At 38.2% G+C, this 144,179-nt stretch overlaps 2 protein-coding genes and 1 long non-coding RNA gene across 4 annotated transcripts in view; 2 read left to right on the top strand and 1 right to left on the bottom strand.

Moving 5' to 3' along the window:
• The window catches only part of LOC134754170 (alpha-mannosidase 2), a 56,739-nt gene extending 14,906 nt beyond the window's left edge, over positions 1 to 41,833 (top strand). Inside the window, exons 3-8 of the mRNA XM_063690297.1 lie at positions 25,416 to 25,495; positions 27,978 to 28,061; positions 34,227 to 34,319; positions 36,409 to 36,603; positions 38,516 to 38,627; positions 38,814 to 41,833. Of these exons, the coding sequence (XP_063546367.1) occupies positions 25,416 to 25,495; positions 27,978 to 28,061; positions 34,227 to 34,319; positions 36,409 to 36,603; positions 38,516 to 38,627; positions 38,814 to 41,545 (3,296 nt within the window). The 3' untranslated portion in view covers positions 41,546 to 41,833. The remainder of the gene's footprint in view (positions 1 to 25,415; positions 25,496 to 27,977; positions 28,062 to 34,226; positions 34,320 to 36,408; positions 36,604 to 38,515; positions 38,628 to 38,813) is intronic.
• Positions 41,834 to 64,142: 22,309 nt separating this feature from the next.
• On the bottom strand, positions 64,143 to 128,495 carry LOC134754438 (ADP-ribosylation factor-like protein 5B). Of its 2 annotated transcripts, XM_063690766.1 has the most exons (6): positions 128,185 to 128,495; positions 126,468 to 126,676; positions 120,067 to 120,192; positions 85,465 to 85,574; positions 84,734 to 84,814; positions 64,143 to 64,441 (listed from the first exon to the last, which is right to left on the bottom strand). In XM_063690766.1, exons 1-5 carry the CDS (start codon positions 128,228 to 128,230, stop codon positions 84,766 to 84,768), a joined length of 540 nt encoding a protein of 179 aa, XP_063546836.1. In that variant the 5' UTR covers positions 128,231 to 128,495; the 3' UTR covers positions 64,143 to 64,441; positions 84,734 to 84,765. The 2 variants fall into 2 exon arrangements, with proteins under 2 accessions (XP_063546836.1, XP_063546835.1); XM_063690765.1 differs by lacking the exon at positions 64,143 to 64,441 and having other exon boundaries at positions 83,425 to 84,814.
• Positions 128,496 to 128,948: 453 nt separating this feature from the next.
• LOC134754068 (uncharacterized) lies at positions 128,949 to 139,925 on the top strand. The gene is made up of 3 exons (XR_010128868.1): positions 128,949 to 129,094; positions 129,809 to 129,964; positions 139,205 to 139,925. It is a non-coding gene; the product is annotated as an uncharacterized LOC134754068 (long non-coding RNA).
• Positions 139,926 to 144,179: the final 4,254 nt, after the last annotated feature.

Below are 144,179 nucleotides of genomic sequence, written 5' to 3'. Positions count from 1 at the left end.
ATTTGGTCGGGTAATACGGCGCTGTTGGCTGTGCGCAGTGATCTTCTCTCTCGTGCGCGCTGCCGTAGTTCGCTTCGGGCGCACGGGGGGCTGCGTGAGAGCGGGACGGCTAGTGGTGGGAGTTGATGCGCAGCTTGACACAGCCGGTGTTGTGGTTACACTGTTGTTGTATAACCCGGCTAAATTTTTTGCGTTGCTTGTTTTGTTAGTGGAAATAACGGATTTTAATTCCCGTATTTCACTCGATATTTCGTCGAACTTTTTAACTAAATGTTGGATTTCACTTTTTAACGGTTCTATAGCTTCCATGATAGCATTTTTCACAATTTCACTGTCCACTTTAGACATGTTGTATTATTAATTTCACAATTTAGCTTGAGCACGATAGTGACGCGTTCAGTGTGCGAGCGAGCGTCAAAACGTATTACATTTACACTAACGTGCCGACAAGCATGGTACGAACTGCGCTGCCGCTGTACATAAAGTTCGTTTATTGTCGTCGTGTAACGCTGCGTCTTACATAGGCGAACACTCGCGAACGCGCAGCGAAGCGACGCGGCACGCGGCACGGCGCGGCCGGCCCAAGGCGTTCGCGTTCGCAACGAGATCGCCCACGTAGGACACTTCTATATAGGTATCAAAGGATTAATTAAGGCGCCGTGCCGCGCCGCTTCGCATTCGCGTGTTGTTCGCCTACGTAGTACGCTGCGTTAGGTAATCCAACGTACATACTTATATAGCCGCATCTTTATCGAATTGCACCAAAATCCCTATGATTATATGGTTTAAAATTTGGCTTGGCACCGACTTCAAACATATCAGTTGGTAACGCATATACTTAAACACGGAACCCTAAAAAGGATAATATTTTATTTCATCCTTTTTGAAGTCGGTTTATCTTTTTTTTATAAAAGTTTTTATATTTCTAGAATACGAATAATAGTAGTTAATGTCCATGCCACACAATGAACTTCATGTAGTTTCCCATTCATTACAGTAATTATTTCTAATATATCATTCGTAACTTTTTTAAACCAAAGCATAACGGTGATAATGCTCTGTTGTGACAAACTACGTTTTACAAATTTGTTCGTAATATCTCTCACGATTCAATCGTGTCAATTTATAGTGAAATCATTTTTTGCGTTTTATACTAAAGTGAAAAATAAGGCAAGTACCTTTAGCGATATTTTGTTGTTCATACACGGAGATAAGCTCTGTGAAGGAATTATTGCATATTTTTTTATGTGTTAAACAACAACATGGAAAAGATATATCTAAAAGAAAATCGCAATCGTACGATAGGTATGCGATAATGTTCACTGCAAAGAAAAAGGTCCAGATTGATAATGCAAACAAGAAGATGATTTTAGACACATGAAACATTTTATATAAAAAAACTGTTAAGTTATTGGACATAGTAATTGAAGGAACATGTAGATAATAGTTCTTAAAAACATATAAAAAAGTTGCAACTCGCACAACCTACTAGTTCTTTTTTATAAAGACCGAACCATAACTTTTCACCGGATTTTGAAATCCACCCTGTTTTATCACAGAGTTCCTATGGCTACCTCCTGTCTCCAGCATCAGATCAGCTCCTTGTCATCATAATATTGCATTGTCATCCGATTTACGTATGTGTGCAAAATTTCAGCTTCATCGGTATACGGGAAGGGGGTCAAATTTAACTTGCAAGATTTGAACCGTACATACATAGGTACATTGCAAGTTAAATAAAAGCTTGTAAAATAAGTTTTTGGCAAAAAAATCATTTTTGGTACAAGGTTTTTATCGCTGACTGTACTTTTCTTTCCACAGGCAACTAATACTCATTGAGACAATTCTAAAAACCCGAAACACAATTAGGTTGCGTTATTTTATTACAGAGTTCTTATGGCCACCTCCTGTCTCCAGCATCAGATCAGCTCGATGGTACCATAATATTGCATTGTCACCCGACTTACATATGAGTGGAAATTTTCAGCTTCATCGGAAACCGGAAAGTGGGTCAATTTTAACTCGCAAACTTTGACCCGTACAATACAAACATAGTTACATAACTATACATACATATTTACTTACATAAATACATTGAAAATTAAATAAAATAAAAGCTTGTAAAAACATACCCATCCCTCTGAAAAACAACAAAAGTATTTGAATCCGGTTCTGAGGCTGACATTTAGAATTACAGACCAATTGCCGTGCCAATCTGTATTCGGTAAGATATTTGAAAGAATTCTATACTCTCGCATGTATCAGCAGCTCAATAGCTGGTTTCGTGACGAGCAGCACGGTTTCTAACCAAAACTATCGACCTCATCTAACCTCATAAATGCAACGACTGTTATTGCCAATGCCAATAACCTAGATGAAAAGAAACAAGTAGATGTGGCCTATTTCGACTACCGAAAAACATTTGAATAACGAATAACGACACACTTAGTCAAATTGGCACATGCTGGTTTCACACAGTCTCTATTGGAATTGTTAGCGAACTACTTTACAGGGTAGACAGCAGTGTGTCCAGTACGGTCAATCTAGGTCAAATCCTTACTCAGTTTTATCTGGAATAGGTCAAGGTTCCCTTGGTTCTCTCATATTTCTCATTCTTATTAACGACCCAGCATCTGTGAAACACTCCACGTTCTTACTGTTTGCTGATGATTTAAAATTAATTAAACAGATTAGTGCCCATGCTCACCAAGACTGTATTAAATTGCAAGAGGACATCAGCAATGTCTTTGCGTGGAGTATTCAAAATAAATTGGCCTTCAATGAAGATACATGCTCAGTCATGACGTACACCCGTGCTTACCATCGCCTACATTACCATTTTCAATTACACGATTGACAACCAGCCTCTCCAACAAGTCTCCTCTGCTACCTAGGCACATGGTTCGACCCGCATCTAACTTTTAATGATCATATTGTTGCTACTTGTAATGTCGCAAGAAAATCGTTGGGCTTTGTAATCCGCCAATGTAAATAAATTTCTTGACTCGCAAAATGCCCTTAGTATATTATAACAACATATATGTTCGAAGCCGACTTGAATTAAACGCGACAATATGGAGCCCCCATGAACTTCAATACACTCTTATAGGGTGCAAAAATTATTCGTACGCTTTCTTTTCCGTTAACTCTATGGGTACTATCCACATCTTTATCCTACTCTTTATGTACTAGGAATGGTAAACTATACTTCACTAGAGTGCAAAAGGAATATGTCCCTCATAAAGTTCTTCTTTCGTTTAATACGCGGCCAAATTACTAACCCTTGTTGTCTCTCACTTCACTGAAAGTGCGTCCTACTCGTATCACTGGCATAGAACTCCGTCCCCGTCGACAATCTCTATTTGCTGTCCCAGCGGCACGGACTCGTGCTCACTCCACCACCATGCCTTATACTACACTCTTCTCAATGATATACTGGACAGCGACAGCAAACTGTATAATATATGTTATTCTCAAACATTCGATGCAATATTGATATTACGTTCTTTATATTAGGCTGGGAAGTATCACGTCTCAGGCACGGCTAGACGAGAGGTCTGTAATGAAATTTCATACAAAGTTGCAGGCCTAGGCCGGGAAGTAGCATTTTTTTAAATTTCCATTTCACATATATTTGTGACACAGTATCATGGCATTCAGCCATTAAAAAAAAACTATAACCAATATTTGCTTTTTGGTTCGGAATGACATTCTGCCAATACGAATAAAAAAAAAACAATAAACGATATTTGATATATTTTGCAGTTTTATTTGTATAGAATTTCCAAAAAAATCATAAATAAAACATTATTAACAAATTCCAATAATATTGAATTGCAAATTTATAGTTGGTCAAACCAAATTGGCAAATTGGCAGTAAATAAGAACACTAAAAACTATACTCATCCTTTTCTTTTAGTCATACTTGTTATGGCCATTTTTTGCCCGGATGCTGCAATTCATGATAAAAGCAAGCCGCTTTAGTACTAGCGGTTACGGCGATATTTGCATCGAAAGCTGCACTTGATGCAGAAAGCAAGCCGCTTTGCCCAATCTGAATGATTTCATCCGAGGAAACACAAATTTCATCCACTAGAATTCAAGATGGCGGACCTTTTCCAAAATGGCGGCAGCAAAATTTAAAAAAATTGTAGACACAAAACGGGTGCACCGATTTTAGTGATTGATATATCAATCAATTCGTATTGACACCTGTAATCGGAAAAAGAAAATACCATTTAAGAAATTAAAGATGGCGGCCGAATATTAAGAAAATTATGTTTTTTTTTCCTCTTTTTTTTCCTTCTACTGAAAATAACAACTAAATGTTCTATGTTATGGTCACATATTCTTTCATTTAAATGAAACCTGATAATATTAGCTACAAAATAAAATAAAAAACTTGACAATCCGTTAAGTAGTTTTTTAGCTATACGCATTACAAAAAGCGCGTAACACCCGTCCGAAACGGCCCCCTCGCGTCAAAACTGACTTTGATGATATTTCTTTATATTTAAAGGTAAAAAAAGAAAATAATACATATTTACTTTATTGAGCTATAAATAAATATATTGCCGCTCATTATTTGTGACGTTCCACGGAAAAAGGAACCTTATGGAGGCTGGCGCTTACGTCGCATAGCACCGCGATAGTATTGGAGCGGCGTTAATAATAGCTTAAGCGCCAACCGCCATAAGGTACCTTTACCCGTGGGACGTCACATTTACTCCTCTTTATCATCTTGGTCCGATGTTAAAAAAAAAACATATGAACTCAGAACAAAATATACCTACCTAATCTAATTAAATTTAATATATAGAAATGAACTACGCCAAACTGTCCCGCCCCTCCATTACTATTTCAATGTGTGTAGTATTGAAATAGTAATGGAGGGGCGGGACAGTTTGGCGTAGTTAATCATTCTGCATTGCACTGTGCAGGGTAGACCCACCCTCCGACACGTGCAGCGCATTGTTTCGCAACCTTTTTTACAGCCGCAATGGTCCAGGTATGATAATTCACGCCATATCTCCCTGGCTTCAGACCATTGCGGTTCCCAACTGCCATTACATGACTTCCAACCCCAAGAGGATGGCAATGGCACAGAGGCATCATCAAGAATAAGGGCATTGCCCCATAAGTGGCCAGCTTGATATGTGACACGGAGCGCGTGTTTATGTATCGCTGCCGAGTGCCGATGTTGGTGGGATGCTGGTTACCTACCAATTTATTTTTAGTAGCAAATAGTTCCTTGCGTACCAAGTTCACCGACGAGTGCGCTGTTTGAGGGTCATATAGGTAGCAGGTGAACTTATGGGGCAATGCCCTTATTCAAGATGATGCTTCTGTGCCATTGCCATCCTCTTGGGGTTCGAAGTCATCTAATGACAGTTGGGAACCGCAATGGTCTGAATCCAGGGAGATATGGCGTGAATTATCATACCAGAACCATTGCGGCTGTAAAAAAGGTTGCGAAACAATGTGCTGCACGTGTCGGAGGGTGGGTCTACCCCGCACAGTGCAATGCAGAATGCAGCATATGGCATATGGCAAAAACGAAAGATACTTACAGATAAACTACGCCAAACCGTCCCGCCCCTCCATTACTATTTCAATACTACACACATTCTTCTTCTTTTTCTTCTACCTAAGCCTTTTCCCATTATCTGGAGTCGGCTCTCCTTGTCCTCTTTCTCCACACAGGACGATTATGTGCTGTTCCGGCGTCAATATTTGTGTTTTTCAGGTCATTTTGGACCGTTGTCAGCCAAGTAGCAGGGTGTCTTCCACGGCCCCGTTTCGTCGTTGGTAGATCCAATGCCACCCGTACCATGTGATCTGAAGACCGCCTGATTACTTGACCGTACCAGCGTAGTCGCTTTTCCTTCAGCTTTTCTTCAATAGGAGCGATTTTCCTATCCCTCCGGGTGACTCCAGCTGACCAGCGAAGTATGCGCATCTCTGTTATATGCAGTTTTTGAACGTGTTGTTTTGTTGATGCCCAGCATTCGGTTCCATAAAGTATGGGGGGTCGCACAGCGGTTTTATATAATTTACCCTTTATTTTTAAAGGCATTCTGTTATCTCACAACACCGATCAACTGCCTCCACTTCATCCAGCCTACTGTGGTTCTATGAGTTAAGCGAGGTTTAGACTAGCAAGAACTTGCATGAAATTTTCGTTACATTGCTGACTACTAAGGTAAACTGCATTCAACATGTTTACCAGATACCGCAATGTAATGAAAATTGCATGCAAGTTCTTGCTAGTCTAAACCTCGCTTTACGTCTATATCAATTTTACCATCGTTGCTGATTATCGACCCTAAGTATTTAAATTCTTTCACTGTAGGCAGTGGGACATCATTTATGTAGAGCTTGATTGAGTTGGGATCTGTTGTACCGTCAAACAAACATGACATGTGTTCTGTTTTCTTACGGCTTACTCTCAAACCATTTTCCTCTAATGATTTAGTCCAAATGGTTAGTTGATTTTGGAGGTCTTCGACATTATCTGATATTAGGGCGACGTCATCAGCATATAATATGTTCCATGGCACTGGTTTTTGGTCAGCCCTTGTTAGGTAATCTATGGTGACGTTAAATAATAACGGGCTTAATATTGACCCTTGATGCACTCCGTTGCTTATTTCAAACTTTTCACAGGTTCCAGCTGGATTACTATCTGGGTGGTGACATTGGTATACATATCCTGAATTAATGCTATATACTATTCAGGTACTTCATGAAACCTCAATACTACACACATTGAAATAGTAATGGAGGGACATTTTGGCGTAGTTCATTTCTATGTATTCAATTTAATTATATTAGGTAGCTATATTTTGTTATGATTTCATATGAATTGCCTTTTTTAACAGTTCAACCACATCGGACGAAGATGATAAAGAGGAGTAAATGTGACGTCCCACGGGTAAAGGTACCTTATGGCGGTTGGCGCTTAAGCTATTAATACGCCGCTCCAATACTTATTTTTTATTTAATCGTATGGCGTATATACATAAACATTCTTTATAAAATTGGATAATAGTCTGAATAAGATAATTATAAGTCCACATTCAGGGTCCCGAGCCACGAGATTACGTCAGGTGTTAATTTAAACAGATCTTCCGGGGGGCCTGCAAATGAGTGCAGAGGGCAGCGCTGTATAATGTGCTCAACGGTTTGAACCTCTTCACCACAGTCGCAGAGAGCAGAGTCCCGCCAACCCCATTTATGACGAAAGTAGTTACAGCGTCCGTGACCTGTCCTCAGTCTGTTTACACGACACCAGAGTTTTCGAGGCAGGCCAAACCCGTCTGGTTTCGCTGTGGGATCTATGGCTTGTAGGGTAGTTCCAGCAGTAGCTTTGCTCCACTCGCTCTTCCAGCTCTGGTTGACGTCAAAACCACTCAGTTTTTGGGCTGTAACGCATGCTGGGTGGCGGGACTTAAGACGCTGGGGTGGGGGGTGGCAGAAGGGCTGGTGGCAAGGTAGAGACTGTTGCGCTTGTATTTTTGCCGCTTCTCTTTTTAGCGCTTGCAGTCTACGCAGATGCGGCGGAGCAATATGGCTGAGCACCGGGAGCCAATGAAGTGGCGTTGATTTAATTGTGCCTGATACGCATCGCATTGCTTCATTCAGCTTGGTGTCCACTTTCTGAACATGTGCGCTCTCTAGCCATACTGGAGCACAATATTCGGCCGCTGAGAAGACCAGTGCTGTAGCCGACGTACGTAGGCAATCAGCGGATGCGCCCCAAGTAGTGCCGCAGAGTTTGTGGAGGATGTTGTTCCGCGAGGCAACCTTTAGAGCCACTTTATGGAGATGTTCTTTGTAGGTCAACGCTCTATCCAGTGTCACTCCAAGGTACTTCGGATACGGGTTGTGCTTCAACAGATTTTCATTGAGAAATACAGCCAGTTGGTAGTTGGCAAACCGGTTGTTAAGGTGAAAACATGCCACTTCCGTCTTGCTTGCACTGGGTATTAAGCGCCATGCACTGAAGTACTTACTGAGTTTCACTAAATCTGACGACAACACTTCCTCACCTGACCTGAAATCTTTACTCTGGTAAACAAGTGCTATATCATCCGCGTAAATGAATTTAGTGGACTCAGTAGATGGCAAGTCGTGAATATAAAGATTGAAAAGACTTGGAGCGAGGACAGAGCCCTGAGGTAGGCCGTTGTTCAGTCTTCTCTTGCGGCTTTTGGCATCACCAAGGTAGACCTCAAATTCTCTATCGCTAAGCATACTCATGATTATGTCTGCCATTTCTCTGCTTGGGATAGCCTTGAGAATCTTACAAATCAAGCCTTGCTTCCAGACAGTATCATATGCCGCAGTCAGATCCACAAAGACTGCAGTAGACTTTAGCTGTTTCTGAAAACCCGCTTCAATATGTGTAGTCAGTGCCAAAACTTGGTCCGTGCAGCTCCTTCCTCTTCTAAAACCCGCTTGCTCTGGTGGGATAATAGCGTCTATGTGCGGTGTGATTCTAGAGAGAATGAGGCGTTCCAGTAGCTTAAAGGTGCAACTGAGAAGGGATATGGGTCTAAAGTTTTCGGGTTTGTCGTCCGTTTTGCCAGGCTTCAGGATTGCGATGACTTTGGCCAGCTTGAATTCCCTTGGAAGGCAGTTGTTCCGTACAATGTAGCCGAAGAGGGCAGTAAGCCAGCTTACGCTTGCTGGACCCATGGCTCGAATAAATTCGTTATACATGTTATCCGGTCCTGCTGCTTTACTATATTTTAGGAGCTTTATGCCTTCCACGACTTCACCTATGCTAAAGGGTCTTGAAAGGTACTGGCCCGTTGGGGCATTTCTCCTAGCAGTCCTCAGCTCTTGTTTTATTTGTTTTGTGAACATCTTATCCCGCTTAGCTCTGGTTACTTCTACCATCCGATTTGCTATAGCGTCAGGCTTTACGTTTTGACCAGATCTTTGTGGGTGTTGTTTTCCTGACAGACGGTGCAAGACCTTCCAAGCCTTTCGACTTGATCTTTTAAAATCCAAACTATTGACTGTGGATTCCCACTTCTCCTTCCTAAAATGATCCAAAGATTGGAGTAATGTGGCTCCAGTCCCATGGTCCTCTGTCTCCAAATACTCTTGATATAATTTCTCGCTGTCGGCGTTCCAGCCTGGCACATATTCTTTTCTATAGCCTCTTGGGATATTTTTCTTGGCTGCTTTGATGACTAGCTCAACAAATATTCTGTAGTTTGCCGGGACAGGGTCCAAGTTTGCAGCTGCAAGCCCCGCATCCAGCGTCTCTCTAAAGCCATGCCAATCCGCACGGTTAAAATTCCATCTAGGGGCTGGTATTGAGTTAGTCAGTGGTATCTTGAGACCTACCTCTGAGACGACCGCTCTATGCTGACTATTCGGGAAATTGCCTAGGACCAAGCGTGTTGTAGGCAGGGGCTGATCAAGGTGGTCTTTTGAGACAAAGGTCAAATCGGGGTTGTAGTCTTTGCCCCATCTTGCAGAGTGGAAGGTGCCCCTATCCTTAGCATCAAACAGCAGGTGTAGGTCACAAAGATCCGCCCAATGTGCAAGTGCCGCTCCGTTATCGTCTACGCTATGATACCGCCAAGTTGTATGGTGGCTGTTAAAATCTCCAGTGTACATGGAAGGGTGTGGGAAACTGGGTAAGACCCTTATTGACCACTTCACTTTTGGTGGTTTGTACACATTAGTCACTGTGAGATTTTTGACTCGGATTGTGATGGTGAAAATTTGGTCAAAATTACTGGTATCTATCAGCTGAACATCATCTAGGCTTGCTCTTGCATAGGTAGCTATTCCATACTTTGGGTGGTGTACAGCTTTAACCAATGTGTACCCCAGTAAATGGGCTCTTCGTTCCAGATCTGAGTCATCTTTCGTGTGAGTTTCCTGAATGTTGACCACGTCGATGTGTTTCTCGTGCAAAAGCCTTTGCAAGTAGTCGCTTTTGGCTGAACTTATGCCTTCAATATTAATTTGCATGATGCGGACTGAAGGTCCGACATCTCTAGTCGAAAGGCCCTGGGAAGGGCCTTTGGGAACAGCACTTCTTGCCATGTGAATTTCGCTTCCAGAACAATTATTTTAGTAGAAAGTTTATTTCGCCTCGTAGTTTGTCACTCTTTAGCACCACCCAGGGGACACGTGCAGGGCTGTGGTAGGTAAATCCTGCGGACGCGAGTAACAGTTGCCCCCCAAGTAACAGTTGCCCTCCAATACTATCGCGGTGCTATGCGACGTAACGTAAGCGCCAGCCTCCATAAGGTTCCTTTTTCCGTGGAACGTCACAAATAATAAGCGGCAATACATTTATTTATAGCTCAATAAATAAAGTAAATAAGTATTATTTTCTTTTTTACCTTTAAATATAAATAAATATCATCAAAGTTGTCAGTTTTGACGCGAGGGGGCCGTTTCGGACGGGAGTTACGCGCCTTTTGTAATGCGTATAGTTAAAAAACTACTCATCGGATTGTCAAGTTTTTTATTTTATTTTGTAGCTAATATTATCAGGTTTCATTTAAATGAAAGAATATGTGACTATACTATAGAACATTTAGTTGTTATTTTCAGTAGAAGGAAAAAATGAAGAAAAAAAAACATAATTTTCTTAATATTCGGCCGCCATCTTTAATTTCTTAAATGGTATATTTTTTTTCCGATTACAGGTGTTAATACGAATTGATTGATATATGAATCACTAAAATCGGTGCACCCGTTTTGTGTCTACAATTTTTTTAAATTTTGCAGCCGCCATTTTGGAAAAGGTCCGCCATCTTGAATTCTAGTGGATGAATTTTGTGTTTCCTCGGATGAAATCATTCAGATTGGTCCCTAGTATCACTGGGCAAAGCGGCTTGCTTTCTGCATCAAGTGCAGTTTCATTTTGCTAACCGCTATAGCTACTTTGCACAGTGCTAGAAGGGACCAAACTGAGTGATTTGACCCGCAGCAGCGCAAGTTTAGGAACAGAGATGGCGCCACTTCTTTAAAAAATATTTCGAAAAATTCTACAAGCTAAACCAATGAACCGATTTCAATGTTTAATATCCCAAATAAAAACTCAAAAAACATATACTGAAGACTTTTGGCAAAAACGGCATCTTAAGTTTTTATTCTTACTCGATTGATAGTTTTTACTTGATTTCTTAAAAAAAAAATATGGAACATGAATAGTTTAATAAATGTATATTTAAGGTCAATTATGCACATTCTTACAAATAAATTTATTTAAAAGAAATCTTCAACTGCAGTAAGTGCACTGATTTTAATATAAAATGTGTCATATGAAAAAAAATCACCCAATTTATTTTAATAAATAAAAAATAAATAAATAAAAACTGAATAAAGTTTTTTCCTGGTGCTGAATTACACAAAAAAATATAACAAAATAGAAATTATTCTTATTTAAAGTGACTACATTTGTAAACAAAAAACTTAAATGTCCTCTTCGGGCTCACCGGTAGATGTAGAACTGAAAAAGAAAAGTCGTTTTAAAGTACTTGTACCATTTCAATATTACAAAATCACCGATCATACATGAACTGGTTGCTGTAGATTACTGTTGAATTATTTTTGTGCCTAGCTGATTACCATTACCCCTATAATTTTGTGCCAGACCTATAATCAGTGGTCAGCATGCAAAATAACCCTGAATTGAGGATTACATTAACTTACTTTTGATTTGTACAGCCACCTTTGCATGATTTACACTGGGCTGCGCATGGTAAGCTGATGCGACGACAGTCGACACCCACAACGCATAGTTTCGCAGACAGATTTGGAGCCACAATGGTCCAAGAGGCTTAATTGCGACCAAATCCCTGTAGCTGCCGGCAATTCTGCATCGCAACTCTCTTTTTCCTTAGTCCATCCCTAAGAAGATGTACATGGTATGGAAACTTCTGGTTTCAGAGGAGCGTCACCAGGAAAAAAACTTTACTCAGGTTTTATTTATTTATTTTTTATTTATTAAAATAAATTGGGTGATTTCTTTTCATATGACACATTTCATATCAAAATCAGTGCACTTACTGCGGTTGAAGATTTCTTTTAAATAAATTTATTTGTAAGAGCGTGCATAATTGAACTTAAATATTTCGTGAAGAATGAAAGGTATCGGTGTCGGGTTTTTTTTATAATACTTGTTATTTATTCAGTAATATATACATGCATTAAACTATTCGTGTTCCATATTTTTTATTTAAGAAATCAAGTAAAAACTATCAATCGAGTAAGAAAAAAAAACTTAAGATCCCGTTTTTTGCCAAAAGTACTTAGTATATGTTTTTTGAGTATTTTTTATAGGTAATGTATATAATGAGCTTTCATTTGAGATATTAAATATTTAAATGGGTTCATTGGTTTAGTTTGTAGAATTTTTTTAAAATATTTTTTAAAGAAGTGGCGCCATCTCTGTTCCTAAGAGGTGAAACTGCCGCTGCTGCGGGTCAAATCGCTCAGTTTGGTCCCTACTATCACTGTGCAAAGCGGCTTGCTTTTATCATGAAGTGCAGCATTTTGTTCATAACAAGTATGACTATTTCGGGTGCTAGTACTAGTGTAAGATAAAGATAGTATGATTCTCTCTGTCTATGTTTGAAATAAGACAGTCCTTTGACAAACTATAATTACAAATACAGATTTAAAATATTTCATTTAAATTTTAGCGGTAAAAATGTCTACTCAAATCAAACACGCGTAGGTATTTTTTTAATCGTGTTGGAGGTAAAGTTGAACATTTTTCGTTCTGTAATTCTATTTTATCGGATTTATTGTGCGTTGTTGATTGTGTTATTTAATATGAGTTGCGACGAAAATATTAAATGAATACCTGTTAATTATATTTCATGTTTAAGGCAACGATGTATGTGAAGCATAATATCAACATAAAAAACTATGTAATCTTAGTTATGTGGCTAAAACTACAGTCAGACGGATGCAAGGCGAAAAAATCAAAGATACATAAATATATCTTGAATATTTGTGTAATAAATTGATAAACTACATGTGTAAAATATACGACACGTGTGATAAAGAAACGTATAGGTGGTAGTTATATTTTGTGCCTCGTTTACTTTTAGTTTCTTTAGAAATAAAACTTTAATTTCGTGATTTTTTTAATTTCATTGCGTATATGTTTGAGAAAACTACGTTTGGCCGTATATATGCATTCGGCCGGCAACCCCTTACTTCCCAGCCTCTGTAGTAATGTACTGTTACAGCACTAAATCGCAATTTATTTCCATTAGCAGCCGGTACTTGGAGTCTATCACGACTTCAAGTTCCATTCACTCGTGATATTTATCACTGCTCTAGATAAGTACCTTATGTTTATACCCTCCTGTACAAGTAACAGGTATAGCCTATCTGTTAGTGTTAGTTTAAGGAATAAATACAAAAATAAAATAAATACCTTCACAATTTTTCCTATTAGGCCATAAAATCGAATAAGCACTTACAGATTAAACTTAATTGGCAATCAACCAAACTTTATAGCTATTATTCGACGCTAACAGCAAAACGCAATAAATTTATTGACTCCAAAACATCGGCAGCCTTATGTTTAGGTACTATGTATAGCCAGCGGATTAAAGTTCTAGGTATATTCCTTTTTTTCTCGCCGTTACATAAATTATGACCATGAGAGCATTGATACACGTACTTACCACTCATTAACAGGATAAACAGGGTTTAGGTATAGACGGTTCAAGAAGTTGCATGCCATTTTCGTTACATTGCGTTATTTGGTCGATCGACTGAATTCACTGTAAGTACTATGTAGCTACCAATGTATTTACCTATTGAATATTGCATGCAAGCTCTTGAACCGTCTAAATAGGGCTTAAGTCGCGAAGCTACTCCCTCTGAAGTATACCTTACAGCTGAACAGGGTTAATAAACAGGATTACAAAAAAATATATAACTTCATGATTCTTGTTAATACTTAATACGGCGCGACCATGTTATCATCGTCCTCACTGATGACAATTCGTAAAACTTAATCAAAGAGGATATAATAGCATAGAGCGGTACTGTCATAGTAAATTTTGTAACCACAGTAAATTCACTGCCATCTATCGACACACGATTAAAACTAAAAATGAAGATGTATAAAAATACCATAAAATGTAATAAAATGTATTTATATATGGATAAATTATTCTTTTTATTTGCATTAATTATTTAATATGATTTTGACCCATGTTCATTCACTGATATGCGTTAAAATTGTTAAATAACAAACAAAACCGTCAACGCCATCTATCCGAGAGTACGCCAAAGGTAGTGGCGCCATCTGATCGAGAAACAAATTTTCTTGATTTTCGAGGCACGTTTTTTCCTTAGACTGTATCCATCTATTACGGAGTTATATCTATCTTTGGCTTAATTCAAAAACAAAAGATCCACGAGTGAGCAGTTAAAGAGTTTTACTGCTAGTACGCCAGCTGATAATGACCATGACCAGTATTTGACCCAGGCCCAGGACCCGTGATAGGGTGCATGTCCATTTACAAGTAACTGACGTTTGTACTATGTTATCGATATCGGCTTGGCTTGTTTACGAGTTTAATAAAAAAAGAAATACCCCGATGCTACCCGAGTCTACTCAAAATATTACAAGACGAATTATTCAGGCATTGTCGTATTGTTGCATTATTTATTGTCGTGTATAAAAAGTGTATGATTACGATATCAATTACCTAAACTAACTGATAAAGAAAAACTGGATTTAAAGCGGTCCTACTAGCGATTCCGGATCAATGAATGTCATAATTTTCCAAATCAACACCCCGCTAAACATAGAAAACGAAATCATAATGAAATTTTACGAAACACTTTCACGAAAAAGTACCTCCATGATTTTTCCAATTACAAGCTATTCTGCTAATCGGGGCAGAGGCGAATCCAACAAACCCAAAATCATTAAAATCGGTCGAGCCGTCCTTGAGTTATAAATGGTGTAGCTAACGTGACTTTATTTTATAGACTAGCCTTTGCCCGCAACTTCGCCACCTAGAAGTAGTTTAAATTCGCATTTTCAAGCCATCATGAGATTGAATTTCCAAAATATTTATACTATTCTAAACTAAATGAGCTTGTCAGTTAGAACAAAAATTTGACAGTTCCGAACAACTGACAGGTCGATATCGTCCGGCGGACTGGTAATCAGTGGGCCCCTTAACAACCTCAAATATTAGGTTGCGTTGTTTCATCACAGAGTTCCTGTGGCCACCTCCTGTCTCCATCATCAGGTCAGCTCGATGGTACCATAATATTGCATTGTCACCCGACTTACATGCAAATGTAGGAATGCAAATTTTCAGCTTAATCGGAAATCGAGAAGGAAAGTGGGTCAAAAGTACAGACCTGAAATTTTTATTCTGAGTCAAAAGCTTCCAAGATATAGAGGTAATTCGATTAGTCTTGCGCCAAACATTATATAATATACTAAAGGTGCCTGACGACAAGAGACAAGCAACACAGACATAGAGAAATTATTGAATTAAGGTTAAGGCAATTAGCAAGATCACAATGTAGCGCTAGTGGCTTGTCACGAATGGCACCGCGCGCTCATGCAGCTTACATACAAGCAAGAGCAATTACCTGATCTCTGTGTCTGTTATTGAACTCCTTAATATTTGGTTTTACTGTGCTGCAATGTCAAATCAAATATCTATCTATCTATCTTCTATATATATATATAAATGCACGTGTCCTGACTGACTGACTCATCAACGCAGAGGCGAAACTACAAAAGCTAGAAAGTTGAAATTTGCACACCAGGTTACATTTATAATGTGTACAAGAGATAAGAAGCGATTTTGAGATATTCAACCCCTAAGGGGGTTAAAAAGGGGATGAAAGTTTGTATGGGGTTCAAGTTTTACAAGTGAAAAAGACACAACTCTTTAATGACGCATAGTTCACGTTTGGCGATTTGTCTTTTTTTTATGTTTGTTAAGCAAGTTAAGTTTTCAAGGCACATTTTTGTCAAGCTCGAGTTCTGATGATGGGATCCATAAGGAACCGAGGGAACTCCTCAAATGTGAAAGGCATACATATAGTTATTTTTGTATTTTCATCAACAAATCCAGCATTTACATAAAAAAGTGACATTTAATGAAGTGGAACTGCTGAGGATGATCAGAGTGGAACTCTTCAACAACATATAGTTCACGTTTAGCGATTTATTCTCTTCGTTATGGACCCAGACCCAAACTTGGACCTGGACTTTTTTTTGAACTGCGATCCTCACAGAACCGAACTGCTATCAGAAAAGTGGGTTAGGTTAGAACTGTAGCGGCGCCGGCGTGGTCACGGTTGCGTACTTAAGAGAACCCGTGTCCACGCCCCATTGGCGGCGCGCAGGCATACCGTTGGAGTCCCACATAACCCGCACTTTCTACCCCGAGGGTGTGGGTATGCATAAAGCATTTTTCCAACGAAAAAAAAAAAAAAAAAGGTTACAACTGTGATCCTTACAGAAACGAAATGCTCTCAGAACATTGGGTTAGGTTAGGTTAGAACTGTGACCCTTACAGAAACGAAATGCTACTAGAAAAGTGGGTGGTTTTACCTCCTTTTAGTTAGGCAAAAGATGCTGTCTTTTTCATTTCATTGTCTGGAGTGCACCATCAACAATAAGTAACCTTTCAACGGCATCCCCCATTGAAGTCGGTTTTTTTTCTTAAAAATTATACTTATACATATACATTACGCCTCTTCTAAAATCAAAAACTGAGATAACCAGCAAACTAGAGTAAAAAATATAGATTGTAACATAACTATTTAAACATATGAGTCATGGAGACATATGAGTTCTACCGCAAAGTTATCCTACTTAGCCTTCTATTTATTCAGAAGTAAAAAAATAAACAACAAATATAGGTACTTATTTACAAAAGCATGATGTTTGAATTAAGTAAATTTTGATGGGCATGGTTGCGATATGTTTAGGTACTTATAGGTTCTATAACAACTGTGGTATAATACTGCGGCAGTTGCGATATTTCACGTCTTGTAATCGGAGACAATAGCATGAAGAAAAACTGTTGCTATTGTGTAAATTTTCCCTGCTCTACGTTCTTTATTACAAACAGGTACATGTTTAATTACTCACACTACCACTACAAAACAAATATTACACCTAAACTGTCGTGTTATACACTGTCCACTGACCTGGAAATTATAACTGTATAGGTACATATGTTCTTCAAAATAAATCATTTAGTTTAGAATAGTATAAACATTTAGGAAATTCAATCTCATGATGGCTTGAAAATGCGAATTTAAACTACTTCTAGGTGGCGAAGTTGCGGGCAAAGGCTAGTCTATAAAATAAAGTCAGGTTAGCTACACCATTTACATAGAGTAACTTATACGGAGTTATATCTGTCTTTGCCATTTATAACTCAAGGACGGAGCGTTTTTTAAAATTCGTCCCCCAGGGTGGTGAAAAGGGGGTTGAAAGTTTGTATTGAGATCAAACATTTTACTAAGTGTGGGACTTGAATTTTTGTATTAATTCAACATCAGATTTAGTCATGAAAATGACATGCGAAGTTGGGAACGGGTGGAGAAGTCAGATTATTTTACAATTTTTGTTTTTTTTTACTTTACATCTTATTTTACGCAGCTCTATTCATTAATTGTGAATCCAATGGATATATTTTGCCATTGTGAATCCAATTGGTAAAAATATTAATTTAATATTTTACTTGAACGAAGTTGGGCACCCGTTGGTGAATTTTTGTATAAAGGCATATTATTAGAATAGAAGAAAAATAATTTCAGCGATTTTAAAAATTTACCTCTTAAAGGGGTTAAAAAGGGGTTGAAACTTTGTATAGGGTTCCAATTTTATTTTAAGCTAGGAATTAGAAACTTTGTAAAAAGGTATTTCATTAAAAGAGTAGAAAACCGACTTCAGCGTTTTTGAAAATTCATCCCCCAAGGTGGTGAAAATTTGGTTGAAAATTTGTATGGAGATCAAACATTTCATTGCGTGCGGGACTTGAATCTTTGTATAAAGGCATATTATTAGAATACAAGAAAAGTAATAACAGCGTTTTTAAAAATTCATCCCGTAAAGTGGTTAAAAAGGGGTTGAAAATTTGTAGGGGCCCTAAATTAGAAAATTTGAAACTTCGTAGAAAAATATTTAATTAAAAGGGAAGAAAACTCATTTCAGCATTTTTCAAAATTCATCCCCCAAGGTGGTAAAAAAGAGGTTGAAACTTTGTATGGAGATCAAACCTTTTTTTGAGTACAGGACTTCAGTCTTTGTATAAACTGTATAAAGGCATATTATTAGAATACAAGAAAAGTAATTTAATCGTTTTTAAATATTCATCCCCTAAAGGGGTTAAAAAGGGGTTGAAAGTTTGAATCCATTACAAATGCTTTGAAACTTCTTAGAAAGGCATTGTATAATATTACAAAAAAAATTATTTCAACGTTCTTAATAATTCAACCCAAATTCAAAGAGGTTTAAGAAGGGGATGTGTATGTATATGTGATTCAAGTTTTCTTTTAAGCTAGGAACATAAAACTTGGTAAAAGGGCATTATATTAAAATAGACGAAAACTGATTGATAAAGTTTGCATCGGGCGCGAACATTTTTTTTAAATAGTGGACTTGAAAATCTAAGTGTTGAGACTTTGAGAGGGATTATATCGAGAACCATTATTTTCAGGTAGGGGCTTGAAACTTCGTAGTTTGTGAAAGACAAATTTCATGCGTTGTATAATTATTAACAAATGATTAACCGTCCCTACTGATATCTTTTGTTATGCAGCAAAAGATATCAGTAGGGTCTATGCTCATGTAAAATATATAACCACCAACATACAAATCCACGCGTAAGAAGTCGGAGGCAACAGCTAGTTACATATATATGTATAATGTTACAAAGTTGTGTCTCTCATGGGAGAGAAAACTGGACACAGACGTTTCCTAGAATAATGTGCATCACGCAATGTGATGGCACCCGAAATTAACAAGTGTGATGCGCTAAACATAAACATCGGCACGCAAAAGATTTATGCGATAAATCCGTTGACATGTGCAAGTACCTCATTCATACGTACTCATGCTTTTTTCAGCTTTTTAATTCTGACCGTAATTGATACGTCCACACCAAAGAGTGTATGTTCAAAAACTTTATGTATTTTTCTTTTGCCATTAGACATTTATTACGTACAAAAAGTATTGTTACACGATATAAAGTAAATATTTATTTGTTATTATATAAATTAAACGTAAATACGATATTTCACTAAAAACTTTTTATTTTTTGACTGAATGGAATTATCATTGCCACGTTGGCTGTCGTTAACAGAATAAATTAAAAATTAAAAAGTAAAACCGGCGCCCGCTATTTTCACTTAAAATAAGTGTTTTTGTATGAAATGAGTAAATAATATGAATAATATATAGGAGTAAATACAATATCATTCAAGTTCAAGGGAAAATTCGTAACTTTAAGTGCAATGCTCATGTAACAAATATTTGTTTTATTGTGATTTTTTCGTAAATGTATTAAAAAACGCCGTTCATTGTACGTGTGAAAGTGTCATTATTTACTTGTCCCGTGTTTTTTCGCCTACGGCTCATAATAGACATCGGGTCTCGTAAATAATAACACACTTTCCACGCTTGCATTGAAATCTTATACCTTTAAGGCCCTAGTCGCTATTGTTGGCCGTAAACTCGTACTTTCTAGAGTATATATCTGCTTAACGGTTCAACAAAAAAATATGAAAAAAATATATATTAATCTACATTTTATGTATAACATTCCTAACGTTTGACTTTTTCCCTGTGACTTATAGTTTCTCCATAAAGGGAACATTACGACAGGCCGTTTTGCGACTAACTAACGGTTTATTCGATTAATGTTATTTTTAAACTAAAATAAATGTTTTAATAATAAAATAAAATAAATAAATAAAGTTTTATTTCAGGCAACACGTACAGTTGTACACCCATATCAACATACAATTTAAAAGTTACAAGCACTACAAATGCAACGTTTCATAATGTTAAAAGATAGTATTTTTTTAAAGAAATCTAATATTATTCAACATTTTGTGCGTATGTGGCTCGAAAAAAGCGTGGCCGGCAGTCGTGTGCTAGCTTTGAGATGAGAAGGCTGTGTCGCTCGTCGCTCCGTGCCTTCCTTGTACTCTGTATGCTTGCGCCGAGGCCAAGTTTAATAAAATTGGAGTTATTGTGGCCAAAGACTAAATAACTGCAGAAAGTTGATTTGGTTTTGACGCCCTTTAGCGCACTTAACACGGTGTTTCGCAGCCTATTATTACGAAAATAATGACAATATTTCCACTTATGTTTGAGAAAACTTCATTTGAAATATAAAAATAAAAGTTTTCTAACATGCAATATTGCCATTTTTACGTTTTTAATAAAGTTCGATTCCTAACAAAACAATATTTAATTGATTAATATAGGCTATCAATTGACGTTGTATATAGATATTTATTTATTTATTTTTAAGTTTAATTTTTTTTAATTGTGTTGGGAGATTGGGTAATTTCCCATTGATTGGTGGTGATTGATGATGAAAACGAACAGTGACAAGTAAGAGTCAATTGATATTATTTTATAGGCTAATCATAAATGAGAGTAGGCATAACCCAAATATAAACTATTTATAAATAATGACCCTTACAATTGATTAAGCCGTTTAGTAAAAAGACCAAAACGGCCTGTCGTATTTTTTTTGGCGAAACTATAAATTAAGGCGAAAGGAAAACAATCAAACGTACTACTTACCACCGCAACGATAATACGAGTACCTATGCTAATAACGCAATAGTTAGTTCGTATTTTACAAATGTTTTCTTGTTCAGATACGAATAGACCTTGCATTTCGTGGAGGTGGTAAATTATTATAATGGTAAATAATACCTCTTTAATTCAGAAACTATATACTTACTTACTGTTACGGTCTAGAGCGTATTTCTTCTAAATGGGTAAACAAAAAAATTATGAAAAAAATATATATGAATCTTTATTTATTGTTCCACAATTATAACATTTAATTTTTTTCTTGAAATTTATAATTTCACCGTAATAAAAATAATACAACGGGCCATTTTGCGGCTAACTGCTTATTTCTACTTAACGGCTAAATCAATTAATATTATTTTTAAACTAACAATAATGTTTTAACAGCTGACGGTCTTTCCACCGCGATACAACCGGGCGACGGCGACGATTTGTTTTATTAACAATATCATCTAAATTCTAAACTACCATGTGACAAAGTATCATGAAATGGAATGCGATGACTGAAAATATTTTTTTTACATGTTCATGTGACCAGCTAACGGTCCACCGAGATACAACCGGCTGATCATTTTTTTTTATTCACATTAGCATCTAAACTATCATCTGACAAAGTATCAAGCGGGAGGCGATGACAATATTTTTTTGCGTGTTTCGCTGGCCGCCATTCCTCAATCCACCAACGGAGCGGCAGCTGACGTCCACGGGGGTTCATCATACAAAGCCGTCAACCACTATATCGGAATTATTGTGGCCAAAAAATAAAAAAAACTGTAGAGCGCTGATTTGGCTGTGGCGCGCTTGTATAAAATGATGATATTCCCACGTAATGTTTGAGAAAACTTCGAATTTCGAAAAATAATACGTGTAATTTTATATGTAGGTAGACTAGGTAGTAGGTACTTTAATTTTATAAGTTAACTATTAAATGGCATTATTTATATTTATTTATTACGGATAAAAAAATGACTATAACATAAACACAATGTACGCCTCAATTTAGTACATACACTACATTACTTATTTTATTATTACATTATTATTAGAGCTTGATAAGCTCTAGCTATAAATCTTAATCTGTCGAATTGACTTAGGTATTTATTTGGTAAGAAACAGATAAAATACAAATTAACTAATTGAGGCTTGTAAAGTATAATGCATGAGGGAATATATTTTTATTATAATTTACGACCTCCACTAAACGCATGATCTACTCATACTCAAACGACAAAATATCTGCAAAAGATACACAAATACGAGTATAGCTCCAACCGCGTGCCTCTGGGCTGTAGCTTATTCTTTGAACCTCGTTGTGGTAAATTCACGTACTCGTACGATCGCAGTGAGCGGGGACAGCGGGGTGCGGGTACAGAGACGCTGAGACGCTCAAGGACACATCAGCGACTATCGTCTTAAACGAGCAATTCTTGTATATATACGAGTATATTTCGGTGATCTCGGAAACGGCCTTAACGATTTCGATGAAATTTGCTATATGGGGGTTTTCGGGGGAGAAAAATCGATCTAGCTAGGTCTTATCTCTGGGAAAACGCGCATTTTTTAGTTTTTATATGTTTTCCGAGCAAAGCTCGGTCTCCCAGATATGATATATCACTATTAAATGTCTATTTAATGTTACCGCTGACAGAGTCTCCAAGTGACATTATAAATTAAGAAAGATACATATATAAGAAGTAGCGATGTAACGATACCGATATAGCGGCCGATATAATCGGCAGACCGATATATCGGCATCACCGATTTAAATTCAGTATTCACCCGATCGACCATTGGCTCGAAAAATGGAGAATCAAGGCTAGTACATCAAAGTCACTCCAAATAACATTTACCTTACGAAAAGGAGACTGCCCGCCTGCAACTCTACGAGGAGAGACACTACCCAGTGAATGCTGTGTTAAATACCTAGGTCTCCACCTAGATAGGAGGCTCACATGGGCCAATCACATTAAAGCAAAGAAAAATGAAGCCAACATACAATTTAAGCGCTTACTATGGCTAATAGGAAGACAGTCCCCTCTGATACTAAGCAACAAACTTTTGGTATACAAATACATTATAAAACCTATATGGACGTATGGTATACAACTCTGGGGATCAGCCAGCAATTCTAACCTTGAGATCCTTCAAAGATTCCATAATATTGTTCTCAGAACAATATCCTGCGCACCCTGGTTTGCCCGAAATACGGAAATACATGACTACCTACATATACCAACAATCAAAGAGGAAGTAAATAGCTTCTCAAAGAAATACAAAGAAAGACTAGCAAATCATGAGAATGAACTCGCCAGAGACCTACTAAACAACACCAATAACATCACAAGACTCAAAAGGTGGCAGATCTTGGAACTGGACCAGAGAGAATAACCCACATAAAAGGAATGGTGATTAATGGACCACCACCTGGAAAAAAATATAGCACATACAATCTGATTATGGCTAAGAAAGCCGATGGCAGATGAAAGTAAAAAATAAAAAATAAAGTATTCACCCGATATGATAGTTTGAAAAGCGCGCAAAAAAAACGACGCTGCAAATTATAATTTGGATAAACTTTGTTTCCTTATCAAAAATCTACCTAAAGTGAACTTTTTATACTGATTTTGATTTACGTTTGCTTTGATTGCCTCAACGATTACCTAAATAAATGTTTTCTTTAATTTTGATTTGGCATTTTCTTTATTTTTATTTTTCAGTTTTTCACACTTCACGAAATCGAGTGTCTATTAGATAAGATAAGATAAAATTTATTTCATTGAATAATATAGTACAAAAATACAAACAATCGTAATACGCTTAAATAGTTACTTAAATACTATAAATGTACAATCATGGTTTAGAAAAGTAAACAAAATTTAAAATCTTGTAAGCAAAAATTGTAACTGGCTCTTAACATATTTTACATCAATACCTAAACTAAGTAACATAATACTTGTATCTTAGGTATTTCGTGTTAGTAGGTCAAAGTAGTGTAAGTTAGTTGCTTATTGAGCAAAAACAATAAAGATTATATTAGTACAAGAACGTAGGTAAATAACAGTGAATTAAGGTATGGACATAAGGTATTAAACATAAGTACTTTATGCATATTAAGTACCTATGTACATATTTTTTTATTTAATTGATTTAATTAGGCGGTTCCCTGAGCCAGAAGGCGAAAAATCTCCTTATATTATCATGTTTTTCTAAGAGGCGTTGATATTCGTAGACGTGGAAAAAATATATGTAGTTCTTGACTATATTATCTTTAACAACATAGCTTCCGATACACGAATTATGACACTTCGCTCGATACAATTAATTCCCAAAGTAACCTCTAACTCGGCCTTTTAATCCTACTTTACTCGGTTATTTATTATGTGATACTATAAACAACATAAATAGTAATTTCATAGCTTTAGAATTTCGATATTGTAAGGTAACGTTTTTAAAATAAATAAAAACCGACAAAATTCGATCAAAATTGACACTTGGCGCGTATGTTCTTTCCCGTTCTTTCTTGCGAAATGTGACAAAGACAGCGGCAAACCGATGGAACGGCCTTAACTAAGTAATTACTAAGCCATACATCGTTACATTCCTTATAACTTATAACGCTGCGTCTTACGTAAGCGAACACTCGCGAACGCGAAGCGAAGAGGCGCGGCGCGGCGCGGCGGGCCCAAGGCGTTTGCGTTCGCAACGAGATCGCCCTCGTAGGACACTTCTATAGCTGTATCAAAGGATTGATTCACCCCGTTCCGCGCCGCGCCGCGCCGCTTCGCGTTCGCGTCAAGTTCGCGTGTTGTTTGCCTACGTAGTACGCTGCGTAAGAAGGAAGCCACATGGGTCTGTCAAGCTTCGGTATAGCCCAGTCAGCTAGAGCAATCGGACCGGTGTTTCGGGGATCCCAAGTCATACCTTTTCCTCTCTAACTTCTGAACCGTGGGACAAAAGAAAAACGAGAAAAGATTAATATTTTAAATAAATGTATTTTAATGAAAACTATTTTGAATACGATGAGTTAAGCTGTTTTTGAGTTTTCGCAGTCTTCCCTTCTTAGTAAAAAGACGTACAAGTGCTGCGAAGATACTCCATTTTGTCTAACTAGCTATGCGTATGCGTGATAAGAAACCCACACTTTTCACATGCACTCTACATTACGCTCATGTCATGTCATTTCACTATATCACTCTATAGGTACATTTTACTGTATTCTTTGTGTCACTTGTCACTCTATTATTAGCTCGTTATGTCTCTGACCGAGCCGAGCTCCAAAGAACTCACACCGAAAACGCATAATATAATAAAATTAATTATTTTGTCAGGGATACAACAAACGTCTGCACTTGTTGGCTCATTCGTAATTGCTTAAGAAACCAGTATCACATTACTATATGTGTTTTCAGGTTTCATCAGGGTTTTGTGTGCTCCGTTTAAGTATTATAGGTATACTGTGTGCATTTTGCTCAATAACGTCCTTCATCATTCGACTGACTCCGTTTCGTTCGCGGCTATAATTTATCTGCGTCTATTTTTACTTAGGTATACTTATATAGGTATTTTATCTTAGTTCTGATTGTTCCAGAAGCACACTTTGCTGCGGAAGATATCCTCGTCAAACTCCCGTCGCTCTCTGGCCATGTACCACCAATACGCTACGAAAAGGTAAATATAACGTTTGCTTGAATCGAAGCATTCTCAGGGACCTGTGATTTATAGTAGACCGAGACGGATATGATCACAGGGCAAATCGGGGCTAAAAATCTGTTGATATTTAAAAGGATTACTTATTATGACTGACGTCACGGGTGCGTTCATATCAATGCAGTATTTCAAATATGTATCAACGGATTTTTTATCTTGCTCCAATAGCCCTTTGATCCGTTTCGCCTCGGTTTGCCCTACATATATACTATTATTTGATATAATGATTTTGTGCAACACTCATCGAGTTGGTTACGGAAATAGTTATTTGTGTAACAAGAGGGTTTTTTTTTGCCGTGTTGATTTTGATTCCCGAGTAAGCGAAAGATTATATAGGTAATTGAATCTTGAGCGTAGCGAGGGACCCAAAATTTGCTCTCACACACATACAACTTTTCACCTCAGTAGTGAGAACATATTCGAAAAAATTCAACATCAAGTAAAGTCAACCATTATGACGAAAGCTTCTAAAAATATCAATTCACTCCAAGGGAACTGTTTTTTCGCAGGGAAGTAGGCTTGTTCGAGCTGTTGAGGTGAAAAATTAATTGACCCAGCAGCGGCTAAGCCGGATTGGGGAATGCATATTTTTATTACTATGTATGTAGTATGTACTATCGTACATTCATTGACGTTGAACCACCTTTAAAGCGAAAATCGTTTAAACGTCTTGCAGGCGGTCAGGCGATAACACGGAAGTCATAACCATAACCAATAGCATGGCACTTAAAGATGTGGGTGTTAAAAAAAAGGTTTTTGTCAGGTAAAGTTTATGGCTTTCATTGTCTTTGTAGTGGCAAACTAAGATATGGAATCCTAAATGCATCCTAATTGTTCGAGGCAAATTTCTTCCCAAGTGGTTCACCGTCAATGCTACCGATATATATATAGGTACAATCGCGGATATTCCCGGTGATCCACCTTAAGGGCAAACATCGTTTAAAGTGATGATCAATAGCATGGCACTTAAAAAAGTGGGTGTTGAAAAAAAAGGTTAGCTCAGGTAAAGTTTATTGTCGTGCATTGTCTTTTTGACGGGCGGCATTGCAAATTATGGGGAGGCAAGCTTAGCCTAAACAACAACAACTAATAAACTGTCCTTACTGCCTATTGTTTGTCTCATTACCTGTTTTTACCTTTTCCATTATTAAGATAAAGAATCGTAAATGCGTCGTAAATGTGTTTCTCTATAGGAGGCGGAGTTTAGCTCGCTCGTAAGGATCGAGGTAAAAAAAATCTGAAGTGGTTCACCGGCAATGTCCCTGATTGTACCTACAATCACGCGGGTTAAATGTAAGTATGTGTACTTGATAACTTTGTCACGCGTCCTTCTCTTTATTATAAACCAATTACATATCGAAATAAAATTTGTTATACAGGGTGGAAAGACACGACGATCCTTCTCGCAAAGGGGAAACTAAGTGATGGAGAATCGATTCGTAATGTTTAGATTTTTGTTATGAACAATTAGTAAAAATATTAAAATTAATTAATCTTCTTCTTAGTGACAACCCTACTATTACTACGTACTATCAACCTACATGTAAGTGTAATGTGACACTTATGTTTACAAAAATATTTGACATAAAATTGACATACGGCTAGTTGGGTGTGGTGGAGGATATCTTTGTCTGTAGCGTCGTAACGTCTCGGCGGCATTATAATTACACTCCCCGTGTAACATAAGCAAATTTAGGTAATCGCGGGCTCCCAAGGGCATTTTGAAAATAGGTTTTTTCGCGTAATTTGCAATTTACTTGCGTCACGGTTTTATCACGGGTAAAAGTTTTATCAAGGTGACAGTCCATTTCCAACCGCAGCTGCATTACTGCTCCGACACTACTGCAGCGGCCTGAACGCGTCGGTGTTATTGTCAATTTCCATAGTAAAATTAATGACAAGGCCGACTGCACGTAGCATGGCCATTTTTGCGTATTTAGTGTATTATTGCAACTGCGGCTGCAGACCGCACGTCAAATCTGTCACCTGCACTGAAATGTCTTTAGGTCACAGATATTAGCAGTTCTAAGCAAAGAGGATATAACCATATATGTTACTGAACCTAATGAGGGTTGTCACTTGCAGTATTTTGCATTAAAAGTTAACTGCCTATAACTTTAAAACGGTTACGAATATGAGCCTAGTTTCTTTAGAGGAAATACAGTACTAAATCCAAACAATCTCCCTTTTGCGGAAAGGATGTTCGTGCCTTTCCACCCTGTAGATTGTAACATGTAGCAACCACCCTTTTACCTACATATATTTGAAACAAACCTTCAACGTTCAACTTAATTGAATTAAAACGTTCTGAAGACATTACAACCTTATCTTATCTTTTATGTTACGTCGTCAACATTGACCAATAATATTTTGTAAGGCACGTTCAAACTAATAATTATATTCGAAGGTATTCTATAAGTATGTGTTCCGGGACGTTCCACAGGAGCCATCGGAGGCATGCCCTGTCCTGCGCGAAAGCGCGGTCGACATCGACACCGTGGCCGTCTACCCGTCCTTCGAATTCCAGGTATGTGCCCTGCCTGCCGCCCCTGCCCACCGCCCGATAGTCTATCGAGCAATGCCATTCATTCCTTTCTGTATACGCTTCAATGCCTCCTATTATCCGTATTACAATGGAATTGCTCAGAGAGAGGGTATTTAAAAATTGATCTTTATTTTCTTCGTAGTCCTAATACGGGCTATCACGTTACTTTTAAGAAATTACATTATCAAGTGACAGTGTAGTGTTTGTAATTATGGAATGACGAATGACAGAAATAATGACGGAAGATAATGAAGTTCTTAAAATAGTTTGATAGAGTCTGTTCGGAAAGAGAAGAGTCGTGAAATCTATTGGGCCCAATACATTCCACGACTCTTCTCTTTCCGCACAGACTCTATCAATGATTATAAAGATAGTGAGTGGAGCGCATCATTTCAATCCCTCTTTCCGTCATTTAAAGTATGTGTTTATTATTTGGGTTAAAACAACTTTGTCTTGTAACTCATTACCATGGTTACGCCAAATTATTACACACTGGGACTGACTGCCCTAAAGGGGCCCACAGACTATCAGTCCGCCGGACGATATCGGCCTGTCAGTTGTTCGGAACTGTCAAATTTTTGTTCTAACTGACAGGCCGATATCGTCCGGCGAACTGATAGTCAGTGGGCCCCTTAGCAACTTACACATACATTGTCAGCATAGGTATAAAAACATGTCGTGATGTCGCTGTTGTGCGCTCTTGACTCTAACATGATTTTCATACTAAATATAACATGTTCTCCCTGTGATATAAATCAACGAATTTTTATCCACTTGCGTAATAGTTAGTCCAATTAAGACGAGTCCATCCTGACGTCAGAATGGCGGGTGGATCTTTTTTGTTAAATATCTCGTTTTAGAGAGAGGTACACTGGTTTTTATTAAAGGTACACTGAAGGTACAATATGTTTATAAATATTTCGTTGAAATGGCCGAGGTCCACCCGCCATCCTATGAAATCTTGCATTATAGCGCACTTTCATTAAAAATCAGTATATCTATCCCTAAAACGAGCTAGGCACAAAACAAGGTCCAAGGTGACGTCAGGTTGGCGGGTGCACCTATGAAATTTTGCATTATTTCACGCGAAATGTATGTATTTGTAGTGTACCATCAGTCACAGATTATACAATGTGTGGCCTGTAATAGGAGCAAAAAATTAATCTGTAGGCTATACTCCTCAAACTGGCCAACATTTGTTCAGCGACTTTTAAAAATAATGAAGACTTTTTTAGACTTCGTATTTTTCATACAAAATAAATATTACCTTCAATGTACGCCAGTATCATTGTGATTGACGTCGCCTGTCACCCCTTAAACATAACAAAATTCGCAATACATTGCGTCTTGGAAAAAACTTTAAAGTGCATTAAAAATCAAAACACGTTATTTTTAAAAGTCGCTGAACAAATGTTGGTCGGTATGAGGAGTACAGCCTACAGTTTAATTTTTTGCTCCTATTACAGGACACACATTGTATAATAGTTCTTACGAACAGATACTTATCTCTCAAAGAAAACGCAAATACCTACCGTTTTGGTACCTACACAAAAATACAATGGAGTGACCTTGAATGCGCCGCTCCCCGCACCGCGCGCGCCTGCACAACGCTAGGGTTGTATAATAGTTCTTACGAACAGATACTTATCTCAAAGAAAACGCAAATACCTACCGTTTTGATACTGTGATGACGCGCCACAGCACGCACACATACAAGGCGGCACCACACACAGCCACGCAGAACCGGCCGCCTGTCCGAGCGCCGCGCCCTACCGCCGACCGTGCCCCGCACCCCGCGCGCCGAACCGTATATAACCCCGCGCACTCGCAGCGATCGGCCAGTGTTCTTCGCAGTCGCGGATCGGCTGCTAGGGGCACTGCACTCTAGCTGAGCGGTGTGTGGTTCACGCGTCAGCTCCCTAGAGACTCCCTCCCCCTCTTCCTCGGTACGTTGAGCGGTGTGTGGTTCACGCGTCAGCCCGGGTACCTTGCTAGAGGATTCTATACCTTACCCTTGAGGACAGTAGTGCCGGGAGCGTGGTAGACGCCCAGCACACTGTCCTTGCCCCGAGATCCCGTCACTCCGCCCGAAGGAATAGCAGCGCAGTGTGTGGTTACGCGTTAGCACTCTATCCCTTCGGTACAACCCCGATCCCGTTCCGTACACCGTAAGCCTGGCCCTGCCGACCGTCCCGAGGGTCAGCACAGCCCCGTATGGTTGTCGCGGATAGATTAGGGATTCGCGCCCGTCATTAACATCCCGAATAAGGGATCCCGTCCCGTGCGCATTAGCGTAGGCTCTAGCATACCCGTTTGATAAATAAACCGGCATAAAAGCCCGTAGATTGTAGAGATATAAATCAGTGTTTCTTTACTCACCCCTCTGTCCTCTCATCCCTGAGCTGTCGAGACACAACCCGAGGTCCCGTCTGGACCGAGGGAGATCGTACATGCTGCCACACTCGTCCCGACGCGTGTGACAACATTACAATACCTACACAAAAATACAATGGAGTGACCTTGAACGCGCCGCTCCCCGCACGGCGCGCGCCGGCACAACGCTAGGGTTGCCGACGCTTCTTTCAAATACTTAGTAGTCTTAGGTAGATATATAGCTATAAATGTGTCGTAAAAAACATTACCTACATTTTTAAAACAATTTAATAGTACCTACGTAGCTTGTAACTATCGTAAAAACAATAACAGTAGGTGTAAGTACCGATATTGAGAATGTCTACTTACTTTTCCTCATCCGTCGAAAGAGGAAAAAACTATATTTTTTATTTGTTTTGTTGTTTCTGCATCCATCCACACTACAAGCTGTGTTATTTGTTCGTGACGAAAACATTTCTTTGGAATAGCGCGCGGTGACGTGCGTGCGTGAGCGCGTGTGGCAACCAACTGGCTAGCTTGAGTCCCGCCGGCGGGAAGCGAGTCGTAGGTATAAATCCGAGCTCGCGCGGAGAGTTCCATAGGCCTGCTTTTAATTAAAGTTTACGGAGGTACACTGAAGGTACACTATAAACACATACATTTCGCGTGAAATAATGCAAGATTTCATAGGTCCACCCGCCAACCTGACGTCAGGCTGGCGGGTGGACCTTGTTTTGTGCCTAGCTCGTTTTAGGGATATACATATAGTATACTGATTTCTAATGAAAGTTTACACAGGTACACTGAAGGTACAATATAACTGCATACTTTTAGTGCGGTATAATGCAAGATTTCATAGGTCCACCCGCCATATTGACGTCAGAATGGCGGGTGGACCTTTTTTGTTAAATATCTCGTTTTAGAGAGAGGTACACTGGTTTTTATTAAAGGTACACTGAGGGACACTGAAGGTACAATAAGTGTATAAATATTTTGTTGAAATCGCAGAGGTCCACCCGCCATCCTGACTAATCCTGACGCTCACTGATTAGTAATAACATTCCAAGTGATATTAGTGTCTGCTCTAACTTAAATATAAACGAGTTCAGAAATGTTTCAGAATTATAACACTTTAAAGTCTCGCGTTTTGAACACATATTTAATTACACGTTTAGTCTGCCGTGACCATAGCTAGTGCAACCTAACAGAAACGTCGGAATTAAAGCTAAAAACAATGAAATTAAATTGCAGTAGACCCGATCGTGTAATAAAATATACTTCAGAAATTTACAATCAATTATTAACTACAAACCCTTTAAATACTTTCAAGCTTGGACATGGCAGAATATGGTTTTTTTACCCGACTACTTTGACTTTCATCTGTATAGTTTAAATAAGCCTTTTGAAAACGCTTCAATTACATTAGCAACCGAAGATAAACCGCTTCCTTGGCATTCCCAAGAAATAAACAGGCAAAGTTCATTAAACAAGGCAAGAGACTAGGGACACTTTAACACATGTATCATGGTCGTTTAGTACTTAATTCAACATAAGATGTAGTCAAGAAAATGACATGCGAAGTTGGGAACGGGTGGAGAAGTCAGATTATTTTACAATATTTGTTTTTTTTTTACTTTACATCTTATTTTACGCAGCTCTATTCATTAATTGTGAATCCATTAGTATAGTATTTTTTCTTGGTAAAAATATTAATTTAATATTTTACTTGAACGAAGTTGGGCACCCGTTGTTGAAGTTAGTGTTCCCTACGGCATCTATCAAAACTATCTAGTTATGCCAACCTCATAGTTAATTTTCACAAAATTTGCATTTTTGTAAACTGTACACAACTACATGCAAGAGGGGCTTCAGCTAACTTTTTTACCTATAGGTAGCCTTACTCTGCTCAAACATCTGTGACTTTTGGGAGTTGCAAGAAATTCGTATTTATGCCATTGCTACAATTGATTTCCATTTGTACCACCCTGTAAATAACCTTCATTCGCCTATACTACTTACGGTAGGAGTAATCTACAGAATCTACTTTATTTTAATCTAGGGATCTTATTTGTAGTAGCGAAGCCTTACCTGAGGTGCTAGATGTCAGTTTCCATATGACCTTACTATACACTTCATGCCTGAGAAGTGTAGATATTCCACATAAATTTACCTATAAATAATAACTGAAAAAGCACAGATTATATAGATCTCTTACGTATCTCTTATTGAAAAACCGAATACCTACCAGTTCTACGCAATGATGCAATGAAGCGATATTCAACGCTCGGGCGAAGTATATAGGTATAGGTACGCTTGGGTTGAGTATGCTTAGAAATTTATTTTACAAATAAGTAAACAGAGTAAACTAAATAACAATTACTATTTTTAAATTATTATATTAAATCGTTACTGCGGTGGTATTAAATTAATTACTTAATTACATTTACATAGAACGAATTTCTTCATTTATCGAATTGTTTTCTCGTGTTATTTTCCTCCAAATCATCTGATAGTAGAATAAATATGCGAGTAGTAGGTCGTTAAACTTTGAAAAAAGTAGCTCACTATCCGTATATAACTTAAAGTCACTTTTCTAGGCACGCCGCGCTTAACGATATTCTCCGCCGATCTCTTGCCAGCGTCAACGTGCCAGCTCTTGGTATTGTAAGAGACGATGGTAAGAGACCGGACGGAATGTCACTAATTCCGTGGAAGATGGGACGGGTGCTGGTGTGGGACGCAACATGTGTAGACACCCTAGCCCCGTCCCATCTCCACGGCACTACTGCAAAAGCCGGCGCGGCGGTAGAGGCGGCTGAGAAATTAAAAAAAGACAAAATATAGGGGTCTCGGCCCCGAATACGATTTCGTACCTTATGGCGTCGAGACCCTTGGCCCGTGGGGTCCGAACGCGTCTTCATTATTTAAGGAATTGGCTAAAAGAATAATAGATGTCACCGGTGATCGTAGAGCTGGCAGCTTCCTCACACAAAGAGTAAGCATTGCGATACAGCGAAGAAATGCTGCCAGCGTCTACGGCACCATGCCGCAGGGGAATAGTTTTTAGTTATTTATTTTAAGATTAGTTTTATTTATTTTTAGTTTTAGTTTTTAAGTTTTATAAGTTAGTTGTTTATTAATTAATTTTAACTATATTTGTTTAGTAATATTAACTACTTCATTTTCTGAATAAACTATGTATATATCATATTAATATATATATATATATATATATAAAAAGAAAACTTAAAGTTGATATTATTCGTTAATGGTTATAATCTCAACTAGCATATTCTAAAAGGTCATATTATGTCCTTGCAGCAGCCATGGTGTTTACGCTCTTTTAATAAACTACAAAATGCACTTCGCAATACTTTGTTGTAAATCTTTGCGAACTATCTACATCGATAGGAATTTATGATACATTGCAAAGATAAATTAAACACACATAACATAGTAGATAGTTTTAAGAGGCGAAGTCATTTTTGTCGTAAAAATAAAACGAGCGTGTACTGTGACGGCCTACCTACTGGCTTTTTGCACCTTGGTGATTGGTGAAATCCGAGATCGCACAGAGTTCCATAGTCTTGATAAGAGACAGCATGACACTTTTTGCGCGGGATAAGTACGATCCTTACTTGTTCTAACTAATAGTATACTTAGAAAGGGTATATCGTCCCGTTTTTCACGAGCGTTACATCTGCCATTGTTACTATACTTATAGCGTGGCACTGCTGGATACTTTATGCTAACCTTTTGTTGCGTTTGTTGCAGCCGAGCTGGATGCGCACGAAAGAGTTCTGGGATAGAACCTTTGAAGAACGCTACGACAAGATACGGAACGATAGTCGGCGGCCCAAGCTAAAGGTAGGTACTACTACTAGTAACTTAGTTTACTTTTATATTTCAAATATATTCATCGCAACGGTCGGTATCATGGTCGCATTTTCGCACTTACATATTTGTTAGAACTTTGAAATTGAATGATATGAATGATATGATAAAGAGCCGACCATCATAGCCCTACAGATGATTTTGGTAAAAGGGCGTTTTCTAAAATAAATACCAATTGAAAACCTGATTCTCATAGATCCTGGTGTTTTTGGATTCTTTCAACTCAAGAATCACACTAGCATATTCAATCCTGATGATAAAAAAATGTCTCAAAAATTTGTATGAAAATTTTACATTCTACTACGTCACGCACATACAAGTGAAAAAAAAAAATTCACACTAAAACATGACGTAACGGAATGGACATTTTGGGACATCTTTTTTTAATGGCAGGATGGAGAATGCTGTCGATTCTGAGTAGAATGAGCCCAAGAATGTTCAGATTTGAAAGAATCAGGTTTTCAATATTTATAGGTATTTTAGAAAACGCCCAAAAGCTATGGCCTTACGTATACGATGTACACGATACGATAAATTAAAACCTTTTAAAAGCGCTACGACAAGATCCGAAACGATAGACGGCGGCGGTCCAAGCTGAAGGTTAAAATCTATGTTAACTTATATATAGGTACATATACAATATCTAAACTAGTATTCGTTAGATGAGTTCTTTTGGTAAACGTGGCGCCCTTACGGATAATGATAAATTCCAACGATGATAAATTCAGATTATTTTTTTTATAGGCTGGTCATTTTTGCAGTAAGTATAATATTAAAGTGTGCCTTATAAACGGTTAAGGCGGTTCCCTGAGCCAGAAGGCGAAAAATCTCCTTATATGATCATATTTTTCTAAGAGACATTAATATTCGTAGACGTGAAAAAAAATGTATGTAGTTCTCGATGATATTATTTTTATAAGCTTTATAAGCTTCCGATACACGAATTATGACACTTCGCTCGATACAATTAATTCCCAAAGTAACCTCTAACTAGGACTTTTAATCCAATTTTACTCGGTTATTTATTATGTGACACTATAAACAAAAAAAGAAGAAAAAACAATCTTAACTTAAATAGTAATTTTACTGCTTTCGAATTTCGATATTGTAACGTTTTTTAAATAAATAATAATCGACAAAATTCGATCAAAAATGACACTTGGCGCGCATGGTATTTCCCGTTCTTTCTTGCTAAATGTGACAGTGATAGCGGCAAACTGATGGAACGGCCTTAAGGGTTTTTTTATTATTTTTCCGTTCCGTTTTGGAACACAAACAATAGTAGATTGTGTTACAAGGGAGCAAAAGGACATATTTACGGCGAGGGCGTACATTGAATCCTAAACGAAGCAAAGGATTCTATAATAGAATCCCGAGAGTAACGAGGGATTCTATTATAGAATCGTGAGCGTAGTGAGGGATTCAAGTGTGTTACGCCCAAGATGGAAATAATTTTGCTACCATATGACACATACTGCTTTTCACATCATCTATGAGGTGATTGTGATGTTATAAATATTATTTAAGCTTAAAAATATATATATATATATTTTTTTTACTAGCCTATTATGGTGTCCCACTGCTGGGCAAAGGCCTCTCCCCTTGTCTTCCACGACTCCCGATATAGTGCCTCCTCCGGCCAGTTGTTGAGAAAGGTGTCTAGGTCGTCCCGCCATCTCCGTCTGGGCCTACCGGATCCGCGCCCCTCTTCTGGCATAAAAAAATAATGTGCAAACTTTTTTTTAAATAGTGTCCTAGAACAGAAAAGTGTTACTTTGATCTCTCCTAGCGGGGAAGAAAAACCCCTTTTTCGAATTGGTGATGTGAAAAAATGTTTACATGTTAAGCTTATAACACCAAAGGGGTCGTACGTCGGGATTTTATTTCGCAAGATTTTTTTAAGAAGCTTAATACTACGTCGGCCTTCGACGTACCATCGTTCACACTGGTAATGTCAGATATAATATAATCTTATGGCATAGACATAAGGTCCACCGATGGCCAGATAAGAGTATTGCTGTTAATAAGTACATAGGTACATATTTTTTTCTTCATATTTTAGGTTATTGTGGTCCCACATTCGCACAATGATCCCGGGTGGCTTAAGACCTTCGAACAGTACTTCGAGTGGAAGACCAAGAATATCATTAACAACATCATCAAGAAACTCAACCAGTACTCTAACATGACTTTCGTGTGGTCTGAGATTACATTTCTGAACGCCTGGTGGGAGAGATCGCATCCTGTTAAACAAAAAGTAAGGCATTATTAACTATTTTTATACAGTATAGTAGTACTTAGTGAATAATTTATTACTTTATTAGTTAGCTCATTTGGGTCACAAAGACGGATTGAGGTATTGGAAATAGTAAATTAGTAATACGTCACGTCCTCCACACGTCCCTTTTTAGGGTTCCGTACCAAAAAGGTACAAAAGGAACCCTTATGGTGCGACTCTGTCCGTCTGTCTGTCTGTCTGTCACATTGCTAAATATCTCGAGAACTACTGATTACTGAAGCTATCGATTTGAAATTTGGAGTAGTTATGAACAGCGCTAACCTTAACACATTTAAAGTGTTTTTTTATTATTATGAAAAATGCTCAATATAAAGAGGGGGCAAAAAGTCAATGTCTAGTTACTAGGTCGAGTGGGATATCATTTGAAAGAGCTCGAATTGAACATTACAAAACAATTTTTTATTTATTTTTTCATTGTGTAAAACAATACCATTTCTCTCCCCCCCTTATCTCCGAAGTTTACCAACGAAAAATTATAAATTTTTTACATAATAATAACATTATCATAAATATTACAGGAAAAATATAATCACACCTCTATCTTAAATTTTTTTTTTAATTATCAAAAAACATTTTCTAATTTCTTTGTTATACTTGAAATGTCTATGAGATTACACTAAATATTAGTACCTTCTTTCAAATAAAACAAAAATTGTTGAAATCGGTTTACATGATAAAAAAATTAAGTATCCTTGAAAAACCAACATCTGTACACAATTGCGCTTAGTATACTTCTGGTCAAGTCTTTCGTGATTATATTAACATGAGAAAATTGAAAGTTCTATGCGCGAGTTAAACGAACTCGCACTTGACCGGTTTTTTTTTAAGTTGGACGTGAATGGTGGTTAGGTCTATAGCGGCAAAAAGATGGCGTGATTTCGCACAACTAGCCTTTCACCATTTCTCTCAAAACCCAAACAATTTCAATAATTTCATAAGATACTAGCGACCCGCCCCGGCTTCGCACGGGTTACGCAAAACCTTAACAAATTATGTAACTAAACCTTCCTCAAAGATCACTCTATTGATAGGTAAAAACCGCATGAAAATCTTTTTAGTGGTTTTTGAGTTTATCGCGAACATACATACACACAGACAGACGCGGCGGGGGACTTTGTTTTGTAAGGTGTAATGATGTTGATATTGGCGTAAACAATAATAATAATTATGAAGTCTAAACCGAAATACATTTTTCACCTCAGCAGCTCGAATAAGCCTACTTTCCTCACTCCAGGGAGTGAAACAATGTAGCTTTTTAATTTAGTGAACGCCATGAATTGCCACTTCATACTTCTATTACAATTTTTTTTTGTCTGTATTATTCTGTGTAATTCAAAATACATTTTAACCTTTAATATGTTCTCACTACTGAGGTGAAAAATTATATATGCAACACGAGAGCAAAGTTATTTTACATCTCGTGTTTTTGAGTCCCGAGAAAGCGAAAGAATCCATAATTGAATCACGAGCGAAGCGAGTGATTCTAAGTTAGAATCTTGAGCGTAGCGAGTGAACATAAATTTTACATAATGTTATACTATATTGATGATTATAATTAACCAGATGATGATAATTTGTACAAATAGACTTATTTTTTATGAGCTGTTTTTATGCATGTTGCACTTTCCTCGCTATAGTGAGGTGAAAAGTTTTGTGTTACTCACGGGTGCAAATGTATTTTACTTCTTCTTCTTAGGATTCTATTTTAGAACTACTCGCTTCGCTCGTGGTATTGTATTGTATTGTATTGTGGCACAATAACGTACCTACCTAAAGTCACTCACAAGTATTTTTTAGTATACTACGAAATCGTGAGGGATCTGTTTGAAGCGAACTACTAGTTTCTAACAGTTTGTTGTTATTTTGACAGGCTCTGAAGAAGCTGATAAGAGAGGGTCGTCTGGAGATAACTACCGGGGGCTGGGTGATGCCTGACGAAGCCTGCACACATCTGTACGCACTGGTTGACCAGCTCATCGAAGGTATACCACTTTATACTATTTTATTATTGATAAATGTTAAATATGCCTTTTCGAACCATTTTTTTCGCTCTCAAGTTTTATTCTAGAACTTTGTCGTAGCTTGTATTAAGACTTGTCAGATAAGTACATTGTATAAATAAAGTGAAGCGTGTAGCATTTATGGCAATAATAATGAAATATTTTCAGGACATCAGTGGGTGAAGAACAACCTGGGCGTGGTTCCTAAAACCGGATGGTCGATCGATCCTTTCGGCCACGGCCCCACCGTGCCCTACCTGCTGGACCAGAGCGGACTCGAGGGCGCCGTCATCCAGCGGATCCATTACGCCTGGAAGCAATGGCTGGCGGAGAGGCAAATAGAGGAGTTCTACTGGATGTCAGGATGGTCCGGTAAAAAACCGTCTCTCATAGTTCACAACCAACCCTTCGACATTTATTCTATCAAAAGTACTTGTGGGCCTCATCCGTCCGTTTGTCTGAGCTTTGACTTTAGGAAGATACCCGGGGAATACTCGGAATATACCGCGAAACAGGAGGAAATCACGGACGTGAATGTTCACAGCAAGTCGAAGACCCTATTCGAGGAATACGAGCGGATTGGGTCGCTGACGCCACACAACGTGGTGCTCGTGCCGCTCGGGGACGACTTCCGCTACGAGTACGCCGTGGAGTTCGACGCGCAGTACACCAACTACATGAAAATGTTCAACTACATCAATAGCCGCAAAGACATGTTCAACGGTGATGTGCAATTTGGGACACCCTTAGACTATTTCAGAGCGGTAAAGAAACGACACAAGGCTATACCGACGTTAAAAGGTGACTTCTTTGTCTACTCGGATATATTTAGCGAGGGCAAACCCGCCTACTGGTCCGGTTATTACACCACGAGGCCGTACCTGAAGATCCTCGGCAGGCAATTGGAACATCAACTGAGATCATCAGAAATCCTTTTCACTCTTGTCTCCAACTATATCAAGCAATCTAAAAATGGGAAATTAGTTTCATCTGAGAAGAGATTAGAAAAATCTTACGAACAACTGATAAATGCGAGAAGAAATTTAGGACTTTTCCAGCACCACGACGCTATAACGGGTACTTCAAAAGCTAACGTTATGTACAACTACGGAACGAAGTTGTTTACAAGTTTGTATCACTGTATACGCCTGCAGGAAGCGGCCTTGACGGCCATTATGATCCCTGATGAGAGCTTGCACTCCCAGAGCGTACTTCAAAGCGAAATCGAATGGGAGACGTACGGAAAACCTCTGAAGAAACTTGAGGTTTCACTTTTTGATAAAAAGAAAATTATTTTGTTTAATCCACTCGCGGAATCGAGAACTGAGATTATCACTATCAGATCGAATACGACAAATATTAGAGTGTATGATACACGGCAAAACGAGTATGTTCTTTACCAGATCTCACCAAATATAGAAGTCGGCGCTGACGGCCGCCGCTCCATCAGTGAAACCACTTTCGACGTTCTGTTCGTAGCCACACTGCCCGCGCTCACTGCTGTCACATACAATCTGGAAGAGCACACGAATAGATCCCATCATTGCACCGTTTTTTGCAATGATTGCGATACCAACCAAAAGGCAGATTCTGATAAAATGGACAACTTTGTAACAAAACGAATGATGCAAGGTGATATACAACTGGAAAACGGTGTTATGAAACTGCTGGTTGCCAGAAATACGGGATTCTTGCGACAAATTTACAGAAAGGATATGAACAGAAAAAATGTGGTAGAAATCCAATTCGGCGCTTATCACAGCGCACAGAGACATTCCGGGGCTTACCTGTTCATGCCGGATAATGACAACCCAGAAAAGGATGTGCTAGGGCAGTACTCAAACGGGAACAGCGAGCAGGACGACAACATATTTATCGTGTCGGGCCCAGTGTCGACTGAAATAACTACCATGTACTTGCCGTTCCTAGTCCACACCCTCAGGATTTACAACGTTGACGATCCTGCGCTCTCGCATGGCCTGTATGTGGAAAACGTGGTCGACTTCGAGAACCCTCCGAAAAACAGAGAAACCGAACTTTTTATGAGAATTCAAACTAACATACAAAACGGAGACCCACAAGAGTTTTATACGGATCAAAATGGATTCCAGTATCAGAAACGTGTTAAAGTTGATAAGCTGGGAATCGAAGCTCACTACTATCCGATGACTACGATGGCGTGGTTGCAGGACGAAGAGACCAGGCTGACGCTGGTGACGAATCACGCCCAGGGCGCGTCGGCCTTCGAGCCCGGCCGCCTGGAGGTCATGCTCGACAAGAGAACACTCTACGACGACTACCGAGGTCTGGGTGAAGGAGTCGTGGATAATAAAGTTACACTCTTCCAGAATTGGCTGCTACTTGAACCGATGCCTGGGTCACAGGGGACGGTAAGAGAGGCCGGAGCGCAAGATTTCCGCCATTCCAATGAGCGTTATTTCAGCCCGAACCAAAAACCTTATACCAAAGAATCTACATATCAGTTGCCGTCACCAACGGCCGAATATTTAAGCAGGACACTCAATTATCCAGTGAATACTTTCCTGCTGGACACAAGTGAAGTGGGAGAGGTAGAAGTAAAAACTCATCAGACATTCGTGGAGAACTTCCCGCCCGGGGTGCACCTGGTCACCCTCAGAACCATCACGGACGACATTTTGGACCAGTTCCCGAGTTCTTCCTGCTTTATGGTATTGCAGAGGCCCGGATATAGCTGCTATGTAGGTTCGCAACAAGACAAATCCACCAAATTCACATCTAAAACTTCATTCACGGGCTTGCGTATAGAAAATATTACTTCGGTAAGTTTGACTGGCTTAAAAACTTACAAATTCCTGGCTGGAATGAAAGATGTCAAGATAGATCCTATGGAAGTATTAACTTACAAAATCCGGTTTTGAAGACTGTTAGGTAAATAAAAAATAATGTTATTAATATTATGTATTGACGTGACGTGAGATAGCTTTAACAAACAAGGTTACCTAGCAGGTAGCAGGTACCCTTGTTTCAAGTGTAGGGGAATTTCGACTGGTCAAAAATTTTACGAAATTTAGAATAAACCTTTATTTAATAAAATAAAAAATGTTTTTGACCACAGGCTACATGATTGTGACTGCTTCATGTAAACCTACATACTTGTAGGTATCGACAATCGTCTTTAGCCATATTAGGCAACACCGACATTATTGTATTTCGGTATAAGCCACAGTTGATGAATTTTTTCGAGAGCGAGCATTAAAACACAATCATTTAATGCAAAATATTATTATTTTGTGGCCCAATTTTGAGGGACTGCTATGGTAAGTTGTTCACAGTACATGTTTAGCTGCTAGACATGCCGTGACGTCTTATAACATTTATTATAAACATAGATTCATTTGAAACAACATAACAACCGTATTTTGTGCAATGTTATAAAGTAATAAATTACATACCCACATACAAGCATGAACTCTGAAAACAATACACTCTTTTTATTTTTGGGCAGTCGTGTAAAAAGAATGTGAATGGTTAAGTAGGTGTATAAAAAAATTTGATCCCGATCTCTAATACATTCCGTTTATTTAGTAAAATAAGAAAACTTGTAAAAAGTGGGACTAGTGATTAGTTGTTGAAGTATAAGTAAGTACACATTGTTAATCGTGATAAGAGAAGAGGTATCGAAGAACGCCTAAATAATGCCCAACGTCTTGAGGATCATCTTATGAAATGGAATGATTTCAGGACCAAATAAACTTCGTCTACGGAGTTGCGCAATTACACGAATACCTTCGGTTCAAATGTTAATTTTTACAAAATGCAGTATTTTTTAGTTGCAATATTTTATTTAGTGCCGCAAGAAACTCAAAATCTTTGCAGTATTGTATCTTTAATTCTGGTGAATTAAAGGAAGATAATAGTACTTTAGTATTCAAGCTGAGCCAGTATGAGATTGTAGGTATGTATGAATTATCTCAAATTATTTTTTCGCCCAAACCCTAAGCTGTTGAACAAAAGGCATTGTTTCTTTAGTGCGCAGCGGTGGCTACCTCATTTCTCATCAGTGAAAAGGAACACGCCCGTTGAAATAGTAGATTGTACCAATATAGCCGAGGATAAAAATAGGCGTTTGTGCCTGAGTTATACACACCGCTTTTCACTTCGATTGTGAGTAAAATAAAACAATGGCTAACAAATAAAATAAATTTTGAATTTCGATAGGCAAAGTATGAGATGTTGAATAAACGGAAATTAATATTATTGCTTTTGTAGCCAAATATTGAGCATCGGGAGCGGTGTTTAAGAATGTTTCCACATGGTTTGCCGTGAGAACCTTTGATTTTTTGGTTTTGTGCCCATTAGATAGTCTTTTCAAAAAACATGTAAGTTTTATATAGGGTTTTATATTCACGTCGTTTTTCACCTGCAACGTTCTCTTAAGCATAGAGTACACACTCCATAATGTAGGCGGCTTCAATTTCTTGGACAATTCGTCGAAATATGTTAAGAAAACACCTTCCGAGAAAGTATCGACTAGTTTTTCGGCTTTCCAACTCATGATATTTTGAAAGAAGAAAGAAAGAAAATACATTTATTTGACGCCACAACATAGTACATAAAAAAAAGAAAAGCATGCAGACAAAAAAACATTTGGACGCCAAAAAGGATCCCCACTCAGCATAGTGCCGCGGCAAACCGTGGCGCTGGTTTTCTGTGGGGACCTGGCTTAATCTAAAAATAATGGCGACACGTACGCCAACGACACACAAATAAAATTTACATTGACATAAAAATACAAACATTATTAAACAGAAAATTAAGACAAACAAAATATTAATAACCGCCTTTTTTAAATATATTTATAACGAAAGTTACAGAAAAAACCAACACCAGAACGAACTAAACTTAAGACTAAAACTAAAACAAAGACTAAAACTAAATTGGATTTTCGTATACTGAGATATTTTTGTTTGGATTTCTGCGGCAATAACTGCTCAATAACATTTTTCGCTTTCCTTTCCATTAAAGTATTAGGCGAAACTGTAATTTCCTCCTCACTCGACGACATTATTAAAAATAACAATCGTAAAACAGCAACAAATTGCAAAGCCGCAACAAGAGCTTCCCGCCAATATTATTATTTTTCTTTTTTTTTTTAATTTTTAACACGTGATATTTACCTTAGCCCACTGCACACTCGTGCGCGAATCGCGGCGCAAAGCCGCGAACGCGAGTGTGGTGTCGATTTCGCTGATTAGCGAACTGTCCACACTCGCGTTCGTGGCTTCGCGCCGCAATTCGTGTGGAGGGCTTTAAGTCTTTATTCATACTGCCAAATTATAACTACATTTTGTAGTTTATTTCTATAATAACTATGCTGTATTGTAAGATTTTAATGATTTAGTAATATATAAAACACGGATTATTAAAAAAAACGGGCCAAATTAAGTGGAATAACAATATTATCCGATTATGTTTTATTGTGTACTATGGCAGTGATTTGATTGTCTTAGTCTTTAAAAAAATATTACTTTGTGCACTAGAGCATAAAAGTAGCATTTTGTGCAGCCTACATCTAGCACAAAGGAGAACATTACGAGCATGAGAAGTGAAAAGGCAATTTTAGCGTTCTACTTTTATGGTTCAAATTCAGATAATAGCATTCGGAGTTCACGTTTGGGTAATAATAATAAATAATAATAATAACCCCGCGGGGGCAGCTTCTGGCGAGCTGGCGGTGAGTGGCGACACCACGGACCCCTATTCCAGAGGGCCCTTTTATCTGGCCCTCGCCTCTGTGCTTGCCTTGACTGGCCGGCCAGAGTGGAGTCGCAAGAGCGGGACCTATGCTCCAGGTTGGAAGTGTAAAATGTCATAACGCCGGCGGCCTGCTGAACGGATTACCGGGATACCGCAGACTCGCCTCTCGACAAACTCACAGCCGCTCTGAAGTGTTGCTCTATTATCGCACTGTGCGTGCGGCCGTTGTAGGGCCCACTAAATGAGTTGGCGAGTCACCACCTGTCTTTAACAATTTTGAGACTGATTGTCACGGCAGGTGTCCGCTAGTCGTTCCCATAGCCCATTATCCAGTCCATCCAACATTCAAATCTATAGCCCATGACCTTCGTTCCCATCGCAGCACAAAAGTGCTGCACTACAATAGTCTTTGCACCTCGCGGGGACCATCTCCGGATGTATCACATTGTGCGTTCGGGAATGATATCCGCCACGTGTATCCCTTGCTTTTAGAATAAATTGTCTTAAAGGGTCTCTGCGCTGTTGGCTTCGGCCCCACGCATGCCTCCCAAAGGCCCGGGACCCCATGGTCCCGTGATATGGAAAGACAGACAAATAATAATAATAAATATCAGTGGACATCTTGCACAGATCAACCTAGCCCAAACTAAGCAAAGCTTGTACTATGGGTGCTAGGTGACGATATACATAATTACCTATATATAGATAAATACATACTTATATACATAGAAAACACCCATGACTCAGGAACAAATATTTGTGTTCATCACACAAATAAATGCCCTTACCGGGATTTGAACCCAGGACCATCGGCTTCACAGGCAGGGTCGCTTCCCACTAGGCCAGACCGGTCGTAATGTAGGACGACAGGTAAGAATATTCGGAGATACCAAAAAGCTGTTATAGTACATTACTACAGAGGCCGGGAAGTAAGGGGTTGCCGGCCGAATGCATATATACGGCCGAACGTAGTGAGGCCGGATAGTTATGAGGCCGACAACCCCTTTTCACGCCGATGTATGTATAGTGCTTTTCTCAAACATGCAATGAAATAAATAAAGAAATCTCCACGAAATCAAAGTTTTAATTCTAAAGAAACTAAAAGTAAACTAGGCACAAAATATAACTACCACTTGTACCTATCTTTATCACACGTGTCGTATATTTTACACATGTAGTTAATCAATTTATTACACAAATGTTCAAAGGTATATTTATGTATCTTTGATTTTTCGCCTTGTATCCTCTGACTGTAGTTTTAGCCACATAACTAAGATTATATCGTTTTTTATGTTGATATTATGCTTCACAGACATCGTTGCCTTAAACATGGAGTATAATTAACAGGTATTCATTTAATATTTTCGTCGGAACTCATATTAAATAACACAATAAACAACGCACAAAAAATCCAATAAAATATAATTACAGATACACAATGAAAAATGTTCAACTTTACCTCCAAAACGATTAAAAAACCACCAACGCGTGTTTGAGTAGACATTTTTACCGCTAATATTTAAATGAAATATGTTTGTCAAAGGACTGTCTCATTTCAAACATAGACAGAGATAATCATACTATCTTTGTCTTACACTGGTACTAGCACCCAAAAGAAAAGGATGAGTATAGTTTTTTTGTTCTTATTTACTGACAAACTGGTTTGACCAACTATATTTTAAATCTGTATTTGTAGGTAAATTTTTAATTAAATATTATTGGAATTTGTTAATAATGTTTTATTTATATATTTTTTGTAAATTCGATAAAAATAAAACTGCAAAATATATTAATAATCGTTTATTGTTTTTTTTAAGGGGTATTGGCAGAATCTCATTCCGAACCATAAGCAAATATTGGTTATATTTTTTTTTTAGCTGAATGCCATGATGCTGTGTCTCAAATATATGTGAAATGGAAATTAAAAAAGAGCCACTTCCCGGCCTAGGCCTGCAACTTTGTATGAAATTTCATTACAGGCCCCTCGTCTAGCCGCGCCGGAGTCGTGATACTTCCCAGCCAAATATAAAGAACGTAATATCAATATTACATAGCATGTTTGAGAAAAATAAATTTGAGCCCTATGTGTAGCACGCTAAAATTGCCTTTAAAACGGGCGTGATCTTTTTCACTAATGAGAAATGAGGTAGCCACCGCGGTGCACAAAAGAAACAATACCTTTTGTTTAAGGGCGTAGAGTTTGGGCGAAAAAATAATTTGAGATAATTCGTACTATATATATATCTAGTCTATCTCCGGCTCATTTCTCAAACGGTATTCGTCTAATATTATTAGTGGTGCCATGGTAACTTGACAGTTCGTGGACTAATAATATATGTCTAATACCGTTCGAGAAATGGGCCCCAGATCTATTGTACTAGAAATCATAAACCGGAGGCGCCATAAGAAAAGGCGTACTGAACATCTTTTTTTATGACGCCTCCAGTTTGTGGTTTCTACTACGATAGACTAATACAATCTCAAACGGGTTATTCCCACTAGTTACCACCTAGTTGTCATCAGTGGTAACAACTGGGGAAAAAATCCCACTAAAATCCCACCAAATAGAGTTGGTGGTAACTACTGGGAATTATTTTTCCCAGTTGTTACATTGGGGACAACTGTCAATTTTTTTCCCAGTGGTTAGTTACCACCAAAATTGTGTTAGTTCAATATTAGTATGAATAGTATAAAATTATTATAGTGCTGTAATAAATAATATTAAAACAAATTTACCGGTACAAGTGCAAAACTAAAATATGTAGTTAAGTAGAAATTAATGTTTATATGAAAATTTATGTTATTGATTGTATTCATATTATTATTGGTTTTTTGAACGCTAAAACGCGATTGTGTAAAAAAAATGGATAGCATTCTTGCTGATCGTGGCAATACATAATTATATTCAAACCGATATACGAATTATTTTTATTACTTGATTTGTTTGTTCGTTCGTGTAAATAATTCAATTTACAATAAATAACATATTTTTTAATAAACGTTAATTTCTCCATAACTAATTGTTTTAATATTATTGATTCGTTTTAAAAGCAGTTTACTGAAACACTAATCGACATATAATAAATAAATAAATGAAAATTTTGGTGGTAACTACTGGGAAAAAAATCTAACTAGTGGGATTTTTCCCTCAGTTGTTACCACTGGGGACAGGTGCGAAAAAATAATTCCTAGTTGTTATTACTGGTGACAATTTAATGGTAATTAGTGGGAATAACTTATCTCAAACTGGCTCAGCTTGAAAATTAATGATAGAAGCTAATAAGAGTAATTTAGCTATTTTAGTATATAAGCTGTCCAGTTTTTGGAAGGTGGTAATAGACGATGTACCCTAATATATTTGAGTAATCCAATGTGTAGAGAAGTAAAGAATGCTTCGTTTGTTTTAGCTTGTCTTTCTATTATTCCAAAGAGAGTCACAGTCCGGCGATATTTTGACGAATCTCTACTCCGTATAGTATAGCAGTAGAACAAATCATATTAGAATAGAAGTACACCCCAGTAATTCTATTTTGCTAAAATACCAAATTATAAATTAGTTCACGTGCAATAAAAATTATGATTTTTAGCTTAGGTTAGTTAATTAAAAATAGGTACATATAATTATTAATTGTGGTATTTTTTTATAAAAAGGGACCTTATAGTCGATGGCGCTTACGCCATTATTAACGATGCTCCGATATAAATACAATGCCGCGCGACGCTGTTCGTCGTAAGTCGTAAGCGCCATCGACAATAAGGTCCCATTTCATAGAAAATGCCCCAATTAGGCATATCAAATTATATGGGATTTAACAAATTCAATGCCGAAAACCCGACTATCGGGTATTTTAAGGTTTCGTTCCCAGGCCGGACGACCCGATAGTCGGGATCGTTGTGTTAAGCTTTATTTGACTAAATTGTTGTCGTCTGGCGCGGATGTCTTGTGTGGCTGGGTGGCAATGAATGTGTTAACCTTGGATGTATTTTAGAAACTTTCTTAGTAATGAGTAGGTGTAGAACTTTCGTTATATTGTATAATAATTGCTGTGATAGCGCTCATAATAATTATTGCAACTAGTAAATAAGTTTTGTTTGTGAATGTATGTCGTTACACCTGGAGGCTTATTGGACTCAAGAAAGTAACAGATAGTGACAAGACTTTGCTGTAGCCACTTGTCACTTGTGGCAAGTAGTGATGTCCAATACTTATTGGACTCAAGAAAGTAACAGATACTACAGATAGTGACAAGACTTTGCTGTGGCCACTTGTCACTTGTGGCAAGTAGTGATGTCCAATACTTATTGGACTCAAGAAAGTAACAGATAGTGACAAGACTTTGCTGTGGCCACTTGTCACTTGTGGCAAGTAGTGATGTCCAATACGATATGATTTATGGTCTGTCGGTTTTCTCATTTTGATAGTTCAGTCGAGACTTTCGCTATTCAGAGATAGCGAGTCACGAGTGACAACAGCGACGCCACAAACAAGGGACATAATTGATAAAAGTTGCATAAATAAAATGATTGACCCGGCAGTCACTGTGATGACCACGATTGATAAACAAAAGCGGCAAAGTGTGAGTCGGACTCGCGCACGAAGGGTTTCGAACCATTACGCAAAAAACGACAAAAAATCACGTTTGTTGTATGGGAGCCCCACTTCAATATTCATTTTATTCTGTTTTTAGTATTTGTTGTTATAGCGGCCACAGAAATACATCATCTGTGAAAATTTCAACTGTCTAGCTATCACGGTTCATGAGATACAGCCTGGTGAAGACGGACAGACAGACAGACAGCGAAGTCTTACTAATAGGGTCCCGTTTTTACCCTTTGGGTACGGAACCCTAAAAGCGTCCAAAATTGCAGGGGTAAAATCGCTTTATTTTTATGTGAGACTGAAAAGCCAAAGATAAAATTAGATTATTAGTTTCATTGTAGATTTTTGTACCTTACGTCTACGTCGCTGTTAAATATAGGCTTTAAATATTTCAACTAGCCGAGTGTGTACTACCTACGTAGTGGCCATAAAACAGTGACATCGATAACGGCCGCCATTTGGCCTGACCCGCGATACTCGATTGTTTCTGGACACAATGTACAAGGTGAGCACATCAAACGGAAAGAGAAATCAGCAACGAGGTACCTATTTATAAAGGAGCGTCCAGCTCTACTTTAGCTAACGCGCCGCGAGTGAGCCTGTTTGCAAGAGGCTCGCCTCGCCTCGCTCAGCTCTAGTTCAAATTAAAGCCCCATTTACACTGTTTAACAACGCATTCAATATTCGATGATACATACTAAGTAAGCAAATACTTACCACAATGTTACAAAAATCGCATGCAAGTTCTTGAACCGTCTAAATGGGGCTTTTGGCTTTTTTTTTATTTGGAACCGTGTTTCATTTAAATTAAAGTTCAAATTCGTGTCTTTATTTGTCCCTTGTAAAAGCCTCTGGGGGGCCTTCATATAATGGGCCAGTCATTTTAAGCCTAAAAAGGGGTCAACCTCGGAATGAGAGATAATAAGCTGGAAACTCGTATACACCTTCGTTATGACGTATTAAAGGTTCTCTTAAAAATCAACGCATAGATCGTGTGCGCGTCAGAAGTTATTCAAGGTCAAATGTCATACAAATCGGTTTTTCGCGGATATCAAAATTTCTATAGCTCCGATGTTATTTACATGTATGAAAGAGTTGTAGAGCATAAAATTTACGACAAGTTAGGTATCAAATATTTTTTCATGAGATGAGACGTTTTCAATGTATAGGGCACAGAAAGCGTAGTGATCAGACATACGTACTATGAGGCTAGGTCAATCGTGAATATCGGCGAATAATACCTAATAATACCTTCTATAAAGTTATTTAATAATCTTTCATTGATCATATACGGCTTTCAAAAGTTGTCTGTCCTGTAGATAATAAGTAACCGCTTGTGTCCAGGTAAGTATACGTACGGCGTTCTTACAGGTTATTATTGAAATCGCTCGTACAGTGAGTTCCTATGGCCATCTAAGGTTCCCATCAACAGATCAGCTCGATGTTATTACATTGTCATCGGTCTTTAATAATGTATGCCAAATTTTAGCTCAATCTGAAACCATTAAGTAGCCGAGAAATGGTGAGCAAATTTTGTAGCCAACTTTCATAGTTAGATACCAACATCGGGACTATCGGGAGTTAAATAAAAGCTTGTGAAAACATTTGTTTGTAGAAATACCTAAAGTTATAGGCTATAAAGCTAAATTTCCTGATTAAACCTGTGTAAAGGGGCACCCTTCTTATATTAAACTTTGTCATAAAATCATTACATATATACACACAAGCTGTTAACTAATGTCCACAGGAGGGGCAACTTTTGGTTTAAAATCTATGTATGACCCACAAGTGTCATTTTAACTTTATAGAATGTAGTATGCACAGAGATTACCAGCTAACCTTGCGTCATAGTGCGTTTGGCTGGCCGCTGCGCCTTCTATGCCGTATATTTTGAAAACGACTAATCATAGAAGCATTTTTGGTAGGTACCTAATTGTCGCAAATTTTATGCTCTACAACTCTTCCCTACATGTAAATAACATCGGAGCTATAGAAATTTTGATATCCGCGAAAAACCGAAATGTATGACATTTGACCTTGAATAACTTCTGACGCGCACACGATCTATGCGTAGATTATTAAGAGAACCTTTAATACGTCATAACGAAGGTGTAAGTATACGAGTTTCCAGCTTATTAACTGTTATTCCGAGGTGAAACCCTTAATTTAACTGGGCCATAATATTAACATAGCGTGCGTTTTCAGTTTATCTTTCGTACCTTAACTATTACAAACTGGTAATTCATATGTCATTAAATACCACTGTTCGTATAATTATTGATATTTTAATATTTATAAAAAGTGTTATTATGATTTTTCCTATACACGTTGTTACAAATGTATTTACCTAAGTAAGTCAAATCTTCCGCCTATGTTTGGTTTTAGGTTTAAGTAGGTACCTATAGATTTAATTTATTTAATTTGAAGGTGGTTTTAATACTTTTAATATACAAATTTTCGGGCGAGATCAAACTTCTGTCTAAAACAATAGGGATGTTGACTATTTTTTAGAACTGTTTTCATTTTATAGATAGACACGTAATTATTGCAAAAAAAATATTCATAAATTTTTAATAAAAAATCGACGTTAATTTACAAAAAATAGTTGTTTAAATTTCGTGCAAAAACGCTCCAAGCTGTCACGTGATCTAGATGAGGTAACGAGGTGATAAACAAACGACTGTCGGTGCCAGTGGACCACCAGGTTTGACAACTTGTCTGCGCGTGTTTCTCTCACCGTGACGGCGTTTGCAGTCACGTGATGCTGGGCATTATTTTAAATACTTTTAATTATTTTTAATGAATTTATTACGCATATTTACTTACACTTACTAAATATGATTTTCAGCATTCTAATATTCTCTGCTATGGTAAAAACATAAAATTTTATATATTCGCGATTCATGTCAATATCCCTATTGTCAGAATATAATATATCGGCTCTACCAAGTGAATTAATTAGGAACGTGTGTTAAGCTTTTTGCATTAGTTACCTCTAACTTACAATAATTACGAACGCCCGAGAAGTGTAAAGTGATTTTACAGTACATATTGTGCTCATTTACCGCTCTAGTGCGGTAACTATCACTACTTATACGTGCATATGTCGAAAATTTTAAGGGCCATATATTGTACTGTAAAACGTTGTACAATACACGTGCGAAAAGGTAATTCGCAACTCGTTTCGATTTAAAACACTCTCTTCGGACGTGTTTTAATTTATCGCCACTCGTTGAGAATTTCCTACTTTTCGCACTTGTATCGGAATGTACACTCAGCGTCAAATACTTTACAGCAACCAAAGTAGTCAAATAGTTCGGTACACCATATATTTAGTATGGTGTACCGAACAATTTGGCCACTTTGACTGTTACAGAGTATTTGACGCTGAGTGTACTATTATATTACTAGACATAACATGATAAAGCCTGACCAGGAATATATGATCACGCGCCATGTGTCGGAATTTCATTTTTCATACTATACTGAACTGTCATCCTATACATGAGAATGAACAGCGCCACCCTGACAATGGCTTTACATTTACTAGCATTTTCGTAGCAACTAATTGGTTGAGTCATAACATAAATGACATAAAATACCTATTATCGTTCTACATATAATATAATCCTAGAACATTTGAAGCATTGCTGTATGTATGCTTTGGTTTCATTGCACCTTAATTTAATTTTACCCATGTACCAAAATTCCTAGATCTTAAAACGCAAAATGCCTGTATCTCAGAATGCCTAATTTTTTCTCTAAATACCGCATTCCCAAAATGCCTATACTTCAAATCGACATGGTGTCATAATACCTAAATTTCGAATTACCTACAATAATTGCTATATTATCCGATATTATTGACTTTATTTCCAACAGACAGACTGTTATAAATAATTATTATTATTACGACAAAGGTTATAAAATTGCACTTAAGACGTTCCTCTAGTTAAACTTGTATATTTAAGATGTACCTAGTTAAACTTGTATACTTAAACAGTTCCATCGGATTTCGGCGTTTGATGTAACATTCGTTTTAACGTTTAGGTATTTTGAGACTTGGACGATATCAAACGATATGAATAAACGTCATTACGACATTCGGTTATTCTAAGAAGTGTAGCGTTCGCTACATATTTATTTTTTTGCCATCTATCGGTGGTTTGTGGAACTTCTTCCATATCAACGTAGTTTGCGTATTTCTTCGGGTTTTTTTTCGTTGTTTGTTACGCGAGGGCTAGTGGGTTATCGTTAGCGCGGAATTCTCTTAGATGGCGCTTTATCAAAACACATGGAACCTTTTTTGGACTGAGATATTTTCGATGTAGGCAGGTTACAATTGCGTTAAATTTTGAATTTCAATTCTGATTCGGAAAGAAGAAATTTGTTTTCTTCGGAGGACTTCAGATAGATTTTGAGATTGACGTGGAAAGGTCATTTTGTGGTCCGCGAATATTTTTTCAATTTTTTCCTTGTTTCCGTCAAGTAAACCTTTAATCGAGAGGAACGTTTTCTTCGGAAGTTGCCAATAATAACTTGGAGTGCGCTTTTCTTCCCGTCGTTCCGCGGCCTTGTTGGCCGTAGTTGCCTGCACCAGGACCCTTTTAAGGCCACCGTCGAGCAGTGCTCCGGTGGTACGTGGTGACCGTATCAACGACAAGGCACAGCCGCCGACGAGCAGTCGGCAGTGGATGGTCGTCGACCGGCGGTCAGGTATCAGACCCACGGAGGACACGAGCCCGCATACTGCGTGGTTCGATAGGTCACGGTATAGCGTTGGTTGGCCGAACGTTTTCTTTGAAAAAGAACTAGCAAATTGTCATCGTCTACGGAGCTTGAATATTTTTTAACGTTATGGGATCGGTTCCCGTTTAATAACCCTATAATTGTTCATTGTTATTTTTTGTGCCATATTTCTTTTAATTCTGTAAAGCCGCTGTTATCCGTATTCCGCATTTCTTTACGGCATTTTCAAAATTCTAATTGCCCCTAATTGTCAGGCGAAACTAATATTCGTCATTAAATTTAGGCACCTATCACCCGCTGAAACAGCCATTATTGTCCATAATCTCCATCTCATTAATCCATTTCTTTCCTTCTACAGCTAAATGTATACGCCGTTAATCAGAGAGCGAAACTTTGGTGCCGATGACAGACGTATGACGTTAAGTCGCATATAGGATGTTATTTTAAAACAACATTGTAACACGTCAATGATTCTTAATATTGATGATATATATAATATAATTGTTTATTTATGAAAATGCTTGGTAATTTACACAAAAAATAAGTAAACAGAAATTGGTTTTCATTTCCAACAATCTTGTTTTTAACATGACAAAGACAGTTAGTTTTGTTTTTGTACGTGGCCAGTACGTATAAAAACTCTCAACTCAAGTTTCAATATCAGTAAACTAAAGAGGCTAATAAGTTGTTATTTGATTAAGTATCTATAATCTAGAGAACAACACTCTGTATTTAGCTTGACGTCATACGTCTGTCATCGGCTCCAAAGTTTCGCTCTCTGACCGTTATCTTTCGCACGTACACCAGTTCACGCCAATGCGGAAAGCGGACAGTCAGAAAAATAATTTGTTTTGGTTATAATATTTTTTTAAATTCCATGTGTAGATTTTTTTGGTGTTTTATGTTAAATTTAGTGAAATGCTTAACAAATTATACGTGTTGTGCAGAAGTATTTGTTTTACTGCAGAAGGTAACAATCAAGGGCCTAACACTTTGATAGAGAAAGATAGTCTTATTGCGATTCCTATAAGAGAAAATGGTGCCATGCTTTGTCTTTATCAAGGAGGCGATGGCGAAATAACGAAATTTATAAGAGTGAAAGAGAAAAGGGATTATGCTGCCATACATGAAACTGTCATTACATGACATGAATATATATGTCTTTCTCTTACCCCTGGTCGCTCGGTTTCATGTATATACCTCTTATATACTATGTCTATGGTAACAATGGGGTTGGCAACTGTCAAAGGTTTGCATAAATGGCGCCATCATAGCTTGCCCCTTTTTCTATGAGATTTGGTTTCAAGGGCTGGCATCCAGGACATAAATTCCATTAAAAAAAATTTGACACAATTCTAGGGATTGACAGGGCAAGCTATGCTGGCGCCATCTGCTAAATACTTCGACCGGCCCTCGACCGGCCAACCCTATTTGACATTAAGGCATTTCGGGACTAAGCAGTTTTGAAATATTGGACGAATAAAGACAACGGCATTATGCTATTTAGGTGCAATGAAACCAAAACGGATATATTCGATTAATAATCTATCGGGTAATTCCACGTAACTAGGGACATGATGAGCCAAATGTCAACTTGCAAGATAGCAACACTTTGTGTTCATAATTTGCTTTGAATGTGGAAGTACATTTCAATTAAACCCATTTGGAATTAATTTAGTGCAAAATTACTCTCGTTTGCCGGGAGTGTTTGCAGTGACTTGATGTATTGTTATGATAAGAATGTTTTTACAATTGAAAGTCTATTTTGTATACAAACATACAGGTGAGTAATGTTTATTAGATTGTAATACCTAGTAGCTTAAAGTCGTTTAATGAAGAAATTATGCGTTTTTGGTTCAGAGGCTTCTACATCTACTTCCTCCAACATAACTCCTCAGGCAATGGCAATATTCCACTGGCACTGTTAAGGAACATAAACAAAGTTCATGTATGATAAAATAAATAATATATATGCATATGGACGTAGTATGTTACTGCTGATTTTGATAGTAACATCAGTTACGAATTTCCGGTAACGCCAGTTACGGTATATTTTGTCGATTTTCTAGAATGTGTGTGTTTATTTGCTTATTATTTTGATAATAATAAACATTGGTTAATAATATATTTTTATCAGTTAAAGGCTTCAGAGAAAATAACATTGTCCCGAAACATTTATACTTGCATGTCTACTCATTGTAACATCAGTTACAACAAGTAAATTCAATATTTTGCAAAACATGCATAACACTTCTCTATTATTTTGTGTGTCTACATTAAGGGCATTTTTATATTACATTTACAGTTATTATTCAATTTCTAAAAGTTTATAATTAGGCATAATTACATTATTATCTTAAATTGAAATTCGCAACTTGCCTTCAAATTTAACGTCAGTTTGCGGTGGAATTACCCTCAATATGTTATTTTCTAAATAAGTTGCAATTGTTTAGGTAACTATAGTTAGACCAAGAAAAATCTGCAACGATTTAGATAGCATACGCAGTGCATGTGTTATTTATACGTCATAATTTAATGAAGTTTTACGTTTAAAATAACACGCACTGCGTGTGCTATCAAAATCGTTGCAGACTTGTCTTGGTCTAACTCTATCTACCTATAAATATGTAAATAATTTGCAAAACTTTGATCTCTGTGGTAACGTTAGACGAGTTGCAATTTTTATCCTATGGATGTAAGTTCTACTAAGACTGAATGTACCAAACTGTTAGAATACGCATGCCAAAGTATTAAATATATATACATATATATGTAAATAAACAACTGCGTGCGGAGTTTTATTCTTGACTAATCAGTCGTTTTTACTTTTGGATACTCGAACTGACATAGGTATCTAGGCCTAGGCCTATCCTAGCCTATGAAAGTGTCGCAACTGTCGCAAGTAGGTCCCTATATTATTGTAAAAACTTCTCTAGAATGAACGTGGCACCGTGAACGAGACGTAAACCACAAATCCTGTAAAAGTGTAAAATATGTATGTAATATCAGTTTTTAAACATTAGTAATATTTTACGTGATGCTCTCTGGAAACCCCATATTGCGTTTTGACATTTTTTATTACCTGAGGATTTAACACAGTAAATTTGACCTCTATAGTTGGGGAGTAAAAGTCAAATGAAGTTGGGATTGCTTTAGTTAGAGCATCTCTCCAGCATAAAGTGCCGAGTTCAAATAGGTACAATTAATTATTTTTTTCAGCAAACGAGAGGCTAAATCTAAAGACATTAAGACATTATACTCAAATATACATATAGGTATATACTTTGTATAGCTCAGTGCCTGGGGGCCTAGCCAAGAAAGTTACCCTTCGGCTGAAATCGCGCTTCTAGCGACGGAGATGGCCAGCATAGCAAGACCTCTTATGTACCAAATGACAAATAGCTTTTGGGCCTTCTAGCTCCATAACCCCTTGATCGAGCGTGCTCATAATTTTATGAATAAAAAATATAATACCCTCCACTACACGTTTACCTATATACAGTCAATTTGTCTGCAAATATATACATACGTGTATATTTAACAATATTGTTTATAATGTGTGTGTTGGGTTGGCACAACTTGACATCCCTTTGCGTGCACGACCACAGATAAGATAATGACTTGAATTTTGACAATCCTAAATAGTCGAAAGGGATAGTGCCATACATTAGAAAGGGACAGCATGATTCGCCCTGAATCGCTGTACAACTATGGTTTTGTAGGAAGTGTTCTTTCTGTGCGGTAGTACTATTATTTGTGACGTTTTCAACCAAAAGGTACCACATTGTCGCTTGTCGATAAGGTTGATTTCAAATTAATGCTATATGGAAATAGCGCCTCATTGACAACCGACAATAACCCAAGCAACACACAAGCAGGATAATGCAGTAAAATTATCATCTTATTCAAATTAAGATTGCATAAATTTTGCGTATAAGCAGTGGAAATTACCAAATTCGGAATAATAGTACATTTCGATGCTAGTGCGGAAAGTATGTCAGTACATCACGAGTACCGAGATCTTGCCACGAGCCGCAGGACATTTCCGCACGTGTATCGAACGACGTTTTTTAATACAGTTGCGAACAAATAAGAAAAACAACAAGTAAGGAATTCAAAACTTTTATATTATTAATTTTGTGACATCATTGACATTATGAAGAGGTGTTTTTTTAGCTGGGTGTTATTATTATTGAACCCACTTCAGTGAAAGTTTTTTTTTAATGCATGTTCTATAAGACAGAAACAATTGTAAATATATTGTGTATCGAACATTTATACAAAAAAACTTGTAACATTTAAACTTGTACAAAACAATATCGAATGTTGCCTTTGGAAACTTAAAGCAGAAAAAAAAACGCCTCTTATTTGACAGGCGTTCCGTTCCATTCAGACAACTTATTAAGAACAGTTTTTCAATATTCAATGTATAAAAAAATAGACGTGTTATAATGATGAAAAGGTAAGTAATAAAATATAAAATATGTATATTTTTCGTATTCTTACATTAACAGTAGGTTTTTATGTTGATTACAACATTTAAAGGAAACTAATATTAACACTCATCAATAAGTAGTCATAAATTGGAACAAGAATAAATTTAAAAACATTGGAAAAGTAAAAAGCACTAGTTCGCGAAAACCAACTTTCCGCACGCTAAACAGCTACGTAAAGTAGCACTTTTTGAGCAACTGTATTAAAAAAAAAAATATGTGGGCCTGAATACCAATTTATGCTGAATAAGTTTTGTATAGTATCGGTTTTGCATATTAAAGCTGAATAATACTTATTTCTTACACAGTTAGTCAGATATTATTCAGCTTAAAGCATTTGTGGTTACTAAAAGCTGCAAAATAGAGCCATTAGCAGCAATTAGCTGTGTATATTCTGCGCAGTAGTTTATTATTATTATTATTATATTTGTATCTCGTATAAACTCGCGGGTATATACATCCCGGTCATTTGATAGGCGTGCGTGGGGATACAGATCCAACACGTAGAGGCCCTTTGGAGAAGTTTGCTGTTATGTAATACACCTGCTAGAACCCATTCACGGGTACAAATAGATACCCGTAAATCGGTCCCAACAGGCGTAAGGGCTATTATAAATACAGTGGAAAAGAGTGCCGGTTATGGTATTGAAGTTTGGCTGGTGAAAAGATTGGGCTATTGCTAAGAGGTCCGGACACCTGCCATAACAATGTCTGTACACGTTATCGAGGCAGGTGGTGACTCGCCGCCGACTAGATGGGCCCCTGAAACTGCCGTCGTGAAGACGACCAGGAGCAACACCGGTGTGAGCGGCTCAGGGGTGTCGAGAGGTGTGCGCCGCTTTCTACCCAGTGGCTGTTACCAGCCACTGTGCCAACTCGCGTCTTATGCATCTTTCACTTCCACCCCTGGAGCATATAGCTCTAGCGACTCCTCTCTGGACGGCCAATGAAGGCAAGCCAGAGCTGAGAGTCCTGCAGGTCCCCTTGGGGTCCACTCCGACCGATGAAGACACGCCGGAGACGGAGACCCTGACCGACTCTCGGGAGCACTCGGGTCCGTGGGGTCGTTACTCCCCAACAGCTCGCCACAAGCTGCCCTGCGGGCTTATTATTATATTATTATTATAAAAAATGTGATAGTGGTTACTAAATGCTGAAAATAAGCGTCCGTGGAGACTTTTTACTGTATAAAAGCGGTTACAGTTTCTGTTTTAATGCTAGTTTTTGAATAAAGGTTGACGCTATTACTGGAAGCTGTATAGATATCCACATCTTATTTCTTATCCAGTAGCTACATATATGGGTTAATTATGGCTTTTATAGACATAACGTCTGAATAATAAATACTAGAACAACACTTATACCTAAGTTATAGCGATATTAGTATATACACATGTATTATCTTTTCTTGTTAAAAGCTGCAAAATGAACGCATTGAGAAGTGTTATTCAAACTACTGCTTAACAACAAGTGCGCGGTGGTCATTTATTCCATAAATGCAATAAACGGGCTAAAAGCATGTCGGGCCATGCTCAGTGTAGGGTTCCGTAGTTACCTTTTCATTACAATATGCTAAACTGGAGCTATTAGTTTTGAAGATTGTTAACAAAGGGATGAAATGATGCTTGGTGCCTTTCACCCGAGTTAAACAATCTTTTTTTCATATCGCATACGAGGAAACCAAAAAGACGAGGCAAATTTGCGTAATCAGTAATTAAAATTAAATTAATAGACGTATAGCCATGACTTTTTCCATAGAACACTTTCAATCGGAGAATTTGCATGTCTGGTCATAATAATCCATAACGAAAAACATTAAATTGCAATATCTTTGAAAAAAAAATACATATTTTAGGAAACTGCAGTAATTTTAAAATGATGTGTTAAATAAAGTATGAAAATCAGTGGGATTGTGTCTTACTTTTTAATTTTTTACTTTTTCGTTCTAAAACTGCCAATAGTCAACGAAATTACTCATTCAGCCAATGAATGAACTGTTTTAGAGAATTTAAATATGAAATAAAAATTGAACGAGTAAAACAAGCAATTTTATCTAAAATTTTACTTTATTTACATAAATAATGCCAAAGTCTTTTTACTATGAAGGGGAGATTTTATGCGATAACTCAGAAACGGCTAAACTGATCATGTTCGCTATAGTTTTCGTTTAATGTCTTTCTAAAGTTCTATTTCAAAGATTTTTTCATGTTTTTTGGACTCATGGCTCATAAGTTAGCGGGGGGACACAATTTTTTTTCTTTTGGAGCGATTATTTCCGAAAATATACACTTCAATATCAAAAAATGTTTGTTTAAGACCCCTATTCGTTTTGAAAGACCTATCCAACCATACCCCACACTATAGGGCTGAAACGAAAAAAAAATTTTTTTTTATAGAGTTTATTGTACGACTGTCGGATTAATATAATCATGCCCAATTGCAGCTTTATAGCACTAACGATCAAGGAGCAAAGCCTTAGACACACAGACAGACAGACGGACGGACGGATATGGCAAAACTATAATAGGCCAAGCAATAAGAAGGTATAGAGGGAAATGCAAGGAACACAATTTTTAACTTCGTAGCTTTGTTTGTACTAGTTAGGAGATGAACATATCAAAAGTTCCCGGCCGTAACCCTGGTGCTGGGGGGGAGAGGGGGGTTTGAAGGTTCCATTTTTCGGTTTTTCGATTATATCTCGGAAACTATGCGTCTGAGCGACTTGGCCACTTATACAAAATGAAAAGTGATTTAATTAGTTACAAGTTTTATTCAGTCAAGTTTTTCGATATCTTGTATAGTTTTTGAGATATCCGCTCTTGAAGGTTTATTTAGGGCTCTCATTTTTATCTTGATTATCTACATCAGTAAAGCTGCTAGGTAGGGTTTGGTAACGTTTTCGTATAAATCGGGGTGCTGAATTCATTTATGGTATCAACATTGACACCTTTCCGAAGTAAAAACATATAAACTTTAAACAAATAACTTTTTTTAACTTCTCCTCACGCTTAAACCGCTGAACCGATTTAGTTGAAATTTGGTAAATAGGTGTTTTAAGTCCTGAGACAGGATATAAAATAGTTTTTATCTCAAAAATCATACTTTGAAGGTGTGAAATTTTGTGTGAGGGGAATTCAGCTTCTTCGCCGAAGTTGAATTCCTGAGGTTAATACTGTTTAAATTTAAGTTTGAAGTCATGTTTGGTATCATTATCAACTAAATCAAACATGTAGACCATCCCAAATATTATTTAAATAGGTTCTGCGGTTATTGATTCCCCATACAAATTTCCACCCCACATTTCACACCCTTAAAAGATGATTTTGGTTATAAAAACTATCCTATGTACTGTCCCGGGACTCAAACCATCTCTGTACCAAATTTCAACGAAATCGGTTCGGCGGTTTAAGCGTAAAGAGGAGTTTTATAAAAAATCGTTTTTTTTTTTGTTTTTACTTAGGAATGGTGTCAATGTTGATACCATAAATGAATTCAGCACCCCCGATTTATACGAAAACGATCCCAAACCCGGCCTAGCAGCTTCACCCATGTAGATAATCAAGATAAAAATGAGAGCCCTAAATAAACATTGAAGAGCAGATATTTCAAAAACTATACAAGATATCGAAAAACATGACTGAATAAAACTTGTAGCAAATTAAATCTCTTTTCATTTTGTATAAGTGGCCAAGTCGCTCAGACGCATAGTTTCCGAGATATAATCGAAAAACCGAAAAATGGAACCTTCAAACCCCCCTCTTCCCCCCAGCAGCAGGGTTATGGCCGGGGACTTTTGATATGTTCATCTCCTAACTGGTCCAAACAAAGCTATGAAGTTAAAAATTATGTTCCTTGCATTTCCCTCTATACCTTTTTTTGGGCATTTATTTCCTGGCTTATAAAGGTTCCTAGTTGACTACGGAACCCTAAAAAGCATGATCAAAACAGTGCCGTACCGACTTGTGTGATTTCTGTGATATTTATCATATAATAACTTAAATATTATATCGCGTTTATAATATTACTAGGAAGTAGGATTTAATATCGCCCGTGTTACATACCTACAATGTTTCTCATCAAACTAGTAAGAGGATCAATGGATTTTACTATTTGTGTATAGAACCCTAATGGTCGTTAATATTGAGAAAACAATTTACTATTATACTGATGTTATTCAAAACTTGCTGTTCTAAAACCATCATTATCTAAAATGTAGCTAAGTAACGCGACTAATGTGAATGCTTATTCAGAAATTTAGCACAATAATATCTGTGGCAGCAACTTATATTCAGCACGGTCGGACGCCATTACGGTTGCTCATATTCTAACCTCTACAAGTCAATAAGAATTCAAAATGAACTGAAAAACCAACGTTTATTCATTTATAAAACGAATTTTATCGTAGCATAACTTGTTAAAGTACATTTTTTATCACTAAAACACCTGAACACCGCAAAAAAAATACAAATTTAAAAGTGGACTAGTAAAATGTCTATATTTATTTTTTAAACAGTGCATTATTTACGCGGCGCTTTAAAATTTTCATTGAAATATATATATGTATTTACAGTAAAGTAGCATGCGTTATGAAATTGAAGTTATGTAAACATTAAATCTCCTCATTTTGTGTTCACTTCAGAAACTATTATAAAACTTTCACACAAGTTCACAAATTAAAATGGAAGACGGAAAACATTGATTTAATCACTGTTGCGAACGCAACCTTTTATGTGTATAATGCACTAGCAAAACGCAGCCGTCGGGTTAGCTTACTATGCGGAGGCTTATTTAAATGCACCAATAGGAGCGCTCCACATAACCTGTATCGCGGCCAATTGGAGGCACCTAAATTTAGACTACCATTTTTAACATTCAAAATTAACTTAACCACTTTCACATCAGCCTCCATACTATTACCACCACTTCTACACCTTTAACCGTTTACGTCAACTGTACCTTGTAAAGCAACCAGCACCTATATGATTATAAGTTTACTTCAAATCGAAGTCTTTTATTTGTCGTTGAGACCTGCACGGCGGCTACAATCACACACATTTTCTGTATTTTAGAGATAATATCTGAATATATTTTCTGTAAAGATGTACTTATGAACCAAAAGCTGAATAACGTGTGAATAACTGTTTCATTGTATACAAAGCTGGATAACTTTGGTTTAAAAGCGGTATAGAAGCGTTTGACAGTCTCTATACAAGTGTTATTCAGATGATTCACCACTATGAACACACTTATACAGCTATTTTATTGCTGTTATTAAGTTGTAAGCTGTTTAATTTGTGCCCAAACCTTCTGTATAACGTCTGTAAAAGCGCTGTTACAGACATTATTCAGCTTACAGTACGGCATGCTCTATTATTCAAACAATATTCAGCATCCTTGTGTTGCTTGAGAAGTACCCTTTTGATTGAGAATGGCACATTTATTCTGTGTTGATGGACACACAGAAATGCCCGTACAGGTAGGTAGGGATAGGTTAAAATTGCTTATACATCTACCACATTCATTATTCAAATAGGCCTAGATAGGCCCTAGCACTATGGCACTGAACTTGTAGTAATTAGTGAGTTTTGGTTGTCATCTAACGATGTTATATATCAAGGAAATGTCCGCTAGCATATGAAGCGTCCGTGTATGATATAAATTCTACCTGTTCATTGAATGATCTTGGTAACACTATAGACTTATTATATTGACCGGACCGGGATATGGACCTTGATTACCTTTTGTATTGTTTTTGAACTCCCGATGTCACGGTCCATAACTCCATATCCCGGGCAATATGTCTAGTGAACCCTTAAATCATTAAAAACTGTGATCTTGGTTAATTAACAAATTTGGATAGGTACGTCGAAAATAAAACAGGACAAATAGAAAACTTAAACATAATCTTATTTTAATCTTCATATAACAAAATTAAACAAATCAAACGTAAACATTCTATATAATCTTCACTTAACTAATTAACAGTCATCAAATTACTCGTAAATAATAGGGTTCGCGAACACAAATTCAATAGCGATCCTCCACCGCGGATGCATAACTAACATATTATTAAGTAGGTCCAAAAATGCACGAAGTTTCCTCTTATCCTCTCGCTTGCTCGCTACGTCTCTCTCTTTCCCACCATCGGCGGTGTACACTTGGAATAGGGTGGTATTCAGTCTCCCATTGAATTCTATCTCGTTTATTAGGATTTACTGGAAAAAATAATAGTGTAATTTTATTTTTTATCTAAACAATAAACAATAAACATAAATACCTAAAGGTATGACTTTAAACCTCTTTAACTCTTTGTAAAGTGTAATTAATTAATTAATATTATTTATTTATTTTAAACTTTATTGCACAATTAAAAACAAGTACAAATGGCGGACTTAATGCCTTAAGGCATTCTCTACCAGTTAACCATAGAGCAAAACAGAAATTCTCGAATGTGGGACGTTCCTACACAAATTGACTAAGCCCCCACAGGAAGCTCAAGAAAGCTTTTGTTATGGGTACTCAGACAACGATAATATAATTATATAATATATAAATATTTAAATAGATAGGGTGTTTAACGATGACTCAGGAACAAGAACAAGTAGGTATTTGTGGTCAACACACAAATAAATGCCCTAGCAGGATTGTAGCCCACTGTTGGACTATCGGCTTCAAGTACAAGTACAGTGTCATTACCACTAACCACTAACGGCTAGGCCAGACCGACGCCATAAAAAACAATTGTGTGTTCAAAAAAACAATACCTCTTTAGTCCCAACTATTTTCATAAACGCCGTGCCCCTGAAATGCGCATTTCTAAACTTTGACTCCATCAACATAACCATAGGTATACCGACACCGAGCGAGCACAACTGCTGATACAGTATACTATTATTATAAACCCCCCGGAAAAGCTTCCTATTGGTCGCCATCTCGTACATCACTAGCGCCGTCGACCATACGTCTATCCCGTAGCCGGCGGGATAGCCTAGTATGAGCTCTGGTGCCCTGTAGTTGACAGTGCCGGTGTTGGGTAAAAGGTTGCTGTCTTCGAGGTAGGTTGCTTGGTCGAAGCCGCAGAGTTTAATTCGGGTTTGGGATGAGTTGATGAGGATGTGGCTTGGTTTTATATCTGCAAACGATGAAACAAAGAAATAACATCGGGAAACATTAGCTCGGAAAGCGGCTGAGGGAGGCAACGGGGGACCCTCGCGCGGTCAGCTTTCTCGCACAAAGGCTTGCTATCGCGTTCGCGATACAGCGCAGGAGTGCTGCCTGCGTGATGGGCACCTTGCCAAGAGGCCAAGGTTTGTTATAGGCATACGTCGCACTACAGCGGGCATTTTGCGAGCATGTCACTTCGGAAAAAATTGGAAAAGTAAAAAGCACTAGTTCGCGAAAACCAACTTTCCGCACGCTAAACAGCTACACAAAGTAGCAATTTTTGAGCAACTGTATTAAAATAGTACATTTCGATGCTAGTGCGGAAAGTATTTAGGGTTCTCAAGGGTCGGCAATGCTTAAGTGGCTCCTGTGATGTTGCTTACGTCCATGGGCGACGATGACTGCTTCCCATCAGGCGGCTCGTCTGCTCGTTTGCTGAATATCACATAAAAAAAAAGTATGTCATTACTGAAGAATGACATTTCCGCACGTGTATCGACGTTTTTTAATACAGTTGCGAAAAATAATAAAAACAACAAGTAAGGAATAAAAACAATATCGAATGTTGCCTTTGGAAACTTAAAACATACTTGCAGTAAGAAAAAACGCCTCTTCTTTGACAGGCGTTTCGGCAGCTATTCCTACCTCTACCTTCCATAGCTATTGCGCTCCATTTAGACAACTTATTAAGAACGGTGTTTCAATATTCAATATTAAAAAATAAACGTGCTATAATGATGAAGAGGTAAGTAATAAAATATGAAATATGTATATTTTTCGTTTTCTTACATTAACAGTAGGTTTTTATGTTGAGTACGACGTTTAAAGAAGACTAATATTAACACTCATCAATAAGTAGTCGTGAATTGGAACAAGTATAAATTTAAAAATCGGAAAAGTTAAAAGCACTAGCTCGCGAAAACCAACTTTCCGCACGCTAAACAGCTACGTAAAGTAGCACTTTTTGAGCAACTGTATTAATATATATATATATGTCGGAGCGTGACTCCAGAAGGACGCTTTGCAGCGCTACATTTCAGTTTTAGACGCCTGTATACAATCAATTAGCAAAGTTTTGCTTAGTCGATAATGTAATTTATCGAGTTATGTAGAGAGTAACGCCATCTATTGGCATTCTTGTTGAAATAAGATGATAGGTACAGGCTTTGGAACGTCATGTGGTTTAGCTTGCGTGAAATTAGGTACGAGTTGGCAGTTTTGTTGGTAACTGGTCAAGCAAGTTGACCTACATTCACTTTGGCGAGAGCGATGAGGCCGCGGCATTCACTGAATTCACTCTCGATCGGACCGTGCTAGATATCGGACGTTAACCAACCTCGTGCCTAAACTCACTACGCTACGTTCCTGAAGGCTTACACCTGAAGGATTATTCTGAAAGCTTATAGATTCCAACGTTATTTAATGATTTAGCTAAGTGTTTTATTCCAAGCGTTAATTTGATTTCTTATGAGTCATTAGAGGTTTACTATTGTAAAAATTAGAAAATAAGTGTTGTTTTGAAAATATGTGTCCCGTCCCGCCCCGACTATGGCCGTGTGATTTATAGGGTTAAATCTTCTCGGGTCAAGAGATTAGGCACTAGGTTGATGAGTCCGTAGTATTATTTCATGCACTGATAGCAGTGGTAGCTGTGTAGGCATACATCGATGTACTGCGCCTACTACCCCTACCGCCATATAGGCCACCACACCCCGATCCCCGACATATATATATATATATATATTGATGTTGTGACATTAATAATATAAGAACGTCATTATCATTTCGTCTGTTTTCAAAATCGATTTTAATAATCGAGTAAGAAAATGCAGCACTCTCAGAATAATGACTAAAGCAAAGAAGCCGGGCAAAAATAAAAGCTTGGTAAAAGATATCGTATTCACAACACGTTATTGCTTTTTGTCTATGAGTGAGTGAGACAACAATCCGCAAGTTCTTTCGTTTTTTTCAGTATTGTCATAAGATAAACTGAGGGAAATGTCAAATGGTCCTATGTGGTTCTATAATATAATCCAGCCAAATAAAATATATGTTCGTTATTTCACAGGTAGGTGTCAACTGTAACAACTTGACATAGTCGTATTATTTTAGTTGAAATATTTCGGGATGTTTCAGCGGTCATCTTGGTTTATTTTAATTATATTTTTGCTATTCCTGAAAGATTGTTGGAAAACGTGCTGAGTTTTTATTTGTAATGGTTTGAAGTTCCCTTTGTGATAATGTCTTGTGTGATCGAGGGCTGTAAATCGCATACAGGAAGAAAAGAAAATACGCACGAACCGATAACCTTTAATCGGTGAGTTTTGTTCAATTTTGAAGAAATTTATTTATAGGACCTGACCCTAAACATAGAAATCGATATATTGTTTATGTAATTATTACTTGCATTCAAGTCTATATAGATTTTTGCATATATTTTCGAACTTTTCTGCTAAGTATGAAAGGTTATATTTTTGGCATAGTGATGTATCGACCTCAGATCAATAACCTATCGACATTTACAGCTTTCTTATAGTATGGCCCAGGACTGTCTCATTCTAATTGATGAGTACAGTCAAGGGCATAAATATATATACATTCCCAAAGTCTCAAAAATATGTGTACGCTCAGACAATAAAATCGTGTGAAGTTCACATATTTTTAAGCCATTTGTCTGGATCGATATTTTTGCCTTCGACTGTACCTATAGTTTTCTTTGTTCTTACTTACTGACAGATTGTGTTTGCCAGACTATAGTTTAATACTAAAAACCGGTCAAGTGCGGGTCGGACGCGCGCACCAAGGGGACCGTACTTTTTAGTATTTGTTGTTATAGCGGCAACAGAAATACATCATCTGTGAAAATTTCAACTGTCTAGCTATCACGGTTCATGAGATACAGCCTGGTGACAGACAGACGGACAGCGAAGTATTAGTAATAGGGTCCCGTTTTTACCCTTTGGGTACGGAACCCTAATAAAAAAGACATTAATGATCATTGATGAATGTTCCTTTTATTAATATTGTTGGTCACAAAACTCAACTCAAATAAAAAATATTACACGAACGTTTTTTTTTATTATTTCCTATTTGGTACAGTCAGCTGCAGAGAAAAGGTACCCCACGTCCATACTAATTTACAGAACTTTGTATGCAGGGGGGTGCCTTTTCTCTGCAGCTGACTGTACATGACTAGAAACTATACTTAGTCTTTTAGCATTAGAAAAAACGGTAAACCATTTCCACGTGTCTTTTTATTGACAAGTTTTTTTATAAATATAACAATATTTTACTTATGAAAGCAAAAGTATGTAAATGATCGTATATTATATTTGTTGTGACTTATTTTCAAAGTGTTTTTCGATAAAACGACACGTTAAGATCGCTCGCCTTCTTTCTAATGATAAAAAAACGAGAGGTATAGTTAGACAGTTCTGAGTGGTAGACTGCAAATGAGATAAAAGCTATATTAGGTACATGCATTAATCCTCATATCAGGCGGCTCTTTGATTCCAAGGATTGCATAATTTTTATACTTTTTAATGATTTAGAATATGAAAATTATAAAAAGTGTAAAAGTTATGCAATCCTTTTAACAGATTTCTTGAAATTGCCGCGTTTTTTCAGGTTCAACTTTCATTAGCCAGACTATTATCAATTTGCCAATTTCGTGATTATTATTTTACACGGCACATAAACTTATGCATAATTTATCGATATAAAAAGTCGACACAGTTACATCCCTAGCAAATTATCAAACTTATGACACCGTACGTAAATGAGAAATAACAAGCATATATGCATCTCTTTTCGGCACATTATTTAATTCGTAAGGAAGTAAAGTACGGGTATACATATTTGCGAAGCATTTTTGCCCGACTTCTATGCTTTAGTCATTATTCTGAGGCAGCACTAACAGCACAGTACAGTGCAGTGTACAGCACTATTCTTACTTTTGACAGAAAAAATGAGAAATCGACCTTGAACGTGACTCGACGGTTTGAATAGCTTATTTTTACATCGCTGGTTTTAAACGCACGCCAAGTCTGGCTCGTCAAATTTAAGCCGCAATGGAAAGCTAGCGTTGGCAAACAATCGCCCGCTACTGTTTTGATGAAAATAATAAAATAAATAGTTTTTTAATTAATAACAGATATTTAAGGACAAATAGTGGCGTAGCTAGGGGGGAGGGCTGGGCTGGGCGGGGGGGGGGGGGGCAGCTGCCCCGGGCGCCATCCAAGAGGGGGCGCCAAAATGGGCAAAAGGCAGCAGCAGGGAAACTTTTGTCAGTCGTCAGGGGGCGCAAATTTGGTGACTGCCCCCAGCGCCATATCCTCTAGCTACGCCCCTGGACTCAAATTGTGCTTACCGATGAAAGAAAATACCTCCATTAACAGCTCCAACTTTATTGGAAGTGTTAGAACAGTTAATTATTGCGCAACAAACCATTTTGTTTTTAAAACCTGACGTCGCAAGCAGACCGCGGTCGGGAGCAGGCTAAAGTTCGCGGCGAGCAACAGTGACACCGTGTCATCGATTCGCCACGCGAGGTACATACACTCTTTCCTTCTATCTTGATATAGTTCTGTGGCCAAAGCATAAAAATGTCTTTCGCGTGTATGTATATAGCCCGCTCCAGACTACGAGGCGCGAAGCCGCGAATGCGAGTGTGGAGTCGATTTCGCTGATTAACAAACTAGACTCCACACTCGCGTTCGCGGCCCAGAAACTTTTATAACAAAACAACTTTTCTGGCCACAATTTAAGAATCGCCTATTTCACCCAAATTTGCACTTTTCGTAAATAATACGCTCGCATTGGATATTGTCATACCTACATCGACATTTCATCATTTCATTTTAATTCCCAAGTCGTTTAGAATATCAAAAATAGAGAACTAACAGAAATGTTTACGAATCAACTTTATTACGACTGTCAGTCATGATCAGACATAGGAATCCGCGGGGCAAATTTTGTTCACAGGTAGGGACTTCCTATATCGACAAATACAAATAATTTAATAAGCAATACATAAATCAAAACATAAATAATAAAATTCATAATTCTGAATACAATTACAATGTCAATTATTAAATTACAAAACAAAAAAAAACAAGTCAACATAAAAAGAAGCACAAGCAGCATAAATAACAACTAATCAAATAACCCACCCCGAGTCATTCCAGGCGCAAAAGTTCCCAACACGCTCGCTGCGTTTCCGCGTTGAACCGCAATAGATAACCTTTGCACCAGGAATGACCCGGAGCGGGGATCAAGACCCCTCTCACGCAAGCGACTCCCGAGCTCCCTAAAGAAGGCCCGTGCCTCCGAGCTGGTGCTCCCACCCAGTGGTCTCCACCGCGAGTGGAACAAACAAATAACTACCCAAGCACGCATACTTTTCCCGTTTTCTAAGAGCGGCTATCTCAGCAGCTGCCCCTGCTAAACCTACTGTGCGACTTATGTGCGAAGCAGCAAAAGTGCTGACGTATGTGGCGTCCCAAAGCAAGCACTTACCCTTCTGCCAAGGCACCAACGTCATGCCATTCGGCCTCTTGCCATTGGACCGGCTAAGGCCCGGTCGCTCCAGCGAGCAAGGCACATTTGCCGAGACGAGCGCTCTGCGTATAATGTCGTTTAGAGCGTGATGGCGTGGGAACCTTCCTGCACATCGGCAACAATTCAAAGCGTGGTGACCGTTGCTCTCCACCATGGTGCCGCAAATGCGTAAATGAGGTACGCACACATCGCAGCCCAAGCGAAGAGCAACAGCCACCCGCAACGAATCGTTGTCGAGCAGGGTGCCTAAATGCGGGGAAGGAAGTGCCTGCAACTACGCTCCCGACTCCGGTCTCGACCCTGCAAGAAGTCTTGCTCGATCCACCCCCGAAGACCGCTCCAACAGGCCATCAAACACCCGCTTTACCCCAACGTCGTTGTTATCGACAAATTAAATTATCACAATCTTTTTAAAAGCGATCCAAACGCAGAGCAGTTCAGTTTAGGAACCTAAACTTTTCGTCTCAATTTGCTACCATGACTTCAACTATTCAGAGCCGAATCTCAATCGCTTACAAGTGAATGAAAGACCGATATTTGTCCCTGGTCCGCAACTGAATCGCTTTGACACGAAAAGGATGACGCTATAGGAATCGTATAAATCTATCTCGTTTTATCCTTGTGACGATTGATCGTTCGAAAACCAGAACCATTCTGTAGTTAACTTACTAAATTATACGTTTATTTTACTTAGGGTTGGAAAAGGAAACATCTTAATGCATAATTAATAATAATATAGTAACAACTTTGCATAGGATTTAATGTTTTATGAGCAAAAAAAGATAACCATAAAACATGTTTCATATGTCAGTTCGTTAAAGCTGATGTTCAAAACGCCTCGCCCTTGGCACGTAATAATAAAGTTTTTGTTTATCTATTTGAAGTGCTTTGCTTCGCGGTCGGGTATCGCAGTGTGATAAAGTTTTGGAAGTTTTAATAATATTTTATATACATCATCATCATTGTTTAAACACTAAATTGATGATTTGTGAATGCAATAAGTTATGTATAATGTAGAAAAAAAAAACATTTATTTCGGACAATTCGGGATCCATATATCACATATCAAATATAACATATTAAAATTAAAATACAATCAACTTTTAGAAATTAAAATTACAACATTTTACCCTTTGTCTCTATATCGCTTAAAATTAAAATGCAATCAACTTTTAGAAATTAAAATACAACATTTTACCCTTTGTCTCTATATCGCTAGACTAATTCTAAGTTAGTCGCAAATTTATAGCGCTAGTTCCTTTGAGAGTGGATACTGTCGTATGAACTCCATGTTGCTCAAATCAAAGGGATCACACTGGTTACGAGTACAGTCTCCGTTTTTAGGGTTCCGTACCCAAAGGGTAAAAAAGGGACCATATTACTAAGACTCTTCTGTCCGTCTGTCTGTCACCAGGCTGTATTTCATGAATCGTGATAGCTAGACAGTTGAAAGTTTCACAGATGATGTATTACTGTTCCCACTATAACAACAAATACTAAAAAGTAGCTACGGAACCCTCGGTGGGCGAGTCCGACTCGCAATTGTCCGGTTTTTTTGGTATGCGTTCTCTGCGAGATCGCATTCCAAAAATTAAAAATCAAGTAGCTCGTCCGACATCTAAAAACATTAGGTACTTAATAAAATCTTAAAACTTACTAGTTATTCAAACGTAAAACTAACTTTAGTAATTAACTAGGTGATTAAACTTGCTTTACTTACACTTTACAGCACCTAATCCTTGTAAAAAACACGAAACTTTTTAGTATTAGATAGAGTGGACCATTTTAAGTACTTAGGCCATGTGATCGCGCCCGACCTCAAAGACGACATGGAAATGGAAAGGGAACGAAGAGCCCTGTCGGTCCGGGCGAATATGATCGCCCGCAGATTTGCAAGGTGCTCTAAAGAGGTGAAAGTCACACTGTTTAAGGCGTTTTGCACTTCCCTCTACACCTGCAATCTGTGGGCGCAGTATACGCAACGGGCATACAGGGCTCTTAGGGTCCAGTACAATAATGCGTTCCGGGTGCTGATGGGGCTGCCTCGGTTCTGTAGCGCATCGGGGATGTTCGCGACGGCTTGCGTGGAATGTTTCTATACTACCATGCGTGCACGCGCAGCATCCCTGGTGCGCCGGGTGCGTGGTAGTCCCAACAGCATCCTACGAATGATAGCGGACAGGGTAGACTGTCCCTCCTTGTCGCACTGTGAGGGATTGCATTCCCCCATCTGCATGGTATTATTTTAAATCTAAGTTCGTTGTACATACTAACCCCTTAGTTTGTAAGTTCTACTAATAAAAATGTGTCCATGTGTTACACGAAATAAAAATATTCATTCATTCATTCATTCATTACTAATGTTACAACCAAGCGATTCAGAATAATGCGTCAAATGAGTAACTTTTTATGAATCGCTAAATTTGACATTCCTGCGACACAGTTTCGGCCCAAGTGGCAGGCTGGCAGGTCATGGTACGAAATACACTTGAGATGAGTGAATGAAATGGCTGGGTCGCTTATCGCTTGCTCGGCCGAAATTTGATCGCAATAACAATGTCGTGGTATTGTATTGTAGTTCGGGCGATTTTCCGCAACTCGACGACTGGCGCCTATTTTGCGTGACATGGGGGTGGGCTAGTCCTGCCAGCCCAGCTCCTCGAGGAAACCTATCAAACCTTTGATGTTGAGTAGGACCTCGGGGAGGTCTCTCGGGGATCCGAGATGTTTTGCCCTGTATGGGGCCACTCCGCTGCACTCCAGCACCACGTGAGAGGCTGTTTCTTCTGTCTCCATGCATCCTCTGCATAGGGGACTGTCTGTGACACCTGTTATAAAAAGATGTTTGTTAAATAGTCCATGACCTGTTATGACACTGGTTACCATGCTCAGTCGGGTCTTTCCTAATTGAAGGAGCACCCTTGTGAGCTTTCCGTTGATGCCAGGCATGGCTTGTTTGGCCTGTCTGCATCCAGTCTGGTTTAGCCAATGTTCTGTGTGTAGTTTCCCTGTACGTGCCAGCAGCATTGAACGTACCTTGCTAAACGGTATCGGGAGGATCGGTTCTGGGCCAATCGCTTCCGCACTCGATCCTTGCCTGGCAAGCTCGTCCGCAGCATCGTTACCCCGGGATCCGCTGTGTCCTTTGATCAATTGTAGGGTGATCTTATTGTTATGACATACCTCCATTAGTCGTTCGTGGCATTCGTGTATAAGTTTGGATGTGACTATATGGCTTTTTAGAGCCATCAAGACTGCTCTACTGTCGGAGAGTATGCGGATGGAGGATCCTACTACCTTCCTTGCAGTAATGGCAGCCGCCGCGTTTATGATGCCCATGCACTCAGCCTGGAATACCGAGTTATGGGCTCCTAGCGGAGTGGTGATTGACATGTTCAGGTCTTCTGAGAAGGTTCCAGAGCCCGATCCGCTGTCTGTTTTGGACCCATCAGTGAAGATTCTGAGCTCCCGAGGATTGAGTCCTTCGTAATTGTCGTCCTCGTATAACTGTATTTTGTACCTTTTGTCGAAGATAGCTTGTTTATGAATCCGATCCGTGCCCGAATTGAGCACTGGAAATTCGTCATATACCTTATCCAGGCAAGTTGTGTGAAGAGCTCCTATGATGTTGGACCATATGTTAAGGGCTCGCAGCCTTACCGCTGAGAGACTGGCCTCTTGTTGTATGTGTAGGTGCAGCGGTGGAAGGCTTAACATGACCTCCATGGCTGCAGTCGGTGTGGACCTCGTACAGCCAGTGGTGGCCGCGCATGCGAGCCTTTGGAGTCTTTGTAGCTTGTTTCGTACGTTGCCTAGGTTTGTTCTTGGCCACCAAACCAGAGCACCGTAACAGAGTAAGGGGCGGATTATGGTCTTATAGAGCCAGAGAGTAATTTTTGGGTTGAGTCCCCACCTCTTACCAATCATCCTTCTGCATTGCCAAAAGACAACTCCCGCCTTGTCTATACGTTTGTTGATGTGATTGTTCCAGTTGAGTTTACTGTCGAGAGTTAGCCCTAAGTACTTAACTTCATCGGTCAGCTGTAGCTCGGTTTGGAAAAGTGTTGGTCTGGTAATGTCGTGGTAGGAAATAGCGACGCGGTTCAGTTTAGGTCCTAAAATGAATCGCGTTAAGAGGTCGTGGTAAGTCGTAAGTCGCCCCCAACATTGTGTGTTTTTTGTTCTTTTGTTCAACATAGCATATTTTAAATAATCGCTAGGTTATATAAAGGTAGGGCGTAATATCTATTGCACTACAAAATAGTTAATATTATCTCAACCTCTTAACCCTTAAATGCACGTTTTTTTTCCTTTTGCCCGATATTAATATATGTGTCACGTAATTGTTTGCTGATTATGGGAAAAACTGTAAAAACATTATAACATCGATTTTCACTGAAAAATCAGTGTTAGAAGTTGCACAGGCTAAATCATATTTATGTAAATATATAATTTTCAGCAAGAGATATATGAAAAATCTTACTGACATCAGAAAGGTACACTATTTGTAAAACCACCCTATATTCGCCTACTTTTTGACATATTTTTGAAGTTTCCTCTTAAGGTACATGTTTATTGTGTCAACACTAATGTCTAAATGGTATATATTATGATAACATCTACATTTAAATTAAAAATAACCCAATTTTATGTATATTTATACCTAAAAAAGGAGCTCAAAGACAATAGGCGAAGTTTCATCTTTTTGCCTAATTTTGCCTACCCTATCAAACATGACTGAACATAGGCACAAGCCATTAAAATTAAGTTCTACCCTCTGTATGATTCACGTAATTTATATTGAATCGTACGCCGGTGTTATTAAGGTCCTATTACGTACATTTTTTCATCATAGGCGAAAATAGGAAGACATCCAGCGTGTTTTTATATATATCACGACGATAATTCAGGGTTGTCAAAAATCATGTTTTTAGCCAACTGTTGCAATTAAAGAGGATTTCTGGTTTTTATGTCATAAAACATAAAGCAAGCTGCATAATTGCATGCACCTACATGCAAATCAAGTGTCCACGCAATTATGCAGCTGAGTGTGCATGATTGAAAACAAAGATCTGTAGGACCCAATAAGTAAGTAAATATTTTATAGCATGAACCAAGTTATCTTGTAAAATACCACGACACAAGAAAATAACTTCTTATAATCCATTTCCAAATGGTCTATTAAAAAATCATGTCAACAAAAACACCACATGACTCAGTAACTGAGCACTAAACACGTGACTCGGCCATTCTGAAATAACTTGAGTCTCAGTTATTTCAGAATGGCCGAGTCACGTGTTTCTTGTGTTCCATTTTTTATGTTTTTACTGGGATAGACTATAAGTTGAGAAAATGGCCCGGAGTGAAGGCCGATAAGTCGTTAGGATCGGTACTGAGAGGAGTAAGAGGTCTTGAGTTAAGAAGAGCCTCGACCTGGGTCAAGGTTGTTAGAAATTCTTCGTACGTCAACTGGTTACCGATATACCGATGACTCGAACCAAATGTGATTTGACAGCCTTGATACCGGCCTCAGCGAGACCTGAAAAGTGAGGGCCGCTTGGCAGATTAAACTCGAACTTAAACTCGCTAGGCGTAGCAACATCTCCTAAGAGACGTTTCAGGGTGTTGCTCGCGCCGACAAAATTCTTCCCCTGGTCGGACACCAACCGATTACCCCGACCACGACGGGCGACGAGTGTACAGGTACAGCCTTTGAGGTGCACACGAAGACGCAAATGTAAGTCTTGTAGGTCCTCGCCCGCGACCCAGAGCTATGTCAAAAGGTCCTCCGAAGTCGACAGCAGCGCTCAGGAACGCTTTGAGCTGGGCTACCCGATAAGACGCCAAGTCGCCCATGACCCATGAATGGCGCAGAAGCACCGAGTGGTCGAACACGGAAGCATTTCATGCTTTTCGACGTGACTGCGTGGATAGCTCGCTTCAGGGACAGTATCCAGAAATGCTGCGACAACAAATTATGAGGCGTTTGAAGGCCTGGGTGCATGAAACGCTTATAGTACTCGTCGATCAAGAGGGAGGTTAGACGATTGCCGCGATAACAAGAGGGGATGTTTAACATCGAATTCGAGAGAGGCTCACGACAGGCGTCCGCCCACCCTCAAGAGATTCGCGTCAATGAGGAATGGAGACAGTTTCTTGAATTCCCTCGGGAGAGAGTTTGAAAGATTGTTCTTTACTTTCTCCGAAGCAAAGTGGTGTTGTTGCACAAACCGCACGAGGAACATGAGTGCTTAATTTCCAGGGGCGTTAAAGGGCCGTCAAACAGGTTGTTGGGCGTCTTTTCGTTTCTCACGTTGTGCACCAAACGAAGACAATATGTGAGGACACGCTGGAGTGTCCTCAGTACCGAGAACTTATTCATTAGGTTGTGTGTCCACGTCTCCTGCACTGAGACACTGAGGACAGCCACCTTGCTCTCTTCGTGTAGGACATCCACGTTGACTTAGGCCAGTCAGACTTGTCCATCACGAGCCAAGATGGACCCTACCACCAGTTACTATGGCGGATCAGGTCGTCCGGCAAGAGTCCCCGCGACCCACAGTTGGCTGGGTTGTCGCCAGTTCTCACGTGTCGCCAACAATCAGGAGGAATAATCTCCTGGATGTGACTTCGGTTATTGATTCTGCGCTCGTATTTAATTCATCAATATGCTCTTCGTCATTCACTGAATCCAATAGATTACTCTTATATTGATCCCACGATTCGGGTTCAGTTTCTGATTCTGATGAATATTTTAAATCCTTAATTAAAAATAGAGTCCTGGGCTGGGCGTAAGGGATTCAAGAGTTAACGTCCGAGAGGCATATAAATTTGCTACCATGTGATAGGTACTTATGTTTTTCATAACACCTATGACTAAAATTAAAGACTTACTCCCTCCCATCTGTAACCCCTCCCCACCAATCCCTAAACCCCGCTCCACCAAATCCGGACTAGTAACCGATCAACCCCAAACCCCCCCTACCCCCACAGCCTCACACCATAAACACCCACTACCCGCCACTAATACTTTTGTAATTTAATTACATATTAATTACTATTTTGCATAACGTGTGCATAACACTACCCAATGTAACGGACAGGGAGAGTGGTGAGGAACAACATAACTTAAGTGCGTAACATGTTTTGAAATACAAAAAAAAGCAACGAGTACTACCTCCTTTTTTCCAGTAAAGTGACAACCCTAAGGGTAGGCGAAGTTTGGAAGGAAGATGGCGTTTTGACCTCCCAGGCGACATATTACAAGATAACATTTTAATTACGAGTGATACGTGAAAACTAATTATTTCATGCGAAAGATCATTAAATTTCGAATATAGATTGAAGTATTTTGTTGACTCACCTCTTAAATATGTGCCGCTGGAGACAGAAGTATTCATGACCAAAAAAATCTAAGTCACACCTAACACTCTTTGACACCCTAAAAGTGAACAAGCTGAAGGTAGACACAAAAAAGTAACCGCAGTGTTGCCTCAAATAAATTACCCAATAGATATGGTAGAATATTCAATAGTCAACCCAATAAAATTTTCAATAGTCTCCCAAAGGAAATAGCGGGAGAGCAAAAATATGATAAATTTGTTAACTGCTTGAAAAATTATTTAACGAGTAATTGTTTTTATTCTATACAAGAGTATTTTGATTGTAATAAATACCATAAATAGACATATAAGTAATACATAGCTTAGATAGGTATAACTTTTGTGTAATGTTATCTCTGTGTTTAATTTACATATGTATTAGTTTAGAGTAGATAGATAAAATTGCAATACCCTTACAGGGTGTCATGTTGTGATACATTATCGATTAAGAACATCTGTAATTTTACCAATGTGAAAGCAATAAATATATATTATTATTATTTGTATCTCGTATAAACTCACGGGTATAAACATCCCGGTCATTTGATAGGCGTGCGTGGGGATACAGATCCAACACGTAGAGGCCCTTTGGAGAAGTTTGCTGTTATGTAATACACCTGCTAGAACCCATTCACGGGTACAAATAGATACCCGTAAATCGGCCCCAACAGGCGTAGGGGCTATTATAAATACAGTGGAAAAGAGTGCCGGTTATGGTATTGAAGTTTGGCTGGTCAAAAAATTGGGCTATTGCTGAGAGGTCCGGACACCTGCCATAACAATGTCTGTACACGTTATCGAGGCAGGTGGTGACTCGCCGCCGACTAGATGGGCCCCTGAAACTGCCGTCGTGAAGACGACCAGGAGCAACACCGGTGTGAGCGGCTCAGGGGTGTCGAGAGGTGTGCGCCGCTTTCTACCCAGTGGCTGTTACCAGCCACTGTGCCAACTCGCGTCTTATGCATCTTTCTATATTATATTATATTATTATTCTCTTTATTTATCTTTCATCTTAGGCTAGGTTTTTATAATATGGATATAAAAGTAAAATACAAAAACACTTATAAAACATTACAAAAAATATATAAACACATTATAAAAAACCTAACCTAGGGTACCGCCGGCAGCGGGGCAAGGCCCAAGCTGCCGGTGGTCAGGGCCGCAGAGAGAGGAACCGGCGGACTATCCGCGCCGTGTCCAAGATAACCGCCTTCTGCATCTGACCCTTGATCCAACCACCTAGCGAGAGTCTCTCAAGGTGTTGGTCGAGACTCTTCGCTATGAGACCGTTCGCTGAAACGACTATCGGGACAATGATCGTCGAATCAACATCCCACATGGCGGTTATCTCGTGAGCCAAGTCTAGGTACTTACTGGACTTGTCCTTCTCGGCTTTCACGAGATTCTCATCATGGGGGATGGTGATGTCGACGAGCACGGCCCGGCGCTGCGATCGATCTATTATCACAATGTCAGGCTTATTGGCTACAATAGTCCTGTCAGTGATGATAGATCGATCCCAATAGAGCGTGGCACGACCATTCTCGAGAACGGGCACAGGTAAATACTTGTAGTACGGTATTTCGCAGTCCACAAGGCCACAATATTATTATTATTATTAGTTTAATATGTCAAGTTTGATACTAATTTAAGTAGATAATAGAATATTTTTATTTTAGGCGAAGTTTGGCTTGACAGCTGAGATTAGGGTGTTTTACGCCACGTACACCAATGATAAAGTTTTTAAATATAAAATCCCGAAAAAAACGTCCAAAATCACTTACTAAAATTCATCAAATTCAGGATTTTTTCAAATTTTCCGACATTTTGTCTTAAAACGAATGTAATTTTTTATAAATAAAAATATTGCGTAGATTAAATACCTCTTAAATGCATTATTAAATTATATTTTGACGACCGGTCTGGCCTAGTGGGTAGTGACCCTGCCTGTGAAGCCGATGGTCCTGGGTTCGAATCCCGGTAAGGGCATTTATTTGTGTGATGAGCACAGATATTTGTTCCTGAGTCTTGGGTGTTTTCTATGTATTTATGTATTTGTATATTATATATATCGTTGTCTAAGTACCCACAACACAAGCCTTCTTGAGCTTACTGTCGGACTTAGTCAATCTGTGTAAGAATGTCCTATAATATTTATTTATTTATTATTTATTATTATTATCATTATTGCTTTGTATACATTTGGCAACAATATGCATTTAAGGGTTAAGATAATAAAATACGAGAAATATTAGCGCCGCTAACTGACGCGGCGTGCGGCGGATTTTACCTACAATCCAACCGCGCGACGTTGCGGACGCCCTTAAAAGCATGCCCGGACGTGCCCCTAGCCAGCCGTGCCACTTCGCTTCGCTCGCCCGTTCGATAATACACCGTGGGCTCGAGTAACCAGACATATTTTAAGTCCCCGGCAAGCTCGGTTCTCCATACAAACGTAGTTTGAACTTACAATAGGATAAGGTATATCTATGTCTGTAATTAGTATGTAGCTTCAGATACCAATACCATAGTAAAAAACACAGTTAATTTAAGTTTTTCATACAAAACTTCTTTTTGCTCTATTTCGTTTGTTTTATAAACTGGAGCTATATAAACTAATTACAGACATAGATATACCTCATGTCATTGTATATGCAAAGTTTCATTACGATCCAACACGTAGTTTTAAAATGAGAACGAAGCTCCGTTTGTATGAGAAGGTGAAATTCGGCCGAGCTTAACCAGCGGGACTCTTAACCACGCATTCCTGAGGTCATAAGGAGCAAAAAAAATATTATCTGACTAGGTAAGTCGCCAAAAAATTTTTTTTTGTGTGTATGGTTTCGGCACACGACACGTTTTTCACTGAGTTATCACAGAAACAATTTTTCACAGGAATTGTCACTACATTATCTTTAAAACAAGACCGATTTCCATTAGTCTCTAAATGCGGTCAAGAATACAACTTTAAAATATGTCGGGTTATTCGAGCCCGCGATGTTTATTAGGTGTTTGGCGGCAGTTTTGGACAACTTGAGGATAAAAATATAAAGATTGATCAAATATGGAAAATAAAGGAAGGAATATGTGGCATCTCAATAAATATTATAAATGTAGAAAATAAATGTTTCATTTAAATAACTTATGGTTTATTGAAGCCTTTAAGAACCCTGTGTTTTGTAGTAAGTAATCACTCTGTTTTCAGGTATTGTGTGATGTTTCTGCTGTATTATCTTATCAGTAGTACCTATCTAAGAACAATCAAGACAAAACAAGGATATTACCTATTATGTATGTACAAATTTTGTTTAAATTTACTAACTGAAATAAAATTGTATAATTACAATAGAGGTTATAATTTCATTACACTTAAGTTGCAAAATATTGCTAATAATAACAGATGCGTAATATTAATAAATAAATTGTACACCTTTGCTTTACAAATGTAAAATTCATCAATATAAACATTTCACAGAAAGATAAGCCATCCTCCAAAACATTTATCTATTTAGTCATTAATTAGTCACCCAATAACACGAGAGCCTCACAGGTATATTAATTTACAAGAAGTAGGTATATTATTTTAATTTTCTGTAATCATTTTCACACGAAAGTCATGCATGTTTTTTTATATTTGACCAATAATTGCTCGAAAAATGATTGTTTTCAGTGTTACTCTACCTAGGATTGTTATTTTCTTTAATACTATACCTAGGTGCTTCATCAACACAATTTACACCGAGGGGTCAGGGACCGTACTGTCGCACGAGAATTGTATCGCGATCGCGGCAATTTTGCGGTCCCAGCCGTAAAGTAAAGCCGGGATACTTCTAGGGTTCCGTACCAAAAAGGTACAAAAGGAACCCTTATGGTGCGACTATCCGTCCGTCCGTCCGTCTGTCACATTGCTAAATATCTCGAGAACTACTTAAACTATCGATTTTTTTTTCGTAGTAAAAAAAATGGACTTACGAAGGAAAATGTAAAAAAAATACCATTCCCCCCCCCCCCCCCCCCCCCATCTCCGAAGTTTACCAACGAAAACTTATGAAATTTTTACATAATAAATATTACAGGAAAAATATAATCACTATATAAAAAAAACTTTTTTTAATTATCAAAAAAAAAATACTATTTTAATTTGCAATTTACGCTTCTTTGCGGGGATTTTTTATAATTGAAATTTCTATGAGATTACACTATAAACATCTTCTTTCAAATAAATCAAAAATTGTTGAAATCGGTTCACATGATAAAGAGTTATTCCTGAAAAACCAACATACATTCAGGTCACGCAAATTAGTTTGCCAATTTGCCGATAGATGGCGCTGTAAACAATTATGGTTAGCCATTACAATTGTGCTTCTAGTCAAGTCTTTCGTCATTATAGTTACACGAGAAAATTTAAAGTTTGCACGGAACCCTCGGTGCGCGAGTTAAACGAATTCGCACTTGACCGGTTTTTTTAATTTTATATCCCAGAATTCTTCCCCCATCAAGATAAAGGGGCTTAAAAAAATAGTAGGGGGTTCCACGGTAGGTAGGACTGGGGTCATTATCATTATCAATGACTTCTTAGCGGAGAAAGACGCGCGGGCATAGGTTACATAAATAAAATTATAAAAATGAAGCATAATATTATAGTTTTATTTTTTAATGTTAGTGTCAAAATAGGAAAGGATAAAAACCCTTAATGCTCGTTTCATTATATAAAACTCGTGTTTTATGGCAACATATACACATAAACATATGTATATACATAAACATCACTAACAATCAGGTTAGGCGAGGATGACCCTACGATAGGAGTAGTCAATCAAATAATTATCTTGTTGGCATAATTTCATACAAGAAACAAATTTCATATCACAAATTTAAATTTATTTAGTATTAATACATTCTTCATAACTGTCTGTTTTGGGCAACGGCAAGGGCAACTGGTTCCGTGCTTCGTCGTTACCGTTGAGGTCCTTGCATATGAAGGGCTCGCTACATCTGCTCGAGTGGCTGATCTCGAATTCTTTAACAGGTTTAGGTACTATTGTAGCTTTGCATTTCATAAAGTACCTTATGGCAACTGCATAACTGTCATATTTGACGACCTGTCTGGCCTAGTAGGTAGTGACCCTGCATATGAAGCCGATGGTCCCGGGTTCGAATCCTTGTAAGGGCATTTATTCGTGTGATGAACACGGATATCTGTTCCTGAGTCATGGGCGTTTTCTATGTATTTAAGTATTTATATATCATATAATATTGTTGTCTAAGTACCCATAACAGAAGCCTTATTGAGCATACTGCGGGACTTCGTCAAATTGAGTAATAATGTCCTATAATATTTATTTGCTCTACACAGAACTTCGGTGTTAAACTCGATCAAGCCTCAGAGCTGGAACAGATGCATTATACCACTTCGACGAAAGATTAAACTTGAACAAAATTTATAATTAAAAGTATGTTTTGACAGACATCCTACGCCGAATCCAGTGATGCTGACGAAAATAACAGGTAGTTTTTCAATACAAACTTAACATATTATATTTGCAAGTTATAATGTCACGGAAAACTTTGGTGAGCGTCAGGATGGCGGGTGGATGCATAGTTTGGGTGCAATATGCAATATTCGCAACGAGGCGGGAGTCAGAATTCGTCGGCCCTTGTTTTGAGCCTCGCTCGTTTTAGGGATAGATATGCCGATTTCTAATAAAAGTACGGAGGTACAAATACACACATTTCGCGTGAATTAATGCAAGATTTCATAGGTCCACCGCCAACCTGACGTCAGGATGGCGGGCGAACCTTGTTTTGAGCCTAGCTCGTTTTAGGGATATATATATATATATATACAGATTTCTAATAAAAGTTTACGGAGCTAGGTACACTACAAATACATGTATTTCGCGTGAAATAATGCAAGATTTCATTGGTCCACCCGCCAACCTGACGTCAGGTTGGCGGGTGGACCTTGTTTTGAGCCTAGCTCGTTTTAGGGATAGATATACTGATTTGTAATGAAAGTTTACACAGAGTGCGATATAATGCAAGATTTCATAGGTCCACCCGTCATCCTAACGTCAGAATGGCGGGTGGACCTTTTATGTTAAATATCTCGTTTTAGGGAGAGGTACAGTGGTTTTATTAAAGGTACAGGAGGTACACTGAAGGTACAATATGTTTATAAATATTTCGTTGAAATCGCCGAGGTCCACCCGCCATCCTGACGCTCACAAACTTTAAAAGTTATTTTCCACTTTGTTTACAAATATTGGGAATTATATGCATGGGTCTGGCTTTCTTTGTTATATCCTCTTATTTAGATACCATTTCCTTGCGTTACGTAAGGAATCTTGTCATCCGGTCCTAATAGATAGTACTTAATTAAAAAGTTAACAATATAAGTACCTATATAACGCATCATCTTCACCAGTGGCCTATCATTTCTTTTTTATCCGACTCGCGATCCACTCGAGCCCTAAATGTAACCTGAAACAGAAATTATAATTATGAATTGAAGGCACTAGGAAAGTGATTCTCTACTTAACTTGAGATAAGCCGAGGCGGATATTTGATACGGTTCGGAAGTGGATACGGTAATGCAACATCGATCTCGCCAACTTACAATTTGTACGGCTATTCCACCAGTTTGACACTGACATGTACGCTACCATGTACCTAACTTACTTCTATGCATCTCGCTCGTACTCGCATATTAGTGCGAGCGAGATGTATAGAAAGAGAAACTAAGTTACACAGACGTTAGCGACTATGTCAAATTGAGACTGCTAAGGTGCTAAGGCAATCATGGTAAGGCTACTGGTGACATTGCAAACCAATATTTGTGTTTGAACCTGGCGGGTCCAAAATCACACATTTTGAGGAGAGCAGGAGAGCACGTGTAAATCTGTAAATCGTAATGCAACATCGATCTCTCCAAGTTACAATTTGTACGGCTACCACCAGTTTGACACTGACATATTCGCAAGCATGTGCTAGAAATAAGACAAAGATAGTTCGCATATTAGTGCGAGCGAGATGTGTTCTAGACCCATGAGAAGTAAGTAGTGACATCAAAAGTAAGTTATTGGTAGATTTTGATCTTATTAAGTGAATATCAATATAAAAAGAAAAGTTACCCCTCTCCGGTGAGTGCGCAGCACGCCTGTATGTGCCACGGATGTTGCTTGATAGACGTCAGATCCAGTTGCTCAGATATTTCAGCTGCGCTCATTGAACCTTTCACGTCCTGAAATTAAAATAATACCATATACCATGTTATCCATCCGTAGATCTTAGGCGACGGGAAAATGCATAGGGTGTCCAGTAATAACTGTTTGCGCTAAGCCTCCACGTAAAAGGCTTTGATAAAAGTGTGAATGGGGCATGTTGGCATGTAACCAATGGTTAGCATCAAGCATGGCATACCACGTCATACAGGTACTATCAAAAGTTCTTTGATTGTATGTCTGCGAACAAATCTTGCCCCCAAAGTTAGGCAGCTGACAAAGATGGCGCTGTACGGCACTATGATTTGTGGTTACTGAATTGTTAAATATCAACTTTGGACAACCAGAGTTACCGCATAATAAACATCGCCGTACAGAGCCAGTACATTAGAATTTCATCTAAAGCGGTTATTGATTCCTGATACAAATTTCCACCCCCCTTTTCTCACCCCTCTGGGATAAAAAGAATTTTATGCCCTTCCCCGGGACTCAAACTATCTGTACACCAAATTGCAACAAAAGTTCATCAGTTTAGGTATTTAAGCGTGAAGAGGTAACAGATAGACAGACAGACGTCAGACAGACACCCTTTTGCATTTATAATATTGGATCTGTCATGCTATTCATATGTCAGAAGTAAATTAGACTGTAACGCCATTGTATGGAACCGGCCAAGTGAGAGTCGGACTCGCGCATGAAGGGTTCCGTACCATTACGCAAAAACGGCAAAAAAATCTCGCTTGTTGTATGGGAGCCCCCCTTAAATATTGATTTTATTCTGTTTTTAGTATTTGTTGTTATACCGGCAACAGAAATACATCGTCTGTGAAAATTTCAACTGTCTAGCTATCACGGTTCATGAGATACAGCCTGGTGACAGACGAACAGACAGACAGACAGCGGAGTCTTAGTAATAGGGTCCCTTTTTTACCCTTTGGGTACGGAACCCTAAAAACGGCAAAAAAATCACGTTTGTTACACTCATCAATAAGTAGTCATGAATTGGAACAAGTATAAATTTAAAAAAAATTGAAAAGTAAAAAGCACTAGTTCGCGAATACCAACTTTCCGCACGCTAAACAGCTACGTAAAGTAGCACTTTTTGAGAAACTGTATTAAAATAGTTATTTTCTCAAACATACTCCAAAATGTATGCGTTAATATCACGAAATGAGAAGTTACATTACTTCTTGACCTAGGCCAAGAAGTAATGTAGGGAGTTAGTATGAAACGTACATTATTGTCCGCTGCTCTAACTTTTTAAATTTGCTCACTAAGATTAGACTGACAAAGTAAATATTACATAGGTACAGCCAACGACTACTCTCTGTAAGCATACTTGCGATATTAAAAAAAACAGAATCTATGTTACTATATTTAATAAGCGGTTAAACATGGTGCTCCAATAGCTTTTTCAAATGTCGTTTAAAAAATAAAAAAGGCGGCAATTTAAACTATTTTATTTATTCTCGTTCGTTCCGATGGTTATATCACCAAAAAATAAAAATGACATCAAGTGACGAGAGCGATAGGGAAATTATGAACTGTATACTCCGCCTAATTTAAGAGAGGAAGCCAACTTAGCTATGCGTAATATGCTACCGGAAAAAAGCAAACAAATCTACATGAAAAATTACGACGCATTCATAAATTGGCAAAAAGAAACCAAGACAAGCTCGTTTTCGGAGAATGTATTTCTCGCATATTTCAACAAAGCTGCAAAAACCAAAAAGCCCAGTTGAAACACGGTATTAATATTAAAGAATACAAGAATCTAAACTCGCTGCTGAAGCGGCAATCTGCGGGGTATAAAAGCAAAAAATCTAAAATATTTAACAGTAAAAATATTTTAAAATTCTTATCGGAAGCTCCCGATGACCGCTTTTTGGCAATCAAGGTAATCTTATTGCATAATATTTAATTAACATTTAAATTTTGATTTCAGGTTGCTCTAGTATTAGGTGTTTCCGGAGATCTTCTGCAACTCTTCTTGCAGATTCTGGGGCGAACCTGATGACGCTTAAAATACATGGTGGATGGCGTTCTGATCAAGTGGTCGAGGCCGAGAGCTATATCGAAGATTCCATTGAGAACAAAAGTTGCATATCAAAACAAATAAACAACAACATTAAAATGAAATCATCAACTGCCCCGCTATTAAGTCCTCAGAGCGAACAAATAAATAGCCCTCAGCCACTATTAGTCTCTCAAGAGGATTCATTACCACCACAGAGTCCTCTACTACTCATCAATTCAGCAAATCACCATTAATGTGCCCGGAAAAACCATACATTTCACTTTAGTGGGAGATCTTAGGTCCACCACCTTGCATTTTTGAGACAAAGCAAACCGTTTGGAACAGTTGTTTCTGTGGGTGATCTGAGCTGATTTAGCCCGGTTGTGACGAGGTCCCCCCCAGCAGGTAGGCAGGGGAAGGGGGGGGGGGGAAAGTGGCTCCGGCGCGCCTCACTCTAAGCTTTATATCTTCATACATCTAGCAAATATATCAAGTTTGGTGTCTTTTTCGTATAATTCGAGGATGAAGAATTCATTTCTGTGACTAAATTTTCACTCACCCATACAAAAAATGCGAGAAATTCAAAATTCAAAAAATTTCTTTACACTTTTTTTTTCGAAAATCCTCTATAGAATTAAAACTATGACAACTTGCTCTAGGAAAAAAATACCTGTGAATAGCCCAGTTATCCTTCTATATAGAATAGTAAACTTGTCAAACATTTTTCTTTTATAACTCTGTTAAAAAAATGTTTTGTGTCGCGCGGCGTACCCGCGTTGTAAGAGCGGTATGCAGCTTTTAGGATTTTTAAGTATGTTTAGATGATTTCTGATGAGTTGTTATTCTTCTGTTCGTAGATTACATTAATAAATTACTTCTGGACGTGATATAGGTATATACAAATATATAAATAAAGACTTTGGGAAAACTTTACTATTAACTAGCTTTTGCCCGCGACTTCGTCTGCGTGGAGTTAGTAATTTGGGTAGCTTATTTTTTATCCAATATGCTTTTTATCGATTTCCTATACAAACTTCCACCTCCCTTTACACCCCCTTAAAGGATAATTTCTGATATAAAAACCACATTGTGTCTTTCCCCGGGACTCAAACTAGCTCTATATCAAATTTCAACTAAATCGGTCCAGCGGTTTAAGCCTGAAGAGGTAACAGACAGACAGACAGACAGACAGACACACTTTCGCATATATAATAAGCTCTTGCCCGCGACTTTTATCCAATCTCCTTTTTATTGATTCCCCATATAAACTTCCACCCCCTTAAGGGGTGAGTTCTGAGATAAAAACTATCCTATGTCCTTTACCGAGACTCAAACTATCTCTACACTGCATTTCAAGTAGATCGGTTCAGCGGTTTAAGCGTGAAGAGGTAACAGACAGACAGAAAGACACACTTTCGCATTTAAAATATTAGTATGGATTAGTATGGATGTGATAAAATTAACATAGTTAGATGTTTGACAAAAAATGCGGGTTGAAATAAGATATATATTGTTCGCAACAACTGTTCTACTACTGTTCTACATGCACATAAATATGTCAGTGCATTTTAGTTTTTTTTAACGCAGTTGCACCTCCCTGCGCATTTTGTTTTGCAGCGGCAACGAATAAGCTCTAAACAAGCAGCAGCCGTCGCAGGTAGGCTTGTCCATATGGGCTCCCAATAACCTGTTGCTGAGCGGCTATAATATGTCCCCAAACATAGCCTCCTTGGTAAACTGCACGGAGAATAATGTTTACGTAGCGCATCTTCCGTTGGAGGCAGATTCTCTAACTGGAGATTTCTTCGGCACTCATTTACACTCGTACTTGTACCTGATCTGAATCATTAACAAAATGCATAGTGTTAAAATAAGTCTAGGGTTGACACCTCGTAATTCAAATCTGTTCAGACTTAATATTGTAAGACTTACTTGTCGTATAAGACAATAACAAATTTTTCCAATATTGGCAACGCCTGCTCAATATTGCCTTGTTTGCCAAATTTAAATCCCTTCCTTACAGCAGGATATGCGCTCCAAGCTTGAAATACGCTTTTTTTCCCCTTTCCACACAAAAAAGAAATAGTGTCGCAACCTGAAAAGGCGTGGAAGAATGGCAAGACTTCTGTCCTTTCTGGTCCTGTAAAATAAATTGTACATCTATGCGTTACCAATAAAATCATATATTTAAAGGAAGTTTGCAGCACGTGACCAGTTACCCTCGTACAGGAAGCAGACACGCGCATGATGGTCCATTATGTGGCTGATGCTGTAGCCCCAGGTCACACAAAAATTATGCTACGCACAGTGCCGGAGCTCCAGGAGTTATGGGTACATATTGGCACAGGAAAGAATGACCAGTTCCTCTCGTGCCATGCTATTGCATCTTCATTAGGTAACTTTTGTAGTTCCTCCATTGATTGTAAATAAAATAAATATGTCACCGCAGTACGAGACAGGTCATCTGGGCAATTGGTCAGTGCTGCAAACTTTCTTTAAATATATGATTTTATTTGTAACGCATAGATATATAATTTATTTCACAGGACCAGAGGGTACAGTAGTCTTGGCATTCTTCCACGCCTTTTCAGGTTGCGACACTGTTTTTTTTTTGTGGAAAGGTGAAAAAAAGCGTATTTCAAGCTTGGAGGGCATATCCTGCTGTAACAGAGGGATTTAAATACGACATACAAGACAATACTGAGCAGGCGTTGCCAAATTTGCCAATATTGGAAAAATTTGCTATGGTCTTGTATCACAAGTAAGAGTCTTACATTTTTAAGTCTGGACAGATTTGAATTACGAGGTGTGAATTGATCCCTAGACAGTATTTTAACACTATGCATTTTGTTACTGATTTCAGATCAGGTACAAGTACGAGGTACGAGTGGAAATGAGTGCCGAAGAGTACTTTATACAATAAGAAATCTCCAGTTAGAGCAGGGTTTCTTAAAGTGGGGTCCACGGACCCCTTAGGGGTTCGTAACATGTTTATCAGGGGTCCGCAGTAAGTCAAATACCTGCTGTAAACATACTTATTAGGAAATGTTGTAATAAACTTGACGAGACCTAAGTGTAATGAAACTTATAATAAAAGTAAATTTTAAAATATAAATAAGGGTTTTTATTATTTTTCTAAAATATATTTTAACCGGGGTCCGTGGAATTGTTTAAATTGTGAAAATGGTCCGTGACAGCAAAAAGTTTAAGAAACCCTGAGTTAGAGAATCTGCCTCCAACAGAAGATGCCCTACGTAAACAACCGTGCAGTTTACCAAGGAGGAGTTTGGGGAGGAGGTTTGGGGACAGATTATATCCTCTCAGCAACAGCTACCATGCCCTGCTGACTGGGGCTGGTCCAAACAAAATGGTTATTGGGAGCCTATATGGACAAGCCGACCTGCGGCGGCTGCTGCTTGTTTGGAGATTATTCGTTGCCGCTGCAAAACAAATGAGCAAGGAGGAGCAACTGTGTTAAAAAAAACTAAAATGTACGGACCTATGTGCATGTAGTGGCAATTGCGAACAATAGATATCTAATTTTAACCCGCATTTTTGTCAAACATCTAACTATGTTAATTTTATCACATTTATAATAACTACTGACAAATTTATAAAATGTAGGCGCGAAGGGATATCGTCCCATATAAAATTTGAATTTCGCGCCTTCTTCTGCTGACATGATTTGCTTGACCAACTATATATCACATCCAGAAGTAATTTATTAATGTAATCTACAACCAGAAGAATAACAACTTATCAGAAATCATCTAAACATACTTAAAAATCCTAAAAGCTGCATACCGCTCTTACAACGCTGGTACGCCGCGCGACACAAAACATTTTTTTAACAGTTATAAAAGAAAAATGTTTGACAAGTTTACTATTCTATACAGTAGGATAACTGGGCTATTCACAGGTATTATTTTTTCTAGAGCAAGTTCTCATAGTTTAAATTCTATAGAGGATTTTCGAAAAAAAAAGTGTAAAGATTTTTTTTTAATTTTGTATTTCTCGAATTTTTTATATCGGTGAGTGAAAATTTAGTCACAAAAATGAATTCTTCATCCTCGAATTATTCGAAAAAGATACCAAACTTGATATATTTGCTAGATGTATGCAGATATAAAGCTTATAGTGGGGCGCGCCGGAGGCACTCCCCCCCCCCCCCCTGCCCACCTGCTGGGGGGAACCTCGTGGCAACCGGGCTAAATCAGCTCGTTTCACCCCCAGGAACACCTGTTCCAAGCGGTTTGCATTGTCTCAAAAATGCAAGGTCCCCTTAGAAAACGGGATCTAAGATCTCTAGCTACTTTTAAAAACTGTCCGAATATGTCCAATATTACTTTCAACATTAATTAGTGTGTGAAAAAATATGTAATTTTTTTCCTAATAAACTTATTTACTTGATTACTTAGTAGTTATTTTAATTATAATATTTTCTTACAATGTTTGAGAAAAGCACTATACAATCCTTGGCCGTAACAGGGATTGCAGGACTCACTTTATTCGACCTCGTCTACGACTCGGCCGTCTACAGCAATCTCGTCCTGCAATCCCTTACTTCACGGCCTCTGCAGTAATGTACTATTTCGATACAAGTGCGGAAAAGAGGAAATCCGAAACGAGTGGCGATAAATTAAAACACGACCGCAGGGAGTATACCAGACAATCGACACGAGTTGCGAATTACTATTCGCATATTTATCGAACAACGTTTTACAGTGCATATGGTCCTTTAAACTTTCGACATATGCACGAAAATAGCTCTTTACGCACTAGTGCGAGAAAGTAGCACACCATATGTTCTGTAATAGTTATTTACGATACAAGTGCGGAAAAGAGGAAATTCGAAACGAGTGGCGATAAATTAAAACACGACCGTAGGGAGTGTTTTAAATCGACACGAGATGTGAATTACCTATTCGCACGTGTATCGTACAACGTTTTACGGTACATATGGCCCTTTAAACTATCGACATATGCACGAAAAGTGCTCTTTATGCACTAGTGCGAGAAAGTAGCACCATATGTACTGTAAAATCCATTTTTACTATAAGTATCTGTATCCAACCCGTACGTGTTGGGTATGGTGGGATACCAGACACTCAAAGCTCGAAGGAATGTCGCCTTCTTTCCTCATATACTACGAGGCCAGGCAAATAACAGCTACCTCCAAGTATTTTTAAACGTTCCACCTCAAGGCACAATCTCCGCCCTCGTAAGTGCATGGTAGTCCATTACTCAACCTCCCGAACACCAGTAACAAGTAGAATTCCCACTCACCACTCTACCGAGCTCTAAAACTTATTAACGGTATATTGGCCCAGGAGGATTCATTGGCCTTATTCTGGGCTCCTGAACCGAGATCCTTAGCCAGAGCCGGGCGCTACCTCGAGGCTATAGTCGCTCCTCCTCGAGGCCATTTTTGTAGACAGTTTTTTTTTGTCTTATGTTGTTTTAACTTATTGAGGCGGCTTGTATTTATTTATTTATTTTTATTTATTTCATAATATTAAATTACATTATAAATTATTTTAACTTAATCTATACGAATTTATATTATGATCGTCACTTATTATATACAAATGTCAATACAGATAAAAATTCATCACAATGTCAAATAAATGTTGGGAAATAAATATACGATACGGTTTCCTATACGTGTTCGTCGAAATATTCGCATGCTTTGCACCCTCTTTTCTGTTATTAATGATCCTGGAGAGGACGGGAAACCAACCTTCGACACTTGATGACCTGCCGACTCCAGTTTTGAGTTTCTTCTTTCGGCACAATCAAACTTTATTGAGTTCACAATTCACAGGGCGGCACTGATGTCCATGGAGTACTTTTTCACATGATTTTGAGTTTATTTAGATGAGCCAATTTTTTAGGCTCGCGCGCGGTGATAGGTTTAGGTGGCACTGGCGGTTGAATGCGGGGAGTGGGGGGACAGGAATGTATGTTGCCAGGTATAAATATATAATAGGTGCGGTCGAGTGGTGTGTATGAGATAATAAAAATAAACTTAAAATTAATTAGAAAAATGTATGAAATATTCACAATGGCGTTGCCAACTTCGGGGCGCCTAGAGGTTTCCTCTACAAAATTAATCTAGGTACTAATACTAAGGATTATTTTCCTTTTTAAACTAAGTTTGTACTATACTAAACTTAACTATTGCGTAGGTAACGGGCAGAGCCGAGTTACAGGACGGACATAAGTTCCTGAAGAAGTAGTTACTTTTGCGACGCGAATTACATTATCTTTTCCTGGGAAAACCTCTGAGTCAACAGCGAGAGGCCAGAACATAGGATGAGCGTGATCATCTTTAATGACAACGACTGTTCCCACACTCACAGGTTTGGAAGGTGAATTCCATTTATCGCTTTGTTGAAGAGAAGTGAGATATTCCGTGCTGAAATGGTTCCAGTAACTTTGGACAATTTTATTTAGGAGCTGATAGCGAGTTAACATATTATTTGAAATATTAATGTCAATTTTCTCAGCGGGTAAAAACTTAAGTGGAGTAATATTTAAGAAATGACTGAGATAACGCGGTCGGATCGGAAGGATCCGATGATAGGACGCAAATTAGCATTGTTCATTTTTTAACCCCTCATTTTTATTCTATTTTCTGAAAATATAGGTTCATTTAAGATACCAATTTGAATGATTTAGTAATTCATGGCTCGGTTGAATATTTATAATTTATTGAAAATATGAGATACGACTTCTCGTAAATTACATGTCGTGGCTGTTGATAAAGCACAAGCAACAACAAGCATTAAAAAATATGTAGTTGTCATTGTCAATCATGAATCTAGTATAGATCTGGAATAGGCATGAGTGGTGGGGGGAACTGTCAGAACGGGAGATAGTCTTATGTATCTTTCAGGAGTAGCAGAGAAAGCGTTATTATTGTCACTTCTACAGGATCCTACCTTCTATGTTGTCAATTGATTGTAATTGTCATGTGTCATTAATGTCATTAATATAAGTATAATGCGTTTCTATAAATAATATCGTATTATTTGAATCCCTAAATCAATAATCTCAAAATACGCTAAATTTGTGAATGCTGATTCCACAAATCTGCCTTAAGTTATATAACTTAGTTTTATTGGATGTATATAATGTACAAATTTCTAGAGAAGGCGGAGAATGTGAAGTTATAGCAAGAATAGTGCCTGGGCGTGGGCTTACTATACATATACTATTATACTCTTTGGCGTGGGCATAGATTTAATAATAAACTATACAATTATTTTCTGGATCAACAAGAGTAGAACCTATATCAACTTCAACTGAATGCTACTAAACAAAGCCCTCATTGTCAACCTCACGTGCAGAACATGTTGAACATATAATGTATACACCTTTTTGGGAAACAGGTTTTCCTAAATTAATAAAAAAGTAAAAAATAAGACGTTTTATTTTGCACAACTCTTTATTAACTTTAGTTTTGTCCGCCATGATCGTGATATCAGCAGCTTGAACCTTGAACTGCAACTTGTAGGTACCTGGAAATTAGAAATTGTCTTTTCAGTTTCATGTTGTATTTTGAGTATAACTATGTATTCTTGTATGTATATTATTTATTGCTTACAAGATGGTTATAAGTTACATATATGTATGTCTGTTTGTTGAATTTAACTTCAAAGCAGTAAAACGGAGCTAGTAGGGGACAAGCTGTGTTAAACGGTTTGTCTTTAGATATTCTGGCCACATCATCACAGAAAATAAATAGGTAATAGTGACCCGACCACCAAAATGGACTTTTAAATATTCGTAGTAAAATAATATTAATTTTATACTTACATCGACGTGATCCTCACAGCAATATTGTGTGTAACACTTGAAGTATTCCATTCCACATTTACTTCACGACAACACCGTCTTTCATGTAGGTCTTCGCGGACTATAATTTTTGTGAATTATTCCCACAAGTGGGAACAAGGTTTTTGATATATTAAGCAATCAAAATCTACTGTTTAGGTATTAAAAATTATAAATCAAATCGTAAGAAACTAGCGGTTTAACTGAAAATTTTAATTATGACAATTGATGACAATGACATCTTTGACAATTACGTGAGTGACGGATTTATTTACTATGGTTCGATAACTTTTATTGGACTTCCGGTTCGAGCGCCATCTTGATAGCTAGCATCGTGATTAATTACTTTGTTTTTTGCTCATTAATATTGTTTAAAGTGTAATATCGATAGCTTATTATACAGTAAACTAATGTGGTAGAGTGCAGTGAATGGAGAATTAATTTTGAAGCGCGTTTAACCACCATCTTGGAGTCAACGGCCGGTAGTCCACGTGCTTCTTGTAAAGTCTAGCTATCGATTTACAAGAGCTACACTGTCTTGTACAACCGTACAATTTTTGTCGTTTTTAAACCTCTTAATACCTTGATACTGGCGAAATAGTCCCACTGGGCTGAAGCCATAATTTTAAAAGAAGAAGAAGATAACTTTTATTATACGATGACATTATTATATTCAGCCTCGCGAGAAGGTCAAACTAAGGTCATCAGTATATTTGATGAAATATCTTCAATCCTCGATTATTATATCGCAGCAAATGTCGGAAACTGTTTAAAAACCTCATATCTCGTAATGGTTTTCGAAATAGAACATTTAAAAAAAATTAACAATCCTATTTGGACGACAGTTAAGAAGCCCCTAAATTTGAACCAAAATAGAATTAAATTCTTCATAGGTTAAAATGAGACCCTGGTCGTCAATAAATGGATGCAGTTTCAGAACTGATTTACTAGGAATTAGTTTGTTATTTTTGATAAATACGGGAAGGAGCGAGTAAAACCACAGACGGCCGTTAGCGCACTGGCATATATTTCAACGAGTAACAGCGTGTGGACGCAGCCTCACGCACACATATGCAACACTTCCTCCCCCTAGTTACATAACTAACCTAAAACAATTCTTAAAACTAATATTTGAACGCTTCCGTAATATTCTTTTGGGGACTATTGGCGCATTGCTCGCCATGTCTGGCTTCTGGCCTCCTGCTTCCGCCTCATGGAATTCATCCTCATCATCTGAGCTTGTCACCTCTTTTCTTACTTCGCTCTTTGCCTTTGTAGCTCTTCCAACTTTGGCCAGCGTGATCAAAAATAGTTAAAATCCCGAGATTAGCACTTGCCATGTTTTTTTTTTGCGGAACGGGTAGATTACGCACGCGAGTCGCCACTGATAAATACGGGAAGGAGCGAGTAAAACCACAGACGGCCGTTAGCGCACTGGCATATATTTCAACGAGTAACAGCGTGTGGACGCAGCCTCACGCACACATATGCAACAATTTTGAATAGCATCATAGAGTAACTTATACTAGAGCGGTACTGTCATAGTAAATTTTGTAACCCCAGTAAATTCACTGCCATCTGTCGACACACTTTAAAACTAAAAATGAAGATTTATAAAAATACGATAGAATGTATTTAAATATAGATAAATGATTTGTTTTATTTGCATTAATTATTTTTATGATTTTGACCCATGTTCTTTCACTGATATGCGTTAAAATTGTAAAATAACAAACGAAACCGTCAACGCCATCTATACGACTGTAGGCCAAAACTAGTAGCGCCCTCTGAGCGAGAATCAAATTTTCTTGATTTTCGAGGCACGTTTTTTCCTTAGACTGTATCCATCTATTACGGAGTTATATCTATCTTTGATAGCATCAAGCTCGCGAGAGAAATGTGTTGCTTGCTCGTAGCGTAGCACGCGGTATTCTGCATATTCTAAGTCATTTGTAGTTATGGAACCTTGAGAGTGAAGTAATTTTGAAAAGCGAAATGCGTATACGAGTGAGCGAATGAGTTTAGTCCACGTCAAACATCTTACAGCGAGGTCATGAATTGGGTGCGTAGGTTCGACCGTAGGTAATACAGTTTGCGCGGGAAGCGATGTAACTTTAATTTCTTGTAAATCATCTTGTTCATTATGATTTATTTTAAATTCCTTTACAGGCCAGGTATTAATCGGAGCGGATAACAATTGCGGGCCGTGGAACCAGAGTGAGTTATTTATTAATCCTATTGACGTTACAGGTCGCGATACAATATCTGCAGGGTTCTCTACGCCACGAACGTGGAACCAGTGGGAAGCGGGTAAGTATTCATTTATTTGAGCGATACGATTAGCTACAAATGTGTGAAATTTATAAGCGGGCGAATGAATCCATGTGAGTGTTACAGTGGCGTCTGAAAAAGCGTATGTTATTTACCTATATAGTGCATCGTTTACTTAGGACATCGCGAACGGAATTTATAAATTTTGCGAGTAATAGTTATTAGGGTTGGAAACTTTTGATTTAGCGGTGAGTAATTCTACTGAATTTGCGGTTGAGTTTTCATCTGAGTCTACGCGTACATAAATCGCAGCACCATAGCACTGCTGGCTAGCGTCGGCGAATCCGATTAAAGTTATTCTGTTTTTGGACGTGATGCCAATATGGCGCGGTATTTTAATTTCTGATAAATGCGATAATTCCTGGTGGAATTGTTTCCATTTGGAGACAATGAAGTCGGGCACTTCATCATTCCAATAGAGTTGAAGTTTAAAACATTCTTGAATGAGTAATTTCATATAAGCTACGACCGGGCTAATTAGACCTAGCGGGTCGAACAAGCGCGCACGGTGACAGACAGAATCGAGCGTTTAGTACAAGTTTCTGGAAAATCTATGTTATTTTTAAAGTGAAATTGATCATCCGTAGGCTGCCATTGCATACCTACGGTTTTAGTATCAGCGTTGGGATCATCATCAAATTTGACAGCAAGAGGGCTTTTCTGAGCGGATGGGACGCGCGACATGAGTTGAGTATCATTTGAAGTTGAAACCTCCCGATTTGAACATAGCTGTCATCTCTTTATATATTTTTTCTGCCGTATCCACATTATCAACGGAACTAACATAATCGTCAACGTACATATGGTTTTCGCCTTCATAAGCGGCGAGCGGGAATGAATCGCGGCTATCTGCGGCAAGCTGTCGCACGACGCGCAAAGCTAAATAGGGTGAACTAGAAACACCGAAACAGACTCGATTAAATTGATATATTTCGATCGGTGAATTAGTGTCAAACCTAAATAAAATTCTTTGGAATGAGTGATGATCAGGAGAAAGTTTCACTTGAAAATACATTTTTTCGATATCTGCGGAAATTGCGATTGAAAACATGCGGAGATTTAAAAGCAATTTAAAAGCAATTCGAAAATATTATTCTGTAGAACTGGACCTACGTAAAGTAAATCATTAAGGGATTTTCCTGAGGTGGTTTTACAACCAGCGTTCAGTACGATACGCGTCTTTGAAGTTTCTTTGTCGGGACGATAAACGGCCCTATGCGGTATGTAATAACAATTAGTGTTTTGAAAATTATTCGGAACCTTTATTAGATAACCTTGATCTATGTAAGTTTGAATAGTTGCGTTATAATTGGATCGTAATCCAGTTGAGTCGAGTTTCTTTTCTAAATTTAATAAGCGGCGCTTCGCTGCAGAATAAGATGATCCTAATTCGGCAGGTGAGTGTTTGAATGGAAGAGCAACGGTATAGGTACCGTCATCCTCGCGCGTATAAGTTGACTGAAAATGTTTTTCACATGCTTCGTCATCTGGACTAAAATGGGTTTTTTCTGGGACATTTTCGATTTCCCAAAAGCGTTGCGTTAATTGATCGAGAGCAAAATCTTCAGTTTGGCAAAAGAAAGTCTTTTCCAAATTGTGAGCGTTTAAAGAGCGAGTTTCGAGATACGCCCTTCCTCCGGCGATAAATCCGAGAGTAGTTTCGATACCTACAACCGAGGAGGTCGGCGAGGTCACTTTACCTGGTCCGAGTAACGTGGGGAATAATTCATTACCTATCAAACAATCTATCTCGCCCGGTAAGTAATATTCGTCATCGGCCATCGGCAAACCTTGAAGATGGTCTAATTGCGTGGTTTCTAGCTCGGCGCTAGGTAAAATGTCCGTAATTTCATTCATAACGCGGCAGCAAACGGTATAGGAACAGCGTGAGTCGAATCGAGAGTGTATTGTAAGTTGCGTTATTCCAAACGCGCGGTCTTGGATTTTTCCTATGCCATTAATAATAGCGGGTGCGGGAGTAATTTTTAAATTTAAGCGTTCACAGCAAGCCTTTGTTATGAAATTAGTAGCCGCTCCCGTATCCAAGAATACACAGAGGCGATGCGTTTGATTATTACTATAAACGTTAACAGACGCAGTCGGGCATAAAACTAAAGTGTCACAATTTAAATTTCGAGCGGGAATTGTAACAGAAAGCGCGAGGTTATCGTTTGTCTGGCCGCCGTTCGTGCGAGCTGCAGTCGCCGTAGGCGAGCGCGGCTGAAGCGGCGGGTGGGACAGAGACGGAAGATTCGATGTGCTACTACTGCTTGGACGCGGCGCTGGAGCAGCGCTCGTGCCAGCCGAGTTGTTATTATTGTTTGTATTTGAATCAGCTGATTGCAAGGAATGCGTTGTATTCGACTGGGTCTCGTAATGTAACAAAGAATGATGTTTCTTATTGCAAACCGAACACCTATTTGTTGATTTACATGCAAAATGTGTGTTGACGAGCTATGTCGTTGCGCGTTTGAGTATTTTGTTGTAAGAAATATTCACATTTAAATAGCGGGTGAGAGAGTTGAGATTTACACACTTTGCATGAGCGAGATTGAGTGAGAATGTCAGTTATTAAACTTGCTGGAAGTTTGAGGTTGCGGATTTGTAACTTGAGTACAGAATGTTTTTATTTTATTAATTTGCGTTGAGGGTTTGTTAGTACTGAGTGAGTGAGTGCGAGAATTATTATCAGTGTTGGCCGAACGCTAATGCCATTAACCATTAAAAATTAACAATTAAAAAGGTTAATGGCCATTAACCATTAGCCATTGACGGAAAATGAATTAGTAATGGCCATTAACATCAATGGCCATTAATGTTAATTCATTTCAAAAAATTAACAATTAAAACAAACTAATGGTTAATGGTTTACAAACCATTAAAAATTAAATCAATTTTTAATGAAAATTAAAAATGTGATTAAAAATTAACAATTAACAAGAAGAAATATCATAATTTTATAAAGGCGTCCAAGGGATCAAAGGTCTGCAAGACTGAACTTGTAAAAGTTTTGAGTATGTATTACTCATCCTCCTTATGAACCCTGGCAGTACCTAGTGGAACAGGTTTGGTGCAACATAGGCGCACGCTGTTTTGGTCATCCGACTCGTCTTGATGAACACTTGGGAGAGCAGTACTCATGATAGAGCTGATGCTGAACCCTGGCAGTACATAGTGGTGCTCAGGTTTGGTGCAACATAGGCGCACGCTGTTTTGGTAATCCGACTCGTCTTGATGAGCACTTGGGAGAGCAGTACTCATGATAGAGCTGATGCTGAACCCTGGCAGTACATAGTGGAAGTAAAGTTTGGTGCAACATAGGCACGCGCTGTTTTGGTCATCCTACTCGTCTTGATGAGCACTTAGAAGAGCAGTAACCATGATAGAGCTGATGCTGAACCCTGGCAGTACCTAGTGGATCTAGGGTTTGGTGCAACATAGGCACACGTTGTTTTAGTCATCCGACTCGTCTTGATGAGCACTTAGGAGAGCAGTACCCATGATAGAGCTGATGCTGAACTCTGGCAGTACCTAGTGGATCTAAGGTTTGGTGCAACATAGGCACACGCTGTTTTAGTCACCCGACTCGTCTTGATGAGCACTTAGGAGAGCAGTACCCATAATGGAGCTGATGCTGAACCCTGGCAGTACCTAGCGGAACTAAGGTTTGGTGCAACATAGGCACACGCTGTTTTAGTCATCCGACTCGTCTTGATGAGCACTTAGGAGAGCAGTATCCATGATAGAGCTGATGCTGAACCCTGGCACTACCTAGTGGATCTAAGGTTTGGTGCAACATAGGCACACGCTGTTTTAGTTACCCGACTCGTCTTGATGAGCACTTAGGAGAGCAGTACCCATAATGGAGCTGATGCTGAACCCTGGCAGTACATAGTGGAAGTAAGGTTTGGTGCAACATAGGCACGCGCTGTTTTGGTCATCCGACTCATCTTGATGAGCACTTAGAAGAGCAGTAACCATGATAGAGCTGATGCTGAACCCTGGCAGTACCTAGTGGATCTAGGGTTTGGTGCGACATAGGCACACGCTGTTTTAGTCATCCGACTCGTCTTGATGAGCACTTAGGAGAGCAGTACCCATAATGGAGCTGATGCTGAACCCTGGCAGTACCTAGTGGATCTAAGGTTTGGTGCAACATAGGCACACGCTGTTTTAGTCATCCGACTCGTCTTGATGAGCACTTAGGAGAGCAGTACCCATAATGGAGCTGATGCTGAACCCTGGCAGTACCTAGCGGAACTAAGGTTTGGTGCAACATAGGCACACGCTGTTTTAGTCATCCGACTCGTCTTTATGAGCACTTAGGAGAGCAGTACCCATGATAGAGCTGATGCTGAACCCTGGCAGTACCTAGTATAAGTGCTCTCCTAAGTGCTCATCAAGACGAGTCGGATGACTAAAACAGCGTGTGCCTATGTCGCACCAAACCCTAGATCCACTAGGTACTGCCAGGGTTCAGCATCAGCTCTATCATGGTTACTGCTCTTCTAAGTGCTCATCAAGACGAGTCGGATGACTAAAACAGCGTGTGCCTATGTTGCACCAAACCTTAGTTCCACTAGGTACTGCCAGGGTTCAGCATCAGCTCCATTATGGGTACTGCTCTCCTAAGTGCTCATCAAGACGAGTCGGGTGACTAAAACAGCGTGTGCCTATGTTGCACCAAACCTTAGATCCACTAGGTAGTGCCAGGGTTCAGCATCAGCTCTATCATGGGTACTGCTCTCCTAAGTGCTCATCAAGACGAGTCGGATGACTAAAACAGCGTGTGCCTATGTTGCACCAATCCTTAGTTCCGCTAGGTACTGCCAGGGTTCAGCATCAGCTCCATTATGGGTACTGCTCTCCTAAGTGCTCATCAAGACGAGTCGGATGACTAAAACAGCGTGTGCCTATGTTGCACCAAACCCTAGATCCACTAGGTACTGCCAGAGTTCAGCATCAGCTCTATCATGGGTACTGCTCTCCTAAGTGCTCATCAAGACGAGTCGGATGACTAAAACAGCGTGTGCCTATGTCGCACCAAACTTTAGATCCACTAGGTAGTGCCAGGGTTCAGCATCAGCTCTATCATGGGTACTGCTCTCCTAAGTGCTCATCAAGACGAGTCGGATGACTGAAACAGCGTGTGCCTATGTTGCTTCAAACCTTAGTTCCGCTAGGTACTGCCAGGGTTCAGCATCAGCTCTATCATGGGTACTGCTCTCCTAAGTGCTCATCAAGACGAGTCGGGTGACTAAAACAGCGTGTGCCTATGTTGCACCAAACCTTAGATCCACTAGGTACTGCCAGGGTTCAGCATCAGCTCTATCATGGGTACCGCTCTCCTAAGTGCTCATCAAGACGAGTTGGATGACTAAAACAGCGTGTGCCTATGTTGCACCAAACCTTAGATCCATTAGGTACTGCCAGGGTTCAGCATCAGCTCTATCATGGGTACGGCTCTCCGAAGTGCTCATCAAGACGATTTAAATGACCAAAACCGCGTATGTCTGTGTTGCACCAAACCAGAATTCTACTAGGTAGTAGGTAGGTACTGCTACTACTGCCAGGGTTCAGTCAGGGTCATTTTGCTGTCTCATTTTAAAATATCACGAATGTAATTTTATTAGACGTTAATGCAATTGAGAGTAATTCTAATTAATTTTTTGAAACTTTAATGGCCATTGAAGTTAATCCGAATTAAAGTTAATCCGAATTAACTTCAATGGCCATTAACGTCTCAAAAATTTAATCCGAATTAACTTTAATGCAATTGGTTAATGGCGGAACTAATGGTTAATAAAATTGATCAATGGTTAATTAAAATTAACAATTACGGCCAACACTGATTATTATTATAAGTTTGCGTTTGAGAGCGAGACGGTGCGTGGAGTATACTCTGTTCGGTTCGGTTAGAAATTTCTTTAAATCACTAAATTTAGGAATGTCAATATGTCTATGAGCTTGTTCGAACAGGACAATCATAGATTTGTCCAACTTACTTAAGGCAATATGAGTTAGGATGAAATCTGATAAGTTACCAATTTTCAAGCGCTGTAATGCCGCTTCAGCGGAACAAAAGTTATCAAGTATATTATCGACTGACTGTCCAGTCTTTTGTTGTAACATTTGGTCTAGATAGACAAAAGCCTGTACCCTAGTATCTTGGTATTTTGCTAGAAGAGCTTGCCATATGATGTCATAGTTTTCAGAGGTAGCTATTATTCCGGAACAAACATTGAGTGCTTTGCCGGAGAGACAGCCTATTAGGTACTGGACCTTTTCAGCATTTGTTAGGCGAGTATTAGTGTGTATGACACTGCGGAAATTTTCATAGAATACTGGCCACTTAGTAGGAGTACCATCAAAACCTATGAGTTGAAGAGGGGGTAACTTCGTATTAAAGTTATTATTTTTCTTTTGGTCCTCAAGCTCTTGCCTCAAAATAGTTTCTTTTTGTTTAACGTAACAATATAACTCATCGAATGTATTTAAAAAACTATAACTCGGCTGAGCCTCAGGATTTTCTTTGAGTTGTTCAATTATAAGCTTATCTACGGTTTCAATATAATCTGAACGCGTTTTATCAGCGGATTGAGCCCTCGCTAAAAACTGCGTGCGAGTGACATCATCGGAAATCCTCAAGCTTAAGGTGGTTCGACTAGGTTACCCAAAGCTTAAACCCCGCTAGATGGCGTCACTTTCGCAAATTTTCAGGTTTTATTTTTTTGTGGAATAGTGTTGGTATCTGTATACTTACAAGTATGTTTAGCGCACTTTTTACATAAATATTGAACTATTATAATAAACATTGAATACTTCATTAGTGCAAAAAACACTTTTAAAGTCGACAGAGTGTTTCTGTCATGCCATTTCCTACTATTACTCACACATGCAAACAGTGTTTCCGTGATGCTTGTAGTAGACAATTTCATGCAGTGTAAGTATGCTGCAATGGCGTTGCGGTATGTTCGTGGAAATACGTGCAAGAGGATTCGGGTTCGAGACTGGTACGTCAGGGGTACTTTTTTTTGTCCTTTTTGTGTTATCTTATGTTTCTTATACCTTTTATTCTTCGAATTCTTGTCCGATTCCGATATAACCGAAATATATTTCAGTGATATCGGAAACGGCTCTAACGATTTCGATGAAATTTGCTGTAAGGGGTTCGATCTAGCTAGGTCTTATCTCTGGGAAAACGAGCATTTTTGAGTTTTTACTTATGTTTTCTTATTCTCCCAGATATTCAGTATTATTAATAAATTAGTTTATAACGTTTTATAAAAATATGTGACGTTTTGAACTAAAAGGTACCACATTGTCGGTTGTCGATTAGGTTGATTTCATTTTGAAGCTTTATGGAAATATGACAACAATAAGTAGGTACCCGTTTGGTTGAAAACGCCCACATATATTGAAAACCTGACTTTCACAAATCTCACCTTTTTGGGTTCTTCCAACTCAGAAAGGATGGAGAATACTGACGATTCTTAGTAGCACTAGCCCAAGGAAGTCCAGGTTTGTAAGTGTCAGGTATCAGTTTTTTTTAAAGCGCTAAATATAGTTCTACAAGTAAAGCAATCCCTTACTGCCCAGCCTCTATAGTATTTTTCAAACTGGAAGGGTACGATGATAGATTTCATCTCCATACAATTTATAACCTAATAATGCCAAATGTTGCAAAATTATATTGAATTGAGATCTATCATCGTACCCTTGCAGTTTGAAATAGTTATTTACGATACAAGAGCGGAAAAGAGAAAATTCGAAACGAGTGGCGACAGATTAAAACACGACCGCAGAGAGTGTTTTAAATCGACACGAGTTGCGAATTACCTATTCGCACGTGTATCGTACAACGTTTTACAGTACATATGGCCCTTTAAACTTTCGACATATGCATGAAAAGTGCTCTTTACGCACTAGGGCGAGAAAGTTGCACCATATGTACTGTAAAATACTTTTTAGTACATATGGTGCTACATATACGTTACCGCCCTAGTGCGATAATTAGTTACGTGCATATGTCGAAAATGTAAAGGGCCATAATTATGTACTGTAAAACGTTGTACAATACACGTGCGAAAAGGTAATTCGCAACTCGTGTCGATTAAAACACTTCCTTCGGTCGTGTTTCAATTTATCGCCACTCGTTGCCAATTTCCTACTTTTCGCACTTGTATCGTAATGTACTAATAATAAAGCAGTAATTGTAAAATAAAATTAAAACTTTTTATATATATTTTTTTTTGATTCAAGTAGGTACAGTGAGTAACAACATTGCATGGCCTTCTAATTATAACTATTATAGAAAACGGGATATTTATCATGTTTATTTATATAATTATTTCTCGATATTTTGGCCGGTCTTGCAAGACCAGTCGTTGTGGAGATCCCTGGAGAGGCCTATGTCCAGCAGTGGATGTCTTGCTGGTGTAGATGGATTCACACAACAAATGAAATAACATTTTTTCATATTTGTTATCCGTAGTTGTCCCTGTACCTGAAAGAAAAATAATATCATGATAGCACAAAATCTCTAATGTTATAGGAAGAAAGATGATGCAACAATATGGATTCTAATAAAGTTATCATTTACTTACCTAGTAATAATTGTGTTTTTCATTCATAGACAAAATTCCATAATTTTCATCCCCAGGAAATGTTTTATTTTACTTTATTGCAGTGAGGATGTCCTGATTTTTTCTGCCTAATGAAGGAAAACATTATATTTCCAAGAATGCCTCTTCATTTTGCACAATACCTAAAAAAACCTAGAGTTAGTGACACATTGACTATTCGGCAACCAAAACAGTAATAATTACATTATATAGGTATTGTTCACTGCTTATATCTACCATTACGGAAGAAGTGAGAATTATTTTCTAAAAAGATCGGCACGTGAAAATTACAATGTACAATGAAGGAATGAAACTGTACCTACCTTACGAAACTTCACCATCATGAATTCCGCTTCAATTGAGTCTGAATTTTTCTGGATTTTCGCGGACTAGAACACCGATGATTTTTGTAACTTGATTTAGACGTTGCTATCATTTTCAATTTATACAAACAAATTGATGTCACAATAAACATGACCCTATGTGTCAGTGTCAACACTGTCAAATAATAATGCACTAAACATGACGGCACTGCAAATCCTGCCAGGTCGGCCAGGCAACGTCGCCAACGTCATAGAGTGGCAACGCCGCACGCAACGTATTTGTACACGACATTAGTGACACACACATACGTAAAATTGATGAAAAAATTACGTTGATTTATGTATGATTTCTGTATGAAACAAAGTTTTTCTATTAATTTAGCGCAAACGAATATTCGAAAGTAGATAAATGAGCAAATATTTGTGTAGTAATAGTGTGTAGTGCCTTAATTAAAGCAGATTGAATTTTGTATGAAAATCGAACCACCTTAAATTATAAACTTCTTGAATTATTTGAAACAGAAATTGTTTTTTATGTTCTAAAAAGATAATCATCACTTCTTCGTCGTCTTTCATTTTGTAATGAGTCAATTAATAATAAGGTATGCGTAATTTGCGTAAAGTTATGAAATGAGAGTTTTGTTATATAAGTAAACCAAAATCAAAGCGACGAAGTTGACGAATTTTGCGGGCGAGTTTAACTACAAATATGGCGGGTAGGTAGGTAGATAAATCGCGCGAGGCGAACAAATTTTTACAATTGATTTTACGAAATATGCGCGATCTACCAAAAATATGCTTTTAATCTTAAAGAATGAGTAAAATAACTGGTATTTATTAATAATTAGTTGCGAAATAAGATGAAATAAGCGTTATGTGAACCAATTAAAGTATGACGGCACGTTGTGCGTTTTTAACAAATATACGTATAAATTATACTTTTGAGTGTGTGACTATTGTAAATATGAATGAAATAATGAGATATTTATATAGGAAGGATCCGGTTCGAAGGACCAACACTTGGAGAGGACGGGAAACCAACCTTCGACACTTGATGACCTGCCGACTCCAGTTTTGAGTTTCTTCTTTCGGCACAATCAAACTTTATTGAGTTCACAATTCACAGGGCGGCACTGATGTCCATGGAGTACTTTTTCACATGATTTTGAGTTTATTTAGATGAGCCAATTTTTTAGGCTCGCGCGCGGTGATAGGTTTAGGTGGCACTGGCGGTTGAATGCGGGGAGTGGGGGGACAGGAATGTATGTTGCCAGGTATAAATATATAATAGGTGCGTTCGAGTGGTGTGTATGAGATAATAAAAATAAACTTAAAATTAATTAGAAAAATGTATGAAATATTCACAATGGCGTTGCCAGATCCCCAATCTCCCGAATATCTCAAATCTTTCTTCAACTACTATGGTGTTTCTCGTGTCCGTCAACTTCGCTCTACTGGCAACCTTTCTGTCCATACCATCTCACCGAACAGGTTTCATGTCCTATTCTTTCTCTAATCAGGCAGCTCGCCTTTGGAATAGTCTCCCTGTTAAAATTAGACAAGTGTCCGAATAGATTTGCATTTAAAAAATCCTTACGTGAGTACTTTGCTGGCAGAACGATGAATTCTTAGTGTTTCTGTTTTGAAAGTTTCATCTGATATCTTATGTATTTGTATGTATGTATATGAATATTATATATACAGATATATGTATGTATGTCTATGCCTATGCATTATTTAATATATGTAATCACTATGTTGCACCGCCTACAAATTCTCTGCTTTGCCCGAAGGTTGACTGGTAGAGAATGCCTCATAGCATTAAGTCCGCCTTTTGTACGATTGTATTTTCTTTTGTGCAATAAAGATTAAATAAATAAATACGATGTCAATAATAGCATGGTTACGAAAAAGATGTCAATATGGTAATGGTCGTCAAACTATGGGGAGGTACCTCCACCTTACAGAAAACCGCAGCCAAATAACACTAGACCCTACTAATAGTGTTGTGTTCCTGCCGGTAATACTATAATACTATATATATATATATATTTAATACTACGTCGGTGGCAAACAAGCATACGGCCCGCCTGGTGTTAAGCAGTCTCCATAGCCTATGTACGCCTGCAACTCCAGAGGAGTTACATGCGCGTTGCCTACCCTAACACTCCTCTCCCTCGAGCTCTGGCAACCTTATATATATATATATATATATATATATATATATATATATATATATAAACTATGAAAACGGATTATATCGCGTATATTGAATTTATAATACATCCCGACGTTTCGAACCCTTTACAGCGTTCGTGGTCAACGGGTGACTGAGGAACGTCGGGATGTATTATAAATTCAATATACGCGATATAATCCGTTTTCATAGTTTTATTTCATGAGTAACTATCGCGGTAACCAAAGACTATAAATAAATATATATAGTACAATGCATTACAATATAAGAATAGGTAAGCAATATCATATCATATAATTAATTAAATCTATTGATAATATTAGGCGTCATTTCCATATATTCTTTTACAGAATATAATGGATTATCCAATAAAAAGGATCTCAATTGGCGTTGAAATGCTTCGTCAGATGGTTCTGTTCGCAACGTTGTAGGTAGACGCTCATAAAACGTTGGCCCTATCACCCTCGGATTTTTGACTGAAAGTGCCATGCGACGCGGCACTGTGCGTAGTCTCCCTGATCGGAGTTGTTTACCCGTAACCTCGATACATTTGAACTTATGTAAATTATTTCTCACAAACATTATTATTTGGAATATGTGTAGGGAGGTGTGTCAGGATGCCATTTTGTTTAAAAAGTTCTTTACACGGATGTCAGGCTTGGACTTCGGCCAGTAATCGAATCGCTCGCTTCTGGAGTATTAAAACTCGCTTTGCATCGGTAGAATGTAAAGTCATTAGTTATATGTTATGAATGTTATGATGTTACATTTTCAATTTCGTAGACAATGAAAGCAACGATAAGTTCAGCAGGTAAATTCTAGAATAAATTCATAGAATAACTAGCGACCCGCCCCGGCTTCGCACGGGTAAACCTTAACAAATAAATTATACACCCAAACCTTCCTCAAGAAACACTATTGATAGGTGAAAACCGCATGAAAATCCGTTCAGTAATTTTTGAGTTTATCGCGAACATACAAACAGACAGACGCGTCAGGGGACTTTATTTTATAAGATGTAGTGATAAAAAAACATGTTCGTATAAAGGACGTCATCGCTATACAAATACTTACAGTGATACATTGTTGATAGCGGCAAGACGTAGTGCACATGTATTTCTGTTTACTTTACTTTATCTCGTATCACAAGGTCGCTAAATACCTGCCTTATCGCTATCAACTACTATTTTAAATTGACAACAAAGACAATTTTTTCATTATATAGGTATTAATTTTATTTATTCCTGGTTCCTGCAGCGACCTAGGATTTTACATTTTATTTTCCGTTCCTTCTAATTAACAAGGTCAAGTTATTACTTAAAATAAAATATACTATACGTCAACAAATTAATAAAACCGGCCAAGTGCGAGTCGGACTCGCGCACCGAGGGTTCCGTACTGTTTAGTATTTGTTGTTATAGCGGCAACAGAAATACATCATCTGTGAAAATTTCAACTGTCTAGCTATCACGGTTCATGAGATACAGCTTGGTGACAGACAAACAGACGGCCAGATGGACAGCGAAGTCTTAGTAATAGGGTCCCGTTTTTACCCTTTGGGTACGGAACCCTAAAAACAGTCCCAATATATGGATTATTGTCGTAAAGAGTTTTCACAATTTCACCTTCCCATACAAATGGAGTTCCCGTTCTCATTTTAAAACTACTTTTTAGATTGTAATGAATCTTTGCATATAAGTATACGTTAAAATCTAGTTGATTGTTGTACACCTAGTCCTAGAGACACCTTTTATTAAGGCGCTCCGCGCAGTTTTTGGCCAAAAACTGTTATCTTATCTTATCTTATAGTTTCGGGGGCCCTTACGGATACACTTCGACCCATAGGGATCTTTTGTGCAGTTACCCCCTAGGAAAGATCCGTCCGCTACTCAAGAGCCTTCCCCACCCTCTCCATATGCCGGATGATGGACCCCATGGGTAGCTTTTTGAATTCCTTTGGTACCAGGTAGCCCGTTCCAAAGTCCTTCATTCTTTGTCTGGCGAGGGCGTGACATTCACACATAAGGTGTTCTATTGTCTCTTCCTCTTCGCCACACATACGACAATCGGTGTTGTCAGCGTGCCCCATCTTGGCCAGGATTCCCTTGACCCCGTAATGGCCAGTAAACACCCCCGTTATTATTTGGAGTTGCCGTTTGCTAAGTTTCCAAAGCTTTTTGCTCCAACCAGAGTCTACCCCTTGTATAAAGAGCTTTGAGTGCTTTAGACCCGTCAGACTGTCCCATTCTTCCTGGTGTTTGGTCTTAGTAAGGTCTTTGATAGCCGTTGTGATGGTTCCCTGTGAGAGCCCCACGAATGGTTCCGGACCTATAAGGTTGTTTGCAGATCCGGCTCTGGCAAGTTCATCTGCATTTTCATTGCCCATGAATCCCTCGTGCCCTGGGATCCACACCAGTTGCACTTTGTTTTGCCTTCCAAGCTTGTTCAGAGCTTGGATGCCATTGTATACCAGTCTAGAGTCCACTCTAGGCGCCTTAAGCGCTTTGAGTGCAGCTTGACTGTCGCTGAGAATATAGATATTCTTCCCTTGGGTTTGCCTAACTATATTCTCATGTGCACAGGCAATTATAGCGTATGTCTCGGCTTGGAAGACAGTGGCGTAATTGCCCATGCTTATGCTACTACTAAAGTCATTTGCATAAATGCCTGCCCCAGTACCAGAATCTGTCTTGGACCCGTCTGTGTACCATATGATGTCATTTTCATCAGACATTGGTGCTTCAAGACCTTCGGTCCATTCAGCCCTTGTTGGAACTTTAACATTACAATTCTTACGGAACACAAACTTGGGTTGCATCTTATCGCAGCCCATATTCGTAATCCTTTTCATGAAATTGTCACATTCCATGTTTGTGTGTTTAGTCTTTGGCTTGTTATCGCTCCAGAGGCCTGTCAAAGCCAGCCTGTGTAACGATTTCCGCGCCTCAGATTGTATCACTAGGTGCAGCGGCGGGAGGTCTAGTAGTACCTCCATCGCCGCTGTTGGCGTCGTTCTAAACGCGCCAGTAATAGCCATGCACGCCGTTCTTTGTATTTTCGTAAGGGCATCCCTGCATGTGCTCTTTAGTGTCCTTGGCCACCATGCCAGGCATCCGTACAGAATGATAGGTCTTACCATCATGGTATAGATCCATCTCAGTACCTTTGGGTTTAAACCCCACGTTTTGCCATATGCCGTTCTACACATTCCAAACACCCTCAGTGCCTTGGTTATGGTAGTTTCGACATGCTTTTTCCAGTTCAGTTCTTTATCTAGTGTTAAACCTAGATATTTCACTTCATCGGACATTTCCAGAACCCTTCCATAAAGCTTCAGCTGTTTCATGCCGTTAAGGGTCTTTTTCCTGGTAAACGGTACTACTACTGTTTTGCCAGGATTGATGGAGAGCTGATGATGGTTGCACCACCTCTCCACTTGCTTCAGTGCTGTATTCATGATTTCCGATACCGTTCCCGGGAATTTCCCGTTTACAAGAATCACTAAATCATCTGCATACCCTACCGTGTATATTGGGCCTTTGTTTAGTTCTTCCAGCAGTGAGTTCACTACCAGGCTCCAGAGAGTCGGTGAAAGAACCCCCCCCTGTGGGCAACCCTTCGTGGCCGTGGCTAATATTTCATCTCCCATGAGGGTGGACTTTATTAGTCGGCTATTTAGCATAGTACCAATCCATCTACAGATTGTCGGTTCTATGCCATGTTTAGATGCTGCAGTGTTGATTGCCTGATACGTGGTGCGGTCAAATGCCCCCTCCACGTCTAGAAAAGTGGCTAGGCATAGTTCCTTGTTCTCTATCGCCTGCTCTGCTTTGGTTGTCACCAGGTGCAGTGCCGTTTCAGTCGATTTACCCGGCTGGTACGCACATTGCAATTGGTGCAGTGGATGTCTCTTAAGAGGACCATCCCTTATATGTCTGTCTACCAGTTTCTCCAATGTTTTGAGGAAAAATGATGACAGACTTATCGGCCTGTACGATTTGGCTTCTGTGTAATCTGCTTTGCCTGGTTTAGGCAGGTATGTTACTTTTACCATCCTCCACACACGTGGCACGTGTCCGAAAGCTATGCACGCTCTGTACAGTCTACCTAAGTGTGGTATTAGTACATTGGCGCCCTCTTGTAGTAGTATGGGGTAGATTCCATCTGGCCCCGGGGCTTTGTATGGCTGAAATGTTGATAGTGCCCATTGTATCTTATCGTGATCTACTACCTTTTTAGACGTGTCCCAGTTGTACCTGGTAGTGCTAGTGGGTTGTTCCACCACACTAGTTACTATATCGTCCGTTACGCTCTGGTGTATTATCGAGCCTGGGAAGTGTGTGTTACACATGACTTTTAGGGTTTCTAACCCCGTTTCAGTCATTCCTCCATCACTTCTTCTAACTGAAGTGAGCGGAACTGACTTCGTTGTGGCTAGCGCTTTTGTAAGTCTCATGCCTTCCGGTATGGACCTGATTTGATCGCAATGGTTCATCCATGCCTTCCTTTTTGCTTTCCTCACCGCTTTGCTGTATTCAGTGAGTTTCTGCGCATAATGCTGAAAGTCCTTAGTCCTTTTAGCATCGTTGAAGACAGCCCTGGTTTCCTTCCGGAGTTTTGCGATCTCCGGGTTCCACCAGGGCACCTTCTTCGCCAGGATTTTCTTTTCCGGGCAGTTGTTTGCCCAGGCTGTATAGACAGCTTGTACCATTCGGTCTGATTCAAGTTCTATATCACTGATAGAGTTTAGCTTGCCTTTAAGGTCTCCCAGTTCCGCCTTCAAGTCGCTTTTGAACGCTAACCAGTCGGTGTTTCTGGGATTCCGTTTGCGTATAATTTCTAATTGAATTTTAGTCTTATACCTAAAGCATATGTATCTATGGTCCGATAAAGAAATCTCCCCAGAGACATGCCATGAGCTAATCTTACTACTCGCGTTGTTGGACGCTAGCGTTATATCAATACTGTTACTTTTTAGAGCTTATAACTTCTAAATGAGTCAACAAAAAATTATGAAAAAAATATATATGCATTTTCACTCTATGCATAACAATTGTAACATTTGACTTTTTGCCTGAAATTTGTAGTTTCACCGAAATAGTTATTTGTGCAACAAGAGAGGAAAGTTGGTTTTTCTTGCGAGTGTTTATTTTGAGTCCCGAGAAAGCGAAAGATTCTAGGGTAGAATCTTGAGCGTAGCGAGGGACTCAAAAACACGAGATGTAAAATAACTTTGCTCTCGTGTTGCACACATAATTTTTCACCTCAGTAGTGAGAACATATTAAAGGTTAAAATGTATTTCGAATTACACAGAATAAACAGAAAAAAAAAGTATTATAATATGTACGATACGATAAGATACGATACGAGACGAAACCGGACCGGACCGTACCGTACCATAAAAAAAATGTAATAAAAGTATGAAGTTCATGGCCTTCACTAAATTAAAAAGCTACATTGTTTCACTCCCTGGAGTGAGGAAAGTCGCACTTTCCTCACTCCTGGGAGTGACGAAAGTAGGCTTGTTCGAGCTGCTGAGGTGAAAAAAAAATAACACGACAGGCCGTTTTGCGGCTAACTTTACTTATAACTACTAAACGGCTTAATCGATTAAAATTATTTTTAAACTAACAAAAATGTTTTAACAGGTTCTACAAATGCAACATAGCTTTTGTTAATAAAAAAATATTTTCTTAAGAAATCGTACGCTTTTTCCACATTTCATGCGTATGCAGCCTGAAACCTGAAAATGGCGTGGCCGGCAGTCGTGTGCCAGCTTTGAGACGAGGAGGCTGTGTCGCTCGTCGCTCCGTGCCTTCCTTGCACTATGTTCGCTTATGCACAAGCAAAGTTCTATAATATCGGAGTTATTGTGGCCAAAGAATAAATAACTGCAGAGCGCTGATTTCGTTGCGACGCGCATTTGCGAGCACAACACGGTATTTTGCGGTCTATTACAATGAATGTAATGATAATATCCGTGTATATTATACTATAATATACGTATGTTTGAGAAAAGTTCATTTGAAATAAATAAATAAATGTTTTCTAACCGACATAATTATGATGTCATTCAAGTTTTAAATAATGTTCCATTCCATCTCGAAACAATAAATAATTGATTTAACATAAGCTACCTATTACCTATTACGTTGTATGATGTATGTATATTATCTGTTAAAAAAAATTGTTTTTGTAGTTTAAAAATAATTTTAATCGATTAAGAACTAGCAAAACGGCCTATCGTATTTTTATTTACGGAAAAACTTACTATTAGGCTCGTCACAGACGGAGCGATAATCTGTCGCGCATGTAAAGCGCCAAGTCGAGCTAAAACAAAGAGGCACGGCCGTACCATCCTTTTCTCAAAGCCACTCAGGCCATTTTCAACGTCCTGTAATTTTGTGTTAGCTAAAGCTAGAACCCTGAATTTAGTGCATAATATGGCTTAGATATATCCCCAAGAACATTCCATTTAAGACGATAGTCGCTGATGTGTCCTTGAGCGTCTCAGCGTCTCTGTACCCGCACCCCGCTCACTGCGATCGTACGTGAATTTACCACAACGAGGTTCAAAGAATAATCTACAGCCCAGAGGCGCGCGGTTGGCGCTATACTCGTATTTGTGTATCTTTTGCAGATATTTTGTCGTTTGAGTATGAGTAGATGATGCGTTTAGTGGAGGTGGTAAATTATAATAAAAATATATTCCCTTATGCATTATACTTTGCAAGCCTCAATTAGTTAATTTGTGTTTTATCTGTTTCTTACAAATATATACCTAAGTCAATTCGACTGATAGTTTAGATGCTAATGTTTATAAAATCGTCAGCCGGTTGTATTTCGGTGGAAGGACAGCTGGTCACATGAACATGTAAAAAAAAATCATTTCAGTCATCGCATCCCATTTCATTATACTTTGTCAGATGGTAGTTTAGAAATTAGATGGTATGAGTACGAGTACCTATAGTGTGGGATGGGTATGAGCTTTGAGAAAAGTGGTAGCTGGCGTACAAGAAGTAGTACCCGAAAACAAGGACTGCCTACAAAAAGAGATGAGATCCCATCAAAAACATTACATGTAAAAGATGCAAGTCTCGCAACTAAATTCTTCAACTACAAAAAAGTTTTGAGATGTAATGTGAAACCAAGTCGGTATTTTAGTCAGTGCCAGGGGGTGTTAAAACATTGTATTTACAGAACTCTTAAAACATTTTTTAGTTTAAAGATAATTTTAATCGAATTGCCGTTTAGTAGAAATAGGCAAGAATACCTAGTAGCAAAACGGCATGTAGTAGTGTTTTTTACGAAAAAAGTATAAGTCACAGGAAAAAATTAGTTCCGACTATAACTAATAGTTTGAAATTGATTACCTATTTTATTTATCAACCAACTACTCGAAAAAAACAATAGTTTAATAGTAAGGTAACGATTCTAAAAATGTAGTACTTAGTTTACAAGTTAACTATTAATGGCATTATATTAATATATTTTTCTTATAATTTTCAAAGGACAAAATAGCTGGCAGTCGAAAGATATACAAATACGAGTATAGCGCCATCGGCGCGCCTCTGGGCTGTCTTATTATATTCTTTGAACCTCGTTGGCGTGCCGCGAGTCAAAATTCACGTACGATCGCAGTGAGCGGAGTGCGGGGTGAAGCGGGTACATTTGCCCAGACGCTCAAGGCCAAATCAGCGAGAATCGTCTTAAGCTGTTAGACAATGGTAGTAGGTATTAGTTTTGGCGCGTGGTGTAATCCGCTACTTTGATGCAGTGCTGACGGTACCAATTTTTTCAAGAATCAAAAGTAAAGGTGGCAGTGTCTATTTCAAAGCATTAGACAGCTTTGTTTAAAGGTTAAACATATGAAAAGCATAATGCACCAACCATGCAATTTTATGCCATTAAAACAAAAAAATCAAATATCATAATTATAATTTTGTAAATTCTATGTTGGTGGCAAAACATTTTCCCTTCCCTTTTAAAGAGTAGGATATACTTACACGTTATGTTTTTGTTTAAAATTCTTAATTATTAATTGTCCTAACACTCCTAACCTCCTAAGACTAGTTACTTTCGGTTGTCCGCATCACCCCTTACGCCCTCGATCGCTGTTTCATATTAGTTTTTCTGTCAAAAACTATTCCAGGCATACCTTTTTCGGACGACTTCCTAGTTACTATAATAAACATCTATCCGAAATAGATTGCTTTCAAAATTCGTTGGCTAGTCAAAAAATATAGTTAGACGTAAGATGTTTTAGTACCTAAGTACAGATAGCAGTTCTTAATTTATCTGATATATAGATATGCATTAGTTATAATTTTAGTTAAGAGGCCGGTGTCGATTTTAGTCGCAAAAATGTAAAATTGATAGATTTAGTCCGCGAAATTTTACACCTTTTGTTACCTAATTGAAATAACAAGTACTGGTTTCTATTAGCACGTCTTCTTATCTTACTTTTTATCAGATCAATTTTTTGAAAACAGACTCGCTAAATTAGTAATGTTTGCTTTTCTGATGGACGTTTAGGTAAACGCGCGTAAAGCACTGATTTTGTCGCTCTTATTTGTAAATTTCGTAAAGTTTGGACTGCTAAACATGGTAATTTTGTATTACACATATCCTGTACTTGACGTTTATCAGACTACATTTTTATTATTATGACTTTGAAGTAGTGTAAATGAAAGTTAGACGAAATCAATTTTCTTCAGAAATTACTTCAAAACAAGTGACAATTTCTCTAAAAATCGACTTAATTTCAACGTAATTTTGATACTTAAACAATCTACAACATTTGCTGAAACTATTCTTATACATCAATTTGTATAATTTACCACCATGATTTTTTGATGAATTTTTAAAAACTTTCTCTTCATGCATTACCGGTGACGCACGCTCGCGACATCATTATTAAAAGGCAAGATGAGAAGACGTGCTAATAGAAATCAATACTTGTTATTTAGATATTACGTAACAAAACGTGTATAATTTCAACGACTATCAATTTTACATTTTTGCTCCAAAATCGACTACGGCCTCTTAACATAATTTATGATATATATAATTTTTTGTATTTTTCTTTTGTTGCGGTACATCTTTTGTATTGCATTTTTGATATGTTTATATGAATCGTATGGTTTCTGAATAAATGAAAAAAAAATGTTAATTAATTTTGAATTTTTGACTAAAGTTATAGCCAGGTCATATTTTTGATAAAATCGATTTCGACTGGCAAATCATGTTACTTTTTGGCAACCGGGTTTTTTAACCTAATTTGACTCCGCTGAATCCGACTTTGCCGGTTGCCCGATCGAAATCTGGACCGGAAGTGAGATATTCAAAATGGTGGCCATTTATTACCGACCCTAATGAGTTCCTTGTATGGAGACCCATATTTTTTTTAAATCTTTTTTTATTATAATGATTGCAGAAAATAGCAGTTATAATAACACGTATTTTCTGAAAGTTTGGAGTACCCATCTGCTATGGTTCCAAATATACAGCCCTTTAAAGATTAAACAAATCTTCTTCTATACAAGGAATCTGCATAAAATTGCCTACAAGAAAGATTCTGTACAATTTTTCGCTAGGATCAATATTCAGAGAGATATTAACGCGGGAAAGTTAATTATAATCAATTCTAAGGTCCCTTTTTTTCAGGTTTTCGTAAATAACTCGTAAACTGTCGCGCACAGTAAAAAATATTCTTCTATATAAGTAATCTGCATAAAATAGCCTACAAGAAAGATTCCGTACAATTTTTCGATAGGATCAATATTCAGAGAGATATTGACGCTAGAAAGTTAATTATAATCAATTCTAAGGTCCCTTTTTTAGGTTTTTGTAAATAACTCGTAGTGTGGCGCATAGCAAAAAATATTCTTCTACATAAGTAATCTGCATAAAATTGCCTACAAGAAAGATTCCTTACAATTTTTCGATTGAATCAATATTCAGAGAGATATTAACACGGGAAAGTTAATTATAATCAATTCTTTGGTTCCTTTTTTGGTTTTCGTAAATAACTTGTAAACGGCGGCCAATAGCAAAAAAAGTTATGTAACTTTAATAATCTACACAAAATTTTAGTAGAGAATTTACAATCCCGATTATTTGCTTAATAAAACGATAAATTTATTTAATATTCGTACCTATTCTCATATTTCTCATACTAGACGCTTTTTTTCACCAAAAAAGTCTTACTCCGCGCACATGGATTAAAGGTTTCAAATGCGTGCTAAAAGATTTAACCATTGAATAAATATTTAAATAAACAAATATATTAAAAAAAAAAGGATAACTAAAACCCTTCGAGTGAGTTTTGTAACATAACGAGGCCTTACAACTGGGAATTCGTATTGCGGTGCGCCGCTGGCCGCTGACGATGATATTTTCCACATTTAAAGGACTGTATATTTAGAACCATGCCAAATAGATACTCAAAATTTTCAGAATATACGTGTTATTTCAACTGTTATTCCTTGCAATAAAAATTAGCAAAAAAAAATATTAAAATAAATATAGGTCTTCATATAAGGAACTCATTAGGGTCGCTATGTAGGGCAATAATGGGCGCTATCTTGAATATCTCACTTCCGGTCAAGATTTCGATCTTGCTACCGGCTAATTCGGATTCAGCGGGGTCAAATTAGGTAAAAAAATCCGGTTGTCAAAAAGTAACATGATTTGCCAGTCGGATCAAGAAGGAGAGCGATTTTGAATTTTTTTGTCTAGACCAAAGAGTAAAGTAAGTATGGTCTAATAATAATAATAATAATCTTTTATATGCATATTATAAAAAACCTAACGTAAGAAAAATAATAAATAAAGAGAATAATAATAATAAGTGTATATTTGCAAACATAATAATTTCCTCCTCCCTCGCAGCGTAAATATTTGCTCCACGAAGGGGGCTTCGTCTACTATTATAATAGTGGCTAAGACTAGCCTTTGTAAAGCTAACCTAGGTTGGTTCGTTGTATAGTTACATTATACTATGTCTGTCAGAACAAAACAGAAGGTGCACTGAGTCTCGGTCCCCGACACGAATACACGCCAGTTGTTTCGTTCCTGCGCAATCTCCGGCCAGTCTGCTTTTGGATTTTGTAAAAAATATTTCGCAACCCGCTGTGGACATACATCACTAGGGGAGGCCGCAACGGTGTGTACGGTACCTGTTTGTTGGCGTAGACGAGTAGACACGCGCGGCCGAGCTCCTCGTGCGCCAGCATGCGGTGCAGCTCCTCGCGGCTGATGCCCAGCCGCTGCCGGTCCGTCGAGTCGATCACCATTATCACGAACTGTGCACACAACATATATATGTTAACGGCACCAAACATACGACATTAAGAAAAAAAATTGAGTATTTTTGATATTTCACTGATACCATGTAAAATTTCTACCGCTTTGCGCGTTAAAAGTCAGTCCTATAATTGTATTGGTCTTTTATTACTATATAAACATACTGCAATTGGTTTCAAAACATAATTAACAAGTTAAACCTATGTTTTTTTCTACAGTATGGTATGGCGCCATTTCCTTTATAACTGCTTTATAGTAAAATTTTGGCAGTGTTTAAAAACTGAGGTTAAAACATATTTTAAGAGATTTTTGGTTTACGTTTCATTAGGAGGACATAGAGATTAGGTTTTTACTATAGTTTGGCAACAGTCACTTGTCACTGGAGCATAGGTAGCGAGAACAGTAATGTAAGTATTTTTCTTACAATAATTGTACTCGAAAAGTGTACCTAGCTGTATACTTTATAATTTTACTAACAGAATTGGCTCGCAAGACTGTACTACGTAAACATACTGTTAGATTTCACATCACTGGACATACATACATACATACATAGTTGTACACAGACCAAAGGGCCGTAGCGTACCCTCTCTGTCGCACTTGTAAATTCGTACGTAAGTGGGACAGGGAGGTAACACGTCGAACGTGGTTCGCGGTAGGCCCTCAGGAACCTTTTATCTAAAAATTAAAACAATTGCAAAACCATAACGTCAGGATTTTAATTTCAGGAAAAAAGTCAAATTAAAGTTATTAAAAAACCCAACTGGGGCAAGGGCTTGGAAGCAATTTTATTGTGATACATTTTTAGGGTTCCGTACCTCAAAAGGAAAAAACGGAACCCTTATAGGATCACTCGTGCGTCTGTCTGTCCGTCTGTTAAAGCCTATTTTCTCCGAAACTACTGGACCAATTAAGTTGAAATTTGGTATACATATCTAAGTTTGTGACCCAAAGCCGGACATGTAACGTAAACAAATGAATTTTAAACATCGGGCCCACTTTTGGGGGGTAAATTAAAAAATTTAAAAATAAGGTTTTTTAAACTATATCGTGTTACATATCAAATGAAAGAGCTCATTGTTTGAATCTCAAATATATTTTTTTTATAATTTTAGGATAAAAAAAATTGAAGTTATTCAAGAAAATAGGCAAAAAAATACCATTCCCCCCCCTTTATCTTCGAAACTACTAGGTCTAAATTGTTGAAAAAAATACACAAAATAGATCTTAACCTATAGATTACAGGAAAACCTGTTAGAAATGTGCAGTCAAGCGTGAGTCGGACTTAATTACTTAGTTTTTGATCCGACCCCTACGGGTTTTTTAAAGACATTTCACTCACGTTTCACATAAAAAATACATTGTTTAAATTGTGTAATGTACGGAACCCTTGGAACGCGAGTCTGACTCGCACTTGGCCGGTTTTTATATCTCATTTAAAATTCCATTTAAACATAAAAGTTGTAAACAAGTATATTCTTCCGCATTCACATGTTGAAACTTCCATAGGTTTTTTGAAAAATTGAAAATGTACATACATCGGCATTGGCGCCAAATTAGCCACTTAAACTTTAATATTTATACCCAATGTCACTTCTACAACAAAAAACAACAACTTTCTACAAAAAAGTATAGGCTGTAGATACCACCAAAAATTGGGCATACATACATAACATACATACATAAATGTGTCTACAGGAACATAAACTATAGCAGTATCAGTCGGACAAACAAATACCATACAATTATTCATAAATGTGTTTTCCATACATAACAATTAGCAACTAAGAATAATTATCTTACTTATTAGGCCTTTAATAGTTTATTAATGCAAGTGCATGAGCAAGTACATCTAGCTACAGAGATGGTTGACACCTTTTTAAACAAATATCAATGTAGCTGATTATATCTATTTTTAAATTGACATTACAACATTAGCACTGAAAACGGAAGGTAAAGTTTTATACTTCGTTTTTTTAGCATTAGGAAAAACCGGCCAAGTGCGAGTCGGACTCGTGCACTAAGGATTCCGTACCATTACGCAAAAAACTGCAAAAAATCACGTTTGTCGTATGGGAGCCCCACTTACATATTTATTTTATTCTATTTTTAGTATTTGTTGTTATAGCGGCAACAGAAATACATCATCTGTGAAAATTTCAACTGTCTAGCTATCACGGTTGTTGGTATACAACAAATACTAAAAACAGAATAAAATAAATATTTAAATAAAATAAATAATAAAATAAAATAAATCCCATACAATAAATGTGATTTTTTTTGCCGTTTTTTGCGTAATGGTACGGATCCCTTCGTGCGCGAGTCAGACTCGCACTTGGCCGGTTTTTAGGGTTCCGTGTGGAAGGGTAAAAACGGGACCCTATTACTAAGACTCCACTGTCCGTCTGTCTGTCGCCAGGCTTTATCTCATGAACCGTGATAGCTACAGTTGAAATTTTCACAGATGATCATAGATCTAGTATATTTCTATAGATGCGGCCTACCGCGTGCGCCCGTAAGGGATAGACATAGATGACGTCATAAACGTGGGGATACCATATTGGTAAAAATTACCCCAATATTTGATATCACGTTGGGGCGATTACCCTGGAGGCAAAGTTAGCTTGTTTGACGGTATTAAAAAATTGTTAGATAAAATGTCAATGGGCCGTTCTTTTTAGGCGTATGAACAATGAAATACCTCCTATAATTCACGCAGGTGGTACAAAACTAAACATGTTTAGTAAATAAAACGTAAAATAAAATGTATTTATGGGTTTTAATTTAAAGAAATCACAAATCGCAATCACACCAATTAATGTACACCACATTTAATCTTCACAACATTTGTTTATTTATTTTTTGGAATTAGAAGTACAAAAAAACTTCGAGGTCAAAATTACCCATAAAATTATGATATTTTCATCTGGTATCCCTAACATGATTTTTATGCAGCTAAATTAAGAAGAAGTTTAAAAATGGCTGACCTCAGACTCCTACCTACCTACGTAATTTGGGCGGATAATTTTACAAATAATGTTTTGTTAATTTGCGTAAATAATTGTGATATTTTTATTGACAATTTTAGTTCCATCGGTATACAATGCTAGGGCATAGCTAGGGAGCTAGTAGTATAAAAATAAAGTTATAGTTCTCCTAGTGAGTATTATATTCTTTGATATAAACACAACAATGTTTAGCACTGAATAATGCTTTAAGTATTTTTAAGGTATTGTCTACATGTGAAATCGCAAAGCACGCATTGCAGTTAAAATATTGCACATTTAAGGTATCATTCACTAGCACTAGCACCCTATTAGGGAGTATGGCTACAAGATCGACACCAACAAATAAAGGAATCTAAGCTAGGGACTGGATTAAATGGATTACTAACTTTACACATATCACTTTGTATGGCAAAATCTGGCAGCGGAAGAATCTATTTGTATTTTAATGAATTGACAGAAAGTTATAGTTCCAACAGTTCTAAAATGATGTATGCCACCTGAAGAGACAAGCTAAATGACGAGAATTTGGTTTACATTATGTCTATCAAGGGGTGAATTGCACACCATCACCATCATTAACAAGGAACTTTGCACACATTGTATTTATAATTTCATAGTGCATGTTTGCTAGTAACTTAATATTTACATATCACTTTTATTTTAATTAACTTGCAACATGATTTAAAAATAACTATTTATACTGCATTGTATTTAACATTTAATAGCAATATACTTTTATGTGAAACTGTCTATGAGTCCACAGAACATACTTTTAACCTATTAACTGCTTATAATTTTTCATCGAGCATGCTCGTGTCGCTGTCGGTATGAAGTTTTTAACAGACTTTGGCGAAATGAGCTGGGGATTGTATGTGTTATATATCAGACTACGTCGTTTAAAATGAGCTGGGGATTGCATGTTATATATCAGACTACGTTGGTTAAAATGAGCTGGGGATTGCATGTGTTATATATCAGACTAGGTCGGTTAAAATGAGCTGGGGATTGCATGTGTTATATATCAGACTACGTTGGTTAAAACGAGCTGGGGATTGCATGTGTTATATATCAGACTAGGTCGGTTAAAATGAGCTGGGGATTTCATGTGTTATATATCAGACTAGGTCGGTTAAAATGAGCTGGGGATCGTATGTGTTATATATCAGACTACGTTGGTTAAAATGAGCTGGGGATTGCATGTGTTATATATCAGACTACGTTGGTTAAAATGAGCTGAGGATTGCATGTGTTATATATCAGACTAGGTCGGTTAAAATGAGCTGGGGATTGCATGTGTTATATATCAGACTACGTCGGTTAAAATGAGCTGGGGATTGCATGTGTTATATATCAGACTACGTTGGTTAAAATGAGCTGGGGATTTGCAGGTGTTATATATCAGACTACGTTGGTTAAAATGAGCTGGGGATTGCATGTGTTATATACCAGACTACGTCGGTTAAAATGAGCTGGGGATTGCATGTGTTATATATCAGACTACGTCATTAAAAGGTAAATGGTTTGAAATGAGCTGCATTTCAATAGCTTTTAGCTTTAATAATAGTCTATTAGCATGAAAATATGGGAAAAAGTGATAGAGAGACGCCTGAGAGATGTGAGTGATATAACACAAAACCAGTTCGGGTTTATGCCGGGGAGAGGTACAACAGACGCCATTTTTGCACTTCGCCAAATATGCGAAAAATACAGACATGCCAAAAAGAACCTGCATATGGTGTTTGTTGACCTCGAAAAAGCATACGATCGAGTACCCCGAGAGGTTTTGTGGTGGGCTCTGAAAGAGAAATGCGTGCCTGAGAAGTATGTGGAGCCAATCCGGTCAATGTACAACCGATGTTGTACACGCGTCCAGTCAGCTGCTGGCACCACCGACAGGTTCAGTGTCACAGTAGGCTTGCACCAGGGATCGGCTTTAAGCCCTTACCTCTTCCTGCTAGTTATGGACGCTCTGTCGTCGGACATACAGGAGGAGGCACCTTGGTGTATGCCGTTTGCTGATGACATTGTGCTTGTAGGTGAAAACGAACTAGAGGTGCAGAGCAGACTTGAGAAATGGCGGCAAAAACTGGAGAATGTTGGCCTAAAGATCAGCAGATCTAAAACAGAACACATGTTCTGCGATTTTGGCGGTCTCTCCAGTTTTGCTGCCATAGAACTCGATAGCGTTACATTGCCGGTCTGCTCCGACTTCAAGTACCTCAGTTCGCTCGTACAGTGCGATGGCGATATTGACCGTGACGTGAAAAACCGGATTAGCACAGGATGGATGAAATGGCGACAGGTTACGGGAACCATTTGTGACGCCCGTATGCCTCTTCGGTTGAAGGGTAAAATTTATAAAGCGATCATAAGACCTGTCGTCATGTATGGATCAGAGTGTTGAGCCCTAAAGGTGACGGATGAAAAGAGATTGCATGTAACGGAGATGAGAATGTTAAGGTGGATGTGTGGCGTGACGAGAATGGATAGGATAAGGAATGAGTATAGGTATAAGAGGAAGCCTGAAAGTTGCACCCATAACAGAAAAAGTAAGGGCAAATCGCCTAGCATGGTACGGGCATGTGATGCAGAGGGATGAAATTCATGTGACGAGAAAGGTATTAAGAATGAATGTGGAGGGAGGTACGAGGAGAGGTAAACCGAGGAAAAGGTGGATGGACTGTGTGAAAGATGATAAGAAACTAACGCAAGTGAATGATGAGATGACGGGTGACAGAGAGGTATGGAAGAAAAAGACATGCTGCGCCGACCCCAAGTGAATGGGACAAGGGCAAGCGAATGATGATGATTACATTAAGTAAGAACTCAAAACAGGAATACAGAAGAGTTGCATAGCACAGCTACTACAAACTGTTAAGTAATATCATGTTATCAAGTTATGCTTGTGCAAAAGCAAAAAAATACTGCAATGCTGTTTAAGAACATAATGGTAGTTACATGCTGGCAACATAATCAGGGACACGTTACTTTTGTCACAGTCACTGAATATTAAATAAAAGGTTCCATAGGGGGAAGAGCGTCCTCAAAGTAGACCCCAGATGTGTTGGGACGACAACATCAAGACTGCGGGGAAGCAGTGGTTCCAAGTCGCACAGAACTGTGACAAATGGCGCCAAATGAAGGAGGCCTACACCCAAAGGGTAGAAAAAGGCTAGAGAGAGAGAGAGAGAGAGAGAGAGAGAGAGAGAAGGTTCAGATTAATTTCCTAGGTCTGTTTCCATAATTACAATTTGTGTATTATTTACCTCGCTATTAGTGTAGTATGTGTTCCAAGCAGAGCGCAAGCTCTGTTGCCCACCCAGGTCCCACATGACAAACCGCAGGTTTTTCCAAACAACCTCTTCTACATTAGAGCCGATTGTGGGCCGCGTGTGAACCGCCTCACCCAGCAGCAGCTGGTACAGGATGGTAGTCTTGCCTGCATTGTCCAACCCCACTAACACCAACTTGTGCTCTGTAATGTTTGTAAACAACTTGGTTTAATGTGTGAAAAGGGCTTGATTGACTCGGCGCGACGTTAATGCATCGAGAACATCAAGCATCGTTAGCTGGTTGATATATATAATGTGATATAAATTTTAGCACACTACCTAGTCGGCTCATAAGTTCTGTCACTGGCCTTTAAAATTTAAATTTGGAACTCCTAAAACAAAAACCGTTCTGCATTTGAATTTCGAATCTTTATTAAATATTTGAGTAATATAATTTTGCAATTTTCTGTTTTCTTCAACATGGAGTGGACGCTTAAAGATAGCCGTACCGCAATAATTGCACTATATCGTTGTGGTCACTCGCCGACTAAAATTTTTAAGCTACTTGAAAATTTAAAATTATCTCTAAGATTTGTGTATCATACCATAGAAAGATACAGTGAGGTCTCTAGTTTAAATGACAAGAAAAGAAGCGGTCGTCCGCGTACAGCTAGGACTCCAGCGGTTGTACAAGAAATTAGGGCACGCATTGCCAGAAATCCCGCTAGGAAACAAAAAGTTATGGCCCTCCAGATGGGTTTGAGCAAAAACACGGTGAAAAGAGTGCTTAATCAAGACCTGAGACTTCGTGCTTATAAACGAAAAACTAGCCATCTTCTCAATGGTCGGCTTAAAGCTTTAAGGCTTGAAAGATCTAAAGCTTTATTGAAGAAGTACGCTAAAAATAAGCACCATTGTATACTGTTTTCGGACGAGAAAATTTTTGACATAGAAGAAAACTGTAATAAACAAAATGATAGAGTGTACGCTCGCAATAGTAAAGAAGCGTCTAATAGCATTCCCCGTATTCAAAGAGGTCATCACCCTTCATCTGTGATGGTTTGGCTGGGAGTTTCTTATGCGGGAGTCACTAGTATGCATTTTTGTGAGAAAGGAGTAAAAACTAGTGCCAAAGTGTACCAAGACATGGTGTTGACTAATATTGTGAAACCACTATCCCATACGATGTTTCTAAACCAGCATTGGGTTTTCCAGCAGGACTCTGCTCCAGCCCATAAGGCAAAGTCTACACAAGCCTGGCTCGCCTCCAATAAAATCGACTTTATACGGCATGAAGATTGGCCCTCCTCTAGCCCAGATCTTAATCCTTTAGACTATAAAATATGGCAGTATTTAGAGGAAAAGGTGTGCTCAAAACCTCATGCAAATTTAGACTCGCTGAAAAAATCTCTTGCTACGGCAGTGGCCAATATCGACATGAAAGTGGTGCGTGAATCCATTGACGACTGGCCACGAAGACTTCAAGCCTGTGTAGATAATTATGGCGGTCATTTTGAATAAATGTTATACATTTAGATTCTCTAGTTTATAAGCTTTCAAACGCTGTACAAATTATACGGAATAAACTTAAACTTTTGATTTTATTTGATACTATGTATATGACAGAACTTATGAGCCGACTAGGTATAGTATTGTTTTGACTGGGAAAGATTAGTATAAAAAAAATCGTTTGATAAAATTAATTACTTACCTTCGTTCCCGAAGAGACTCCATATTTTTGAAATTAGTAATCCCATCGCAGCCTGGATGGAGCGAAACGAGGGTGGGTTGTATACAGACGACAAAAATGCTACAGAGAAGGTAAACTACTTGTTCCACATCTGAACCTCATCGGACCACTTTTGCCTTGTCCTTATGTTACGTTAAGTAGAGAGTTGTCTTACACTTGTCACAGTTATTTGGAGTAAAACTATTTAGACTACTTAAATCATACTTTAGTAGAAAAAATATGTTACAATTTACATTACACGTCAAACAGCTCCGAATTCGACATTTTGGGGACTAAAGTCAAAAGTGAATGAATGGTTTTTTTTTTTTAATTTATTTCATGACCATGGATACAAGTCCTTCAGTCGCATTCATAAAAAAATACACAAAAACCCATAAAAATACACATAGCCATTACAAAATGAGATAAACTAGGACACAGAAGAATAACAAATTATCAATTAGAAAAACACTTATTTAACTTTAACTCATACACTTACAAGCAATTTATGTCAGATATGACAATGGAATATATACATTCAAATTAAATTAAATTTCTTTCGTAGTGTTTGAAATAAAATTAAATACTGGTATAAAATAAACAGGATTAGACAGTAAATCTTGAACGCGGCGGGGAACACTTAACGAGTTCTCTTCTGCAACATCACTAATGACACTGACAAGTAACAGCCTTTGCATGGCAAACGATACACAATCAAACATAACGTGTTTTATATCTGCATTTTCTTTAAAACAATAAGTACACTCATCAGTAATAATATTCTTCCTCTTGAGATGTGCTGGGACCAAACAATGACCAAAACGTAGACGGTTTATGCACGTTATGAATTTCCTGCTGGTATATTTAAAGCCATAATACCACGGTGTTGTTGGTAAGTCTTGCTGTATATCTGCGTACCATCTTCCTTTATCCTGTACTTCTGTGTTATGTTTCCAATATTCTTTCCACATTCTCTTAGAAATACTTTTGAAGTAATGGTAATAGTCGGTAAACGGTACTTTAAACGATTCTGTGAGGTCCTGGTCATGGTCCCGACGAGTCGCCTGATCCACAACCTCGTTTCCTGTTATGCCACTGTGGGAGGGCACCCATACAAATTCTACATTTTTGTCTAACTTACATAACATATCCTTAATCTTGTATATAATATAATTTTGCTTATATTCTAATGAACTATTACACAAGGCAGTTAAAACACTCTTAGAATCAGATACAATAAGAATATTTACATTATTTACATTACTACTTACATATGTTAAAGCTTCTAGTATTGCCCAAGCTTCAGCCGTGAAAATACTACAGTTGCTATCTATTTTAATACATTTTGTTACTTTCAATTGTGGGTCATAATATGCAGCTTTAACATGTTCACTTTTAGAGCCATCAGTATACATGGTATAGAAGTCATATTTTTCATTTAAAAATTCAAAAAAGTCAAATTTGTTTTTTACAGAGTCTAAATGAGATTTAACATCAAAATAACTTAGTATAGTATTATATGAGTACTTATAAATTGGCCACTGGTTATTGATGTTCATATTTTTTGTCACATTTTTGGTGTTCATCATTATTGTGGATATTTCAGGCAAAGAACCTGTAATGAGAGTATTAGCCGAGATGATAGCTGACTGAGCAATTTCTACTGGGTATAGAACTTTATCCAAGACAACATGGTTCTCGCAAGACAACTCCTTTAAACAAAATCTCTCAGCCAGCTGTAAACGACGCAAGGACAAGGGAGGTATACAATTTTCAATTTCCATTGAGTTAATGGGAGTGGTGCGCATGGCTCCACTTATAACTCTAAAACCAATGTTTTGTGAGACATCCAGCTTTCTTAAAAATGTGCTACTTGCATTCATGTATGCTAGGGAACTATAGTCAAAATGGCTCCTGACTATACTCTTGTAAAGCATGTTTAGCGTTTTTGGGTCAGAACCCCAGAATGTTCCTACTAAACTTCTCATAATATTTATGCTTTTCATAGCATTTTGACTTATGTAATCTATATGTTTATCAAATTTCAATTTATCATCTATAACAACACCTAGAAATTTGTGATGACTGGCAATAGGAATTACATTATTATTATAACTAATATTTACAATGGACTGTGCAAATGGGTCTCTACTGATTACTAAGACTTTACTTTTATCAGGACTAACTTCTAATTTCAAAATGTTGCTGTAGTACCTTCCTAATTGGGTTAAAGCAGTGTTCATATTATCAACAGCCATATTTAGATTTTGGTTTTCACTGTACAAAAGCAAGTCATCAGCAAATTGCAATATTTTAACTTGGGATGTATTTACAAAACTAAGGATTTGAGATGTGTATAGGTTGTATAATAAGGGTGATAAGGTTGCACCTTGCATTGTTCCTTTGTTAGCTATTGTGGAGCCATACAGCTTATTGTTGAATTTTACATATACAGTCCTATTGTATAAAAAACCAAAAATCCAATTCAAAATTTTTGCAGGGAGATCTAATTGATGTAATACGTAAATTAAGCTTTCAATATTAACATTATCAAAGGCACCTTTTACATCCAGAAAAACACATATAACATTTGTATGACAAAGTTTAGCCTTTTTGAGATCACTAATAAATGAAACAAAACTTTCAGAGCAGCTTTTGCCTTTTCTGAATCCAAACTGAACATCTGGTAGCTTTCCTTGAGTTTCCGCATAGTAATCTAAACGTAGCTTTAACATATTTTCAAAAAGTTTGCCTAAGCACGATGACAAAGAAATTGGTCAATATGATGAAGGACTATTTACTGGTGTATTTGGCTTTAAGATGGGAATGACACATTGTGTTTTCCATGACTCAGGAATGACTAAATTATCCCATAATTTATTATAAATATGCAAAAGTACTTCTATAGCATTAGGATGCAACTTTTTTATTAACATATATGGTATATTGTCTAACCCTGGTGTTGTGTCTTTTCTACTTTTAAGTGATATAAACAGTTCATTAAGTGTAAACGGTCTATTCAGAAAAGTGTTCTTTGGAGTTTCGTGTGACTGATTAATGATGTTATTTAAATGATTTTTGTTTAATGGAGATGAGTCTGATAATTTATCTAAAAAACTTGGCACCCATTCATCATTTAAGAGCCCGTAGTCGATTTGAAAACGCGCGAAGATACGACTTTTACACAGTAACCGAACGCCGGCCGCTGCTTGAAATAACGCGACCGCCTAAACAATATTGATACTTTCGCAACATTATGCGTCACTTTATAACTTTAATTAGGTTAAAATAAAACTTTCGGTAAATTTGATATAATCGTTTATTACTCTTAACAATTTACCTATGTATTCATATAATACATACAAATTATATAGCATGATGATAATGATTTGCACTAAGGCAATATCTTATATATATATAATCATCTTACTCGCGTTATCCCAGCCTTTTTGCCACGGCTCATGGAAGTCTGCTGGGGTCCGCTTGGCAACTAATCCCAAGAATTGGCGTAGGCACTAGTTTTTACGAAAGCGACTGCGATCTGACTTTCCAACGTTCCAACCCAGAGGGGAAACTAGCCTTTTGTTGAAATTTGGTATACAGATAGTTTGAATCCCGGGGAAGGACATAGAATACTTTTTATTCAAGAACTCACCCTTTAAGGGGGTGGAAATTTGTATGGGGAATCAATAAACGCTGAACCGATTAAGATGAAATGAGGTATGGACATAGTTTGAGTCCTGGGGAAGGACATAGGATAGGTTTTACCCCAGAAACGGGGGGCAGGGGGGGGGGTAATGGAAATTTGTATGGGATCCAATAAAACCGATTTGGATGGAATTTGATATTATGGAGATAGTCTTAATCGTTGGGAAGGGTGATAATAATTTTTATTTCCAAAGTCATCCTCTTCTCTTCTCCACTCTTCTAACACTCGCTCAACGTGTGGTTGGTTGTACGATGAATACTGCTCAAGACCTGGAACACCTGGAGTGCTTCTGGGTGCAAAGGGTCAGGGGTAACACTCGCTCAACGTGCCGCTGGTAGAGTATGATGGGGAAAACTCAAGACCTGGAACACCTGAAGTGCTGCTGGGTGCAAAGGGTCAGGGGTAACACTCGCTCAACGTGCCGCTGGTAGTGTGTAGTGTACGATGGATACAGCTCAAGACCTGGAAAACCTGGAATGCTTCTGGGTGCAAAGAGTCAGGGGTAACACTCGCTCAACGTGCTGCTGGTAGTGTATGATAGGGAAAGCTCCAGACGTTGAACACCTGGAGTGCTGCTGGGTACAAAGGGTCAGGGGTAACGGATAACACTCGCTCAACGTGCCGCTGGTAGTGTATGATGGGGAAAGCTCCAGATCTGAAACACCTGGAGTGCTGCTGAGTGCAAAGGGTGGGTAACACTCGCTCAACGTGTTGTGGGTAGTGTATGACGGAGACAGCTCAAAACCTGGAACACCTGGAGTACTGCTGGACGCATCGGATCAGGGGTAAAACTCTTTTAATCTGAAGTTGGTAGAGTATGCTGTAGGCAGGTTAAGTTCTTCAAGACCTGGAACACCTGGAGGGCTGCCAGATGAAGCAGGCACCTGACCAGAGCTACCACACGTTTAACATGCAGTAGGTACTGGGGGTTAAAAGGGGGTGGAAGTTCTGATAACAATAAATGAACCTGAGTTTCACTAAGTACAGCCAGGGTTCATCATCAGCTCTATCTTGGGTACTGCTCTCCCATTTGCTCATCAAGACGTGTCAGAAGACCAAAACAGCGTGTGCCTATATTGCACCAAACCTGAGTTCCACTAGGTACAGCCAGGGTTCAGCATCAGCTCTATCTTGGGTACTGCTCTCCCAAGTGTTCATCAAGACGTGTCGGAGGACCAAAACAGCGTGTGCCTATGTTGCACGAAACCTGAGTTCCACTAGGTACAGCCAGGGTTCAGCATCAGCTCCATCTTGGGTACTGCTCTCCTAATTGCTCATCAAGACGTGTCGAATAACCAAAACAGCGTGTGCCTATGTTGCACGAAACCTGATTTCCACTAGGTACAGCCAGGGTTCAGCATCAGCTCCATATTGGGTACTGCTTGTTTAGTATATTAGGGCACGGGGAACGTGAGTCAAAGACGAGCGCTGCTTTAAGACTGGTTTATTATTTTTCTCCAACAACCCTCCACATGCTAATATATGACAATTCCCTTTTTAATAAAAAAAAAGGAAAAAAAAAACTATTACGTTATATATAAACCAACTTAAAAATAAATTATGATCGAGTATCCATTTTACACGTAACATCAAAATATAAGTTGACATTGTAAATTATTTAGGTACTCATTGACTATAATACATTCCTTTCTGAACATGCAATAAGTTTTATCTGTTATCTCCTTGCTTCATTAGATAATAATCATCAGTGTAAATAACAAAAACGCATTACAATTCATTAATAGGTAGATTCTTAACTTTGGTAAAAATAAGTATTTATTACAATAAAATGCATTTCAATTCATCTATAGGTAAAACTTTAAAATTGGTATAAATAAATAATATAAGCAAAAATTTTGGTAATTAAAAAATAAACAACTTTGAGGTAAGTTAAACATTACCATTACATGCAATTGATTTCCTATAACAGTACAGTTACCTACTTAGTCTAAACTTTTTTCGCCGGGATTGGATTCACTGGATGTAGTTCACCCTTCATGATGTGGCTGGGAATCCCCACCGATCAGGAGGTCGTACTTCCCTGCCGGAACGAGTAGTTCGGTAAGTATTGTTTATGGGAACGTTAGAACCGGTGCTGGGCGAGTGTGGAGGGGATTGCGCGGGGGCGCGGGCGTAGGAACACGTGGGCGCACTGATCAGCTGTGCGTTATTTGTACCTACTCGTATATTTATGTCATCATAATTTGCACGCGGCAATTCATTATCAACCCTAAACTGTGAATCGACAATTATGTGTTTTCTGTTTCGTCTTAATACTGTGCCTGACTGTAATTGAATAACGTAAGATCTAAAACTCAGCTTTTTCAGTATCGTGCCAGCTATCCAAGAATTGTTATGTCTAGCTTTTACTTTTTGACCAATGTATAACTCCGGTAATTGTCGAGCTCCCCTATCATAATAAAATTTCTGGATGTACTGGCGGGCCTTCAAGTTTTTGACAACATCTTTCTGTATTCTCGGCATTAACAAATTAGGTGAACATGGAACTATACTTCTTAATTTCCTATTGTAAAATAATTCCGCCGGGGATGGTAGACTAGATGATATGGGTGTGTTTGCGTATTCCAGTAAAGCTAGGTTTAAATCTGTGTTATCAAACGTAGTTTTACGCATCATGTTTTTAATTACCTGTACGAATCGCTCGACTTGACCGTTCGATTGAGAAAACCCAGGGGATGACGTCACATGCTGGAAGGACCACTCTTTGGAAAACTGTTTAAAACTGTTCGAGCTAAACTCTGGGCCATTATCACTCATAAGTATTTCGGGAATACCGTGCCTCTTAAAAATAGTTTTTATTTTAGTGATGACATATTCGGTTCTTAGGCATTTTAATTTTACTACCTCTGCAAATTTGCTATAGTAATCTATTAGTAATAGGAACGATTTCCCGCCATAGTGAAAGACATCTACACCTACTTTGCTCCATGCTCGCTCGGGAACTTCATGTGGTATGAGGGGCTCCTTACTATTTTTCTTTCTATAAGTGAGGCATGCCTGGCAACGCGACAAATAGTCTAATAGTTGTGAATTTAAATTCGGCCAGTACATAATCTCACGAGCTCTTAATCGACATTTTTCTATACCTAAATGCCCTATATGAACTTTTTGTAGCATTTCTGTACGCATACACTTAGGAATTACAACGCGGTTTCCTTTCCAAACTATTCCAAAGGCAAGCGTGAGTTCATCCCTCACATCCCAATAGGGATTTAACAATGTATTTATTTTATTTTTGTGTGTCGGCCACCCGGACTTAATTACTTTAATTAGCTGCTGTAATTCATCATCCTGCTTAGTACACTTTTGTATTTCTAAAAAATGTGAATCTGTGAGTGGATTTGAAGTGGTCAGCGCACACACCTGCGCCTGCGCCTCGAGATAGTCGCGTGGGACGGAGCTCTCGCTCGCGCCCGGTGCAACTGCACGGGATAGTGCGTCCGCTATAAACAAGTACTTACCCGGCTTGTAAACAAGTTTAAAGGTATATGGCTGAAGTCTCAATAACATTCTTTGTAATCGCGCAGGTGCATTTGCTAACGGTTTATTTACTATGCTAATTAACGGTTTGTGATCTGTTTCTATAGTTACGTCACTTCGCCCGTATATATAGCTATAAAATCTTTCACACGCATAAACACAGGCATATAGCTCCTTCTCGATCTGAGCATACGATTGTTCGGCTTTTGACAGGGACTTTGAAGCATACGAGACTGGTAGGTCATCCTGAAGTAAACAGCAACCTAATCCGTGTTTACTCGCATCTACCGAGATCACTACTGGTTTATCGAGACTGTAATATTGTAAGACCGGTGGATTAGTCAAACATTCCTTTATTTTATCAAAACATTCTTGGTGTTGATGATCCCAGTGCCATTCTACAGATTTCTTTAATAGATCCCGCAAAAGGAATGTTTTCTCTGATAAGTTTGGGACAAATCTACCTACATATGTAACCAATCCTAAAAACCGTTCGACGTCTTTTGTATTTTGTGGCCTCGGGAGATTTTTTATCGCTAATATATGACTATCATCTGGCTTTATCCCTGAGTGGGTGATTTTATGACCTAGATATTTTAATTCTTTTAATCCAATTTTACACTTCTCACGATTTAATTTAATATTTATTTCCCTGCACCTCTCGAGTACCGCCTTAAGTCTCTGATCGTGAACTTCTTTTGAGTTTGCGTATACTAATAAATCGTCGACAAAAAGAATTACCCCCTCGATATCCTCAAAATGCTCATATAGTTTCCTATGAAATACCTCTGATGCAGACGAGATGCCGTATGGCATTCTGAGAAATTTGTACCTACCGAAAGCCGTATTAAATGTACATAAATCCGTACTTGACTCATGTAGTGCCACTTGCCAGAATCCATGTTTTGCGTCTAAAGTACTAAAGTACTTAGCTCCCGATAAACAAGAAGTTATTTCTTCCAAGGTTGGCAACTTAAAGTGCTCACGCCGAATAGCCTTGTTAAGGTCCTGGGGATCTAAACATATCCGCAGGTCGCCATTTGGCTTTTTTACCACCGTCATGCTATTCACCCAATCCGTGGGGCGCTCAACCTTGGCAATAATGCCCTGTTCCTGCATTTCTTGGAACTTATTTTTAATTTTATCTTTTAATGCTACCGGTAATTTCCTAGGGGAATGGACTACCGGTTTGACGTCATCTTTTAGCCTTATTTTGTAATTTCCTGGCAAACAACCTACACCTACAAAAATGTCTGAATATTCATCCAAAATTTCACTTTTCTTTTGTAACGTATATACTCTCTTAACCAAATTAAGCTCTATCCTACCGGCTGCGCCATGTTTAGTATATTAGGGCACGGGGAACGTGAGTCAAAGACGAGCGCTGCTTTAAGACTGGTTTATTATTTTTCTCCAACAACCCTCCACATGCTAATATATGACACTGCTCTCCTAATTGCTCATCAAGACGTGTCGGAAGACCAAAACAGCGTGTGCCTATGTTGCACCAAACCTGCGTTCCACTAGGTACAGCCAGGGTTCAGCATCAGCTCCATCTTGGGTACTGCTCTCCTAATTGCTCATCAAGACGTGTCGAATAACCAAAACAGCGTGTGCCTATGTTGCACGAAACCTGATTTCCACTAGGTACAGCCAGGGTTCAGCATCAGCTCCATCTTGGGTACTGCTCTCCTAATTGCTCATCAAGACGTGTCGAATAACCAAAACAGCGTGTGCCTATGTTGCACGAAACCTGATTTCCACTAGGTACAGCCAGGGTTCAGCATCAGCTCCATCTTGGGTACTGCTCTCCTAATTGCTCATCAAGACGTGTCGGAAGACCAAAACAGCGTGTGCCTATGTTGCACCAAACCTGCGTTCCATTAGGTACAGCCAGGGTTCAGCATCAGCTCTATCTTGGGTACTGCTCTCCCAAGTGCTCATCAAGACGTGTCGGAAGACCAAAACAGCGTGTGCCTATGTTGCACGAAACCTGATTTCCACTAGGTACAGCCAGGGTTCAGCATCAGCTCCATCTTGGGTACTGCTCTCCTAATTGCTCATCAAGACGTGTCGGAAGACCAAAACAGCGTGTGCCTATGTTGCACCAAACCTGCGTTCCATTAGGTACAGCCAGGGTTCAGCATCAGCTCTATCTTGGGTACTGCTCTCCCAAGTGCTCATCAAGACGTGTCGGAAGACCAAAACAGCGTGTGCCTATGTTGCACGAAACCTGATTTCCACTAGGTACAGCCAGGGTTCAGCATCAGCTCCATCTTGGGTACTGCTCTCCTAATTGCTCATCAAGACAGACCAAAACAGCGTTTGCCTATGTTGCACTAAACCTGCGTTCCACTAGGTACAGCCAGGGTTCAGCATCAGCTTAGCTCTATGTATACTAAAACCTTCTCCAGAATGTAACAAACACTTTTCTAAAAACCGCATCAAAATCGGTTCAGCCAAATGCGAGATAATCGCGAACAAACATACATACATATACGTACAAACATACGGGTCAAACTGAGAACCTCCTTTTTTTTGAAGGCGTAATAAACAAGTACTTACAACCCAAGGATTAAAGTTTCTGGTCGCAGTTTACACGCACACAGTACAGCCAAACACGCAAACAAATATAACTTTTTACACGGCGAGCGACGCACACAATGATAAATAACTTCGTCGTCGTCGATGCAACGTGCGGAGCCGATCAACAAACGTCCTGCCTCTACCAGCTCCCGCGCGGGACTGAGGCCGCGAGCGCGTGTCACCGATGTTATGCCAGAAAAAGGGGAAGTTTTTAAAAAATCGTCAGAAAATAAAAGTTGCAATTTAAATAAAATGAAGTACAGCAACAGTTTAAGTAAACATTGCAGATTATTTGAGTATGCAATCTACGTCGAAAATAAGTAGATTTTCGGAGAAATTGTCACTTGTTTTGAGGTCATTTCTGGAGAAAATTGAATTCGTTTAACTTTCATTTCCTCGAACTCTAAGTCATATAACAACAATGTAATCTGATAAACCTAGAGTACAGAATATGTGTTACACAAATTTACCATTTTTAGCAGTCCAAACTTTACGAAATTTACAAATAAGAGCATCAAAGTCAGTGCTTTACACGCGTTTACCTAAACGTCCATCAGAAAAAAATTCATTACTAATTTAGTAAGCCTTTTTTCAAAAAAATGATCTGATAAACCTAGAGATAAGAAGTCGTGCTAATAGAAACCAGTACTTGTTATTTCAATTAGGTAACAAAAGGTGTACAATTTCACAGAAGAAATCTATCAACTTTACATTTTTGCGACTAAAATCGTAACCGGGCTCTTAAATATCTATTGTGAGAAGAGCCAATTCTTTTAAACTTTTTCATGTATCCCCATATCCTAGAAACCGGTGTCATCCCATTAAAACTACTGCATAACTCATGCCAAGACTTTACACGTTCTTCTTTTAATGTTCGTTTTTTCTGAGCATCAACCTTTTTGTAGTTTATAAAGTTTGCAATGCTGGGTGATGTTCTATACTGAGTTAAAGCTTCTTTAGACTTTTTAACAGCCTCAAGGCATGTTTGGTTCCACCAGGGAACGGGTTTCCTCATGACCTTCATGGATTGTTTGGACTCTACTTTTGGAACTGTTTCTGAACGAATATCATATAAAATATTTACAAAATTATTATATAAATTAATAGGTTCTGTATTATCAATGTCTAAATGAGAAAAACAAGTTTCTGATAAATTATAATACTTGGACCAGTCTGCTCTATTATAAATATATTTTTCTTCCACAGGTCGGGCTTCATATATGGATGGCTTCACATTTAGATCAACCAGAGTTGGATAGTGGTAACTGCCCATTGGGTCATCATGAACTCGCCATTCACAAAGTGGAGCTAACGTGGGACTTACAAGAGTTATATCAATTGCAGATGGATTCCTATTTGGATATTGCACTGTTGTTGGACTACCATCATTTAAAATACATAAATCAAATTCATCAATAATATTATATAAACTATTGCCTCTACTGTTATTTGAATGACAGCCAAATAATATGTGATGAGCATTAAAATCGCCCATGATTAGACATGGCTTGGGGGTTTCAAGAAACACCTTTTTCATTTTACGAACATCAAACCTGCTACCATTGGGTGGGCAATAAACACAAAGAATGTATAATTTACCAATTGATGTTTCTATAGCTACACAGATATTCTGAATGGATTCATAAAAAGTTGTGTTTATGATATTATATTGTAAGTTTTGTTTAATAAGTATACCTACTCCGTTTTTGGCATTTTTTGAAATTTTATATACAAAGTTGTATGGGGCAAAGTTAGGAATTGTGTTTGTACTTTTAAGCCATGTTTCATTTAGTAAACAAATGTCTATCTGTTGCTCTGCAAGAAATGTATTTAATAGGGCTTTCTTATGTAATAAACTTTGAATGTTAAACTGTGCTAAATGTAAAAAAGTGTCCATGATTTAATTTAATAAATTTTGTTTGAGTATTTCTTTAATTCTTTTATTATTAATCGGAGTATCACTACCGTCATTTCCCAGCATAACCAAAGATTTGATCAAAGCATTAATGATGGTCTCGTTATTCAGTAGTTGCTCAATATTCAGGGAAGTTTGGCTTACGCCTACAGTATTATTTGGTTTGGTTATGGTTGGAAAAACTTTTGGATTAGTAGTAGGTACAGAGGCTGATGGTGCAGTATTACTCACCACAGTGGCAAAACTTCGGTTGAGGTTTTCATACTTAGCTTTCTTTTCTTCCATTTTCTTTTGTTTCACAGGGCAATCTCTGGAGATCGCCAAATGATTGCCTTTGCAATTAATGCAAGTGAGTTGGTCTACATCACATTCTTTATATGAATGCTGTCCGGAACAAGCTGAACACATTTGTTCGCCTCTACAAATTCTTGCGGAGTGATTGAATTTTAAACATTTGTAGCATTGCAGCAGTGGTGGTATATACATGTGTATCGGGTATCTATACATTTGCATGTATGCATATTGGGGTAACGTCGTAGCCGCAAAAGTAACGGCAATCGTACCTATGGGTACCAATTTGCCGTCCACTTTTCTCATAAATCTCTTAACCGAGATCACCTCCGTGTCACAGGTAATGTTTTTATAGATCTCTTCATTGCTCATCTCCTTAGGTACGTAACGTAACACGCCTGTTGTCTCTGTAAGGTGCGCTGGTACAAAAGCTTTCAACTTATGTTTGCCCAAAAAATTGTCCATTTTGAGAAAGTTATTGGCCGGTGCAGGTTTTTTAAAAGTGACGCCTACTTTATACGCGTTCACTCGATGCACGCCAACTATTCCTTTAACATTGTCCGTGAATAGTTTAGTCAAAGTGATGGGATTCCTATTGCCTAACTTATCGTTTTCCTGCGATTCCACGTACACGACGCACTCTGCACTGTGATTGTCTGGGAATTGTCGCTTGTAATTAGGTTTAACAAACATTTTATAGTTCGCGGTAAGGTCCGAAGCCGCCAACTTTCGTTTCTTACGTTCTTTCGGTTCTTTATCACCGGGGGGCTCGCCCCCGCCGGTTTCTTCACCCATTTTTATTTACACAATGTTCTATGTACACAAATTTATTATTTACACCTAAATTAAACTAATATATACAGAGAAATCAATTTCAGAAAATTTCGGAAAAATTAAATCGCCCGCTTTTTTCGACTTCCCGCCAAAAAGTCCTCTGAATGAATGGGAAGGGCCAGTGTTGCCAACTGGGATTAAAAAAAAATGCTAGACTAATGTCTAGATTATGCCAAAAATATGCTAGTTTTTTGAAATATGCTATAAAAAATCCTAAAATTTTGCTTGAAACAAGGCACTTAAAAATAATATGGTGTCTAAAAATATGCTTTAAAATACACCGTTGTTTGTTATTTAGTTACGACTGTTACAAGCTGCTGTTGTTTGCAAAATATTTGATTGAATTTTATTTAAAGTTTGTCAGATGACACATTTTTATTAAAGGTATCAATCGATCAGGTTTGTTTTCGGGTTCAAATGCATTAGTCTGGCTAATGAAAGTTGAACCTGAAAAACCGCGGCAATTTCAATAAATCTGTAGCAGGCGGTTCTTTGATTACAAGGATTGGATAATTTTGATACTTTTTATGATTTCTAGAATATGAAAATTATAAAAAGCATAAAAGTTACGCAATCCTTGTAATCAAAGAGCCGCCTGCTACAGATTTTTTGAAAATGCCGCGTGTTTTCAGGTTTAACTTTCATTAGCCAGACTAAAGCATTACAAAAGTCAGAAATTATAGTCAGTCAGAGTCAAAGTGATTATAGTCAAAGTGGGGCCCATTGCATTAAAGCAATACAAAAGTCAGAAATTATAGTCAGTCAGTCGTACTTCACTATCGACACGCTCCTTTGCTCCTAAGAAAACGATAAGTGAATGCGACGTCACGGTCTAATCAAATCAGGTTGTGGACGCAAAAATAAAATTGGCGCGTCGATCACACCTGATTCGATTTTAAGATATCGACCGATCAAATGGAGACGCGGACGCGAATCCCAATTTTCGATTTCAATTTCCAGCGCTCGAATGTCACCATAAATCTGGTGATTAAATTGTGTACGTGTCAAAGTACGTGTGGAACTGAGGTCAGTGAGGACGCTAGATGGGATTTACGCCAATTTTATTCCTGATTGACCTTGCTTTGATCATCCCGTCGGGATGGGCCTTTTTTTCCTATCTGGCTTTTACTCCCTGCAATTTTGCACAGGGTGAATTTGCCAATGTCGGTTTTGACTTTCACACGTGAGGAGAATGTTCGGTATTATATTCTTGGGGGATGTGGTTGGGAAAACCAAAAAAACAAATAATTGTTATGAGCATCACATAATACAAACACATGACGAATACAAATATTAGCAGAAAAGCGGGAAGCGGATGACAGAACGTTAGTAGTGCCAAAGATAGATATAACTCCGTAATAGATGGATACAGTCTAAGGAAAAAACGTGCCTCGAAAATCAAGAAAATTTGATTCTCGAATTTCTCGATCAGATGGCGCCACTACCTTTGGCCTACTCTCGTATAGATGGCGTTGACGGATTCGTTTGTTATTTAACAATTTTTACGCATATCAGTGAAAGAACATGGGTCAAAATCATATAATAGTACATTATGATACAAGTGTGCTAAGTTGGTTATTACACACGAGGCGATATTGTGCGCGCGAACTGTAAGCGAGCGCGCAATAAGAAAGCCGATGTGTGTAATGACCAATGCACACGCGTTTCATACGACGTTTTTCAACACACTTGCGAAAAAAAAAAGAATACTCATATTAATCAAATTTTAATAGTTAAAACAGTTAGTATTGTGTGTTGCATCTAATCTGTCATACTGCCGGCCGCCCCTCGCCCCGGCCGCGCACCCGGGCGCGCCGGTGCCCGCCAGTCCGACCAATTAAAGAAGGCTCCCTTTCCATGCATATTATTAGCAATCAGTTATAATGAAAAAGCACGAGTGGAATAATACACTGAAAGAGCACGCATGTTTAATATCTAGGATTATGAGCCAAAAATCGGTGGAATAAAAACGTCGTTTTGAGCGTCTTGAAAAAATAATTAATATAATAAATGCTAATAAAACATCATTTATCCGTATATAAATACATATTTTGATATTTTTAGGGTTCCGTACCTCAAAAGGAAAAAACGGAACCCTTATAGGATCACTCGTGCGTCTATCTGTCTGTCTATCCGTCTGTCACAGCCTATTTTCTCCGAAACTGCTGGACATTAAGTTTAAATTTGGTATACATATGTAAGTTTGTGACCCAAAGATGGACATGTAACGTAAACAAATGAATTTTAAACACGGGGGCCACTTTTGGGGGGTAAATGAGAAAATTAAAAAATAAAGTTTTTCAAACTATATCGTGTTACATATCAAATGAAAGAGCTCATTGTGAGAATCTTAAATATTTTTTTTGTAAATTTAGGATAAACAGTTTAGAAGTTATTCAAGAGAATAGGCAAAAAAATTACAATTCCTCCCCTTTATCTCCGAAACTAGTGGGTCTAAAAATTTGAAATAACTTCTAAATTGTGTATCCTAACATTATAAAAGAAATATATTTGAGATTCTCACAATGAGCTCTTTCATTTTATATGTAACACGATATAGTTTGCAAAACTTTATTTTTTAATTTTCTCATTTACCCCCCAAAAGTGGCCCCCTTGTTTAAAATTCATTTTTTTACGTTAGTTGACCGTCTTTCTTTGTGTCACAAACTTACATATGTATAACAAATTTCAACTTAATTGGGCCAGTAATTTCGGAGAAAATAGGCAGTGACAGACAGACAGAGAGACAGACAGACAGACGCACGAGTGATCCTATAAGGGTTTCGTTTTTTCATTTTGAGGTACGGAACCCTAAAAATACGTTGTTTATTAAAAATTAAAAAATTAAAAATTGTTTATTTCAGACATTGTGTCCATAAAAAATGTTAGTTGTAGTACAAACTTAAAAGGCTATGTTAGTGTTACATGTTAATTATAAATAAAGATAAACACAAAAAATAAAATAAAAAATAAGTGTTCCACTGACAGGGGCATATTTTTATTCACTACCTGGCCCTGCCAATGACAACCTCCACCCAGTACTTGGTTAGCGGGCAGTCCAGGCGCTCCGCTGACACCCTCAGCATACTGTTGCTGCTGCCGCGCACCCGCCTTAGCATCGAGGCAATTCTTTTTCGCCTA

The sequence above is a fragment of the Cydia strobilella genome, chromosome Z (genome assembly GCF_947568885.1).
Source record: "Cydia strobilella chromosome Z, ilCydStro3.1, whole genome shotgun sequence".
In the NCBI taxonomy this organism is placed as follows: Eukaryota; Metazoa; Arthropoda; class Insecta; order Lepidoptera; family Tortricidae; genus Cydia; species Cydia strobilella.
The sequence above is the reverse complement of the archived record's forward strand: the minus strand, read 5'-3'. Positions and strand labels throughout refer to the sequence as shown.

What these genes read in the sequence shown, in the direction of transcription:
- LOC134754438 (XM_063690766.1), bottom strand. Translation starts at nt 128,230, where the DNA reads ATGGGATTACTAATTTCAAAAATATGGAGTCTCTTCGGGAACGAAG. An exon ending in GAGTCTCTTCGGGAACGAAG is followed by an intron (nt 126,677 to 128,184) that starts GTAAGTAATTAA and finishes CAAACATTACAG; the next exon opens with AGCACAAGTTGGTGTTAGTG. An exon ending in TCGTCTACGCCAACAAACAG is followed by an intron (nt 85,575 to 120,066) that starts GTACCGTACACA and finishes TTTTAATTTCAG; the next exon opens with GACGTGAAAGGTTCAATGAG.